At 50.7% G+C, this 121,896-nt stretch overlaps 1 protein-coding gene across 6 annotated transcripts; it reads left to right on the top strand.

Moving 5' to 3' along the window:
* Positions 1 to 852: 852 nt before the first annotated feature.
* MDGA1 (MAM domain containing glycosylphosphatidylinositol anchor 1) lies at positions 853 to 60,058 on the top strand. Of its 6 annotated transcripts, none has more exons than XM_032339806.1 (17): positions 853 to 1,839; positions 31,006 to 31,145; positions 35,417 to 35,591; positions 37,324 to 37,520; positions 38,340 to 38,472; positions 38,804 to 38,989; positions 41,757 to 42,086; positions 44,463 to 44,759; positions 45,638 to 45,922; positions 47,608 to 47,759; positions 48,646 to 48,823; positions 49,079 to 49,102; positions 50,145 to 50,297; positions 50,720 to 50,854; positions 54,291 to 54,421; positions 54,612 to 54,720; positions 55,450 to 60,058. In XM_032339806.1, the coding sequence occupies exons 1-17, from the start codon at positions 1,773 to 1,775 to the stop codon at positions 55,539 to 55,541; spliced, it is 2,784 nt and encodes a 927-aa protein (XP_032195697.1). In that variant the 5' UTR covers positions 853 to 1,772; the 3' UTR covers positions 55,542 to 60,058. The 6 variants fall into 6 exon arrangements, with proteins under 6 accessions (XP_032195697.1, XP_032195696.1, XP_032195700.1 ...); XM_032339805.1 differs by having other exon boundaries at positions 854 to 1,839; positions 38,720 to 38,989; XM_032339809.1 differs by lacking the exon at positions 853 to 1,839 and adding an exon at positions 17,405 to 17,651 and having other exon boundaries at positions 38,720 to 38,989.
* The last annotated feature ends 61,838 nt before the right edge of the window (positions 60,059 to 121,896 follow it).

Genomic DNA, 121,896 nt, shown 5'->3' with positions numbered 1-121,896 from the left:
GCCGGCTCACGCGCCTGCAGGACCCCAGAAGACGCGGGCCCGTGGCCTTTCCCTCCGACCCCCGCTTCAGTTCCGACCACCAAAAGTGCAAAACATTTACAAAGTGTGCAGTGCCCCGCAGGCTTCGGTCCCCGGGGCGAACGGCCGTGCTTGCCCCGCGAGCATACTGGAATCGGTGCACCCGGCTCAGCAGCCAATCTGGGTGTGCAAGGGCGGGCGAAGAGCGAGCGTGCGATCGCGCGGCTGCAGAGCCCGCGCCGAAACCCACGTCCCTCCGCCACTGTCCTCGGGATAGATGGATCCATTTCTGCTTTCTGACATTTTCCTGCCGGGGGGGTGGGGTGGGGGGGGCGGAGAGAGGGAGAGAAGGGGGAGGGGCACAGAGAGAGAGAGAGAGAGAGAGAGAGAGAGAGAGAGAGAAGAAAGCAGGCAGTCTGCTTCCCCCAGCCCTGTTTTGTTTTCTCTAATTGGTCCTGGGGGAGGCGAGGAAATTGGACAGAGGCTGGGCCGGGCGAGCTGGGCTGCCTTTAATTGGCTCCCTTTTTTAACTGGAGGGGAATCAAACGAGAGCGAGCGACAAAGGGTGGGAGAGCGAGAGACCGAACGCGGAGACGCGAGGAGGAGGGAGGAGGGAGGGAGGGAGGCGGGGGTAGCGCGGAATGAAAAGCTCCGAGGGGGGAAAAAGCAGCACAGCGAAGCCCAAGTTGCGGAGCGAACGGAGCGCTCCCGCGGCCCCGAGCCCAGCGGCCGCCGCGCCCGGGAGCCCGGCCCGGCCCCGCCCGCTCGGGGCCCCCGCCGGCCGAGGCCGCCGGGCGGGGGCGGGGACGACCAACTTGGGGCGCGGCGCAGCCCCGCTCTCCGGAGAGCATCGAGCCCGGGAGCGCCACGGCCGTGGCCAGACGGCGGGAGCTAAGCGCGGCGAGCGGAGGCGGCGAGCGGCGCCCGCGCCGCAGCCCCGGCCTCGCGGAGAGCGCGAGTATTTTTCAAACGACTCAAACTTTCCTCCTTTCCCCGCTTTCTGGGGTCTCTCTTGGCTGGAATTGCTCTCCTGATTCCCGCGGGGCGCCGGGGCGCGATTCCTCCTCAGGCTTCCTCGGTGGCTCGGTTAACTTCCCGGACCTGGGGACCCGTGGCTCTCGCCCCTCGGCGGAACCCAGCCAGCGCTGTTCCCCCGCTCAGGAGGCCGGGGCCGGGGCTCCTTCTCCTCCGGGAGGGCGCCCAACCTGGCCCCCCTGGGTCGGGCTTCTGAGACCCCAGCACCCGCCGCAGGACTGGAGACAGCGGATTAACCCCGAACGAAGCCCCGGCCTTCCTGTCCCCGCTCCGCGGAGGGGCGTCCCCTGGGCGGGGAAACGACAAGTTTGTCAGTCGTCGGTGGCCTGTTGGATCGAAGAGTCCCCGCCGCCGCAGAGGGGTTCCTGGCGCCCAGCACACGGAGAAGACAGCCCTGGGGACCCGGGGCGGATCGGCCGCCGGGCTCCTCGGGCCGGGGCGCTGGCTGCTGAGCCGGGCGCGCCAAGGCACCCGGGGCCGGGCCAGCGCCCCCTGCGTCCCCACGCGGGCAGCGGCCCCGCGGGAGGAGAAACCCGGGTCGCCGCCGCCGCCGCCACCGCCGCCTCCTCAGTCTCCTGGTCTCCGTTGCCGCCGCCGCCCCCTCCGTCACCTCTCGGGGGAAGGGGGGACGCAGGGGGCATCGCGGGGCCCCGGCGGATGCGCCCCCCGCCACCTCTCGGGCTGCGCCGCCTCGCGGGGATGAAGCACCGGCCGTGAAGATGGAGGTGACCTGCCTTCTACTTCTGGCGCTGATCCCCTTCCACTGCCGGGGACAAGGAGTCTACGGTAAGAGCCCGCGTCCCGCTCTAAGCGGGCTTAGCACCGCGCGGAAACTTTGCAAGAAGCGCAAAGTGCGCGCTGCCGGGGTTTGGTGGGGACCCCGGCTCGGACTCTGGAGTGGATGCCCGGGTCCCCGCCCTTCTCTGGGCGTGAGATCGAGCTAGCTGTTTCGGAGCACGGAGATGGGTCGTTGGGTATGGCGTGAAGCCGGGGATGCCAGGGGGAGGTGGCCACTTCCCCAAACCTTGCCTGGGGCAGGAGTGACTCGGAACCCTTGAGAGCACCCAGTCGGCTCGGGAGATCCCACCAGACCCCAAACCCGGGCCTGGGGCAGCGACTTGCACGGAAACCTAGTCCTACCCTGGCTCGGCCTCCGGAGTAGAAGCCAAGCGATGCACGATCCGGAGTTGTGCACGGCTGGCGGGTGAGCTGGCTGCCGGTACCGCGGCCGGGCGGCGGGCTCGCCTTCCCCGCTCTCGCTGAGGCTTCGCTTCTTTTCACTCGCTTCTTGACGGCAGGAGCGGATGCCAGCATCCCCCGGATTGGGCGCCTAAAACCCGGCATCCGTTTTTCAAATCTAGCCTGAGTCAGTTCTTCCTGTCCCCGGTTCCCAGCTACAAAACCCCAGCCCCACCTTCCTTCTCCCCGAGTGCACACACGGACACATTCAGCCACCGTCCCCGGGAAACGCAAACACGGCACGCACCGATCCGGCTACGTGTTCAAACTCTGCCCCCTGCCACGCAGCCCTGCTCCTGCGTCCCTACGCCCCCGTTGTCCGGCGTTTAGGGGACTCCGGCTGGGTGTCCCTTCTCCTGTCTCTCCAGAGAGTGTTCCCTGGGGAAAGGTCCCGAGAGCGGGCATCATCTGTTCACGATGGCCCAGAGCTCTCCCCTCTCAGGAACCCCTCCCTCTGAGTTCTAGCAGCCTTCAGTACCTTGACCTTATACACAAAAAAAGCCCGCCTCGGGGCTCAGTGGCCCTTACTTTGCCTTCTCCTGACTGCAGGGTGTCCATGTGGGTCACTTTGTAATCCTGCGTAGCTGGGGTGGGGAGAGGTCCCTGTTCCTCTTCCCCAGGGCCTGATTGTTCTTTAGATCAGGGAAGAGTTTGACCTGTTCTGTGGGCGTGGAGGCAGAGGCAGTGTCCCCCCAGCTGCCCCCCCATCATTCCCCACCCCCACCCCCACCCCGCAGATGCCAGCCTCAGATGCTGATGCTAAATGCTCCCTTCTGGGGGGTGCCTGGCTCTGCTGTGCCTCCCAGAGGCAGGGGTGTCCTGAGGGGTGTCTAGGAGGTGACGTGCTCCCTGCCCTGCACAGTTAGCTAGCTTGGGCTTAATTCCCTGGGGAGGCAGGCCCAGGCATCTGGCCAAATTCTGCTTCTTAATTAGTTTGTGTGTCTCTTACTGCCTGGCCCTTTACAGAGGCCAGAAGAGGGAAAGGGGAGGAGGGGGGAACTGGGGAATGGAAGGGGGAATTGTAGGGAGGAGGCCACTGAGCTGGCGCCAGAGGCCTCCCCAAGGCAAAGGAAGACACCTGGGACTTGGGGGGGCAGGGGTCCTCTATCTTCTTTCTCCCCAAGGGTTCCTCATAGCCTCATTGCCTCAAGAGCTGGCCTAAGGAGAGATGTCACTGAGGCCTTTGCCTCCTGCTCCCCACACCCCAGGGGCTCTGAGAGTGACAGAGACCACTATACCCTGCTTTCTATCCTCTACCCTGCTCCTCCCTCCAAGTGCCCTTGGGCGATCGGGCCAACCTATTTCCTGGCCATCCCTCTCCTCCATCCCCTCCAGCATCCAGCCTTCTCCAGGGCTGCACAGGGCCGTGTTGAGGAAGCTCCTGTGAGCCTAGCCTGGAAACCCTAGCAATGAGGGTGGGGAGGGGGAGGGATGGGAGGCATAGGGTTGGTGGTGTCTGCGGGCCCTGATTTCAGAGGCCCTGGGGTGAGGATTTAGCCTTTGGTTTATCTGCCCCCTATTTTCTGTAGTTTCTCCTCCCTCATGTGTCTGAGTCTCCCTTTTCGTTGCTGTCCACTCGGAACAAATCAAGGTGAGCTGGGTGTACTGGGGCCAACCCTGGGTCCTGGGGTGACAGCGCCTTTGGGGTGTTGGCTCCGGAGAAGCTTGGGGCCTCAGGGGAATTGCAGAGTGGAGGTCTGTCTTCGTTGAGGTCGATGGAGAGAGGTGAGGATCTAGTGTGAGAAGGAAGATGGCAAGAGGCTGCTGAGTTCTTTGTGATGCTAGAAGCTTTGGCCAGACTCAGCAGAAGGGGGAACTATTGTAGGCCCGTAGTTCTTCTGCCCCCCCAATTTCCCTCTCTGTCCAAAGCCGATGAAGCAACTCGAGGAAGAGTAGAGTGTGGGGTGAGGAGTGATCACTTGTGTCCCTCATTGTATCCTGGCATCCAACATGGCATCGGGCACGCAGAGAAGCTGGGCAAACATTTGCTGCAGGAATGAAGGGCCGTGGTTGGGGGGAGGTTGAGGAAATGATTTTTGAAATTCTTTCCCCCAAAAAAGTCAGCTAGGATGTTTTCCAGCAGGGTAGTGGGACACATTCTGAGGGTCTCTGCTTAGGAAGAGTCCCAGAGACCTAGGGTGGCAGCCTAGGGGGACTCAGGGAAAAGAGAAAAGAAGCCGATAGCCCGGGAGCACAAGAAAAGGCACAAAAAATCGCAGTGTGTCCTGGGGAGCGCCGGTGTGGCTGAAGGAGGGCCAGATTAACAGGGAAGTTGAACAGCTAAACTGAGGAGCAGGAGGAAGAACAGGAGGACGTGGAGGGCAAAGCCGGCAGGATCTAGCCTGGGCTGTGGGTCTCTGTTGAGGCTGGCAGGAGGCCAGTACCCAGAGCCCTATACTCCCCTTCCTGCTGAGGGTCCTCTTGCTGGCCCTGAGCTCTGCTGTTGGGCTGGGGAGGTGTGCTCAGTCTGGCCAGGTGGCTTCCCTTCTTCTTTGGGGCGCAGATGCTCTAGCAGCCACAAACTGGACCAGATGGTCCATTTGGAGCCGATCCCCTCGTCCCTCCCTGCCTCCCAATCTCCTGGCTCCGTGGTGGATCCTGTAATTTGTTTTCTGGCTCGTGAGGGGGTTGGGCTGGCCCCAGAGGCCTACTTCTGGGGCAGAGTCAGTCACCAGGTGATGGAGGAGGAGTCCCCAGCATGTGGATAGCATCGGAAATCACCCTCTCCTCCATCCCAGCTTCCTTTCCTCACCTAGCTGCCGGACTTCTAGCCAGGGCAGGTCGGTGGGATTCCTCTCTCTTACAGAAACACAACAAACCCCTGGATTATTTAATATTCAAGAGTAGGAATTGACATTATCCTTAAGACAGGTTGTTTGCAACTTACTGGTGGAAGTCAAAATATTTCACCAAAGGTGTCATCAGAAACTACTATCCTATGCTAATTTTTGTGGGAACATGAAGACAGATGTTGAATAATTTGACAAGAGCAACATAGCTTACAGAATTATCAAGTCAGGTTTTTTCCCCCTCTTCTGAGGGGTGCACAGAAGGAATTTCAGGAAGTGGGTCTCCCAGTGCCATCTTCTGGGTGTTGATCTGGGTGTGGGCACTTGGGATTTTTTTTTACTAGAGTTTCTGCCACGTGCCTTGAGATTGGCTGTCCGTATCTAACTCTCCCCCTGGAGAAGGCATGGCATTGAAAAATTTTGTTAGGGTTAACAGAAGGCTTAGAGTTTTCTAAATGTCCTCAAGAAGGTTCAAACCTCTGTTCTTCTTCCTTCCCAGTTATAGAAATTGCATGAGCGAGAGAGACGGTGCCTTGTGCCCGCAAAAGGGGCTGGTTTGTTTGCCTTGCTAGCACTGTCTCCCCGCCCTCCTCCCTCTCCCCCTTCCCCCAATGAAGTCGTTGCTGCCTGCTGAGCCAGCCTGAGGGCTCTGCAGGAGCTGGCTGGAGGGCCCCACTTCAGGTCAAGGTTGGCATGATGTCCCATTCCACCCTGCAGGCTGGGAATCTGTGTTTCCTGGTGTGGTGGGGGCTCTGGTGAGGGGGTGGTTAGAGAGGACGCTATTACCCAGGAAACCACTCCTGAGAGGGTATGCTGGGGCCATGCCAAGGGCCCACCTGTAATTGGCCAGGCTTGGCTGTGAGTTGCTGGGGCAGGGTGGCAAAGCCTCATTTAGAGCCTGGTATGAGCTCTGCTTTGCTAGAACAGGGAGGAACAGGCGGGGTGGGGTGAGGGGGTGCTCCGGAGGGAGAATGGAGGGAGCTAATCACAGCCGCCAAGGCCCAGCAAATGAATGATGCAGGAAATCAATATCTGGGGGCGGGAGTGGAAATCCGGGCAGTGGTAGCAGCCCTGGCTTCTCCAGCTGCCCGGGAGGCATGGGTGGGCCTGGGAGGAGTGGGACAGGCTGAAGTATGGAGGACCCCTCTTGGCCATCTCCCTGCCTTCCCCCCAAGACTACTCTAGGTCCCACCCCACCCCCCACCCCAGCCCACCCACCACCTGCCTTCCATCTCCATGGTGGGTCAGTAGATGTCCCTGCAACACAGGGGGTTTGGGAGGTAAGACCTCAGGTCTCTCGGTCCCGGCAGAGCCTTGCCCTGCCCCCTACCATCCTCTGGACATCAGAGCCCAACTCGCTCCAGGTGCAGGGGAGTTAGTGCAGCAGCCTGGGGACGCTGCCCTTTGCGGCTGGCACTGCCACTCCAGATGTGGCCAGCAGGGGGAGGGCTTGGCCACCACATTGCCTTTCTGGGGCTCCCTGGGCCTCAAGCCTCCCAGTGGGATGAGAGTCCCATTTCCTCAGCTTGGGGTCCATGGGGGGTCCCTAGGGCCTACTGAAGATCTGGACTCCCTACACTTCCACCTCCACCCAGTGTCCCATGGCACTTGGCTGTGGCCAAAGCCACACTTTCTGCACCCTCTGCCACAGGAGAGCTCTGTGGAGGGGCTCAGCTCTGTGGGACCCTGCCCAGGTGGGGCTTTGTGCTGAGCAGGGACCGTTGTCCTTGCAGAGCTGCCTCTTTGTGAACCTGGGGTGTGGCCCCTGTTCTTCGTCTTCCTCCCCTTCTTAGAAGACTCTGCTTTGCAGACACACCTCTGCCCGTGGCGGGAGCTGGGTATGAAGGGCGGGATGGCATTTCATTGCTGATACGGGAGGCGAGAGCAATGCTTAACACAGAGGAATCCTTTTTAAACAATGACATCTCTTTTCCCCAAGTCAAAGAGTAACATGTAACAATCAGAGAATATATACAATTATAAGGAAGTAAAACTCGAAGCCCCGCCATGCATCTGGTGATGGTTCTTCTAGGCAGCCTTTTGTGCAAAGACTCAGACTCGGTTTTAACAACAATCGGTCCCTTATAGGCGTGTAATGCCGTCTGCCTTCCTCACTGTTTCCATGCCGCTGCCTCCTTTGATTCCCGTAAAGTTCTGAGAGGTCAGTACAGCAGGTCCTCTTGTCCCTATTTAAGAGCAGAGGAAATGGAGGCTCCAAGACTTTAAGTGACCTGCTCAAGGTTAGCCAGCTGGTAAGAAGTGGCTCTGAGGCTCCATCCCAGGGGACCCTCTGATTTGGTGATAGGAAAAAGGGAGGTTCTGCCCTCAAGGAGAAGGGGAGGGAGATACATACAAGATGGTTCCTGATGATCTTGGCTAAGGGCAGATGAAGAACTGGGAGTTCAAAGGGGAAGGAAGTTGCTCGCAAGGCCTCGTGAAGGGGGCATTTGAACTGGCTTGGCAAACAGAAGTAAGGGCTGAGAAGGACATTGCAGGCGGAGGGCTCGTTGTGGCAAAGGCATATGGAGGATAAAGACCCTGGTGTGTGTGGGGAGTAGTGAGTCACTCCTTCGGGCTGGAGCAGAGACTGAAAAGGAATGGGCAGTTAGAGCTGGAACAGCGAAGGAATGATAATAACAACCGCTCATGTTTCCTGCCCAGGCTGAGATCACAAATGTGTATTGTCTTTAATCCTCACCACCACCTCGTGAGTGAGTCATCATCAGCCCCTTTTACCAAAAAGTAAACTGAGGACTCAGGAAGATGAAGTCGCTAGTCCAAGTGACAGAGCTGGGCTCAAACCCAGAGCTGAATCAGAGCCTGTGCTTGGGTGGAGTAGGCTGGAATCCTGGGTGTGTGGGAGAAGCTGCCAGGAAGGTCTTGAGCAGAGAAATGGGCTGACGGGCACCAGCCCTCAGGCCGTTGTGCAGCTAGCTGTGTGTGTATTAAAGAGGATATGACCAGGAGGAGGGCAACTGGCCAGGAGGTCCTGCCGTTGTCCCGGGGAAACCATAGGGAGAACTTGATCCGGGGTGGTGGCGGGGAGGAAGGGCAGGAGGGAGTGGGTACAAAGACTGTGGTATTTCAGCAATCATGTGATTGAAGGCTCTGGATGGAACATTTGAGATGTTTGGCGGGAGAAGCAAGCTCTTAGTCTCTGAGCGTTGCATTCAAACCGAGGAGAGACAAACAGTAAACAAGGAACAAGTCTATAATGCATCGTATGGTGATGGGCTAGGTGGAAAAGGGTAAAGGAGCCAAGGGGACAAGGAGTGGTCAACTGCAGTTCAAGTTGAAATACAGTGGCTGAGAGGCCTCCTGAACAGACATCTGAAGAGGCTGAGGGAGGAGGAGGCCCAGTGGGTGTCTGCAGGACGTATATTCCAGGAGGGGAAGAGCCAGGGCGAAGACTGTGGAGTGGAAGCATGCCTGGCCTGGTTAGCAGCAAGGAGGCGTCCTGGATGGCTGGAGCCCAGTGAGCGATGGGGAGACTAGAAGGACAGAGTTAGGGGGTTAGTGGGGCCAGATTGTCGGCAGTCTTGAAGGCTATGCAAGGATGTTGGCTTGTATTCTGAGAGATGAGGGGAGCCATAGGAGGGTTTTGAGCAGGAGAGGGACATGAACTGACACCTTTTAGAATCCCTCTGGCTGCCCTGGAGAGAATAGATGTAGGGGTTTGGGCGTGGGGGAAGGGATCCTCTTAGAGATTGTTGAAAAAGGCAAGAAATGAAATGATACAATCATTAACTTCCACAAGTGCTTCTGGAAGAGCGTAGGCAAGATCTGGGGCTGAAGATGGCCCTGGCACCATGGCGGTGAGGTACAGCAAAGGCCTTGGGAGTCAGGCAAGTCTGTGGCAAGGGGGTGACGTAGTTAAGAGCTGGGACTTCTGGGTAAGAAACCAGGTGGGAACCCCAGCTCTGCCCTGCACTGGCCATGAGAGCCCGAGAAGTTACCTCAGCTGTCTAAGGCATGGCTTTTCTGCTTGTCGTATAGAGACAGCCGAACCCACTGCGTGGGTTTGTGACAAGCAGGCAGTGAGACAGCCTGGGAGGCCCCAAGAGCCGCGCTCGGCTCTCAGCCAGGCCCCAGTGCATCGTTTTCTTTTAACGACAATGCCAGTGCAGTTTTGAACTTCATGGGATCCCGGTGTGGGATGTTTGGAAGAGATGCTGGTGGGGTAAATAGACCTAAGGGTTCATGCTCAGGTGAGAGGGAGGTTTGCACATCTGGTTTTCTGTGCACAGAACCATGTGGGCCGAAATCGTGAATGGACTGAAACCACCAGGGCGGAGAGAGCGGAGTGAGGGGCACTGGGCTGAGACCAGCACCCCGGGGTGTGGGAGGCCTGAGAAGAAACAGAGTGGGTAGCGTCAGGGAGGTAGGAGGAGACCCAAGAGGGGGCAGGGACCGGAAAGTGAGAGGGGATGGAGTCGGTGGGAGCCGAGGTGGAGGAGGAGAGCGAGCAAGGGCCGTCTGGGGACTGGGGGTTTGGCAGCTAGGCAGCTGCAGCCGTGAGCAGGGCTCCCTGAGATCCAGCAGGACTCCTCTGGGGACTTTATGAAAACACAGATGCTGATTCAGTGGATCCGGGGCTAGGCGGAGAGTCTGCGTGTCTAACCAGCTCCTGCATGCTGCCCATGCCACTGGTCCACGTTGCTCTTTGAATACCAAAGGCACCCAGGAGAGAGACTCTGGATTCAAATGGCTTGGGTTGGAGGGCCGAGTAGGTAACATGTTGCCTGGGTGGGACTCTGGCCCAGGAACTTCGCCTCTGAGCCTCATTTTCCCTCTCAGGAAGGCTGGTTCGGGCATGCCGGGATTACAGAGTAGCCCGACAGTAATAACCTTCTGTAAGATCTCAGGCAAACTCTGGGGACTCTGTTTCCCGAGAGCAGAGGGGGTGGCAGGCAGATGGTAGGGGAGCCCCAGGAGTGGGTGGCGTGTGGAAACGGGAGGTGCAGGCTGCACTTTTGAGAAACGTGGCAGGCTAGGGAGGGCCTGCACAGCAGTGTCTGCTCCCCAGACCCGGCCTTCTGCCTTCGGGAAGCTGTGGCTGCAGGGGCGGGTGAGCCCCATCGGTGGGCAGTGACTTGGGCAAGCAGGAGGGTGCTGCTTGGCCAGCTTTGCAAATTCCACCCCAGGCTCTTGTTGGTTCCTTTCCAGCACCAGAAAGTCAGCTGAAATAGCCGTTGATTATCTGGAGGGTTGGAAGTTGTGTAGAGAGGTGGTTCTCAACCCCAGGGGCATGTCAGAACCACCTGGAGAGCTTTTCCAACGACAGATGCCTGGCTCCACCCCCAGACCTCCTGAATCCGAGACTCTGCAGGTGGCATCAAGGCAGCTGCAGTTGTAAAGAGCTCTCCGTTTGATTCTTGGGCACAGCTGGTGTAGACCAGGCATCCGAATGTGTCAGGCCCAAACAGATGTCTTCTTCCCTTGGGCTTTCTGAGGGCATTTCTGGGTTTTTCAGGTCACCGCCCAAGCTTTCTTTTTGTCAAGCTCATCTGGACCCTGGGGTCTTTAAAAACAACAACAAAAACAACAACCACCACCCATGCTTGTTATTTTGTAAATGATGAGCAGGGAAGCTTTCTAGTTTAATAGTTCTACCTGGCAAGTCCAGGTCACGGGAGACCGGCCCCTCCCCCTGCTTAAAACCGGGGGATTTCCAGTCCTGAGTCTAGAGAGCCAGAAAGACACTGCCCCAGAAACTGTTTTCATTGATTTTCAGTAGGTAAATTCTGTTACCATTTTGAAATGTTGCCCTGTTGTTTATCCTCTTCTCTTTTTGGTTTAGAGAAAATGAAAATTTCAAAGCTGGACCACATCACGGCCATTCAGTGTAAACCAAGCAAATATTTAATATTAGAGTATCTGCTAGGTGTCTGGATGGGTGGTGGGTGCTGAGGCTGCAGAGGTGAAGGTCACCTGCCTCCAAGGAGCTCACAGGGAGACGGGAGAATGTAGTCTTTTCCAAAGCCCTCATTTTCTAGGTGCAGAAGCTTGAGTGACTTGTCCAAGGCTATACAGTTACTACATAGTGGAGTAAGGATTTGAATTCAAGCCTGCTTCGTGCCAACCCTAGTGTCAGCCTGCTTTCCCACGTGTGAGGTTCCTGAGGGCAGCATCTGGTCATTTTTTTGTTCCCTAACCTGTGTTGTGGAAGACGGGTTGGCTGATGGGAACAGCGTGAGGACCTTTGGTCCTATATCAGATAAATATCACATTCTGTTGCCAGAAACAAGACCCAACTACAGAGCCTCCAAATGAAAGTTGACCTTCTTAAGTCGAGAGGTAGGCTCTCCATGACTGCTATGGTGACTCCTTGGTCACTAGAGATCCACACTCCTTCCATCTTATTCCTCTGCTCTCCTTCTTAAGAGTGGTACTTTTCAAACTCTGCCACATGTTAGAATTATCCGGTGAGTGTTTAAAAATCCCAATGCCTATGTCATACCTCATACCAATTAAATCAGAATGTCTGGGAGTGAGAACCAGGCATCAGCATATAAATATCTTTTTAAAGAACTCCAGCCATAGAGTGTTTTTGCCTCATTGTTGCCAAAGGGCTGCTGGGGCTTAGCCATCACGACACATTCCAGGCAGGAGGAAGGGAGAAATATTTAAAAGGGTGGACCTACCTGGTGAGTCAGCTTCTGTTAAATGACTTTTCCAGGAGCCCCCTCCCAATGACTTCTGCATACATCTCATTGGTTAGTTTCAGCTGCAAGGGAGGCTGAGAAATGTAGACTTTTAGAAGGGCACATTCTCACTCAAGAAAACAGGTTTGGTTAGAAGGGGAGAATGGATATTGGGTAGGTAATGAATAGTCTTTACCACAAATCCCCACCTCAGGGCCAGTTGGCATTTCTTGAAATGAGAAAGGATTTAGATGGATGTGAACGCTGCTCTCACCCTTCCCTGCCAGCCTGGCTCAGGTGGGGTGGGCAGCTCTGGCTGCTCTGAGGTTGCCCAGAAGGATCCTCAGAGAAGACCCAGAGGCACAGGAAAGAGACAGACATTCATGAGGGGTCCTGCTTCCCATCTGCACTTGTTCCCTCCCCCTCCCCCACCATTCAGGCTTGCCCGAGTTTGTTTATTTCTGCTGCTTGATACCCCTTTCCACTAGCAGGTGGCTTCTTTGAGTCATAGCCACAGAAGAGCTCTGAGGATCTTTCTGATTTTTAGACCAGAAACTGGGGGTCCATACTGAAAGCTGGGGACTGTACTATAGAAATGACAATCTAGCTCATCTTCCTGTCAGATTCACACCCACCGGAGACCAGTCTACCACACTGCTGTTTGCTCAGTGTCTTTCTGGTCCTTGTTTCTGGGAACTTCTCATTGTCTGACCTTGTTTCAACTTGCCATAACATAATCTCTAACAGAAAGATTCAGGAGCTGAGGCCTCTGAGCTGACCTTGAACATCTGTTTGGCCCTGAGATTTTTCCCATATGTGATTCTTAAGACACCAGGAGGGTAGAGGTAGGGAGCTGGATTCCGGTGGCCTCATGTACCTATGTCTGGTTCTAGGGTTTCAGTGAAATGTGGGGAGACCTTAGGGGAAGTCACTTTAACTCCCAGTAAAATACATAGGCTCACAAGGCACGCTAGAGGTGGCAAGGCCTGACTTCCCTGTCCTTTCTGGAATAAGACCACAGGGTAGACAGAGGGAAAGCTATGAGATGGGGACATAGTAAGGTGTGAGCTCTGCTTCCATCCAGTGACCTTAAGTGATACAGAAGCGTATCTTTGAGATTCAGTGCAGGAAGAAACTGAGACCAGTGAGGGTAAGGGGCTTGTCGAGGTCACATAGCAATTAGGTGTCAAGGCTGAAGTTAAAAGCCATGCCAAGGGACTCTATAGCTAGATCTTTTTTTTTTTTTTTTAAATAAAATATTTTATTTATTTGACAGAGAGAGATCACAACCAGGCAGAGAGGCAGGCAGAGAGAGAGGAGGAAGCAGGCTCCCCGCTGAGCCAAGAGCCTGATGCCGGGCTCTATCCCAGGACCCTGAGATCATGACCTGAGCCGAAGGCAGAGACTTTAACCCACTGAGCCACCTAGGCGCCCCTCCATAGCTAGATCTTGCTTGTTCTCCAGTATCACCTTTCTAGGTTCAGGAGAAGCCAGGACATGTCCACATGGCATTTATAAGCTCTTCTATAGCCACACCTTTATATTCCCCCCCCCCCCCGCCCCCCCACACTCCTCTCTGAACCCTTTGTCTATTCCCAGGCCTTTTTGTATCTGAACTATAGGATCCGGGGCTTGGTCTGTGCTCAGGACTCTGGCTTAGCTGTTGGAAGCCCTTAATGGAAATCTCAAGGAGACCCCCCTTTGTGGGTAGAAGAGGCAGCTGGCTTGGCAGTGTGAACTGGAAGTTGCTGCCAGGCCCCACCAGGTCCAACATCTCTGTCATACTGTCTAAGGCCCACCTTAGAGTTATTAACAAGCAGAAACACGGATACTGTTACCAGAAGGTCACTCTGGGAATACCTGGCAGCACTCAGGCCTTTTGCCAGTGGCCTAGGTCAGTTGATGAGATGAGTTGGATCTTGAAGTGTTGGTACTCAGGCAAGGAAGTTTCCAAGGAAGTAACGGGTCGTGGCTGGGGGCCATGGTCAGTTATGTGATGTTTGTGGGTGTGATTGTTAAGCAATATGAGGGCTCTGGATCATGGCCATGTGCGAGATCTAATAGTGGACATCATGATGATCAGAATGGGCTTGGACTCACAGTCTTTGTTTGGGTTCTCCAGCAGCAGACCTTGGGATGAGAAGCCCAATGAGGCCATTTATTTGACAGGTGAGCCTGGAAATCTCTGGTGGGGAAATGGAGATGTAAGACAGGGAAGCAAAGGGAACCCTGAAAAGGTGCGTGGTCAAGCCAGTCAACACCATGTCCCATTGTGGACACCTGGGACACCGTAAACACCCTGGAGTTCTCCCACCATGGTGAGGGAGCTGGGACATATATACACCAGCTCCTGTTGTCAGCTGAGGGCTATTCTGGGGGTATAAATTTCCTGGTACTTACAGCCCAGTCCACATGCAGTATAAGCTCTATTGACCGGAGATAGCCTCAGGCAGAGAGAAGCAGCTTCTGGCCAGTGTGCAATCAAGTGGTTGGGGTGGGGGCAGCACAGGGGTGGCAGGCACCACCGACAGCTTGTGCTATATATCCTGCCTAAGCCATCCACCTTGCTTTTCCAGACCCAGCCTGTTTGGCTGAGCTCTTTGTTCTAAGGTCTTGTCTTCTGTATAAGCCCTGACTCCAGGCTGCAAAGTCTCCCTGTGGCCATCAGATCTGTGAACTGCTCATTTACTTCCTTGGATTCTGTGACCGGAGCCCCAGCACATCAACTTCCCCAAGACCTTCCCGATAGAACCCAGGCTCTCCCTGAGGGATGGAGGGGGCCTCGGCCTTGGGAAGGGTAGGGTTGGGGGATCACTGAGGACAGACTTGGAGTCTATGGGTCTTTCAGGCATTGCTATGAGAGGCCTGATCTTTAGCTCCCCAACTGCTGAATTCAAAGCTAAGAAAAAGGTGGGGACAACCTCCGAGACTAGCTCTCTGCAGGCAGAATGCCATGTGGTTGTAATCGGGTTGATGGCATTCTGTTCACTTCCTTCTCCAGGAACAAAACCTCCTCCTATGGGCAATGACTAGGCTAGCCTGCACCCTTGAATGTCCCTGGGCCGTATGGATCCACATCAAAGCACCTTAGTCTGTTGTGAATTTTTGTGTCGGTTCGTTACCTACCTGAGACGAATTAATCCATCAAATATTTATTGAGTGCCTCCTATGTGCCAGACACTGTTCTAGGTGCTGAAGATACAGCAGAGAGCGAGACAAAGAGATGATATAGAATTACCGACTCCTAGAGTCAGAGCCAGCAGGCATCTTAGGGCAGATCTAATCATTTGTTGGGAGAGAAACCTGAAGCCAAGAAGGGGCAAGAGAAATCTTCAGGCCACACAGCAAATAGGGAGCCCTGCTTAGAATCATGGAAGGTCAGAGATAATGAGCTAAGAGGTCAGCTGTCCCTAACTGGTCAGTTTTCAGAGGCAGAAACCAGTGGCCAGAGGCAGGGACATGCCAAGCTACTAGCATTACTCTTGTTTGCCAGTGAATGCATCCTTCTTTCCTACATCTCTCCCAAGTGAGATCTGGGCTCTGATTTACTGAGGGGAGTGTGTGCACATGTGTATGTGTGTGTGTGTTTGTGTGTGGGGTTTCATGTGGGCTAGGGCAGCCAGCCGCAGACATGAGTGGTTTTCTCGTGATCAAGCCATTCCACCTCCTTCTGGGGCGTTCAGAGGCTGCAGTGGGCTCTCCCCTCCCCTCTTGCCTCCCCTAGTTCCCCCAGACGGACATGGCCCCCTGGCACTGCCCGCTGTCACAGTGGCCTCGGGCAGTGCCAGGGGGGTTCTGTCCTGAGTGTGCCCAAAGCCTCCACACTCCTGTCTGACTCATTTCCTTACTTTCTCAGGGGCTGAAGGAGCAGGGGCTGTGAGGCTGTCCAGGGCCTGGGTGGGCTGCCTCCCTCCCAGTCTCCTCCCCCTCCTTCTGGGGGAGCTGGGGCAGGTGTCAGGAGTGGCTCTAGAGAGCCAGACTGAGAGGCAAAAGGAGGGGGGGTGGGAGTTCTGGTGATCAGTGTGTGTGTGTGTGTGTGTGTGTGTGTGTGTAGGACCATTGACAATGTGATAAGCTGCTCCCACTGGGTACCTCGATAAGAGCTGGAACACACCCCCCCATTCTCTCTATACTGTGCATGTGTACTCTGTTTGTATTTTTTTGTGTACCCATAAATATACGAGGGTGTACCCATGCTGAAGGTGTGTGAATGCATGGTTATGTATCCAAGAACCTGCCCCCCTCTGCACAGGGGGCCAAGTGTGTTACCTGTGGGGAGACTGCAGATCTGTTTGGGGGCCCTTCTCTGGGTCCACCTTTATCCCCCTGCCACTCCGGGCAGCCCTTGGTTCCCAGGTGGGGGACAGAAATGGTTATCCAGCACCCTGGGCCGTCAGCCCAGTGCTTATGTCCAGCCTGGGTTATGGCTGTGCCCCCCAACCCCCACTTCTAGGAGACCTGAAGTGGGGGCCAGGGGCAGGCTGAGGCTGGCCTGGAGCTCCTGGCTAATTTTCCCCGGCCTCCATCGATCCAGCAGCTTCTCCTGAGTCTATTAGCAGTCGGCGAGTGAAAATATCCCCCATTGCGAGCCCTGACCTGAGACAGGGAGGAATCCATAGCAATTTGTTCAAACAGAGGAAAGCGTTTCCCTCTGATTTGTATTCCAATTTATTCTAGGCAGGAAGGGGGTCAGGGTGGTGGGGGGTGAACCCTGGCTCACCAGAGCTGGGCCCAGGCCGGTCTCCCTCGGCCCCCCATGCCAGCCGGGGTGGCAGCTGGTGCTCCCCATGGTTCCTGGGGTGGGGGTTGAGGAGGGGAGGGTGGGCCCCAGCAGGGGGACGGGAAGAGAGGCCCGCCAGCCTTCCCAGCAGGCCTGGCTTGGCTGGAGAGCTCAGTTGTGGATTTGGTTTTCACAAAATACAAAGCCGCCTGCTCGGAGCCTCTCTCCCGGGCACTGGGGCCTGTGCCAGGCGTGCGCTCACCCACTGCGCCCGTGCCAGGATGGGGGCTGGGCTGGGCTGGGCCCACGGACAGTGGCCCCAGCTGGGCTGAGTGGCAGGAGGGTCTATTCTTCCCCTGAAGCCCTCCCCAGCCGGCCTTGCAGAAGCAGAGCTGCTCAGGCTCAGAGGGGAGCTGACACTTTGGAAAAGCTGCTGTGCCGGGTTGGCGAGCCCCCCATCCCAGGACCCCCAAGTGCATCTTCCTGGTACCGTGTTCAGGCTCCGTTCCTGGTCTGAGCAAATGGGGAGCTCACCGTTCTCCGATCCACCATGCTCCGAACTCTCTGAGCACTTACAATAATGACAGCTCTGACTGACCTTCATTAAGGACTTATATTTGTTGGGCACTGGGCTAGTGCTATAAAGTATCCAGTCCTTGCAGGGTCCAGGCTTCCTTGGGTGTCTCGGTTTCCCCACACTTCCAGATCTTTCTGCCACCTCCCTCACCCCCCTCTGCTCTATCTATCTCACTTCCTCCTGAGAATCACTTCTCCCTTCTACCTGAGGGTGGCCCTGGTGATGGAGGGTCTCAGGACTGACGTCTCTGCATCTTTCAGAGGGACCCCGTGAACAGGCTAGCTCCCTTTTTTCCAGGTAGCTCCCTTTGGCCCCACCTCACCCTCACCTCCAGGGTGCAGGCCTCTGAAGAGGTGACGCCATGGCAACAGGAGAGGAGGATTCTGGGAAGGGTCAGCCGATGGTCCTACAGCTACCCACCGCCCTCCCCTGTTTCCTTCTTTTTTTGCACTGGTGCCCTGCAGGAAGGGGAGTAACCAGAGACGATCTTCACACCCAGGTGTCAGTGACTAGCAGCTCTGAGGTCAGCTGTCGCACATGATTTGCCAGGCTCCATGACACCACCAAGGTCTAATTTCAGAAGCCAGCAACTAAATATATCAAAGTGGATGAATAATCATCTCTCCCAGGTGGGAGTATATGGCATGAAGGAGTAGAGGCTTCTGACACAGATCTGGGTTCAGGTTCTGCCTCAGCTACTTCCTGGCTGTGTGATCTCGGGCAGGTTAGGCTCTGTGCCTCACACACAAGCTTCCCCCAGGCACAAGATGGAGGTCTCAGCGTCTTCCTGAGGGCGCTATGGTGAAGAGGCAGTGGGAATGCATGGAAAGCCATTCTTAGCATGGGGCCTGGCACACAGGGAGTCAGTGTCCAGAGGCGGCCCAGCTAAGTGAGTGATACCTGGGCCTGAGCCTGGCTGGTGGAGCTAGTGGGTCACAGAGGCTGCCACCAAGGAAGCAGCACGTGGGGCTCTAGGTACTGGCATGTGACACATTATTAGGGGAAAGAGGGAGCAAGACCAAGACCCTGGCCCTGGAGAAAAGATGGCAGAATCCCAGACATCCTGCCATCTTCCTCCCGGGGAAATTTATAGCCAGAACATTCCCTGTGAGCCACTTTGCTGGTTGGGAGACAGGTGTGTTTTACACTCAGGCCTTTGCTGCACCCCTGCCTCTCCCAGACCTCATTTTCGTCCTTAGAGGCAGCCCCCCACCCATACCTCCTCAGCCCCCAGGAGCTTCCTAAGGGCAATGACTTTTTTGTCTCTGGCTGTGATTGAGTTCTGGTCCTATTGGCTTCCTCCCTCCCCAAGTCCTTCACCTTTCTCCCTGACCTCTGGGTTCCAAATCATTTACAATTTGTTCGGGGGATGCTCAGCTTATAATCAGGTCCTACAGTGCATGCTGCTTATGTGATTTCTAAAGTTTTAGCCAAAAAAGGAGTGAAACCCTTCAGTGATAGAGAAAAAAAAATTATGAGGATACTTAACAGGAGGGCAGGTATTGCATTTCTTGATTTATAAATGTACCCAGTGCTAAAGAAAAGATGTTTCCCGACTTGATGCTTCCTGCACTGACTCTTGGAAAGAAAAGACTGACTATCTTTTTCAGGGATTTAACATGCTTTCCCTCCCAGAAGTATTTGCCTTTTGAAAGGGACACAGAAAAAGAATGAATAAGTGACTGTTTAATATGCAGGGTGTTGATGAGTGTTATGAAGAACCCACAAAGCAGGGAAAGGGATTGAAAGTGGTGGAAGTGGGGCAGGCATGCTGTCTGAAATAGGGTGGTCCAGGAAGGTCTCCCTCAAAACACAGCTGAAGGAAGTAAGGGAGTGAGTTCTGGAAATATGGGGCAGAATAATGCGGCAGCAGGAGCTGCAAGTGCAAAGGCCCTGAGGTAGGAGTGGGCTTGGTCTGCTTGAAGAACAACAGAGAGAGCAGTGCGACCACAGTGCTGGGGACAGTAGAACAGAACATAAGATGGGGATGGGAGCAAATGACAGGGGGTGTGACAGCCTATTAAAAAAGTGTTGGCTTTGATTCTGCTTGAGATGGGAGACACGGTAGGGTTTTGAGTAGAGGAAGGACAGGGCCTGATGAAGTGTTGTAAAGGGATTTATCTGGTTTCTGCTGGAGAAAAGACTGTACTGGGCAAGGGAGGAAGCAGGGTGTTTCTCTCAGGAGGCTGCTGTAGAAATCCAGGCAGAAGATGGTGATGGCTAAAAGTGGGGTTGTATCACAGGGGTCGGATTGGGGATCAGTTTTGAAGGCAGCTGAGAGGGCTTGCTGGTGGCTTGGGTGTGGGGTGTAGGAGAAGGGGAGAAGCCAGGGAGGGCTGTTTCCAGCTGATGGCGGGGGATAGTGTGTCTTCACTAATGAAGGTGAGGGTGAGGAATGGCTCTTGGACCGTGGGGTACTGCAGGGGCGGGTGGGGTGGTGACTGCTGTCCTCCTGAGGTCACTGGATGCAGAGAGCGGCAGAGAGCGAGTCAGGCCCTTACACCTCAGCTCCCTGATTTTTTTAAACCTCGGAGCTAATCCTCCTGCTGCCTCCTGAGCTGAGTGGGGGTGAAAGCCGGTCTGGGGGAACTGTGGGGAGGTAGCTTCGAGACGTTTCATGCAGTCAGGTTGTGGTATCTCTAATTCCACCCCACAGCTGGGTGGGATGAGGCCCCAAAACCCACACATGCCTTGGGGGTGGGGCCCTTGGGGGCTCTCTAGAAACTCTGTCCTCCCCTCCCTGCTCTTCAGTCCGGGGAGGGGGGTGTCTAACGCCCCACCTGCTCTCAAGCCACAGGATTGATTTTGCTTTCAGGGTTGTTATTATTACCCACTTAAACAACCTCATAAGAAAAAAAAAGGAACCCAATGAGCATCAAACATTAACTGTTCATTCTAAATTCCCTTCTCATACCTGTCAATACATTTTTACATAGCGGTAAACAGTCGTCAGTTCTGCGCTGTTGGCCGACTTTATCTCCCGCACACGTCTCGAGGTATTGACTGAGCCCTCAACCTTGTCACTTTAATGGCTGCAGGGTACCTCCTGCGTCGACCCACTGGGGTTTGGTCACCATTTCTCTGATGCGGACAGTCTGGGAAGACGCCAGTTTCTCCGGCTTCTAAATAGCTCGGCTGTGAATATCCTTATGTGAATTCCTTTTTCCTTTTAAATTATTTCCTTGGGGCCTATTCCCCAAAGTGAGATTGCCTAATAGGTCATAGGATAGGAACAGTTTTATGGTCTCATTTCGCCCTGCCGGGTCGTGTTACAAAAAGTTGGAGCTGGCTTTGCACATAGCCCAGCCACAGTGGATTTAATCCTCTGAATTTATTTCCCTGGGTTTAATAGGTGTGTTATGGCTTGTTTCTTAAATTCTAGTTTGCCTCCTGAAACCACGTTTGGGTCTCTCGGCACCTAATAAGCACCTTATCTGAGCAGAACTTTACAGTTTTATATGGAGCTTTCTGATATGTCCTCTCAGTGAGGCACTATGAGTGTCATATCGTTGGCCTCTCTTTTATAGGGCAGAATGGAGTTTGCTCATGTTAAGTGCTGGAGTGAGGCCTCCAACCAGTTCTTACAGGTTTGGTTAGAAAGGATTCCTGCCCACCTGCCATTGTCCCATTCTGTCTGTGGGCCCAGGGTCCCCACAGAGGGACCCACAAAGAGCCCCTAAAGCCCGACCTGAGCCCCAGTTCAGTGTCCTTAGTCTTGTCATCTCTCCTCAGTGCCCACAGCCAGCTGGGGCCAGGCCCCCGCCAGTGGCCTCTGCTTCCAGGTTGGGTCTCATCTGTATGGGGCTTGGAGGAAGCCACTTGGGTTTGGGGGTCAGGTGGGGCTTTGGGGGCTCTTTGCTTCAGCAAAGCCATGATGCTTTCCATTCCCCGGCGTAGGACTAGCCCAAGCTCTACGTTCTGGGTTGGGGGCCTAGACCTAGCTGGTTTTATTCTGCTCCCTTTGAACCGTACTTCATGACTATCTCCTAGGCAGTGGGCACTTGTGCTTGGTGGATTCCGTTCATACTGTGTTTAACTCTCACAATAGGGAGCGCATTTATGCCCATTTTATAGTCAGGAAACTGAGGCTCTAGACCAGAGAGTTAAAAGACTTGCCCCAGGCCACAGAGCAATTGCTGCAACTTCCTGGATGAGAACCCCATGCCCGGGCTGTGTCTACACCAGACCCGTGCCTCCCATGGCTTTGGGTCCATAGTTACGCTTTAGTGTGGGCTGGTTTGATCATATCAGTGTCTGGGGCTGCTGCCAGGGTGCAGGGCCAAAGGAATGGGAGTGATGGGGTCCCCAGGACTGGCAGAGCTTGGTAGGGCTGCGTAGATGGGACCCAAGCAGGAAAACTACATGAGCAACCCCATATCTGTGGGCCTCATACGCCTCATATCCCTTAGCCAGGCAGGCTCAGGTCCTGCCTTCTAGAAGCCCTTCTCTGCCATGATGATGATAGCCTCTCTCTCCCACCGTCATCCTGTATGTTCCCTTGGGGAGACCTTTCCTTCCTGCGATTATTCTTCTGTTCTGGTCTCTCAAGATTACAGCTTGTGGTGTTCCCCCTCAAAGTAGACCTCTGCATCCAGTGTTACATTTTCTTCTTGCAGGCTCTTTGAACTGGTTTCCACAGGGTCCCGGGCTATATTATCAAATGGAAAAGGGACTCAAATTTACGAAGTACCTACTGAGATACCAGTCCTTGTGTTATGTACCTGATGTGAGCGATCTCATTTAATTCTCATAACCCAGAAGTTATTTCCACTACTGCCCGAGATGTCTTTTTTCTCCATTTGCCGATTGAGGAAACTGAGGCTTCACAAGGCTGAATGACTAGCCCAACAGTAGGGAAATGAGCAGTAGAGTCCTATCCCCTGCACCTCGTCCCACACCATCTGGGCTGCCCGTCAGGCTTACACATACAGCTTCGGGTCAAGCAGTGCCAGATTTAGGGCGTGTGCCTCTCCTTGGTCTTCCGTGAGTGTCCCGCCTGCACTGGTTAGAGCTGCCCTCACCATTGAGAGTTTTGATCCTGATCTTCTGTGACTGAGGGAGAAAGCCCCTTATAACTTCTCCCAGGGCACCTCAGAGTCCCCAAGTTGGGGACTTTCTTGGTGGTTTGTCCCAACATCCAGAGTTCCATTAGTGGGGTGCCCATTAGACTTCTACTAATCCATAGACAAGGAAGAGTCTGCGTATCACCGGGCACTCTCAAACACTGTGTGCCTTCTGATGAAGTCAGATGTGGGTGCGAGGGTGTTGGGCATTCCCTGGGCCTGGGCAATGGACTGGCCACCACTGCTGGCAGAGAAATCTTGTCAAGAGGGTCAGGCTCTGCCCAAAATGTTGGGCTCTGCAAACTGTACTAGGCTCTGCAAACAGTACTAGGCTCTGAAAACAGTATCTGCTCCTGCAAATAGGAGCAGGCTCTGCAGACAGTAGCAGGCCCTGCCTGTTTTTATGTTTAGTCGTGGTGATAGGGTGGCAGCCCAAGCACTCAACCCTTCTGCTGTGGCTGCTCTCATATTCAGGGATAGCACCTTGTATTTGGAGGTCAGAAATATCCGTGCTGGAGTTGGGGAGATTTCTGTGGCCAAAGAGGAGGTTGGCTGAATACAGGTTTGGTTGTGATGAGCAAGAAAAGGACTCCGGTGTAGAGCGCAAACACTAATGGGATCTGCAGCAAAGTGAGGACAGCAGTTCTTCACTGAGGGTGGCTCTGCGTTACTTTGTCTTGCGTCCCAGTGCTGAGGGCAGAATAGGTCACACAATAGGTGCTTAGGAAATCCTGCAGAACAAATCAAAGATTCAGTGGCAAATAAACAGGCAATTGTGTGTGTCCTTTGAAAGGCTGGAAGGCCAGGAGCGATAGGAGGATGGAGAGGGAGGATAGACCACAGTGTGCACTGAGGTCTAATGACCTGAGAGAATGTCCACAGGTGTGTAGGGTAGAGTGTGATGAGGCTTCCCTTCAAGATGACTGGCATTCTTTTTTTTAAGATATATTTATTTAAGAGAGAATGAGAGAGAGTGAGAGCACAAGGGGTGGGGGAGAGAGACAGAGAATCCCAAACAGATTCCCCACTGAGCAGAGCCCAGTGCAGGGCTCCATCCTGCGACCCTGAGATCATGACCTGAGCCAAAACCAAGAGCTGGATGCTTCAACTGACTAAGCCAGGCCAGGTGTCCCTCAAGACGACCAGCATTAAGGTGGGGTCAGAGGAGATGGCGTGGTTTAAGGGAGACTGTTTCAGATTGGTTTTTCCCAGTATTGAATTGGAGCTTCCCCTGGGTTTGGAGAAGTCCTATGGTCCATCCTGGGTGATGAACAGAGGACAGGTGTTAGCCAGCGCCACAGACAGCCAGGGCCAAGGGGGAGGCAGAGCAAAGCCCTGCTGTGGAGAGCACAGAAGGGTTAATTTTCCCAAGAGGTCCATGTTTAACGGCCTGTGGTTTGTTGGAGAGGTATGCCCTAACATCATCCCCGGAAGAAAGGTACCCAGGCGGAGCTGGCCAGGGGCCTGCCCCACGAGCTTCCTCCCAGACCCTAGCCGCCATTCTCTGAGCAGCTAATTAAAAGGGAAAAGCCTGTTAATATTTCAGCACTGTTAACTCTGCTAAATTATTAAGTGTCCATTTGCATTACGTGCATAAAAGGATCGATAAACATGTGCGAACCAGGAGCTGGGAGGAGCACAGAAAGATGGCTTCTAAGGATGCTGCCTGGGACTGACCCAACTAGTGACTTGGAGAGCACGTCCTGCATCCTGAGCCCCCAGCACTGTGCCAGGCCCTCGGGAGCTGGAAACGCACAGGGCTTAGCATAAAAGTCAGAGAGTCAGACTAAATCAGCAGGGCGTCCTTGGACAACGTACTTAACCTCAACGTACTCATCCCTCAAGATGACCAGCATTAAGGTGGGGTCAGAGGAGATGGCGTGGTTTAAGGGAGACTGTTTCAGATTGGTTTTTCCCAGTATTGAATTGGAGCTTCCCCTGGGTTTGGAGAAGTCCTATGGTCCATCCTGGGTGGTGAACAGAGGACAGGTGTTAGCCAGCGCCACAGACAGCCAGGGCCAAGGGGGAGGCAGAGCAGAAAGATGGCTTCTAAGGCTCTTGCCGAGCCTCAGTTTCCTGATCTGACAAATGGGAGCAAAAGGCTTGTTATGAGCAATGCATGAGATAATAGACATGAAACACTTGACACAAGGCTGCACATTACTCTTTGCGCAGAGTAACTTGCTATTCGTGTGTATATATCGTGATGTTATTGTTAAGTTAGGGGGGTGGGTTGGGGGACACTGGAGCCTTAACTCCAGCTCCCAGCCGATCCCTCCCTGCCTCCTTTCTGCGGCTCAGCAGGCCTTTATAGGCATTGTCCTTATCCCAGCTTTTCCAGGACTGCACACTTCCCTGGACTCTCCCCAGCACCAAGCTCAGCCCCTCATGCTCATAAGGGTGTGCGGACTGGTGGAGCCAGGACCGGAACGCAGATCCTGATTCCGTACTGCCTGGCTCAGAACACTCATGGATGCTCGTGGGAGGCTGTGAGGATGGTGGCCCTCGCCCTGCCATCTGCTAATGGGGCAGAATGAACCGATGCCAGGTGGGAAAGTCTGCAGCTCCCTTCTCTTCTCCTTCCCCACCCCCGCCTCCTCTGAAAGTTTCCGGGGCCTGTAGCCACACACCTTTCCAGAAAGAGTAGGGAGCAGGAAGCAGGACCACAGCCCCCATCTGACGATGATTAACCTTTTAGAATGCTGCGTGGGGAAGAGACCTGAAGGAAAGCTGCTGGAGCTTTAAATGAAGGGTTTCCATTCATTTCATTGCCTGCCTTCTTTGGCTCTACATCTTACTGGAAGCTCCTTGCGTGGTTAACAGCACCTCCCACACCTTGACTAGTGCCGGGGAAGAGATTCTCTCATGAGGGATGGGGGTCTCTGAGGAAATTGCCCCCCAGGTTCCAGTGAGAATTCTCTTCCGAAGCCTAGTGGGCAAGTTGAACTTGTCTTACCATGAATCCTTGAGAGTGTGAGCCTTCCTCACTGGGCTGCTGGGTGCTCGCGGTCCTGACCCCCACCTATAATTTGGGGTGTATGCTTTCTGGAGGAAAAAGGAGTGAGCCAATAGGCCAGAAGCCTTCTACTAGGGACCCACTATTTCCGCCTCAGCTGTTCTCCTTATTATGCTGCCCTGTGCGTGACATCTCTCATGCCGTTTGGTCGTGCTCAGCCACAGGGCTGGGGGGGGAGGGCCATCGTACTTGACTTGACTTGACAGACATTCGTTTTATATTGAGCTTGGGATCAGTATTTCTCCACTTGTTTTCCACAGCACTTCTCTCTCTCAAGATGCTAGGAGATCCTCTGTGAAGAAGGATCAAATACATTTGGAAAGCACTGGCTTAAACTAAGTTACATGGGTATGTTTACTAAGGGACTTTTCAGAGCCTTTGAAAATCTACACTCGGGTGCAGAGACACTCTGGGAAGGAGAGAGAAGGTGCAGCATTAGCATCCTGGTTTGGCAGAGGACTATCAATGAACACTTTATGGCACACAGGTTGGGAGATCCCATTTTCCTTTTCCGTGGGGCTTCGTTGAGAGAGCTCAGGAGAGTGAACTCGGAAAAGTCTCATAGACCAGAGGCAGGGAAACATACGCGGTTCTAAACTCCTGTCCTATCTTCTATCCATCAATGTGGTGTCAAACAGAGATGATCAAATCCAGCCTCCAAAATTCCCAAGGACCTTACAATACAAACTCTGACAGCCTTGGAGTTGGCATGGCAGCAGGCTCCCCAGTGACACAGGAGGGGTAGGGGAATCTGTGGAGGACTGGGACAGTGAACAGAGTTCTAAGCTAGCAGGTGAAAGGCCTGGGTTCAAGTCCCCGCTCTGCTCATATTCCGTGTCCGTGAGTGATGAGGAGAGGGCATTTCCTTTTCTGGACCTCTGCTATCTTCTCTGCCAAAAGAGGCTAAATAAAACTTACTATTTCTGCCTCTCAGAACGAGGCAGAGGAGCTTGGAAATATATACAGCAGACGCCAGGAAGGTATCACTCATCACTATCTGTAACATTAAGGCTGGTCCTTTCATGGAAAGGGCTTGCAGCGCCCCACCACCCCTGCCCCAGGGAGGTGGGTTCTTGAGAGGAGTGTGGGATCATTTCTAGAATAATGATGCTAGCTACTATGTTTAGATGGCTTACTGTTTCTGAAAAGATGGCTTCTGTTACTGAAAAGCCCTGTTTTCGGCCCTTGATGTGAGTTTACTTACGTATCCCTCATAACAAGCCCATTTTACAAGTGAGAAAATGAAGGCTTAAGTAACTTGCTAAAGTCACGAAGTAACTTGCTGAGAGCTGAGTGTTCTGGGAAGCTGAGAGGAGTGCTCCGAAGGGGCCTCATCCCTCTGCCCTGTTCCCAGCTCCTCCGAGGCCTTGCACCACCCTCAACATGAATTTTAACATTTCAGTGAAACATCCTACTGGCTTCATGACTGCTTTGAGCGTCTCTACTCTGGGATTTTGAGGGTTTGCCCTCCTGCCTCCAGAGGGCGCTCTCCTGCCCCAAACTCTTGCTCCTACTTCATCATCTCAGGATCCGTCATTTATTGAGAGAGCACATATTGTTTGGCCAGATGTTTTACAGACGTTGTCTTAAACCCTCATGCCAGCCCCAGGAGAAGGTATTATTGTTCCCATTTTATGAAGGGAGAGGCTTAGGCTCAGAGAGGTTAAGTAACTTACCTAACGTCACCCAGTGGGTGGGTAGCAGAGGCAGGCATTAGTCCCAGATTGTCTTCTTTTCCCATTTCTCTAAAGGATATCTCTCCTCTGCTCGCTGTTCCTGGACGCATCCCCTGTTTGAAAGTAGTCCTAGCACTTACAGAACTCTGAAGCCATCCTGTTCATTTCTGTTCCCTTGTTTGCTATCCATCTCCCCAACACTGCTCCGTCATTGTTTGCTTTTCCTGATAGTCTCTCCCGCACCCAAGCAGCAGCTGCCGGCTTGAAGCATTTGTTGTTTGACAGACTGAATGAAGGGATTATGATGTCATGGTGCCTCTTGACACCGGTCCTGGCCTGGTTGCCTTTGGAATAGAAGCTGCTGCCATTAGCATTGCCTTCCTAGGGCATGTGGAGCAGGAGGCTGAGGTTAAGTGGGGCAGAGCCTTTGGGGGCCTGGGACTTGGTGGGGACTCTGTTGGTTCGGGGTCCAAAACACAATTCTAGCCATTCCAGGGGTAAGCAGAGTGGGGGAGACTGGTTCACGTTAACAAAGCTCAGTGGGAGGCCACCAGCAAATTGAAATACCAAGGCCATGGGGTCCTGTGCACCCCTTGCTCCAGAGGGAAAATCTACACCTCGAACAAGTCAACCATGGGAAGCAGCTCATCAAATAGGAATCAGAGTAAAGGGAGTGGGTAGTTGTAATGGTTTGTGTCAACCAAGGAAACTAGATAACCTCAAATGGCAATTTTTAAAAATTGAAGTGTACTTAGGAACAGCCAAATCTTAAGCAAATAACCTGATGCATTTTTACATATACGTCCGCTCATATAACCACCACTCAAATTCAGATGTAGACCTCTCCACCAGATCCGATGGGATCCCACCTTCTCCCCAGAAACTTCTGGTGTGCCCTTCCTAGCAAATAACCCTCATCCCCACCTAAGGGCAACCACTGTTACTTTAAAATCAGTTTTTCCAATTTTGGATTTCAGACACATGAAGTCATTTACTATTTACTCCTTTGTGTCTGAGTTCTTCCACCCAGATTGTCCAGGTGAGATCAACAGTGCTGTTGTGTCTATCAGGCGTTATTTTATTTTGTTTTATTTTTTTTAATTTTATTTTTGTGTAATATTCCAGTGTATGATTGTACCAGAATGTATTTACCCATGCTAGTCTTTTTTTTTTTTTTTAAAGATTTTATTTACTTATTTGACAGAGAGAGATCACAAGTAGGCAGAGAGGCAGGCAGAGAGAGAGTGGGGGGAAGCAGGCTCCCTGCTGAGCAGAGAGCCCGATGCGGGGCTTGATCCCAGGACCCTGGTATCATGACCCGAGCCGAAGGCAGAGGCTTTAGCCCACTGAACCACCCAGGCATCCCTACCCATGCTAGTCTTGATGGACCTATGGGTGGTTTCTCATTTTTAGCTCTAATGAATACAGCTGCTATGGATATTCTTGGACCTATTGTTTGGTTGTTGTAAACACTCATTCGCACTGGGCACTACACAGGAGTGGAGTTGCTATTTCATGGGACACCCTTGTCTAGCTCGAGGAGGTACTGCCAAAATCTCTTCCACAGTGGTTCTATCATTTTAGAGGTTGATCCTCTTAAGAGTTAATGTTAGGTCATCTTAGTGATGTTACCATCCATGATGCCCCTTCTCTAGTGAGGAAACGTGGCCGGTGGCCAGAGGCCTTGTGTCTGCGGGCCAGACTTTGTGCTGGCCAGACCCTGAGAAAGTCCAGCTCTCCAGCTCCTTTTCAGTATTCCTTATCAGTCACTGAACCTTCTGTTGTTACAACACTGCTTGGCTACGGGCAAGCCACAGTGTCCAAGATTACAGCTTATCTTCCACTGGAACCTGTTAAATCAATGTCTTCCTTGTGGAGAGGCACCCCAGGCCTCTTGTAGACATCCACGCAACCTTCTGGTCTTATCAGCAACTGGCATGCTCACTGTGCATGGGGGGGTTGTTTCCTGATGAGATTTCCTTTGGACCTTGGCCACAGATGGCCCTCTCTTCCACGGAATGGTGATGTTCATGCATTTTTGTCACAAAGGGTGACAGTTTCAGACCCATTCCCTGGATTCCAGGGTGCATCTTATCTATGGACTATGCACCGATTACAAAATTTATAGAAAGTATAAGTTGAGAAGGATCTCAGAGGTCATCTAATCTGCTCCTCTGCCATAGGAGAGGAAACTGAGGACCATGAGGTCTGACTGGCCCAAGGTTGCAGAGCTTGTCTCCTGACAGTTGTCCTCGGTTCCTTCCTCTATGACAGCCAGGCAGGAAGAACGGTGGTGTGGATGCTCAGACTCTTGACTGCTGGCAGCTGCTACTATTTGCAGAACCTGCTACTGTTTGTAGAGACTCTAATGGTTCAGCATGGCCTGTGTTACTCCCAGTTGCTACCCCACAAGCTTTCTGACCTACAGCTGGGCTGCTCTGTATACCCACCTCTGTAATAGTTCACGACTGTCCCATCCGTGTTGGTTGGAGAGACTCTGGTAAGGCGCTGCTTGGGGTAACTACAGGACACATCAGGGTTTACTAAGGACGTCTCATCCAGTCTGTTACTGTCACACCCACCCTCATGAGTTGTCAGGGCCGGCAGCATTCTCTCTGTTTTAGAGATGAGAAAATAAAGGTCCAGAGATCACTCATGGTTTACTCCAAGTAATATATATAATATAGGACTCTGCCCTGTCACCCAGCACAAAGCTTCCCTGAGACCTGGTGAGAAAGTTGCTTCCTCCTAGAGCCTTTTGGGATTCTTCCTCTAACAGAGCCCTCTCTCTCTTTCTCTCCTCTGACCTACGAGGGCCTTCTGTACCTCTTTTATGATGCTTAGCAACATCACCATGGGATATTCTTGTAAATTCACCCATTCAGTGTTCATTGATTGCCCACTGTATTCAAGGCCTTGTGCTGGGAATAATAAGGTAGAACTCATGGTTTGGTAGACGGAAAGGCTAGAACCCTGGATCTGGCAGACAGGCAGATCGAGGCTCTTTTGTCACACTGGGAGAGTGATGGGTACAGGAGGAGGGTGGGCACCGGTCAGTCAGGGGAGGCTTCCTGGAGGAAGTTACACATTTTATGTACAGGCTTTACCTCACCCTTGAGCCCCTCTTTAGGGCAAGGACTCTGTTTTCACCCCATTGTGCCCCTGGTGCCCACCTCCACTTTCTTCATCCCACAGCTGTGAGCAGACAGGTATGAACTCGGAGGCCTTGCCCTCCTCTTCAGAGCCCAAACATTGCTGGGCTGGGGGCTGGACACTTAGGGAGGGGCTGCGTACTTCTCCCAGTCAGTGATCTTCCCTTTGGGTGTTGTAACCACATCCTGCTGTGGTCCCCTGGCCCTGGTCCCTGTGAGAAAGGCCAGGGAGGAGCCACTCTTTTGAGAGCTTCCAGGCCCCCAGAGAGAGCTTCCGTCCCTTGAGAAGGTTGACCCAGGCTCAGGGAACAATGAGGGAAGAGTAACAGGCCTTTGGATAAGGGGAATGGGCAGTCTGTGGGACTGGGAGATATCTTGATCAAGCTCTCTAAAAGTAAAGCCTAGGATAGTTGAAGGGGTGCAGGTCAGGCACATGATTTACTGAGAAAGTGCTCTCAGCAGACATTGGAATGGGGAGCAGCCAGGCAAGAATGTGGTTCAGTTGCTTTAGCCTCAACCTGTTCTCAGGGGACTGTGGAGTGTAAGTGGCTATCAGTCCTTGGACTCTGTGTGTGTGTATTTGGGAAAGGGGTGATCTCCTGGGCATTTCTGGTGAAGGACAATTCCCAGGGGAAGGTAAGCTCTGTGCACCTAGCAGCTAATACTTCCAGAAGCTGGGGCGTGGATGCCCCCACCAGGTGTGGGGCGGGGGGGGGGGGCAGCTCTAGCATCTTCTATGACAGGGGCTGCTAAGACATCGATGCTCATCGAGTGACAACCAATTTTATACAGATACTGAGCCCCTCATACTCATCAGCTCACTGACAGCCCAGATCTCTTGCAAAGAGAGAGGGCTGAGGAGGAACTGACCTCTTGCTGAGTCCTTGACCTTTCTGGTTCTGGCCTGTGGCCCTGGGAGTGTCCTTTCTAGAGCTCAACAAGTCAGGCCTCTGAGGAATGGCCTGGGGAAGTCTGGAATGTGCCTCCCGCTAACATACTCAGAGGCGGGAACCTTAGACCACCCCCTCTGGCCTTGGCGCCTCTTGCCTAAACCTGTCCCCTCTCCCCACTTCCAGCTCCTGCCCAGGCTCAAATTGTCCATGCAGGCCAGGCGTGTGTGGTGAAGGAGGACAACATCAGTGAGCGTGTCTACACCATCCGGGAGGGGGACACCCTCATGCTGCAGTGCCTCGTCACCGGGCACCCTCGGCCCCAGGTAAGCGCCCCCCTGGCCTCGCCTCCTCAGTCTCCAGTCCACCCTGGGATCAGAGCCACGGAAGAGGCGGTGGGAGCTGGGGACAAGAGGCAGACAAAGTTGGCAAGCCAACACAAGACAAAAGACTGGGTCTGGGAAAGAGCTAGAAAATGAACCCTGTAGGGAAGGGCTGGAGGCCATGAGCTTATTCACCTGAAAACATTGACGACTGAGGGGAAAAATTAAATGGCAGTTGTTCAATTCCACTTCATTCCCTTTGTATCTGTGGGGCAGACACTTCCTCAGAGGCATATTCCGCCTCCATGTGAGGGCAGCCCTCACGCACTGACACTGTGTTATGTGCTTCCCCAACGTCTTCTCTTTGGCGCCTCACGACCAGGCTGTGGGGGAGACATGAGGGCTTCTGTTACACAGCTGAGGAAATCAAAGCCTGAGGAGGCTGAGTGAACTCCCAAGATCACACAGCTCCTGGAAGGGTGGAAGCAGAACCCTGAATCCAGTACCCGTGTTCTCTGTAGCTTATTAGCACACTTCCCCACAGTGTGTCTGTCTTTGGGTTGGGGGTTCTGGATGTTACCAACCACATAGGATGCATTCTTCCTCTTTGGGAAGCTTCAGGTAGGCAAGCCCCACACTCTTGAGGTTAAAAGACTGAAAGCAATAGAAAGCAGTGGAAGAGGAGTATCTGGTAATGCCAGGTATATTTTGTCACAGACCAAGTATGTGGTTTAGTCAGAACAGTTGGCCAGTTATCACTAAAGCTGATGGGAAGAGGCAGGAGGTGGGCTGGAGGGATAGTTGGAATTTGTGGGTGAACGGCTGTGGTATTTAAGAGCAGCAGAAGATTCTTCACTGGGTCCTGGAGAAGACAATGAAATGCAGAAGCATTTTTTTGAGTAATTTGGGGGCACAGGGATGGCTTTGATAGGTTTGGCCTGGAGACAAATAAAAGGACAAGGAAACTGCGAAGGACTCAACCTGAGACCATCAACACCTCTTGCTTCTTCTCTAAGTTTTGTTTTCAAGTGATAGCGATGCTGACATTCTTCAGTTGCTGTTTGCGTCAGGTGCGATGTCAGTATGGTCCCCCGGAACACGAGGGAGGCCACTGGGCCATCTCTCCCTAAAGCTGCACTGGCCACCTGCGTGTGTCCCCTTGTGCATTGCCTTTATGAGTGGTTTGTGGCTGGGGCTCAGTGTGTGCCCACACATTCTTTTTTCTATTTCCATCCACGATGTCATTCATGTCATATTGGATACAATATGGCTGTGTGCCATCTCATTCCCCACATGTAGCCAGCCTCTGAGGCTTCTGTTTTTATGTCTCTTGCATGGACCTTCTGTTTCTATTCCTCATTACCTCTAAAGCTCAGACCTGCAATCCTAGCCCTTGGACCATTGCAGTAGGCTAACTGCCCCCCACCCCCACCATGTTCCCACATCTCCCCCTCCAATTCACTTCTGTACCCTGCTCCCAGAATTGTCATCCTCAGACCTGCTGTAATATGATGGAATATTACTCCCCTGCTCAGAGACCTTCCATGGTTTACCTATTACCTACCAGACCCAGTTCAGGCTGCTAGGGATGGAATTGAAGAAACCCACAGACACACAGTTTGGCCCCACTGCCATCCTTCTCATACTCATACTATGCTCCAGTCACACTTGCCCAAAGAAACCCTGTTTGTTCCTGCATTAGCCACTGCTGTTCACCTCTCCTGAAATGCTGTCTACCTCCTTGTTTGCTCAGTTCATTAAACACGTATTTACTGAGCACCTGCTATGTGCCCAGTGCTGTGATAGGCCCTGAAGATGCAGTTACAGTTCCCGTTGTCATGGAGCATCCAATATAGCAGGGGAACAGGGAAGGAGCATCTCATAGCCCACTCTGAGGTCAGGCTGGAGGAAGGAGTGGATACGGAATTCCCCACTCCAAACAAATAACAAGAGAGTAGGAATCTCAAAGGCCAAAATGAAGAAAGAATCTGTAGCAATGGCAGTGAGCAGAATGTGAAGAACATATCCTTGGAGGGGCTTGAACTATGTAGCCACCTCAGGGATAGTAGCATGAATAGATGCACAGGGAGTATGAGTTGAGGCCACAGGTTCATCTGTGGCTGGAAGCTACACATGGACTCTCTACCTAAAGCAGGAAGCTTGACAAGGGCACCCCCTGTGAATGGGGCCCAGAAGTTCTCTGTCCCACAGCCCAGAGTGACAGCAGAGAGCAGAGTCTGCTTCTGGACGTGTGTACAAAATGTCGTTTGTATAGGAGCACACCCCTTGGGCTGTCTGTGTCCACCGTCTAAGTGATGAGGACACCAAAGCTAAGAAACTAATGTAAAAACTAGCTGGAACCTGTGAACCCATGGGTCTTGGGCATAGGCAACCATAAAGCAACACCCAACACAGGTCTGTGAGGGCCCACATGGAACTTATGTGGAAGAAAACTCCCATGGAATACAAGCCCGTGGAGTAAAATTTTAAAACAATATTTAGAAATACAGCGCCAGGAGGGCCAGTCCAGAGACTTGAAGAATTGAACAATTCACATCTGAGGAAACAGACAAATCAGAGCCATCTGAAAGGATCTTGAAAATAAACATGTTTGAAGGGTTTAAAGATAGAATGAAAGATTATACAACCTGATTAGTTAGATATGAGGGCGAAAACCAAGTAGAAATCCTAGAAATAAAAACAATATGGTCTTTTGAAAAATTTGGGCTCAATACCATAGAGATAGCTAAAGAGAAAATTAGTGAATTGGATGAATATATCTGAGGAAATCAACTACAGTGCAGTCTGGAGAAGATCAAGAGATGGAAAATATGAAAAGGAAGTTGGGAGATATGGAGGCTAGAATGACAAGGTACAACATAAACTTAGGACAGACTAGAGAAAACTGTGAGAAGGCAACATCTAAAGAGATAAAGGCTGAGAATTTTGTAGAATTGAAGAAAAGTACAAACCCTGCAGTGGCCATATCCTGCATGAGAAAGTTGCCCTTCACCTACTTCTCCCCGACCTTGTTTTATGGCCTATGGCCTGCCCTCTTCACTGAGATCAGGGGCTTTGCCCTGTCTCAGTAATAAGCAATCCTCCCCAAATTTAAATTGGAAGCTTCCTTACACTACTCTCCAATTCTTAAGATTTAATGACCTGGAATTGATCATTTTTTCTTAAACCCCTGCTACTCTGAGTAGTTGCTCCAGTGTCTTGTGTGATTCTTGCTAGTTCGCCACAATCTACAGCAATGTTAATAATAAGGGAAATTCATTGAGTGATGAATATATACCGGGGGCTACACTTAGGTGCGTTACGCTTGTTTCTAAACCTCTGCAAAGTGTAAATTATGCTGTGTAATAGTTATAGTTATCTACTGCTGTGTAACAAATGCTCTCAAACTCAGGGGCTCAGAACAACAAATGCTTGTTGCCTCACCATTCCTATTGGACCAGAATCCAGAAGCGGCTTAGCTGGCTGGTTCTGGCTCGTGGTCTCTGAGGAAGTTGCAGCCATTTGAGAACTGACTGGGATGAGAGGACCCGCTTGTAGTCTACTTCTTGTGGCTGTTGACCTGATGTTTCCCTTCTTCCCCGGTGGACCCCTCCTCCCTCCAGTGGGCTGCTCATGGCAAGCCAGATGGCTTTCCTCAAGACAAATCACAGTCCTTCATAACCTGATCTTGGCAGTGACATACCATCAGGCCAACTGTGTTATATGAGTCATACAGCCCATCCCTCGTACAAAGTGGGAGAGCACCCCAGAAAAAAGAACTAGAGACCGGGATCACTGGCCACCATCTTGAAGGCTGGCTACCCCATAGGCCTCTCCTGCAGATGAAAAATCTGAAGTTGAGAGAGGAGTAACCTACCCAGGGCCACCAAAAATTTTAGAAAATTCTTAGTCTTATGGACACTAAGGCACATTTAGTCCTTTCAGGAACCCTAGGTGGGGGTAATATTTTCCATTTTCCCAATGAGGAAAGGAGGGCAGGAAAGGGGGGGCGTAATTTTGGCCGATCCAACTTGCCTCTTAACCACTGCGCTATACTTCCTTCTTTAAAGCTCCCTCCCTCTGACCCTAGATTCCCCAGATTCCTTCCCAAGGCATTCTACCCCATCCTGTATTCCCCTGGGGGGATTGGTTTTGGGGAGTGGAAGTGCTCCATGGGTACTCAGGAAAAACAATGGGGTAGGAGGGAGACGCCCCATCCTCCCTGCTCATCCCCTCACTGCCGTGGCTACTCTGCCCTTCCCCCGTGGACCCAGGTGCGCTGGACCAAGACGGCTGGCAGCGCCTCAGATAAGTTCCAGGAGACATCGGTGTTCAACGAGACGCTGCGCATCGAGCGCATTGCGCGCACGCAGGGCGGCCGCTACTACTGCAAGGCTGAGAATGGCGTGGGTGTGCCTGCCATCAAATCTATACGCGTGGACGTGCAGTGTGAGTTGGGGCTGGTGGTGCCCCCAGGATGCTCAGGCTGGGCTGGAGGAGGTGGGTAGAAAGGAGGCTGGCGAAGCGACCCCTCGTGGAAGAGCACAATAGAGACTCCCGGCCTAAAGGGGCATTACCTGCTGTTCCTATGGTGTGTCTCACCCTATACCCTTAACACGCGTCCCCCCATAATCCATACAAACCCTGCAGCAGCCCTCTCAAGTGTTCAGGGAGGGTGGGATAGGTTGGATTAGACGATTTTCACAGGTTATGAGGTTATGCCGTGGGCGGGGGGGGGGGGGGCGGGGGCGCAGGGAGTTGTGACTTGTTCACCCGCAAAGGTTCTCTTGACTGCTCTGGTGCCCTTCCCATAGTACCTCATGTCTCTGCTTTGGCCCCAGGGGCAGCTCTGAAACCTCCCTGCCCCCACCACTTACAGGACCAAGCACCCCTTAGTCCTGACTGCTGGTTGAAAGGGAAGCCCCTAGTCCCTACCTGCCTGCCATAGAGATACCCCTTAACCCCAAGAGGCTATTTCACTGCTTGCCACCCGCCTCTGTGCTAGCCCAGGCTGACTCTAGTTACCCAGAAGCCCCAGGGGCAAGCCAAGGGACCTGTCTTGTGCCATCTTAATGTCTACAATGAACCTACCCATTAGATATGCCCTGTGCCCCTCCCCTCCAAAGTGAGATCCCCAAGTGGTGAGCAATGGAATCTTGGACCCTTCTGTCCTCCATCAGTCACCCAAAGTCCTGCCAAATCCTGGGGGTAAGGGTCATTTCTTGATTTATTGGTGCTGGAAGGGACTGGCAGGAATGGCTTAGATGTCATCCATGCCCTACCTCCACCCCTGGCCTTTGTTATGACTTCTGTCCAAGTGGGCTGTGTGAGGACAGAATGATGGGACACTTGTCATAGGATGTTAGGCTGTGTAATGTGGGTACCTTTGGTTCACAATGCTGGCTGTCCATTAGAATGTCTGGGGGTCTTTATAAGAAACTACTGATGCCTTGGTTCCACTTCCAGAGATTCTGATGTAATTGGGTATGGGGCCCAGACATTGGGATCTTTTCTTAAACTTTTTTTTTTTTTAATTGAGGATTAACCTACATCCAATAGAGTACACTAACCTTAAATGTACAGTTCAATGAGTTTTTATGTCTATGCATGTGTAAACACCATCCAGTTCAAGAGCATTTCCAGGACCACAGAAAATTCCCTCATGTTCCCTCCCAGTCAATAATCTCCTTAGAGGCAATCATTCTTCTGACTTCTGACACCATCAGTTAGCTATGCCAGGCAGTGGTATTGAAAAGAAAAGTATCCATGTGATTCTGTCATGCAAACAAAGGTGAGAACCACCAACCTAGTCCAATTTACCAGTGAGGAAACAAGCCCAGAGAGAGAAGGGACTTAGGCAAGTCACACTGCAAATTAGCAGCTAACCCAGGATCTGAACCAGTGTCCTGATTTCCAGTCTGCAGCTGCTTTCTCCATCCCATGATGGGAAGGTGAAGAAAGACACCCCCGTGCAGGGTCGGGGGCAGGGACAGCTGGGAAGCTGTTAAGTCTATTCCCCTGCCTCTAATGGGTTGGTCTATCTTGTGGGCTGGGAGACCATCTGGCTCTCTGGAAGCTTCCCTTGAGAGTAGCTTAGCTTTCCTCGGGGGCTGCCAGAAAACCCAGTCCCCTACCTTTGGGTCAGCCAGCCCTGACTCCCCCCGGCGTGGTATCCTTGCAGACCTGGATGAGCCCGTGCTGACGGTGCACCAGACAGTGAGCGATGTTCGAGGCAACTTCTACCAGGAGAAGACGGTGTTCCTGCGCTGTACTGTCAACTCCAACCCGCCTGCCCGCTTCATCTGGAAGCGGGGCTCTGACACCCTGTCTCACAGCCAGGACAATGGGGTCGACATCTATGAGCCCCTCTACACCCAGGTCAGGATTGACAGTAGCCGCCTGGTCTCCTCATGGCTTGCCCCACACTCTTCCTTCTGCACCCTACAGGGGAGGGGGATGTGAAAACTGAGGTCTCATGATCCTGAGTTCCAGGGACGGCCCTGACTCCAGTTATTCTGTTCTGATGTCAGAGGCATACATTCTGATTGGGCTTCAGACATCCTGAGCCAAATGAAATCAGGGCAGAAAGGTCAGGGAGGACAGGAGAATCCCCCAGGCAACATGTCCTCCAGGGTCATGGCTAGTTAGGAAAGGCACCCCCCCCCCCACCTGCAACCAGGAGTAGGCACGTGATGCCTCAGTCTTCTGGCTGGCAGAGTATTGGGAACTCGGGCAGGTGCAGTGGTAGCTGGGGCCAGAGAGATGACTGCACTTCCCACCAGACCCCTGCAGTCCCGGGAGGTGGTGAGGACGCTGTCCTACCAGGGGAGGCTTTCCGAGGTAGCTATCCCAGGTGGCAAGGCTCAATGTGTGGACATGGCCTGGGGGCCAGCCCCATGTTTGCATAGGTTGTAAGACAGAGCAGGAGTCCTTCCTTACCCCCCATTTCCCAGAGGGGGAGAACTGAAGCCTTGGTCCTGGCCAGTGTGTCCCAGGACAGCATCAGATGCAGAGAAGCTCAAGGTACGGAGTGGGCAGCATCCACCCCAGGCTGCGGCTCCCTAAGGATAAACTGTGGAGGTTGGAAAGATGGGAATTAAAGGAGGAATTTGCTTCTGCCTATGGTGCTGGGTGAATGTGTGTGGGATCCCTGGGACCCAAGCAGGCCCCTCACCCCAGTGCACTGCTGCTACCTAGGGGGAGACCAAGGTCCTGAAGCTGAAGAACCTGCGGCCCCAGGACTACGCCAGCTACACCTGCCAGGTGTCTGTACGCAACGTGTGTGGCATCCCGGACAAGGCCATCACCTTCCGGCTCACCAACACCACGGGTACAGGACTTCCCTGCCCGACCCCCTCACCCACCCGGGCTGACTTCCCAGCTAGGAGACAGTGCCCCGCCCCACACAGGACTCTACGCACCGCACCATGAGCATCTCCCTTCCTCCCCTCTGCCTGCTCCCTGCCTTCTCCCCAGTCTTCCTTCAGGCCTTCCCCAAGCCCATGGGTTCTCCTCCCCCCCAGCTCCCTCAGCGCTGCCTCACAGTCCCCTAAGACCCCACCTCCTTGTCCTCATAGCACCACCAGCCCTGAAGCTGTCTGTGAATGAAACTCTGGTGGTAAACCCGGGGGAGAATGTGACCGTACAGTGTCTGCTGACAGGCGGTGATCCCTTACCCCAGCTGCAGTGGTCCCATGGGCCGGGCCCACTGCCCCTGGGCGCTCTGGCCCAGAGTGGCACCCTCAGCATCCCTTCAGTGCAGGCCCGGGACTCTGGCTACTACAACTGCACAGCCACCAACAACGTGGGCAACCCTGCCAAGAAGACGGTCAACCTGCTGGTGCGATGTACGTGGGTCTGAAGGGGCGGGAGGGACTCGGGAGGCAGATGGGGGTGGGGGGGCTGCCCTCCAGAAACCACTGGGGAACTGGGAAAGGGGCTTGTCTGCTTCCTTTTGGTAGATAAGATTTGCTGAGGGGCCGTGTTCCAGGCACTTTGATTTCCCTGCAATTCTGAGGTCTGTCTGCTGGCAGCAGGACTACAATTTGTATAAAGTTTTATTTGTGATGTACATTTCCAAATGTCATCTCAACAATGGAAGAAGTGGGAAGGGCTGGCATTGATTACTCACTTTTTTTTTTAAATCTATTTGACACTCAGAGATCACAAGTAGGCAGAGAGGCAGGCAGAGAGAGAGGAGGAAGCAGGCTCCCCGCTGAGCAGAGAGCGTGATGTGGGGATCGATCCCAGGACCCTGGGATTGTGACCTGGGATTATGAGCCGAAGGCAGAGGCTTTAACCCCCTGAGCCACTCAGGCGCCCCAGATTACTCACTTTTTAAAAAAAAAAAGACTTTTTATTTATTCATGAGAGAGAGAGAGAGAGGCAGAGGAAGAAGAAGCAGTCTCCCCATGCAGCAGGGAGCCCAGTGCAGGACTTGAACCCAGGACCCTGGATCGTGACCTGAGCCAAAGGCAGATGCTTAACTGACTGAGCCACCCAGGCATCCTGATTGCCTACATTTTTCTTAGATTGGAAAATGGAGGCTGCCAAAAGCTAAATGTGGACATTCCAATCTTTAAGAGATATTTCCTGACTCTTCCCGAAGCATACAATGGTTTCTACATTTTTCACAGAATTAAAATGAAAATAACATAATTTGCACATACCCCAAATGCAAATCTTTATTTGCAAAGCGTGTCAGTGAGTCTGAAGGTAATTACTAAATGTAAAAATGATACAAAACTTGGGGCACAATTAAAGAAGTATAAACACCCTCCTTATTAAACCTCAGCCTCATTCGCTTCTCAGTGTGATCTTGATTTTGCTACTGGGCTTGAAGGAGAAAGCTTTTTTTAAAGTTTTATTTATTTAAGTAATCTTTGCACCCAACATGGGGCTTGAACTCACGACCCTGAGACCAAGAGTCACATACTATACTGACTGAGCCAGCCAGGCGCCCCTAAAGAGAAAACTTGAAATTTTTCGGACTTAGAAGTAACTTTAGGTTGTTGTTTGTTTGTTGCTTATTTATTTGAAGATTTTAAAGATCCAGGCTTGTTTGCAGCTCTTTAACCCTTGAAAAATAAAGTATAGCTTCTGTCAAATCCAGTGGAGAGTCTTCTGCTGAAATGGTCTCTCTTTTTTGTTCTGCCCCCTCCAACTATTCTCTTTTCTGACTCTTCTCACAAGAAGAAGCTAGCTCTGGGTGGCTTTTTACTTAATCAGAGCAAGAAAGACCGTAGCCAGATTGTTGCTGATAGCTACTTTTTTCTTTGATCTTTTTTTCCTGTCAGATATTCTTTACCACCTAATTCCATTTGGCCTTTAAAACCTGGAGATTGAAGTTTATATCACATACTTATGGTCCCCTCTTAGGGTGACACATAGCCTTTTTTGCCCAGCCCAGTCCTGGTTCTTGGCTGTTGTACCAGGGACCAGTCGAATTAGCACCCACTACTGAGAATTCTGTCTAGGGCCGCCTGGGGAGGCTCAGTCAATTCAGTGTCCAACTCTTTTTTTTTTTTTTTAAAGATTTTTATTTATTTATTTGACAGACAGAGATCACAAGTAGGCAAAGAGGCAGGCAGAGAGGAAGGGAAGCAGGCTCCCCGCTGAGCAGAGAGCCCAACGTGGGGCTCGATCCCAGGACCCTGGGATCATGACCTGGGCCGAAGGCAGAGGCTTTAACCTACTGAGCCACCCAGGTGCCCCCAGTGTCCAACTCTTGATCTCAGCTCAGGTCTTGATCTCAGGGTCAGGTGTTCAAGCCCTTCTTTGGACTCCACGTTGGATGTGGAGCCTACTTAAAAAGAAGGAGAAGAATTCTAACTCTTGGCTATGTCCGACAGCATTCAGATTTTTCAGTATATGTGCTGCCGAAGCGAGCACAAGCATTCAGATTTTTCAAAGAGGCTAGACCCTTTTCCCCTAAACTCTGTGTTTTATATAATTTCATGTAAAGTGATTGTATTAGGCTTTTATTATAAAAATTGCACACACTTGTTGCTGCAGAAGCAAACAGTACAAAAGGATAAAAATGTGCAAATTAAAATTTCCCCTCAGCCCCACTCTCTAGATAGAAATGCTATTACATTCTGGTACCTCTTTCCAAAATTTGTACTTTGCATATTCACGGTTTAAAACAAGAATAAAAATAAAGCAGTGCAGGTTTTAAGAGTGCCGGCCGAGTCTGAATTCAAGGTTGGCTATTTCTTTGGGCAAGTGACTTAAACCGTCTGGGTCTCAGTTCTCTCCTTTGTAAAATGGGGACAGCTAAGTGCCTCACTGCAAGACTGTGGGATGGGTGAGATGAGTAAAACCACGTCAAGGGTTTGGAACAGTGTCTCTCATGTTCAGTCAAGAGCACCTATGACAGTTAATAAACCTACTTTTCTACAGCCAGCTGTTTTGAATTTTTAAAAACGCATCTGAGCAAGCAGGATCATTTCCAAGCAAAGCAGTGATTTCTCTTGGGGGTGGTGGTGGTTGTGTGGGGTTGGAGCCTCCAAACTTGGCAGTTCAAGGAGAGAAGCCAGGTCTGAATGGGGGTGGGACATAGACCCTTGGCTCTGGGCCAGCCCCAGCCACCTCTCCCTCCCCTTCTGCCCATAGCCATGAAGAACGCTACATTCCAGATCACCCCAGATGTGATCAAAGAGAGTGAGAACATACAGCTGGGACAGGACCTGAAGCTGTCATGCCACGTGGATGCGGTACCCCAGGAGAAGGTGACCTACCAGTGGTTCAAGAACGGCAAGCCGGCACGCATGTCCAAGAGGCTGCTGGTGACCCGAAATGACCCTGAGTTGCCTGCGGTCACGAGCAGCCTAGAGCTCATTGACCTGCACTTCAGCGACTATGGCACCTACCTGTGCGTGGCTTCCTTCCCAGGGGCACCCGTGCCTGACCTCAGCGTCGAGGTCAACATCTCCTCTGAGACAGGTGGGCAGCTGAGACGGCATGGGTGTGTGTGTTGGGCAGGGGAGGGAGCTAGAGAGGCCCACAGAGGGAAGGTGGGCACAGTAGTTTGGAGAAAGGAGATCAGAGTGAGGGGAACATGATTGTGTTGATTCTGTGTTCTGCACACATTTATGAAGCACCTGTTGTATGCCAGGCATTGTCCTAGGCTCTGGGTAGAATGGTGGGCAAAATGAGTTCTGCTGGCATTGAACGAAGCAGGAAGGCAAACATTTTTCTGATAGTCTCACAAATAAATATATCACTGCAAACTGTGATACACAAGTCAGGAAAGTTTCCTAAGATAGAATGTTTGATCTGAGATCTGAGGGAGGGGTAGGACTTTGCTAGGCAAAAGAGAACAAGGGAGGGTGAAAGAAAAAGAAAAAGGGAGGCCACAGAAGCAGCATGTGCAAAGGCCCTGAGGGAGGTAAGTGTGGGGACCAAAGTACAGCTGGGAGAATGGCATGAGATGGAAGAGAGTGGATGGGTCAGCAGGTACCACATAATGCAGGGATTTGGGTCTTTATTCAAAAAATAATAAATAACAACAATGAAATAATGACTAACATTTATTGAGTGTTTACTCTGTTCTGATGATTTCATATTTATCTCATTCACTTTCATGGTTTACCTTATGGGGGTAGTTCATCATCAGTTTTTAGAGATGAAGAAACAGGCTCAGGGAGTTTAAGAAGCTCACCTAAGTTAACAGACAATAAGTAGTGTAGCTGGGATTCGAACCCAGACAGTTTGACTTTAGAGCCACCCCTGAAGGGTTTACAGAATGACAGGAGTTTGGAGCAGATGATTTTGGAGAGAGTCTCTAGAATCTCATCTCCAGTCCCTAGCCCTTTACACCAAGATGCTGGCTGGCTTTGGCTAAGCCTCTTTAACTCTCTGGGCCTCAGTTTCCCCTCTGTGAGATAGTGAACCTGATGGCCTCGGAGGCCCCTTCCATCCTGACTCTTGCACAGGGAAAAGACCTCACATCCAGGGAGCGTGTCCCTTACAAGTGGATCCCATAGCTGGGATACAGGATGGGAGAGAGAAGATGAGGCTGGGGAGTGGCAGAGGCTGGAGCACAAGGGTCTTGTTTACAGAGCCAAGGTTCTGGAACTTTAAGCTGAGGGCAGTGCAGCCTCAAAGGAAGGAGACAGCCCTTTGGCCTGTGGGGGCACAGAAGGGTTGGGAGCTGGGACGTTTTAGAAAAAGGGAAATCCATGGGTGCAGGGCCATTTACTCCATTTAGCTCATTAGCCTGATGCCTGGGGCATGGAAGCTATTTAAGAGCCTATGGAAATAATTTAGACCTGGAAAAACAAATTAATTGGCTCCAAAATACAAAGAGAAAACTGTACAATTAAAGCCAATACATGTATAAATGTTTACAAGAGTATGAATGATCCTAACCAGAAAGCCGGACCTCAGCTTGCCTTGTAGAGTTATTTACAATTTATATTTGGTGTAGGACATTTTAATTTGTTTGATGGGATGTAGGATGGGACCCATGGAAGTCTTTAAAAGACCCTCCAGTTGGGCATTGTGTTGGGTTGGATTGGGTTTGGCTGTGTGTAGCAGAAAATCCCAAAATTCTACTAGCGGCTTAAATGAGCTAGATATGTATTTCGTTTCCTCATAAAAGTGAGTGCTCCAGGCTGGAATAATGGCTCAGCTGCTCCGAGTCCTCAGGGCCCCGGGCTCCATCTTGTCTCCATATTCCATTATCCCTAGTGTGGGCCCCCTTGTCCACAATGGCAGGTCCAGCTGCAGCCATCAATCTGCATTCCAGCCCATAGGCAGGAGGAGAAGAGGGGCACAGTCTTTCCGTTGGAGGACCCTCATTTTCTGTCACATCCCATTGGCCAGAATTTAGTCATGTGGCCACAGCTAGACCTAACCCAGGCTGGGAGACTTAATGGTTCTTCTGGCTGAGCGCCCTGCCAAACTCCAGATATTCTCTGACTTTGGAAGAAAGGGTAAGCATGTTGGGGGACAGACTAGGCATCTGTGATAACACACCAGAAGACAAATGGAAGCTCTAACTAGATTGGGGCCAGTGGGCAGGAGAGAGGGGGTTGAAGGAAGAGGTCAGTGGGTAGAGCTGTTTAAAAGGTGGAAAACCCCCTTTTGTTGGGCTAAAGGGAAAGAAGGAATAGGCTTCAGAATCTCTTTCTGAGTTGGGAGACCCTGAGGTGGAGAGAACTGGGGGCGGTGTGTTGTGTTTTGGAGATACCGAGGGATCTTTGGGACATCTGGGATGGGGAAGAGAGGCTAAGACCTAGGGGGAGGAAAGCAGAAGCCCAAAAGCAGAGGCTAGCGGGAGCTCTAACTCTGCTCCTGCCGGCCTCCCCACCGCAGTGCCTCCCACCATCAGCGTGCCCAAGGGAAGGGCCGTGGTCACAGTGCGGGAGGGCTCGCCCGCTGAGCTGCAGTGCGAGGTTCGAGGCAAGCCGCGGCCGCCGGTGCTCTGGTCCCGCGTGGACAAGGAGGCTGCGCTGCTGCCCTCGGGGCTGCCACTGGAGGAGACCCCGGACGGGAAGCTGCGGCTGGAGCACGTGAGCCGCGACATGAGTGGGACCTACCGCTGCCAGACGGCTCGGTATAATGGTTTCAACGTGCGCCCCCGCGAAGCCCAGGTGCAGCTGAACGTGCAGTGTGAGTCTCATCGCCCCACATGGACTACCTTCTGAGCTGTCCCTCCCGGTTCACGGGCTGACCTGCCCCTTCTTCACCCCTTTATACCCTCCAGTCCAACCAATCCCCTCCACGTACTGCTGATATGCCTAAAACCCTGCCACCCCCTACCCCGTGTTCTAATATGGGAGGTCTGTGGCCCTTGTCAACGTTTCCACTTTCCCGCCCCCATCTTCATTCCTAGGGACCCAGTGAGCAAAGAAATAACTGATTTTGACAGGTAGAAATGGGAGTTTGAAAGACCTTCAAGGGAGCTGATAGTGTAAGGATGATAGTGTAAGGTAAGGATGAGAGTTAACAAACCTCGTTCAGCTCTTGCCAAGCACTGTTCTAAGAGCATTTTAAGAGCATTCTAAGAGCATGAACTCATTTAACCCTTCACAGCCCTATAAGTAGACTCTACTATTCCCTTATTTTTACAAATAGAGAAACCGAGTCACAGGATAAGTAACTTGCCTAAGGCCCTACCGGCTAGTTTGAAGCTGGGCTGGGATTTGAACCTAAGGCACCTATCTAGCTCTGGGGATCTTGCTCTAAACCCCGACGTTATGCAGCTTTTCACTACGTGGGGGAGGGTCGGGGAGAGGAGTGTGAGCGAAGGATTCGAGGCAAGACTAGAGGCCCAGTCTGGGAAGCATGGCTGGAGGAACTGGCCGGGAGGGGGTGGGTATGGGCAGGTCAGGGAGGTAGGAGCACGGCTACTGTCTATGTTACGAATGTGTATAGCTCTGAGATCCCTCCAGGCTGGGGGGTGCGGGAGCAGGGTCGAGTGCGTTGCCTCCGATCGGGCCGCTCCTCAAGCCCCATCCGGCCCCGCTGACCGCCGCCCCCGCCCCCAGTCCCGCCGGAGGTGGAGCCCAGCTCCCAGGATGTGCGCCAAGCGCTGGGCCGGCCCGTGCTGCTGCGCTGCTCGCTACTGCGGGGCAGCCCCCAGCGTATCGCCTCGGCAGTGTGGCGCTTCAAAGGGCAGCTGCTGCCTCCGCCGCCTGCTGTCCCCGTCGCCGCCGAGGCCCCCGACCACTCTGAACTGCGCCTCGACGCCGTCACCCGCGACAGCAGCGGCAGCTACGAATGCAGCATCTCGAACGACGTGGGCTCTGCTACCTGCCTCTTTCAGGTCTCGGGTGAGCGTCCCGTGGGTCCCGCCCCACCCAATCGCGTCCACCTGGGGCTAGGCTCCGCCCCAACTCCAGCCCCGCCCACACCCTGCCTGGGCCCCGCCCCTTTCCAGCCCGCCTTCGCTAGGTTTAGGCCTCTGCCTTTCCAAGACCCGCCCACGCCAGGTCTAAACCCCGCCCATGCCGCCTGCACCAAACTGTGACGTCTTTTAGGTCCCCTCTAGACTGGCTGTAGCAATTCACTCACAGCCCCTCCAGGTGTAGGATCTTTTCTTCTCAAGGGCCGCTTTTATGTGCCCTAAACCCCGCCTGTTTTAGCTTAGCCTCCTTCCCCTTGGCCTCGGACGGCCCTGCCTCTTTCAAGCCCCTACTTCCCCGGGATTAGGCTTCGCTCTTCTAGACCCGCGAGCGCCAGGTATGGGCCCTTCCCTTTAAAGACTCATCCACGCCGCGCCTGGGCCCCAGCTGCGAGGCATAGGCTCCCTTCGAGCCTCGTCCAATCCCAGCTTTCCGTTTCCTTCTTTCTTGGGGGCAAGTGCGGTCCAGGCCCGCCCACACGAGGCTTAAACCTGCTCACTCAAGCCCCGGGCATCGCCCCACCCCAGACCTCACATTTCAAGCCCCTCCTACTTAGTCCTTGGCCGCAGAGGCTGCGGACGGAGGACCCCATCTTTTCCTAACTGCAGGCCCCATGTGAGGGGCCTGAGCTGTAGCTAAGAGGAGAGAAGACGACTCAACAGCTTCTCTGGAACGTCGTGGGTGGTTCTGGGCCAGCCAGCACACATTTCCTGAGCTGTCACCCCCGAGGTTCGGGCCCCCTGGTGCCCAGAAATCCCTGTCAGCCCATATCTCAAGTCATTCCTGGGTGGGCTGTTTGGGGCTGCAGGCAGGCATAGGTGAGTCAGAAAGGGTCGGAGGTCATGGTGAGGGCTGAGGGGAACGCATAGAGGCCAAAGGAGTTTCTGACCCCCTTTCTCTTCGTTGAGGGAGAGCTGGTTCCTTTTCAGAGCTGGTGGCAGCGCCCCTGGAGGAGAACCCCAGGTGTGCCTGTCCCCTTCTGCATCCCCAGCTCTCCCAGCAGCCCCCAACTAACCGGGTGCCCCTTTAGGTCTTGTTTGCATCTCTTCAGTCAAAAACAGGGGGCCAGGACCACAGGTCACTCCCCAGCCGCACCCCCCCCCCAGCCCTGCCAGCCAGAGGCCCCTATGACATTTCCCACCTCCTTCCCCTCTCCCCTGTTCTCCCACACTTCCCCTGTCTCCCCATCTTTTTTCTCTCTGTGTCCTTCTCCTCTCTTCCTTCCACCTCAATATCCTTGACCCTTCTTTGCGTCTTTTCCCCCATCCTCTTTCCCTCCCTAATGTCCCTCCTCTGTGTCTTCCCAAATTTCTCTTTTCTCTCGTTTTTTCCTTGGCCTTTCCCTCTCTGTTCTCACCAATACCGCATCTTGGAATTCCCAATCCCCCTTTTCTCCACTTCACACTTTCCCTCCTACTCCACCCTCACTCCCCCAATATCCTCCTCTCCCACCATCTCCTCTCTTCACTATGTTCCCTTTCTCTTTGTCTCCATATACCCTTGTCCCTGTTTCTTGCCATCTTTCTCTGTCTCCCTCTCCCGCACCTCCTCTTTCTGTGTCTCTCCCCATCCCCCACCCTTCACGGCCCCACGCCCCCTCCCCACCCTCTCAGCCAAAGCCTACAGCCCGGAGTTTTACTTCGACACCCCCAACCCCACCCGCAGCCACAAGCTGTCCAAGAACTACTCCTATGTGCTGCAGTGGACCCAGAGGGAGCCCGATGCTGTGGACCCCCTGCTCAACTACAGACTCAGTGTCCGCCAGGTGGGCCAAGGGGGACAGGGCTGGGGCGGGGGTGGAGGCATGAGGAGGGGCAGGCTGACCCTGGGAATGTCCATCAAACCATGAGAAGTGGTTGGAGGCAGGGCTTGGACACATCTGACCCCTTTGCAGACTACACTTTAGAGCCAGAGAGAAAGTTTTCTGGACACAGCAGCAGAAGCTGGAAGGTTTTAGGGACCCTCTCTGGCCCCATGCTCCGGGCCCTGCCCTGAAAACTGGGCTGGGTCTGCTGGGTTTGTACAGAAGAAAGGGGGCAGAGCTAGCTCTGCTCACAAGACACAGAATCTACTCTTGAGTTAGGAGCTTAGGGTGGGGAGGGAGGCAGTTTTCTCCACAGGGTCTCTAGAATGCAAGGCCAGACTATGCTGTTCTTGTGTCAAGTTTAATTCCATGTGGTTCTTCCGCCCAAGGGGCAGTAGGTGTGGAGGGTGAAAGTGTGGCTCTGGGGTGGACCGCCTAGGCTAGAATTCTGCTCTGTGTGAGCTAGGGCAAACCACATCTGTTTGGCCTCAGTTTCTTTATCTGTAAAATGGGAGTCATTATAACGTTCCGCCTCAGAAGACTAGAATTTTGAGGATTAAGTGGGTTACTAATGGCAAATCACCTTGAACAGTGCCCAGCACACGTTTATTGTTCAATACGAGTTGCTATCCTGTGTTATTCAGATGGGCTGAGGAGGGAGGCGCGGTAGGAGCGATTGCCCTCTCTCACAGATGGGGAAACTGAGGGTCTGGTTTCCTCGTTTTTATTCTTTCTGCTCCCTGCCCCTGCCCCCCCACCACACCCTCCAAGTCACACCAGGGCCTGGGCCGGTGCTGTGGTGGAGGGTGTGGCCATCTGGGCATCTGGAAACACCCTGTATCTGCAGCTGAATCAGCACAACGCCATGGTGAAGGCCATCCCAGTGCGGCGCGTGGAAAAGGGGCAGCTGCTGGAGTACATCCTGACTGACCTCCGTGTGCCCCACAGCTATGAGGTCCGCCTCACGCCCTATACCACCTTCGGGGCTGGGGACATGGCCTCCCGCATCATTCACTACACAGAGCGTAGGTGGTAGTGGTGGTGGTGGGGTGGGAAGGGTGGGCTCCTCTTTTCCCCAGGGGATCCCCTTCCAGCCTCCCCGCATGGTTCCAGAGCTTGGAGCTCCCCGCTGTGCAGTGTCCTACTTTGTCACTGCAGGGTAGGCCTCTCTGGCCTCCAGTCCTGGTTTCAGGAGCCCTGTCCCCTGGTCCCAAGCCTGGGCGCCCTCTATACAGTCCCATACCTCAGTTCTGACTTGGTTTTCCTGCTTGCTTTCCCAGCCATCAACTCTCCCAACCTGTCAGGTGAGAAACCTCCCTCCCACTTCCCTTCCCTTTGGGGACACAAAGACTCCCTTGGTGGGTGGAGAGGACCCTGGCAGATACCCAGAGAGAAAATGGGGGTGGAGGCGCTCAGCAGCTGGAAGGAGAAGCCAAAGGGAACAGGGCTGGGCTTGGAGACAAGTGCATCCAAGATTCATTCTGGGGCTTAAAAGTGGGGGGCAGAGGTGGGGGACATCTGTAACTCAAGGCCTCTCCTCCTCAATCAGCATCCTGATCCTATCCCTAGAATCACTGTCCCAAGAAGGAAAACAGAGAGACCAGACTAATCCATATCCCCCGTTCTCTGCAGCAGGGGTCCTCAATCTGAGATCCACGAAGCCCCCCACCCCACCCACAGGATCTGTGTATAGAATTCAGGGCATCCATGAACCTGGAACATGGAAGGGCATACAGTTACTTCTTTATCTTCTCTTAAATTCTGGCAGAAGTTTAACATCTTTAGTGACGACTGCAGACAACAAGCCAGGGTAGTGTAATCACTACCTGTGACCCTGTCATCAGGACAAAGCCGAGGTTTGCACGGCACCTTAAAGTTGTTGCGGCCCTTTCTGAATATCATTTACATCCATTGGGACTTTGAAACCTCCGCAGTTATTAGAGCTAACGCTAGATCTTGTTATTTAATTAGATAAAAAAGAAGCCCACTGATTATCATATCACAAACGTGTTTTTTAAAATATTTTGACAGCTGTATCTCAATATAAGTGATTTCCTTTGTGACCCTCTGTATTTCATTGTGTGCATCTAAAATTATTATTCTGAGGTGGAGTCCTTAGACATCACTAGATAGCAGAGGTCTGTGGTATACAAAGGTTAGGAAGTCCTGTTCTGGGGAACAAATTTGTCAGGGGCCCGTTGCCTGGTTTCTCAAGCCCTGAGATCCTAGGCCCATGGCTTGGATGCACGACCCCTGCCTCAGGGTGGTCAGGGAGGGCGAAGCTGGGCCAGGTGGCCTGAGGAGCCTGACCTTCTTTGTCTCCTCCCCACCCTTGGCCCAATGCAGACAACACCTGCCACTTTGAAGATGAGAAGATCTGTGGCTACACCCAGGACCTGACAGACAACTTTGACTGGACACGGCAGAATGCCCTCACCCAGAATCCCAAGCGCTCCCCCAACACTGGTCCCCCCACTGACATCAGTGGCACCCCTGAGGGTGAGGACATGGACTGCTGCAGGACAGTTTTTGGGGGTGTGTGTATGTGTGTAGCACCAGGGAATTCCAGTCCGAAGGCGGGGACACAATCCTGTCCTCAGGGAGCCCCAGTCTGAGGGAGGAGACACAGCCCTGCCCTCAGGGAGCCCCAGTCTGAAGGGAGCCACAGCCCTGCTCTTGGAGAGCTCTAATTTGACGGGGAGACACAACTCTGTCTTCATGGGGACCCAGAAGAAGAGAAACTGCAATAGGGTTCAGAACTCCTGGCCTAGATTCCTATGCTGTCCGGTGAGGCAGGGAGGACGCGGTGGATGGGTGAGGCACCTGGGGTCAGAGTAAGCTCAGGCAGTGAAAGGATCAGATGGTTAGCGGCTGGGTGGGGTGAGGAGGAGGCTGTTGGTGCATCCCCCCCTCCCCAACAGGCTACTACATGTTCATCGAGACATCAAGGCCCCGGGAGCTGGGGGACCGAGCCCGTTTGGTGAGTCCCTTGTACAATGCCAGTGCTAAGTTCTACTGCGTCTCCTTTTTCTACCACATGTACGGGAAGCACATCGGTGAGTCGGGGGACCAGGTCATCTGCCCAAGGGCTGTTGGGGTGGGGAGGAGAGATGGAATCCACGGGAGGCTGGCACGGGCCCATATGAGGCCTGGGCTTCCTCAGCTTGGCTAAATCACAAATCCTTGGAGGGGGTGTAGGCAGAATCCGGGCAAGGGAGGAAGCCAGAGCCCACTCATTCGAGGTTTTCCTGAGTCTGCAAACAAAATGGTTCCAGCAGGACAAGATGGAAGCCTTGGAGGAGATGGCGAAAACAGCTAAGAGGGTGCTGGTATTGAGCGCCTGTCAGGTGCCTGGTGATATCCTGGGGGCTCTGCATCTGTAGTCCCATTACCTCTCACAAACACCAGGTGAGGGAGGTGTTACTATGTAAATCAGAGAGGTTCAGCATTTTCCCCGGGATCACACAGCAACCTGAGTTGTCCGACTCCCCCGAGCCCTAAGCTCAAGGTTGGGGGGGGTGCCACTCTGTAACCGGTGAGGGGCAGTCCCTTTTCCTAAGGCTGGGTGGGCATCTGCCTTCTGGGAAGTCACCTCAATCAATGAGGTCATCATTCAGCCGTCACTTCTTGAGACAGGCATCAGGTGATGCAACAAACAGAGAGAGGAGTGTCCCATGCTCCTGGCACCTATGATCAAGTGGGAGAGAGATGTCTAATTAAACCAGATACGACTGAGTGACCACTGTGACACATGCCCACAGCAGGACAGGGGCCAAACAGCTGGTAACAGAGACCAACGCTGGAGGCTTGGTTACGGACAACTCTGCTGAGGAAGTGACAAACTTTTAAAATTTTCATGTATTTGTTTGTTTACTTCTTTACGGGACAGGCCATGTATTCTGTATGGGTCAAAATGTCCAAAGGGCTCATAATGAGAGTCCCCTTCTCATCCCAGTCCTCCTGCTACCTAGAGCCCTTCCCCAAAGGCCATCAATGCGGATTTGGGGACAGGATTCCAGGAACTTTTTATGTATATAGAAGCCAGCGGAAGATTTGAATTCAACCAAGGAAGACCCCGTAAACATCAGATCTGGACAGGAGGGCTTTCTAGTAGGGATGCTGTGGAGGGGGCCCCCCTGTCCCATGTCACGTGACTCCTCTGCTCTGCCCCTTTCATCACCATCTCCTCTAGGCCTCCCAGGTCTGATCCGGCCCCTGCCTCCTTCTCTGACCTCATCTTCTACCACCTTTCCCTTGGCTCCCACTCAGCTGGAGAGAACACTGGTCTCCTTGCTTTCCTTGAAATACTTGAGGCGGATTCCTGCCAAAGAGGACTTTGCTCATGATGTTCCTTGGCCTGGAACATTCTTCACTTCCCCTCATTCAAGGGACTTCTCTGAAGTCCCTTGACATCCCCACCTCAATACCTCTTTATTCCTTTCCCTGCATTATTGGCTTTATAATGCTTATCACCAGTAGAAGGTAAGCTCCAGGAGGGCGGGGTCCTTGCCTTATTCACTGACATATCTCTTACGTCTAGAACAGTGCCTGGCACATAACAGTGCCTGGCTCAGCTAGTTGAACAAATGAATGATAGGGAGGTCTAAGGTTCTAACCATGAGGTTCTCTGAAAGTCCTCTTTCAGTTGGGAGGACCATGGTAAAGAGTTCTTTATTCAGCATTTAATTATTGAGAACCTGTAGCAATTTGCTGCAGACCTTCCCTCAAAGAGCCCAATGGGAGGAGAAGATGTGGATGGCTCTGTCACACCACAGAGCAGACAGTGATCTGGGCCTGGATCACTGAAGTAGAAGGATTCAGGGTTCCTAGGGAAGCACAGAGGACTCCCAACTCAAGCCTAGGAAGACTTCTTGGGGGAAAAATGGCATTTCAGAGAGGCCTCAAGTCACAGGAAGGATTTGGCCAGGGCAATGTAGTAGGGGAGGGAGTCTCCAGCATTGCGAAGAGGCTGAGCAAAAGCCCAGAGGTGGGAGAGCTGGAGTCTGTCTGTCCAGACTCCAGCATGGAGTTTCCTCTGGCTTTGCAGATGGCAAGGGAGGCAGGGAAGACAGTAGTGAGCAGGCCCACCCTTAAGGGAGGCTGCATGTCTTGGGCCCTGGCTGAGGCTGTGAAAGGTGGTCAGGAATCCCCTGAGCAGGGGAGACCCTAGAGCTGATGGGCTCATCAGGAAAGGGGGTTGAAATTCAATTTTTGTTCAAGCAGTGAAAAGAGAGGTTCCCCATTAGTGGCCTTGGGGCAGGGTGGTGGAGGAGGCAGAAAAGATACGGCAATTGAGGGGGATAGGAAGGGGGAAGAGCTCCAGGAGGGGGAAGAGAGAAGAGTCTCTCGGTGAGGATCCTGAAAGGTATTGGGGCTTGGGTCTGTTGAAGTCTATGTGGCACCTCCTGGCCCACTCTGGCTGGCTGCAGTCCTCTGATGGGCCCATCTGCTGGTGAGGGTCCCCACCCAGGCCTCCTCTGCCTCTGGGGAAGTCTGTGTTTCTTGCTGTCCCATTCCCTCCTCCTCCCTCCCCTCCTAGCCCACCTGGCAGCTGGACAGCACCAGCTGTCCCCAGACCTGGTGTCTTTCTGGCCAACTCCTTTCATCTCAGGCAGGTAACATTTGGTGGCTCTTCCCCAGCGGGGGTCTGTCTATCTGGTGTCACAGATGGTGTGGCTTTGTCTCCGGGCAGTGCCATGGAAATGCCAGCCACCGGGCGCTAAGATTGATTCCCCTTCCCTCTGAGCCAGATCCTTCCCATCACTGGGGACTGGAGGTAGGCTGGAGGAGCTGGGAAGGGGCATGACATTGCCTGGGTGCTCTTCGCCAAGTCACGATGCCCGCCCCCTTTTCCAAGGTCCCCAGCACCTCCAGAATTCCAGGCCCATGTGGCTGTGGGCACAGGAGCTCAGCACTCACAGGCACATGCCCTCAATGTTTCACTTCCTCTGTGTTTACTGTGCCTGTGTAGCACAGATACAAACATCTCTCTTTAAAGCAACTCCCTCTCATTTTCTTGGCTTTGTCCAAAGTGTGAATATTAGAGAAATCGTGAGTTTGAAGGACTTGCTTTATTCATTTCTCAAAACATATCTCTAAGTATCAAAATTTTTAAAGTCCATTCCTGTGCCTCTAGGAAAAATCATCCCATGCCTGGGGTGTGCCTTGTGTGCTTTGGGAATCCTGCTCTGCGCTCAGTCATGGGCCCCACTGCGTGGGACAACTCCACTCCAGAGGAAGGAGGATTGTGTGTGTGTGTGTGTGTTTGGGGTGGGGGGATTAGCTGAATAGAAAGGAAAGGAAGGAATAAAGGAAAATTTGCAAGGCGTCCTGATGAATTGAAGCCCGCTGCAGTCCTCTCTGTCCTGTTCCTGTGTTGTGAGCCGTGGCATAATGGGATGTGAACCGTTCTGGGCTGGTGTTGCAGGCAGTGGCGGGGGAGGGGGCCTCGTCCAGATCCTCACTGCTCCCCTCTCTTCATCCCCACCATAGGCTCCCTCAACCTCTTGGTGCGGTCCCGGAACAAAGGGGCCCTGGACACACACGCCTGGTCTCTCAGTGGCAATAAGGGCAACGTGTGGCAGCAGGCGCACGTGCCCATCAACCCCAGTGGGCCCTTCCAGGTGAGGCTCTCCCAGCCCTCAGGCCGGTGGTCTGGCCAGGGAACACTGAGGAAGACTCGGGTTTCCTCCCAGGAGCTGGGGAGAAACTTGAGGGGTATGGGGGCCTCCAGTGGACTGAGGGGAAGGGGTTAGGGGTTCTCTCTGGCAGAACCCCTTAATCCCTGTTCTTTGCTCTCTGACCCCACCCCAGATTATTTTTGAGGGGGTTCGAGGCTCTGGCTACCTGGGGGATATCGCCATAGATGATGTCACACTGAAGAAGGGAGAGTGTCCCCGGAAGCAGATGGATCCCAATAAAGGTGCAAGATGGGGAGGGAGGGAGGAGCCAAATCTGGGAGGGCGGGCTCTATGGGTAGGCACCTGTCGGTGTCAGGGCTGAATGGCGATTCAGAGCGACTGGGTGATGGGACTGGGTGTCCGTGACTGCATGAACAGATGCTGGTGTGTTTGGGTGGGACATTTGGCTCAGGTTATGGGGCATTTGTAGGGCAATGAGAAGACTAAACTGTGCCCTCCTGTGAACTTACCGAGTTATCACAGTACCTAGATGCCTCCTGTGCCTGCCTTGGGGTATGTCTGTGTATGTGTGTGGGTGGGGGAGGGTCTAGATGTAAATGTGTGCCCCACCCCCCAGTGCCAGGTGTTTGCTGTCATAACAGCTGGAATTTATTGAGTGATTACCACACACCAGGCAGGGTGCAAAACCCCATATATGTGTAATCTCAGGTCATGAGGACAAGAGCCCCTGGGGTGGCACTGATGGTAGATTCATTTTATAGAGGAGGAAACAGGCCCACGGAGGTCAGGTGAATTGCTCCATGACTTAGTGAGCTGCGGAGCAAGATCCTGGAAGGCTTAAGTTATCCCCCACACCACCCAACCTCACATCTGCGCTTACGAGCGTGTCTATGTGCAGTGAGGGCAGTGTCCCCCTTTAGGTGTCCCAGAGAGAGGGTGCAGCTTGCTAGTCCCTGGCCTACCGAGCTGACCGGAGCCCTGGCCTGTGTCCCTTCTTTCTCTTGTCACAGTGGTGGTGATGCCGGGCAGTGGAGCCCCCCGCCAGCCCCACCCACAGCTCTGGGGGCCCATGGTCATCTTCCTCTTGGCATTGCAGAGATGATGAGAGCTGCGTGGCCCCCCCACCCCGCCCCCGGCACACCAAAGTGTCCGCATCGTACCAAAGACTGACCCCCGCCAGCCGGGGTGCCCAGGGGCAGGGCCAGCCTGCCAGGGAGGGGGCCTGCACTGGTTTCGAGGATGAGCAGAAAACAAGGACAGAGGCCCAGCGCTGAGGCCCTGGAGACAGTCGTTCGACACACGCATACACTCACTCACACACACACACAGAGATATATTAAAGCACAAGTTTCTATCTGACCTGCCAGCACCTTCTTTTCTGCGGAGACAAGGGACTCGCCAGAATGGCGTCCGCCACCCCAGGGACCTCGGCGCCACGTGGGCCTTGTCCTGGCTGCCCCTGTGGTGTGTTTCTGACCTTCCCTCGTTCCTCAGACCATTGGCTTTACCAGAACGGAGCCAGAAGGGGAACCGACTCAGGAGCCCACCCTTGGCTGGACTCTGGGACTCCCCGGGATGGAGGCGGCCAGGGTCACAGGAGGCCAGGGGGTACCTGGTGAGCTCCAGCGGGCAGTGCGAGGGAGGCCAGACACCTGCTGCATGCCCTCTGTTTTCAGGGCAAGGGCTGGAAGGTGGAGACCCCAGGTCACCTTGATCCCTTGACCTGTTCTTGGATGTCATATCCTCCCCGCACTGCACCCCCTTTGAAGTGACCCAGCACAGGGTCTTGGGCCTGGGCAGTCTGAAGACTGATACCTTCCTTCTGCCCCATCTAACCCCACCCCACCCATAAGGAGCTGGATTCCTGAGAGCACAATCCCCACCTTGGTCAGCAGGCCTAACCTTAGCACCCACCTGCCTCTCAAAGGAGTGGGGGTGGGGTGGTGGTGGTGGCCAGCCATTCCCCGGGGTGAGGCTTGACTTTGAGAGGAGTAGAGAAGAAGGCCTGTTTTTGCGAATTCGTGCTCTCATGGCATTTGGGAGTAGAGTGGAGACTTCATTTCTTCTATACTTGGCATGAAGGGGTGTGCTGGATAGGAGGATGTGTGTAAAGGGGGTACCCTCCTCCTCCACTGCAAAGCACTAGCCCTTCCCTGCCCAGGGGCAGTGAAGGAGGGGTTTGCAGAACTGGGGCAGGGAGCGGGGCAGTGGCTGGCCTCCGTGCTGCCTGGAGCTAAGCTCATGCCTGGAACTGTGAAAAGGCTCTCTGTCCACAGGTTCTGGGTTGGGAGCCTAGATGGGCACGGTGGAATCTAGCCCTCTCCTTCTCAATGTCACCCCTGAGATCCTGCCCTGCCATCCGTGGGAGAGAGGAGGCCCAGCCCCTTCCAGGATGAGTCTCCAGGCACGTGTCCATGGGGCTGTGTGCGTGCATGTGTGTGTGTGCGTGCGTGCGTGCGCAGGAGTGTGCCTGCCTGTCTGTGTAGCACTGTAGGTACATCTCTGGGCAGGAGTGGGTGCCAATGTGAGTCTGCACATGCAATTACACATATTTGTTTGTGAGGCTGGGCCTAACCCCTGGCTCAGTGAGTGCCTGTGGATGTCAGCATGCATGTTCCCCTTCACGAGTGACACGGATGTCTGCGAGTGCTGTAGCACTCTGTAGCCTACTCTGTAGCCTACTGCAGAGTAGTACTAGCCTACTCTGTAGCCAAAGCTGCCTGCCACTGCCCCACCTTTCATCCCCTAAGGACGACAAAGAGCTTACAGACGACCCTACTGAAATGCAAGCACCTTTGGTGGCCCATGTTATAGGGCTTCGCCTGGAGCATTCGGAGGGGACAGCTGCCAAGCAAAGGAAGCCAGGCAGTGCCAAGAGGCAGGCAGGGAACCAGTGCAAAGGCTGCCCATCTCACTGCCCTGCCAGGGCTGTGCTATCATCATCACCAACAGCTGGGGGGGTGGCTGGGCCAGGCCTGGAGCGGGGCCTTCTGATCCCGGACCAATCTGGCTGTCTTGCTGGCCCATCTGAGGCCTCTCTCCAAAATGAGTGGCTCCAGGTTCCCAGAACACACTTGCATCCCGTCTGCTGAGTATTGTTCCTTAATTGTCCCATCTGTGCAGGGTCTGTTGCCCCAACTAGACTGTGAGCTCCTCCTCTGAGCCTTCCAACCTTCTCGCCCAGCCCATCCCAACCTCATGCCCAGCACAAGTGGGCCTGTTAGGGAAATCAGAGCGGGCTTTGCCCAGCAGAATGGATTCTATAAATCAGTGATTTCCAGCCCCAGCTGTAGAATCAAACCTCCAGAGTGTTTTTTAGAAAGCACCGATGCTTGGTCCTACCCCCAGAGGTTTTAATTTAATTGGACTGGTATGCAGCGTGGTATCAGAAATGTTTAAAAGCTCCTTGGAAGAAGCCAGGAATGTGAACCATTGGCCCATCACCTGCCAGGGGCTTCCTCTGTGCCCTTGCTGGGGTGGGTATGGAGATCCAGAGAGGAATGGCACCGGGCACCTCCTCCTTGGGGCACCAAGGTCCTTGGTCCTCGTGTGTGGACCGGCGAGGTTGGTGCCTGTTTGTGTTTGTGTGTGTGTGTGCGCAGGTCTGAAGGGACTGTGGGTGTCCGTGTGTACTAACACTACCAGTGTGTGATGGGAACTCTTAGGATGTGCCGGTCTGTGTGTGGGAGGATGGGGTCTGCAAGGAAGGAGAGTCTTCATGTGTCCCAGTGTTGGTGTGCCTGTGTCTGCCTGTGAGTCAGCACCTCTGTGTCAGTGTCGGCTGTGCTGTGGGTGGTGGCATCTGTGTGCTGGTAGGTGGCCTGTGAAGACCCCCAGCCCAGGGGAGACCAGGCTGGCTGGATCCAGCGCATCTCCCCCGAGGCAGTTTCGCCCTCAGGTCAGGGTGGCTGAAGCATTTTGTGGCCTTAAAACAGGGAGTCCGGGGTCAGCTCTCAAGGCGTTAGGGTTTATTCACCCCTGTTGCCCCCTGTTTGATGTCTGGGGAGACCCCTGGGGCCAGGTGCCGTACAGGCAGAAGTGGGGGAGTCTCAGCTGGGTTTTGCTGCTCCTGGGACCACAGACAGGTGCCCCGGGTGCCCAGCTAAGCCTTCAGACCACGCCCCCACCTCCAGGGATGCTCCCCCTACCTAGCCTTCTCTGGGATACTCCATACTTTCCTTCCCATTCATTCTCCTTTCTCCCTGTGCTTGGCCGAAGCCCAGGGCTCAGGCTCTCACTGCCTGAGACCAAACTGCTCCTTGTGTAAATGAGAAAGGTGCAGGGGCGGGGGTTGGCCCAAGGTCACACACAGCCCCTTGGGGTGGAGCCAGCTTTGCAAGCCAGGTGCTCCCACCCTGGGGTGGTTACACTGTGGGCCAATGCCTCCAGCCTGGCACCAGGGGAGTTTGGCCCAGCTGCCCTGTCTCTAGGCACTGGTACAGATGTTACAGATGTTGCTGGGAGGGCTCTAGGAGCCCTTTCTGGCTTCTCAGCCCAGGCCACTGCTCCTCCCACCCCAGATCGGACCTGAGTGCCATGTGGACTCTGCCTCCCTGTTCCTCCACTGGCTTTAGCTACTGCCTAGGCTCCCAGGTAGAAGGGACTGTTTCCCCTCCCCAGCCCTCTGTCTTCACATGAGCCTGGACTCCGCTGTCCTGGTGTCCTCATCCTGTGGGCTCCCCCGTACGGACCAAGAGGGCTGGGGTGAGAGGGTACAAAGTCTTGTGTTTTCCTCTTCCTGAACTCAGGGGGCTTGATGGCATTTCCAAGATCTGTTCCAAGAATGAATCTTCTCCAGGGAGTCCCTGTAGGGCCACAGATTGAGGTTCTGGGCTCTGGGGAGCCCTCTATACTTCCAAAGGCAAGATAGCATGACCCTCTCTGTTAATCAGTGCTGTGTGAGAGTGTGTGTCTGTTAGGGTGAGGGGTGTGTGTGTGTGTGTGTGTGTGTGTGTTATGTATATGTGTGAGGGTGTGTACTGGGGCAGAAGGACCACTCCTTCCTAGGGAGCCCTTAACTATGAGAGCTGGAAGGGACCTTAGAGACCATCTAATCCAGTGCCCCCACGGTACAGGTGAGAAAGCTGAGATCAGAGACATGTCACTTGCCCACCATCACCCCTCCCTCCTGTCACCTGCATCCATTTCCCAGAGGACCCACTAGAAGTGCCCTCGCTCCCGGCACCTCCCCACCACCTCCTAGCTGCCCCCATAATCACCTTCGCAGCTCAACTCTGCTGGTCCCTTTGCCCCAGCGGTCTCCAAGCATCGTTCCTGCCCCAGGTGGGAGCTCACCAAGGCTCACCCAGGAGAAGGGGCAGGGGAAGGAGGGGACTGCTTCAGCCCTGAGGCCTCCCAGACTTGAGAGAAAAGCCAACACCTCCATGCCCAGGCCCACCCCACCACCAAGGTAAAAGCACAACAGGAGACCCTCATTTATGGGTGAAAGGTATTGGGGTTGTTTTAGTCACACGACCCCGTACTCACCCCTTTGCCTTGCTCTCTGTCTCCACCCCAGCCTCTGTCCCCCTTTGTCCCTCTTTCACCCCCCAACCCCCAAATGTAACCTCTAGTTGCGGACGCGGTTGTTTCAATCAATAAAGCTGCAGTGTTCTAGTGCTCGGGGTTCGGCTGTGTGTGTGGGTGGCAGATGGGCCAGGAGGGGGCACCAGTGAACGGCTGGGGGGCTCTTTTCAGACCTCTGGGGAGAGCCCTTCTCCTTGGCATCTACCATCATGGGTCCTGCTCTGCCCCCTGGACAGTGAGGACCTACGTTCTGGTCTCCAGCCCAATGAACCCAGTGTCTTCATTCATTTATTTCTTCAAGAAATACTAGTCAAATCTCGCCTTCATGGAGGCTCCTGCCTTAGTGGGGAAGATGGACACAAAGCTCATAATTACACCAGGAAACACATCATTATGAATACAATTAGGACTGTAAGAGCAGGTTCTTATTTGGGTTAGAGATTCAGGGATAACTTCTTCAAGGAAGAGGCATTTGGGATGAAAGACCACAGTGTGAAACAGGAATCCATCAAAATTCTAGAGAACATAGGCAGTAACCTCTTTGACACCGGCCACAGAAACTTCTTTCAAGACATGTCTCCAAAGGCAAAAGAAACAATAGCAAAAATGAACTTTTGGGACTTCATCAAGATCAAAAGCTTCTGCACAGTAAAGGAAACAGTCAACAAAACTAAGAGACAACCTACGGAATGGGAAAAGATATTTGCAAATGACATTATGGATAAAGGGCTGGCATCCAAGATCTATAAAGAACTTTTCAAAATCAGCACCCAAAAAACAAATATTGCAAATAATCAAGTCAAAAAATGGACAGAAGACATGAATAGACACTTCTCCAAAGAAGACATACAAATGGCTAACAGACACATGAAAAAATGTTCAACATCACTAGCCATCAGGGAAATACAAATCAAAACCACAGTGAGATACCAGCGTACATCAGTTAGAATGGCAAAAATTAACAAGGCAGGAAGCAACAGTGTTGGTGAGGATGTGGAGAAAGGGGAACCCTCTTACACTGTTGGTGGGAATGCAAGCTGGTACAGCCACTCTGGAAGACAATATGGAGGTTCTCAAGAAGTTAAAAATAGAGCTACCCTATGACCCAGCAATTGTACTACTAGGTATTTACCTCAACGATACAGATGTAGTGAAAAGAAGAGGCACGTGCACCCCAGAGTTCATAGCAGCAATGTCCACAATAGCCAAACTGTAGAAGGAGCTGAGATGTCCTTCAGCAGACGAGTGGATAAAGAAGATGTGGTCCATATATACAATGGAGTATTACACAACTATCAGAAAGGATGAATATCCATCATTTGCATCGACATGGATGGAACTGGAGGGAATTATGCTGAGTGAAATAAGTCAAGCAGAGAAAAACAATTATTATATGGTTTCACTCAGATGTGAAACATAAAGAATAGCACAGAGGATAAAAGGGGAAGGAAGGGAGAACTGAAGGGGAGAAAGAGTAGAAATCAGAGATGGAGAAAAACCATGAAAGACTCTAGAATCCAGGAAACAAACTGAAGGTTTCAGAGGGGAGGGACATGGGGGGATAGGGCAGGTGGGTGATGGGTATTAAGGAGGGCATGTGTTGTGATGAGCGCTGGGTCTTATATGCAACTAATGAATCACTGAACACTACATCAAAAAATAATGATATATTATATGGTGGTTAACTTAACATAGCAAAAAAAAGAAGAAGAAGCATTTAGGAAAGACCTAAAGAATGACTGGGGTTAGCCTACCAGGGCAGAGGGAGTCTTCCAAGACAGAATAGAACATAAAAAGGCCCAGAGAGATGAAGAACCACAGAAGGCTCAAGGAAGGGGGAGAAAGATGAAGAAGGAGGAATCAGGCTGGTCAACCACTGTACCAACTTGGCTTTCCATTCTCAACCCCCTAGTCCCCCATGCCTCCTCCACTCCCCCGACTCCCTTCACAGGGTCTGGGTTCCTTCCTGGCCCCATAAACTGCACTATGCACTCCAACTTGAGCTGCCTCCATCATCAATGAGCTGCCTCGTGCCCCCAAATCTTTTTGTACCATTTTCCTTTTTCCCAGACCCTCCCAGAGTCCTAGAATTTTAGAGCTGTGAGGTCCTTAAACATCACCTATTTCATCCATCTACTACTATATTCCTTAGGAGAAATGGCTTGCCAAGGTCATGGAGGCAGGCAGTAATGGGGAAAGTTCACTCCCCTGTGCACATTTGTTCCATGACCCCAGACCAAGGGCATGGGTTTCATAATATGAACTAGGATGAGATCAAACAAATGACAAGAAGAGTCTCACATTACTTGGTTACAATGACTCAGATTAAGTTCAGCAGAAAATTTTATTTTCATGGTCCCAATGGATAAACTGAGGCTCTAAAAGGTGACAAGACTAGGGGTTCCCACCTCAGCTTAATCAGTTCACGTTGGGTAACTTTTTGCTACCATAAAAGCAAAAAGTTTTGCTCTTCCAAGAGCTTAGGATCACCACTTCTCTAGGTTGGCTCATTGTGTACAAGGAAGAGAGATCCACTCAAGCTCACTCATTCAAGTACAGGAGCATCATCGCAAGATATCGTAGTGAGGGGACAGCCACTCTCAGAAACCCCAACACGAGAGGTGTAACAGGGATGGGATTCTCCAGCCAGATGGCATTTTGGATTTAAGGTAGCTCTAGGAGATTATGCCTCACCTGTAACAATGGCTGCAAATCTTTTGTTATCCTGCCTATAGAGAAGAAGTCTAATTCCTTTCTCCCTGTATCTAGATTAACCTTAGTGACTTATTTGGCCAGTAGAAGATGACATTCTGACATGAAAATGCCTTGAAGCTTCAGCTAAGGTCCCTTGGGATATTCTCTCTGGGAACCCTGAATGGTTGTGTAGGATGTCCAACTCCCCTGAGACGGAGGCCGTGGAAGGGTTCCAGTGGACTGCCCCAGCTGAGCTCAGACTTCCAACCCCTTCCCCAGAGCTCTAAATATGGGAGTAGAGCTGCCTTGGGCCATCCAGATCAGCCAACCACTGACTGAATTCCTTTGCCAAATGCCACATGGAACAGAAGAATCACCCAGTCAAGCTTTGCCCAAATTCCTTACTCTCAAAATCAAGGGATATAATAAAATAATTATTATTTAAAGCCCCTGAGGTTGGGGATAATTTGCTACAACAACATTAGGTAAGCCCCTGGAGTGATTCAGCCACTTTCCCTTTTTCACGTCTCTCTTCGCCCACACAGTTCCTCTCCTGATTTATGGTGTCTGCTCCTTTCCTGGCTCTAACTCTCCCCCATGACCATCTAATGGTGGCTCCCATTCACTCCCATTCACTGACTCAGCCTCTCTAGAGAAAGGGCCCTTTGGACTGGCCCACCATTTTGTGCCCAATCATATACACATCGTTGGACAACCTGTTGACAGGCCACCATTGGGTCAGGGATCACTCTGATCCAGCTGGGGAGGAGGAAGGAGTCAGGCCTAGAAAACATGGCTGCCTGTGGCCTGCTGCTTCTTGAAAGTGAGTGGGCCCACTTTGGAGGGGCAGTGGTTGGCAGGCACCTTGAATGTACCTCCTTCGTTCCCCCCTCTTTCATCCCTCCTCTAATGACCATCTGTTCCCAGGGGGCACAGCTGTGCAGTGTTTACACCATGAAAGGAACCCCCATCCAAGGGCAAGTCCCAGTGTAAACTATAGAGGTAGGTTGGCTAACTTACAGGAACAGTGTCTCATATTAAACTTACGATCATGCAGACATTTTTATTTTCACGTTTATAGATAAGGAAGCTGAGGCCCAGAAAGGTGCTGTAATTACTCAAGTTCATAAAATTAGGAAGGAGAAGAACCTGGAGATGAATCAAGACTCTGCCCATTTACGTCAACCAGATCTCCTCCTCTCCTTCCTCCCCTTTGGGGCCATTCTGCTTTTCTCACCAGCTCATCCCCAGGGGCTGGGAGAAGCGGGGCCCTTTCCATGCAACCCTCCACTTCAGATGGAAATTGTTCCTGGTCCTGATTTTCTATTTCTAGCTGCCTGACCTTTTTGCATATGTCCTTTGTGGAAAGCTACTATAACACCTTTTTAGAAAGAGGTTGGTTGGGTATAAATAAATCCAAGAAAAAAGTCGAAACTCTTCTCCTTGAAGTCACCCCAACCCCAAGTGGAAGCCTCTCCATATTACTTCCCAATCCCGCTGCTCCTAAATTCATCTCTCCCGAGCATGAGGCCCTGTCAGCACCCAGCGCATCTCCCTGCTCTGAGGTCAGCTTGGCAGGCCCCCCAAATGCAAATCCTACCACTGAATCCATCACCCTGTCTCTTTAGCCGTTTTGGTCTTTAAAAATGTTTTGAGCCTTCCATTTCCCTCAGGCCCCATGAGACCAGCCAAAGCTCAGCCGAGTGGACTCAGCACTTTGCAAGGCCTCATTCCATCTCCGTGCACTGCCCTAAGAAGCATCCTGCTCTCAGGAGGGCCCCCCCCCCAACCACCCACCAATCAACTCTCTTCTGCGAGGCAGTGAGAAGTAGAGTGAAACATGAGTCAGAGAGGCCGAGAGTGCCAAATGTCCACGCAGTGGGTGTCTCTGCTGCCATTTAGAGAGGTCCGTAATATATTGCTGAGACAGAAGAGCAGATAAGAAAAAAGGATGCCTGGCACCATTTCACTTCTTTATACAAAAATATCTGCATGTATAAGTGCGCACATTTAAGACCAGAAGAATGGTCAGTGGATTATCTGTGGTTACCTGAGTGATGAAATTGCGTATGTTCTTGACTCACATTTTTAGACTTTTCTATATTGTCTGATTGTTTTTGCATGGACATGTATGATTTTTAATAACCAGGAAAAAAATATTTTCTTGAGAAAAGAAAAGCCAGAAGCCATCAAGGACTATGGATTAGAAATAAAGGTCATTTTCTGTTCCTGGCCTTATTTGTACAACCATATATCACAGAGATGGGGAAAGGGCTTTGAACTTAGGCCTTGAAATCTTTGCCTGCTGATTTATTCAAATAAAAATACTCGGACAATTGGGAGGAGAAGAACAATTGGTTTGTGTTGACCAAGGGTGAAGAGGTGGAGCTGGAAAGCCAAACTGTGAAGAAAAAAGAGCCCGGGGAGAATAACACTATCCGGCCACAAATACTAACGTTGGAAATATGGCTGACCCCTGACCCTGATGCACATGTGAGCGACACCTGTCCCCTGCGTGGGGGCTTGACTATGTGTGTGTCTGTGCATGTTCTCTTTGGGACACCTGTGTCACTGGCAACCCTGTGCAGTGCGGCTGTCGCCCTCCCGCTCACAATTTTAAGGGGGCCTCCCTCCAGCTAAGGTGAGTGTGTGGACAATCAGCACCCCCCCCCCCCCAGTGGGAAGCTGGTGGGCTGTCTTCTGCAGCCAGGGGAGGACCTGGAGGGAGGAAGAAGATCTCTCCTCTTTTCAGGCTCCTCTGTGCCTGCCACTCCCCACCCCTCATCTCCCAACAGGCAGACAACCCCCTTGGAAACTCAGACTCTTTTTTTTAAAAATTAACATATAATATATTATTAGCCCCAGGGGCACAGGTCTGTGAATCGTCAGGCTTACACACTTCACAGCACTCACCATAGTACATACCCTCCCCTCAAAATCCATAACCCAACCACCCTCTCCTTCCCCACCCCCCAGCAACCCTCAGTTTGTTTCGTGAGATTAAGAGTCTCTGATGGTTTGTCTCCCTCCTGATCCCGTCTTGGGAAACTCAGACTCTTGACTAGATGTACCCAGGCCTCTGCTGATCTCTGATCCCTGCCTCAAAGAAGGGGTCCTGCTTCTACTAGTGAGGGGCAGAGAGAAGGGCTGAAGAGAAGTGGAAAGACACAGATGGAGTCCTCTAGAAAGAGCCTTCTAAGGAGAGGCAGGGACGCCTGGACCCAAAATCTGGCTTGTGGCCTCGAATAAGCAGCCCCATCTGGGTCTCAGTTTCCCTGTAGGTTGGGGGAGGAGTGGGACGTTGAACTCCTGAAGGTTCTTCCAGCTCTGGGATTCAATGAAATGAGGGGGTGGAGTGTTCCTAAGCAATGCAGAGAAAGGGGGCCCCCACAAAAGAAATGAACACCTCCGTGTCATAGCCCTGTTTCTGTGTGTGTGGGACTGAGCATCTGTCTGTCTCTGTCCTCCTCCCCAGCACTGTTCCCCCCACCCCACCCTGCCCCCTCACTCAGGCCTAGGGAAAGCTGGTCAGTCTGCGTCCCCTCCACACCCAGGTCCCTGAACTGGGCCCCCCAACCCGGCAAGAGGCGGGCAGGTGGCGGAAAGGAGCCCAGCCCAGAGTTCGGAGAGTCCTGGGCCTGGCAGGTGTAGACTGGGAGCCGGGAGGGGCTCTGCGGCGCGGCGGAGGGCGGGCGGCGGCGAAGGGCGGGCGGCGGCGGAGGGAGCGCCGGGATCCAGGGTCTTCGCCAGCATCGCGGGTCGGGAGGTAGCCGGGACTGCTGCGGCAGAGAGGGGTCTTGGCAGAGTTGGATGGATGTTTCCCCGGAAGCTGAGCCAAAGACCAAGGAGGAGAGACCCACAATCTGCAGGGCGGATGGCCCGGATGGTGGGGAGAGGGGAGCGGTGGTGGCAGTTACTAGGATGGGCTGGAGAGTCCTGTTCCCTGTGGCTCCCAGAGGCATCAGAAAAGTCCTGTTCAATCGGGCCCAGGTGGGGGGTGGGGGCGCAGCCCAGTAAATCCAGAAGATTCCAAGAAGGTCATGGCCAGCCTCAGACATCCTCTCCTGGAGTGAAGGGTAGAGGCAGTGGGCAGTGGCATCTCAGAGACCCCGGGGTAAGGGATCCCCAGAGATGGGGACGAGATGAGGTGCAGTGAAAATGGAAAATCCCCATGTCCTCTCTCTCTACAATGGGAATTTGAAGCCCTTTTCTTTGTACAAAATTGGAAGAGCAGAGTGGTTTCTGCAGGCTAGTCCCCTGGGGACTTGGGCAGGAGGAGTCTGCCGCATTCTAGTGACTTCTGGCCTGTTGAACAGTGATGACAGGGTGGAGGCTGGGGGCCCAGGACTCTCCTCTCAGTTCAGATCCCCAACTTCTGGTGAGCAGGTTTGGCTCTGAGGACTTGCCTCCTCCGCAGGCTTTTACTGGCCCCTGCCCCAGGGGCCTGCTTGGCCCTGGGCCACCCTTTAGAGATCTCCATGTACATCTGTCGTCTTGCCTCTCTCTTACTGACCTCTTACCATGGGAACAGCCTCCAGGCCCAGCCGAAGTGTCTGTTACTTCCAGCCCTGGGCAGTGCCCGGCCCCATCTGGCTAGCGAGAACTGAGTTAGCGTGGAGATGCTGCCAAGGGTTTCAAGATCCAACGCGACCTCTGACCACCCTCTCTAGTGGGCAGCCAGAGTCATCCCTACAATAGCCCCCAGTGTGCTTGAAGGGGAGCAATTACCTGGAACTCGGAACCATGCAGGCAGGTCATTCCCCATTGGCCAGGCAACGCCCTGCATCCTGTGTGATTGTAGGGGGGAAGGTGGTGGCAGAATGGGGGAAGGGTGGGGGGCTCTGTTCTGCACCCCCAACATTCCAGAATGGACTAGACAACTGCAGGCTGAAGGGTTGAGTCACTCCACGGAGGCCTGGCTCTATCCTGAGAAATAGCGTAAAGTCGCAAAGGAAGGGCGGACACTGGGATTCAGAGTCTGGGTTCTGGTCCAGACTGCCATGGACTCTCTTTTGTTCCCACGTGTGGGCTTGGATTTTCTCATCTGCAAAACAGAAGGAGTTTGGATTGAATTATTTCCTTTGAGCCCTTAGGCTCCAACTTTCAGTATTCTGTGTTTTACACGCTGTTTTGGTAGAGTATGGGTCATAAAGCACCACCACGAATGGCCAAAATCGCTTTTTGGTTGTATCTCTGGTTTAGGCAAGGATGGAGTCCTGTAATGCATATTTCAACTGTGGGCTTCTGCCCACAAGTGGGATACAGCTCCCTTGCCCGTCCCCACAGGCCCTGTCTAGGTTCTTAGGCTTGACTGAACCTTGTGCCCTTTTCCAAAAATCACATCCTCTGTAGGCCAGGGTGGGTTTCTTTTTCTCTGCTATTGCCCTGTCAGTCACCCCTGCCCAGCTTCCGGGTACCCTTTCCATCTTGGACCCATCCTCTCATACCATCCACCCTGACCCCAGCAACTCTGATCTCCTTGCCTCTAAACCCCAGGAGAATAGCCATCCCTTTCCCTTCATTGTCTGCCTCTCCTTTCTTGGATCATCACCCTGGGAGTTCTCCTAACTACCAGGGCTGGAGAGGATACAGTTGTATTTTTTACCACATAGTGTTTGATCCTTCATTGACTCGTTTACCCACTTAGTCACTGTGGTAGACACTGCTGGTTACTAATGTCACAGGCACTCCCTTCTTTTTTGCCCCTCTCCCACTATAGAGCTTGGAAAACTGAAGCACTCATTTCTTTTTTTTTTTTTTTAAGATTTTATTTATTTATTTGACAGACAGAGATCACAAGTAGGCAGAGAGACAGCAGAGAGAGAGGAAGGGAAGCCGGCTCCCCGCTGAGCAGAGAGCCCAATGCAGGGCTCCATCCCAGGACCCTGGGATAATGACCTGAGCCGAAGGCAGAGGCTTTAACCCACTCAGCCACTGAAGCACTCATTTCTTAGCCTCTCTTGCAGCTAGAGTTCATCCCTGTGAGTCAGTTTTGACCAATAAGATGTACAAAGAAGTCTGAGGGGGGCTTTGGGGAAAATTTTTCCTCCCCATTGAAAGAAAGAAACTGAGAAGGATAATCCTACTCACCACTCTGTCCTTTGCCCTGCTTCCTGCCCATGGGCATGACTACATGAAGTTGTGATGCCTGGAATGGTGGTAGTCATCTTGTGACCACGAGGCACCAAGCCCAAAGATAAAACTAGCATGCTGAAGATGGTGAAGCAAAAATGGCGGAACGAGCCTGCGGTCCTTGATGAGTGTTGAGTTGTTGAATCAAGCCTGAAACCACACTCTGCACACTTCTCATAGAGTTAATAAATTTCATAGAAACAGTTCAAGCTTTGTTGGTGAGGTATTATGAGGTATTTTTACTGTCACCATAACAACAACAATTTTGATATTCACTCAACTAATCATTCACTTTCTCATGAATTTACTCATGCATGTATATATTCAACTTCTTGCTGTATTGATAAAATACAGGTTCAGATGTTCTAACCGAAATCCTGCATAACAATTGCTGAATTTAATAGGTTCTCCCAGAACAGTCTGACTATAAGTAAGTGGTCAAGGGCAGCGCCAAGATGTCAGGGACCCAGGATCCTCCTAGCTTGTTGTTTCACCATCCCTGGGCTGTTCTCTTGTCCACACATTATAACATGTCCCCACCACATCGCATTTCAGCAGGAGGGAAGGGGGAAAGGCAAGAGAGGGCCCCATTCTCTTTTTTAAAGGTATGATCTGGAAGTTACATGCCTCACACTTCTTTTCACATCTTATTGGCCAGAACTTAGTTATATGGCCATTCCCAGCTGCAGATGAGTCTAGAAAAGGCACGCTTCATTCTAAGTGGCAATGTGCCTAGCTATAAGTCATATATATATATAATATTTTATATTATATTTATATATTATATATACATATGCTATATGTATATATTACACTATATGTATATAAGTATTATATATAAGAAAGCAAGAGCAGATGCAGAGTGAAATTGGCAGCCTCATTGAGTTTGTTACTCACTTGTTCATTCATCAAACGTGTATAAATATATACTATGTGGAAAGGACTGTGTCAGGGGCCAAAGCCAAGGCCCCACATTTCAGGCTGCTCATGGTCTGGTAGGAGAATCACGTAAATCTAGATATTCAAATCCAACAAACCTTTGGGAGCACCTGCTCTGCCCAGACATTCAACCCAACTGAAAAGCAAAGAGCACCAGTAACGTTCTATTTGGTGAGCCAACTCAAGGCCCACCTGCCACCTCTTCACCCAGTTTCTTCTGAGAGCAGACCTATAGGAAGAAGGGAGAACAGTGACAGTGGCAAAGTGAGGACTTGTCCCTCAAACAAATCTTTGCTTAGAAGAATCCTTCTTCGGTTCTAAAGAGAATCCCGCCTGCTGAAATGTACACTCTTTTTGTTCTCGGGTATGATGGGCATCAGTACTGGCATCTCTCTCCTTGGGGCCCCTACAGATGCCTCTGAAGAAAGGAGGTCAGTCTCCCACCCTCAGGTTAGTGAAGTGGCTTATTTCCTTTGGGGAGCAGAGACTCTGCATGAATGGTTCTCACCCCGTATCTGGCACACAGCAAGTATGCCACAGGAGTTTGATAAACGGATGAAGAATCAAGGAGTCAAGGAATCAGCTCTTCTGGGTGTCTGCCTCTGGACGCTCACCCTGGGAACCCATCTTTATGCTGGCGGGAAGCGCGGGCCACGCAGATGGACCACACATAGGTGTTCTGGATGGCGGTCCCCATGAGGGCTCAGCTGAGAGCCAACATCAGCTCCTGGACGCATGAGTGAGTGTGCTTCTGGTCATTTCAGCCCTCATCCTTCAAGCCACCCCAGCTAGTGCTGGGCGGTGTAGAGATGACCTGTCCTCACCAAATCCTGCCCAAGGTGAAGATTCCTGAGCAAAAGGAAGGTTATCACTGTTTCGGGCCACTAAGTTCTGGGGTGGTTTGTTATGTAGTGAATGATCACTTTAACCATATGGTAGATTGTAAATGGCCACACATTCTTTGCAACTCTGCTTACCAAGAGGTGGAGTCTTCTTCCCCAGCCCTCAAATCTAGGCTGGCTTTGACCAGCAGAATAGAGCGGAAGTGACTGCGGAGCCTACGCCTAAAGGGCATTGCAACTTCCATCAGCATGTTCTTGCTGCCCCGAGACTGCCACGTGGAGGAATAGGCTCTCCTCCTAGACACTGGAGTCCCGTGCTCCAGCCAACGGCCAGCACTGACATCCAGACTTGTGTGTGAATTCATCTTACCCCATCCTGACCACAGCCCCCTGAGGGATCCTAGGCAAGAAACCAGCCCCAAACCACTGGTCCCAGGATTGGGGTTGAATAAAATGGCTCTTGTTTTATCAGTAGATCGCTTTTTATTTCTGAATCGACACAGGAAACAGAGAGGTATTTTGGATGCCCAGCACTATGCCAGGTGTGGGGATGGATGCCGGGGACAGGATTCTTGGCTCTAGGAGCTGATGGCCTTGTTGAATTGCAGGGGAAATGAAGTCTCACACGGGAGTAGATGGCGAGCTGACAACCCAAATGCATTCTCCCTTCGTCGTGGGGATGGGTTGTTCAGCAGCATTTGTCTGCCCCAGTGCCCTTAGTGGTCTTGTCTCCTACATGAAGGTGTGCCACGGGACCAAGCTTTCTCCAACGGGAGGCAGGGAAAAGTGATGGAGGCCACTCCGGGTCAGAGCCTAGAGGATAGTGGGGCTGTCTTTCTCCCTAGAGGAATAAAAGGAGCCAGTCTCTGCCTTACCTTTTGGTGATGAGAGCGACTCTCCACCCCGGAATTCATTGAGAAAGTTATACTCTTCTGATTTGTACTTTGGATTCTCTGTTATAGGAGTTCAGTTTCACCCTATTCTCTATAGCTAGCCTCTCTTGCGAGGCAGCCCCAGTCTCACCTCCAGACTGGAAGCTTGCGGCTTTGGGCTGGGTTGGGGGGAGATGGGTGATGGTTTCTTCCTCGTAGTTTGTGAGATCCCTGAGAGCAAGGACTCCTGCCCATTCTTTCTGTTCACAGCTGTGTCTCCAGTCCAGGGGTGGAAACCGAGCCTGACAGATAATAGATGCTCATTAAGTATTTGTTGCTTAGATGAATGAACCGGGGAAGGAGCTGTACTGTCTTGTAGTTCTGGAGGCTTCTAAAGGGCTTCTATCACGAGCCTCAGACTGGGACTCCCTGTAGGCAAGGCTCCCTGTTCCTTGCACTTTCTCAGGCTCAGAGCAGCTGTCTGGGCATCTGAGACCAGTGGAGGGCAAGGCTGCTGGGTGTCCCTCCCTTGCCTCCCAGCCCCCGTGACGTGTCAGTGACTACGGCAGGAGCTGCAGATGGCATTCAGTGATGCCAGAGGGTGGCTAAGCACCCTTGGAATGAAGCTTAGCCTCATTACAGCTTGTTTGAAAGAAGAGCCAATTAGGAAAGCAATTTTCCTTGAGCAGTCTGAAGGATGGAGTAAAATGATACCCAATCAGACAGGAAGCCAGCAACCCCCGCACCTCGGCTGACTCCCCAGAGGGCCCCCTGCCCAGCCCTCTGTCCTCCTCTGAGTACCCCCCTAGCCACCTGGGTGTAGCCAGTGGGTAGAAAGGGGTAGCTGAGTCCCACTTGAGGCCTCAGGTCTCCAGAGGGCATCCTGACCACCCCTCTCCTCCACGTAGCGCTCCGCTAACTTAACACATCCTGGCTATAAACACTCCCAGCTTCTAAGGGCCTCATGCTCCTGGCACTGGGAAGTTCTTGATCACTAATTGCCCTCTTTGGGGCTGCAGTTTCTTTTCATTATATTCTTTGTGGGGAAAGAAAACAGGAAGCACTCTTAGGAGAGGCTCGAAAGCCCCTGATGTCCCCTTCTCCATCCCGGAAGTCTGGTGCCTTCTGTCCTCTGCAGGTGGAGGAAAGATGGCGTCCTAGATTTTTTGCATTGGGCAGGACTTGAAGGTGAGCACAGGGCAGAAACCCCGCTTAAATGATTGAGCTAAGACAAAAAAAATAAATAAATAAGTGAGGGGACTTGGAATATCTCTCATAATCAAAGGACAGGCAGACAAGAGCCTTGGGGACAACTGGAACCCAGCACTCAAACACACTGCCACAAACTCTCATTTCCCTCTGCTCTCAAGTCCTCTACCTATTGACCAGAGTCCCTCTGAGCCTCGTCCACGTGGCAGGCACCTTGGATCTGCCTCGTGTCCCATAGCATTTCTGCCAGGAGGAGCTGAACCTCTCCCAGCCCCAGTTTGCAGAATCCCAGGGGAGAATTCCGGGCCAACTTTGAGCACGGGCTCACTCCTCATCTGATCATCCATGGCCGAGGAGGCAGGGGGCATGATAAACACCTACTAGGATCACATGGCTGGACAAGTGTGGGCCGTTCCCCAGAAGGGGGTTACCAATCCCAGGTGCTGGGCTGCGGAAACCCTGTGCGCAGGACTGGCAGGAGAACTTGGTGAATTATTTTTCAGGTTAAAATGTCCTTTTTTTTTTTCACAAGAAGTTTTAAAATTTTTAATTGACATCTAGTTAACAGATAAGGTTACATTAGTTTCGGATCTGTAACACAGGGATTCCACAAGCCTCTGAGTTACGCTGTACTCACAAGTGTGGCTTCCATCTGTAGCCATACAACCTTGGTGCAAGCCCCTTGACTCTGTTCCCCAGGCTGTGCCTTTCATCCCTGTGACCTTCATTCCATAAATGGAAGCTTTTTTCTCCCACTCATCATCCCCACCCCCTGCTCTGGGTACCACCTGTTTGTACGTGTATGTATGGGTCTCTTTCTGCTTTTTTTGTTTGTTTGTTTGCTTGCTTGCTTGCTTGGTTTCGTAGATTCCACATATGAATGAAATCATATGGAATTTGTCTTTCTCTGTCTGACTTAGTGTAATATCCTCTAGGTCTACCCATGTTGTCACAAATGGCAAAAAAAAAAAAAAAAAAATCTCATCCTTTTTTACAGCTGAGTAATATTCCTGTGTGTGTGTGTGTGTGTGTGTGTGTGTGTGTACCACATCTTCTTTATTAATTCACCTACTGATGGACATTTGGGCTCCTTCCATATCTTGACTATTGTCAATAATGCTGCGATAAACATAGTGATGCATGTATCTTTTTGAATTAGTGCTTTCATTGTCGTCTCTGCATAAATGCCCAGTAGTGGAATCACTGGATCATATAGTAGCTCTATTTTTAATTTTTTGAGGGACCTCTCTTTTCCTCTATTTCTATATTCCACAGCAGCTGCACCAATTTACATTCCCATCAATCAGGCACAAATGTTCCTTTTTCTCCCCATCCTCGCCAACACTTGTTGTTTCTCGTCTTTTTGGGACTGGCCATTCTAACAGTGAGGTAGTGTCTCATTGACACATTGTCTCATTGGTTTTGATTTGCATGTCCCTGAAAATGAGTGCTGTTGAGCCTCTTTTCATGTGTGACATTGTGAATTTTTTTTAAAGATTTTATTTATTTGACAGACAGAGATCACAAGTAGGCAGAGAGGCAGGCAGAGAGAGAGAGACAGAGGGAGGAGGGAGCAGGCTCCCTGCTGAGCAGAGAGCCTGATTCGGGGCTTGATCCCAGTACTCTGGGATCATGACCTGAGCTGAAGGCAGAGGCTTTAATCCACTGAGCCACCCAGGCACCCTGACACTGTGAATTTTAAACAGACATGCTGAAGAGAGGGAAAAATCATTTCTAGAAGGTGGGTCTCAAACCTTTATTGAGCACAGCAACCCCCAGCCTGGGCTAAGGGGAGGGACAAAGCCGTGGGAGCTGGGGTCTCTGCCCTCCCTGCACCTGGTGCCCAGGAAGCACTGGGCTTAGACTTGGAAGCGAGGCTTCTATCTAGCCGAGCCACCCTTGAGGGCCAGCACCCAGCACAATGCCTGGCACACAGTAAGTAAGTGCTCAATCATTCAGCCAAAGTGTTGACAGCCCTGTCAGGCTGTCTGCATGTTCGGCCAGCCTGCATGTTCAATGGAGTCTGTGGGAGAGAGCCTGCTGGATAGATCAGAGGTCGCCTGCTGTGTACTGGTGCCTTTGCCATTCCTGCAGAATGTGAGTCCTGAGAGCTGACTCCAGCTTCCTGCTCCACCCCCATAGTGGCCTGCACATAGTAGGGGCTCACTACAGATCTGCTGGATCTACAAGGTAAGCCTCGCAATCATCATTTTGCAAATGGGGAAACTGAGGTTCAGAGAATCAGAGGGACTTGTCCAAGGTTATACAGCTAGACAGTGAGGGAATCGAGTTCAGCTGATTTCCTAAAGCTGTTTTCTCAATTGGCAACCCCAGCTGCCTCCACACAGGCAGGGCTGGTAGCCAGGCAGAAAGGAGGGGAGGAGGGACAGGCTTCTGCCTCCCTCATCAGACTCCCCGAAGAGAGGTTTCTTTGGCTTCCCCTCTACCCTTACTCCCTCCTGCTCTGGACTGGTGTTCTCAGGACTGCGGCCAGAAGAGCCAGGGGAACTGCAGAGGCCTCAATGGCTTGGAGACCCGTGGGGTCCCAGCCACTTCCTGGGGAGTCTGAAGGAGGCGGCCTCAGCAGCAGGGGCGGCCTGCTAATTAGGGCACGGTGTTCATGATTCACTATTCTGAGATGTCATTTTCTAGACTTGGGGTTGGGGGTGGGAGTGGAGAAGGCACACACAGAGTTGTTTTTAATTACATTTGGTTTGCTAATTTCTGATAGAAAATAAATATTTACCGGGAGCCATATTTCTTCATTTCACGCCGGCTGACTCCTGAGTTTATCGGGAGCCCAAACAGGCACCTCCCGCTCACCTCCCGGGGCCCCCCTGGTCCCCACCCCCGCACTGGAGTCACATACCGAGCAGGAAGGGAGGGCGGTTGAAAAAGGGGGAGAAATGGGAGGGAAGATAGAGGCGGAGGGGGGCCAGGCCTGGTTTCTGTGGGCGGCAGGTCCACTCTCAGGTGTGGACAGAGGGGCAGGGGGCGTGAGGAGGAGGGGGAGGAGAAGCTCCTCCCTCCCGATGCTCTCACAGCGCCTAGCACCACGGCTGGGGCTGGGGCGGGAGCCAGAAGCCTGGCCGCTGGGGTGACCCCAGCTCTGCGCCTGCCAGCCCAGAGCACGCTCTCCCCTTCCTGGCCTGTTTCTACTTGTCAAGATGATCTTTAAGGACGCTTTCACATCCTAATGTATGTTGAGCCTCTCCGAGGACTGGCTTTGGAGGCCTTTTGGAGTGATGGGGATGGCAAGAAGCTTTGCAAGGCCATCCTGTCCACTCCTGGGCCTCCAAATGGGCCCCTGCCAGGGAACTCGAGGAGGGAGCAGAGAGGAGGAAGGGGGCAAAAGAGGAAGCAGGGTGAATTCCCCTGGTGGGGATGTAGGTAGCCTCCAGAAAGCAAGGGCAATCTGCCCTTCCCTCTGCTGAGGGTTGAGATCTTGGGGTTTTCAGGGGACACCTATAGAAGATTCCCTTTTCCCTGTTATGGAGGGAGGAGAGGAAATGAGAGACCCCTTAGTGGAGGGCTGGGGGCCTGGGCAGAGTGGCTAGCTAGAGCAGGGCTGGCTTTCTCAGCCTTAGTGCTATTGACATTTGGGGCCAAACAATTCTGGGCTGTGGAGGGTGGTCCTGTGCCTTGCATCCCCAGCATCTCTAACCCAATAGCACCCCACCCTGCTAGTTGTGATAACCAAAGATGTCTCCAGACATGGGAGTTTGTGTGTCAAATTGCCCCTCATTGAGAAGCATTGTCTTGGAAAACCTTGAGCGGGGGAGGAGCTGGAGGAAGAGGAGGAGGAGCTTGTGGGGACTCTGGACTAAGAGGTGATGGGGCCCCCTGAAGGATGGGGAAAAGATAAGGGGATTTGGAGACTGGAGAATGGAGGGGCCCCTGCCCCCAGCCTGGTTTCTAAATCCATGTTAAGCCAAGATTTTTTTTTTCCAATTACATTTCAATTTAGCTCAATTACTTTTCCATTATTGTTCAAGCGACTCGGTTTTAATTGAAGCTGCTGGTTCTTATCTCTCTCATTCCCCCACGTAGAAGAGGGGAGGGGGAGGAGGGTTGGGTCAGAGGAAGCCCAAGTGGGTGGAATTCTAGGGGCAGTGGGCGTCTTGAGCAGAAAGATCAAGGCCTTGAGGGATGCGGGGCTCCCCAGAATGGCCAAACAAATCTGCAGGTGGCAGGGTGGGAGTGGGGAGAGCTACAAAGAAGGAAGACTGTGATCATAATACTCACGGAGTACTAGACATCATTGTAGCTAAGGCCAATAAAGTATATGCTAGTCTCATACCTATTTTACCTATGGGAAAACCAAGACAGAAAAGTTAAAAAAAAAAAAACAAAAAACCCAAAACTTGTCCTGAGTCGTCCACCTGATAAGTAGCAGGACGGGGAGGAAATCCAGCCCTCTGGCTCTTGAAATGAGGTGCTTAACCCCAGGCTGTATTCTCCCTCCTTCACAACTTTATCCTCTTGCCTCCTATCTATACCCTCAGCCCCATCTCCCTGACAATCTCTCTCTCCAAAGCTTGGAGGCTCAGTTCCCTCTAGGGTGTTTAACATTCCATCTGTCTCTAATTCCTCCCCAGCCTTCAAGGGCTAGCCTTCACTTCCTCTTCTAGGAATTCTTCCCTGATTGCTCCTGCCCAAATGTACTTCTACAGCCCTGAAGTTGCCCATCATGATGAGGGTGGGGTGTTCAGAAAAGGCAATAAGCTAGAGTTGGACAGATCTGAATTAAGTCACCTATGAGCTGTGTAATTTGGGCAAGTCACTTAAGCTCAGTGAGCCTCCGTTTCCGTGTCTGTAAAATGGGTATTAAGAACACCCATCTCGGGGCGCCTGGATGGCTCAGTGGGTTGAAGCCTCTGCCTTTGGCTCAGGTCATGATCCCAGGCTCCTGGGGTGGAGCCCTGCATCCGGCTCTCTGCTCAGCAGGGAGCCTGCTTCCTCCTCTCTCTCTGCTTGCCTCTCTGCCTACTTGTGATCTCTGTCTGTCAAATAAATAAATAAAATCTTTAAAAAAAAAAAAAAGAAGAACACCCATCTCTGGGCACCTGGGTGGTTCAGTTGGTTAAGCGACTGCCTTCAGCTCAGGTCACAATCCTAGAGTCCCAGGATCAAGTCCCGCATGGGGCTTTCCGGAGAAGCAGGGAGTCTGCTTCTCTCTCTTAGCTTCTCCCCTCTTATTTTCTCTCTCTCTCTCTCATTATCTCTCTCACATAAGAAAATAAAATCTTTAAAAAAAGAACACCCATCTCCTGGGAGTAGGTGTTCCGGGGATTAAAGTAAAAGTGATGAAGCAAGGGGTAAGAGGTTTAAGCAAGATAAGGGGTTTTCTCGGTAAATCATAATGTCGGCACAGGTATAGCAAGGATCAATCACCCCACTTCACAAAACAAACAAATGAGCCCCAGAGAGTGTTCAAATCCCGCATGGCAGTGGAACAGAAACTGGGAGTGGGATCCCCCCCTTCACCCTGAAAGTCATCAACCTGTGACAGAGGAGATGGAGGCATATAAACAGCTGTGAACTTTCTGAGCCCATGGGGCTGAGAGGCTTGAGGTCTTCTCTGACCTTCCTTGTCCTGCCTGGGAACCCAGTGAACTCACAGATGGGCTGCCCCTGTGACTCTGAGGATGGGTGAGTGATAGAGGTGAGAGTAGGCAAACCTTGTGGTTTTTCTCAGTTAAGAGAATGCCACTAGAAGGAATAGAATATGAGAGTCAAAGTTGCTCTACATGTTTTCCAGCAAAAAGTCTGAAGTGGGTGCTTCCTGGATTGGTAGGTGACTGGGCTCTTCACAGATTCCTCTTTCTGCCACCTTCAGCATGGTCACAGCCTCATGGTCGGTCACAAGATGGCTGCCAGGGTACTACATCACAGCGTCCCAAGACAGCATCCAGAGCTGCGTGGAAGGAAAGGGAAGAAGGGAATCCCCTCACACCCTCTTTCCTTTCGCTGGGGAGGAAAGTCTTTCTAGAAACTGCCCAGCAGATTTTCCCTATGTCTCATTGGCAAGAATTGAGTCATACCGTCATCCCCGCAGCATTGAGAAAGCCAATTCCTAACACTGTTATCCCAAGGGCATACCCTTTCAGGCACCATCTTGATGTAGGGAGAGTCCCCTGGAAGATCTTGACGTTGACTTCGGTATCCATCATCTCAAGTGTCCCCTGAACTGAAACCCAAGTGCACAGTGTCTGCAAATAACCTCAGGATAAGCAGTTTTGGTACTTACCTCTCTGGTTATAAGCTTTCCTCTCAAAATTAGCTTCGTATTTCCTGCTACCTTTTCATCTTTTTTGCACTTTTTAAAAAAAAGATTTTATTTATTTATTTGAGAGAAAGAGAGGGAGCTTGAGAAAGGACGAGTGGGGGAGGGGCAGAGGGAGCCGGAGAAGCAGGCAGGAGCAGGGAGCCCCTATGATGCAGGGCTGGATCCCAGGACCCCAGGAATCATGATCTGAGCCAAAGGCAGGCGATCAACCAACCTAGCCACCCAAGCACCCTTTTTTTTTAAGCTTTTAAGTTAATTCTTTAAAATATATTTGCCCAGCATTTTTGGTTGTTTTTAGAAGGAAGGTTAATCTGAAGGACCTGTGCACCATTACCTGGAACAAGAACCTGCAATGTCTGACAAAGAGGGGTGTGGTGTGGCCTGAACCAGTGAATCCTGGTTGAGCACACTGGTGAGCCCCAACAAAACCGGGGTTCTCTGAGAGAAGGAGGAAGGGAAGTGGCTACCGGAGCCGCAGTAGTGGTAATTATCCCTGAGACCAGTGGGACAGGCACAAGGGACTACGGAAGGCTGGTCTATGAAATGTGCCCTTTTGCCCATACTGGGAGATGTATCAGCATTTTCCTCCAAGCCCATTATTTTTTTTATTTTCAACAACAAACTCACAGAAGTATTCTACTAATGTCCTGTCACTTCCAAACACTTTAGTGAGTATTTCTTATACGCAAGGGCATTCTCCTGCATTCCAAAATCAGGAAGTTAATACTGATACATTTCTACCATCCGATCCTCAGACCCCATTCAAGTTTTCACGACTGTCCCTGTAATGTCTTCTACAACAAAAAAGATGCCGTTCAGAATCATGTGTTGCATTTAGTTGTGATGTCTCTGCCATGGGAAGCTTCCTTCACTCTAGAACTGTTTGTTTGTTTGTTTGTTTTTTGCTTTTTCCTTGACTTCTATAACTTCAACACGTTAAAAATGCAGACCAGTGATTTTATACAATGTCCCTCAATTTCAATTTTTCTGTTTCCTCATGATCAGATTTAAGGTATGCATCTTTGGCAAGAAAGAATATTGGGGCGCCTGGGTAGCTCAGTCCATTAAGCATCTGACTCTTGGTCTCAGCTTAGGTCATGATCTTAGGGTCGTGGGATCAAGCCCTATGTTGGGCTCTATGCTCAGCACAATCTCCTTGGGGTTCTCTCTTTCCCTCTCCTTCTGCCCCTTCCCCTGCTTGCATTCTCTCTTTCTGTCTCTAAAATAAATAAATAAAATATTTTAAAAATGTATCATATAAAGAAAGAATATCAAAGAAGTGATGCTGTGTTCTTATTGCAACCTATCAGGTTTTAATATGTACCATTTCTGATGATGTTCACTTCCAACATTTTTGAACTTATGTATATAAAGTCATGACCTTTGACTCTGTAGGGTCCCACAAATGCTGTCCAGTCCTGCACACATAAAACAAACTGAGGCCAAGGTAACCCTGTGCTAACTTGCATGTTTCAGGCAATTCCGTGGTTTATTCATTCAGAGCAGAGAGCAATCAAGGAGGAGATCAAGAATTGGCTTCCTGGAATGGGGAGGATTTGGCAGAGACTAAAGGGAAGCATCAAGGTAGGATGGAGACTATATGAAAGGTATCAGAGCTGAAAAGAGTAGAGCATGTGTGACAGAGGCAATGTTCTGTATTCCACAAAGCTGTGTCCTTTCTCTTGGGTCACAGAAAGACTACATTTCCCAGACTCCCTTACATATCAGCTGGGTCCTGTGACTGATCTCTGACCAACTGAATATGGATGAAAGTAAGGAACGCTGCTTCTGGGCTTCCCATAAATCCTTCTGCATGATCCTCTACCCTCTTTCCTCCCCTTGCATGATCATTTTGAAGATTGCAATTTGAAGATGGTGGAGAAACTGTGTCCCTGTATGACTGTATGGGGCAGAACTCTACCCTACTCCACCACCAATCACCTCAGATTGTGACAGGAGTGGACAATTAACCTTGGCTGTGATAAGCCACTGGGATGTTAGGGTTATTAGAGTAGCTGCCATACCTTGACTAAGACAGTGTGTGATGGAGACATCAATAAAGCCAGTTTGGATAGTACAGAGTCATGTGGAGACTTGTGAGATAAGATAAATTCAGCTTATAATGGGGCCTTGAAGATCAGGCTAAAGAATCTGGAATTAAATAGAGAGCCACTTAAGGATTATGAATTGGGAAAAGACATGAAAGAGGTAATGTTTAAAAGGGAGGCAGTTTGGGGGCACCTGGGTTACTTACTTTGTTAAGCAGCTGACTCTTGAATTCAGCTTGGGTCAAGATCTTGGAGTCCTGGACTGGAGCCCCAGGTCTGGCTCCATGCTCAGTGGGGACCTTTCTCCCTGACCTTCCCCCTGTTCTCTCTCTCTCTCAAGTAAATAAATAAATCAACCTTTAAAGGTAGGGGGAGGTGGTTTCTAGGATAGCTTAGGTTGTAGTGAAAGAAACAGGGAGGCCATTTAGAGATTGTTGTCCTTATGCAAGTAAGGAATGGTATTAAATAGGGTCAAGTTCAGATTGACAAAAAAACCCCAAAACTAGTGACTTGGTTGTGGTGAATATTTATTTCTCTCACATAACTGAAGTCTGAGTATATCATTCTAGGACTTCTTGGACATTCTAGGCCCCCCCTTTTTTTTTTAAAGATTATTTATTTATTTATTTATTTGTCAGAGAGAGAGCGAGTGAGAGCGAGCACAGGCAGACAGAGTGGAAGGCAGAGTCAGAGGGAGAAGCAGGCTCCCTGCGGAGCAAGGAGCCCGATGTGGGACTCGATCCCAGGACGCTGGGATCATGACCTGAGCTGAAGGCAGCCACTTAACCAACTGAGCCACCCAGGCGTCCCACTAGGCCCCTTTCATATTGTCGTTCTACCATCTTTAGTAGGTGGCTTCTGTGTCATGATCTCAGATGGCTGCTTGAATGACAGCAGTGAGTCACATCTACCTACTACTCAATAGGAAACAGGAAAGGACAGGGAAGTGAGTGCCCCCTACCTCTAAGGGCACTCCATAGAAGTTGCTTGTACCCATCTACTTACATATTCATCACATGTAGCTATAAAGGAGATTGAAAAATTTGGTCTTTAATGGTCCCAGGTGCCCAGCTGAAATTGGGAACATGAGAAGAATGAACTTGGAAGGGGGATAATTAACAGACTCTGGTATGATGGTGGCGTCAAATCTTGGGTTCCCCATTTTACTCAGTATGTGATTTAGTCAAATTTCTTAACCTCAGTTTTTTTTTAAAAGAGTAATGATACTACCTCCCCCATAGGGATACTAAATGAGATATTGAATGCTAAATGTCTGGCACATAGAGGATGCTCAATGAATAGTAAATTGATTTAGCCCCTGTGAGACAAGAAAGGAGTGGGGGAAGAGGGACCAAGGGGAAAGAATTGGATATCAATTTCATTCATTCATTAATTCACAGTTGCATCCACTCATCATCCCTTTATTGACATGCCAGACACAGTGCTGGACTCTGGAGATAAGCAGGGAACAAGGCTCTAGCCCCTTTGAGGAAGTTTTGCAGCTATGGAGACAGTCAAGTAAACAGGTGACTAAATCATGACAGGGCGGAAAGCCCTGCCCCATGGGCTCAGCCAGGTTCACAGCTCTCAGCTTCCTCCTCCCCAGAGAGTGTTGGGAGGTCTCCACGGTGCTGACTTGGATCCACCACTCGTGCCATGAGGCCCCTGCTAGCCATCATCCAGGAAGATGGAGAATCAGTAGCAAGGGAGAGTTCTCCCTTTCTGTCTCAAGGGGAAGGAAACTTTCCCTCTGAATACACAAGAGGGTGAGTAAGGGACTGAGTGGGGAAGGGGAAAGGCATGGGTGTTTGTATCAACATGTGTTTGTGCAGCTTGTGCCTTGGGTGGTTGTTGGGTGAGTTTACAGGCAACATGGTCCTTGGACGTAGACTGACAAGATGGCTGCCATTGTGATAGGTTCCCTAATGGTGCAATTTCAAACACCAACAAAAGTTGTTTTTTCTTCCTTTATAAAAATCTGGGTTCTGGTTCTGAGGAAATGGAGTATACCCTAGCTTGTCTCCCCTATGGCATGAAATGATCAATTCTGAATTCAGGAATCAGGTACCAGAGGATTCTGAAAAATAAATGGTGGCAAGTGGATTAAGAAAGAATTAGAATTTTTATCTCTCTGGTATTGCCTGGACTTAAAGGCCGCCTAAAACTCTGAAGTGCACATTGAGTGTGGGCAGAAAGATCTTCATGAGAAGCTTTCTATTTCTGGACCAAGGAGTGAAAAAGGGGACCCCTATGGGTTATTGAGAGTAAGAGAAATCCCCTGGCTTTAAAAAATTTTTTTCATCCTTTTTTCTGGTCCTGGCTCCCAGGCAATCCTCCAGTAGCAGTGATGATGGCAGCACAGCAATGGAAGGTTTAGTCAGCAGGAGAGGGGCCTAAATCTCTTGGGGGGGGGGGGCTCTTACCTCTCACCAGCGTAGCTGTGATCCCAAGAGCACAAGATGAATCCCCATTATTATTTTCTTTCTCTTTGTCCTCCTATATTTTGGTCCAAGACAAAGAGACAGCAGTGGAAAGAATATAGCAGAGTGAGGAAACTAAAACATCAATTTCTGTCTGGAGGTCTGGGAAGGGAGGCTGCAGATCTGGAAATTGTCAGGTGGATCATGGAGAAGAGGGAGGTCAAGAGAGTAATCCCATAAAGTTGTGTGTGAATTCCAGGCTTTACCTCCGAGTTATGTATGCCTGGATCAGATCCTAAACAGCTTATCCAGGCTTTAAGAACTGAGTTACAGCACAGATCACCACCAGGTCCCAGACTGACCATTGGGTGGCACACACGTGGGACTGCCCATCAAAGTATTACAAACACTTTGAAAACTAAACTGATATTGGGGCCACAGCCCCCAGAAGGCAGATCAGAACTTGCAATCTAAACCTGACTTGATTGGTTACCTATTAACAAAAAGACCCAAATACACTTCTTAAGATTAAACAAAACCCCAAATAGCTGGGATAAAAGCCAAAATATCTTGGCACATGAAGAATGAAGAAACTCTTAACTCACAAGAGAAAAAGAAAAGCAATATACGCTAACCCCAAGATAACATGGACACTGAATTATCAGACAGAGACTTTGAAACAGCTATTATAACTATGCCTCAAGAAGTTAGGATGAACACTCTCGAAATGAATGGAACATTAGAGAGTCTCAGCAAATACATAGAAGATATAAAGAAGAAGCAAATAGAAATTTTAGAATTGACAAATACAATGGTTGAGTTAGAAATCCTCTGGATGGGATGCCTGGGTGGCTAAGTCATTTAAGTGTCTGCCTTCAGCTTAGGTCCTGATCTCAGGGTCCTGGGATAGAGCCCCACAATGGGTTTCCTGCTCAGTGGGAAGCCTGCTTCTTTTTCTCCTGGAGCTCCCTCTGCTTGTGCTCTCTCTCTCAGATAAGTAAATAAAATCTTAAAAAAACAAAAAAAGAAAGAAATTCATTGGATAGACTCAATAATAGAGTGAAGATAATTGAGGAAAAGTAACTGAACTTGGGTGGTGAATAGTTATTCAGTTTAAACAACAGACAGAAAAATATTTATTTATTTATATATTTACTTTATATATATATATATATATATATATTTAGATTTTATTTATTTATTTGACAGACAGAGATCACAAGTAGGTAGAGAGGCAGGCAGAGAGAGAGGGTGAAGCAGTTCTCTGCAGAAGAGAGAGCCCGATGCGGGGCTCAATCCCAGGACCCTGGGATCATGACCTGAGCTGAAGGCAGAGGCTTTAACCCACTGAGCCACCCAGGTGCCCCCAGAAAAATATTTAAAAAGATTTCTGAGAAAAACTGAACAAAAAATCATGTCTATAGGACAATACCAAAAGTTGAACATTAGTGTTAGCAAATTTTTTTTCAAAGGAATTTTTCAAAGGAATTCAAAGGATGTTTTCTTTTCTTCTTTTTTTTTTTTTAAAGATTTTGTTTATTTATTTGACAGACAGAGATTTCAGCTAGGCAGAGAGAGAGGAAGGGAAGCAGGCCCCCCACTGAGCAGAGAGCCTGATGCAGGGCTCAATCCCAGGACCCTGGGATCATGACCTGAGCTGAAGGCAGAGGCTTTAACCCACTGAGGCACCCAGGCACCCCTCAAAGGATGTTTTCTGACCATAGTCAATTAAACTAAAAGATAACTGGAAAGCCTCCAAACACTTGGAAATTGAACAACACACTTTTAAATAATTCATAACAAAGAGGAAATATCAAAGAGAAAATGTTTAGAACAGAATGAAAATGAAAACGAAATATAGCAAAATGTATGGTATGCAGTTAAAGCAGTGCTTAGAGGAAAATTTATAATATTAATTGCTTATGTTAAAAAAGAGGAAAGTTCTCAAATTAACAATCTAAGCTTCTTGCTTAAGAAACTAGAAAAGCGGTGCAAAAGAAACTCAAAGTAGGGAGAAGAAGTAAATAATAAAGAGCAGAGCAGAAATCAGTGAAATTGAAACCAGGAAAACAATATAGAAAAATCAATTGAATTAAAATCTGGTCCTTTGCAAAGATCCATAAAATCAATTTAGATTGACAAAGAACAAAAGAGAAAAGGAAAATCAGTATCAGGAATGAAAGAGGTAATGTCACTATCAACATCCATACATTAAAATAATAAGAATAGGGTTCCTGGGTGGCTCAGTCCTTAAGCAACTGCCTTTGGCTCAGGTCATGATCCCAGGGTCCTGGGATGCAGTCCTGAATCAGGCTCCCTGCTCAGTGGAGAGACTGCTTCTCCCTCTCCTACTCCCCCTGCGTGTGTTCCTACTCTCGCTGTCTCTCTGTCAAAGAAGTAAATAAAATCTTTTAAAAATGAAATAAAATAATAAGATTACTGCAAATATCTCTATGTCCATAGGTTTAACAACTTAGGTTCAAAGGTCAGCAAATTATGGCCCATGGACCAAATCTGGCCCACCACCTGTTTTTGTCACTGAAGTTTTTTGGAACATGGCTATACTGGTTTGAATATTCTCCCTGCCAAATTCATGTCCATCTAGAACCTCAGAATGTGACCTTATTTGGAAATAGGGTTTTTGCAGGGATTATTAGTTAAGATTAGGTCATATTGGATGAGGATGCACCCTAAATAAAAAATGATTGATGTCAGGGCCCCTGGGTGGCTCAGTGGGTTAATCCTCTGCCTTCGGCTCAGGTCATGATCTCAGGGTCCTGGGATTGAGCCCCACATCGGGCTCCCTGCTCGGCAGGGGGCCTGCTTCCTCCTCTCTGCCTCCTCTCTGCCTGTGTCTCTGCCTACTTGTGATCTCTGTCTGTCAAATAAATAAATAAAATCTTTAAAAAAAAAATGACTGATGTCTTCATAAGGAAAGGAGAGGAAGATTAGGACACAGAGATACAGAGAGAGGAGGCCCTGTGGTGACTGGGTAAAGACAGGGGTGGGGGGTGCTTTATGTTGCCACAAGCCAAAAAATGCTCAGGGCCAGAAGAATCCTGAAGGGATTCTGCCCTGGAGCCTTCAGAGGGAGCACAGCCCAGCTCACATTTTGCTTTTGCCCTTCTAGCCTCCCAAACTGTGAAAGAATACATTTTTGTTGTTTTAAATCATCCAATCTCTGCTATTTTGTGACGGCAGCCCTAGGAAACTTATGCAACAGACACATCCACTCATTTATGTATTGTCTAGAGCTGCTTTTACACTACACTGACAAAGCACAGTAGTTGTAACAAAGACTCGGTGGCCCCCAAAGCCTACAATGTTTCTATCTTTCCCCAATGTTTCCCTATCTTTCCCAAACAAAATAAGTTTGATGACCCTTGACATAGATAAAATAGACCAAGCCCTTAAAAGTCACAAACTACCAAAATGCACCCAATAAAAATAAGAAGAATTATTCTATATCTATTAAACAATTTGAATCTGTAATTTAAAAACTTGCAAAAAACAAAATCTGGAAGTTAATGAGTTTTCCTGGGTATTCTGTCCCCCCCTGCCGCCCCCCACACGGAGCCATATATATATATCATACGTATATTACATGCCATATATGCTATTAAACTTTTGTGGGTTTTTTCCTGTTAAAAAGAAAAAAGAGGGGTGCCTGGGTGGCTTAGTTTGTTGAGTGACAGACTTTTGATTTTAGCAGAGGTCATGATCTCAGGGCCCTGGAATAGAGCCCGCATTGAACAGCCAGCCCCCCCTTCCGCTTCTGGACTCTGGGCTCAGTGGGGAGTCTGTCTGAGGATTTTCTCTCTTTCCCTTTCCCTTCCCACGGCCCCCCCCGCCCCCACGCGCCTGCTTTCCCTCCCCCAAATAAATACATAAATCTTTATAAATCATTAAATGAATGAAAGAAAGAAAGAAAGAAAAGGAAAAAAAAAGAAAGAAATCTTCTGGCCTGGATGGTTTCACTAGTGAATCCTAACAAACACTGAGAGAAGGAAACAACCCCAGTTCTACACAATCGCTCCCAGAAGACAGAGGAGAAGTCTTGCCAACTCATTTTACAAGGCTAGCATTACCCTAATGTCCAAACCCGATGAAGACAGAATGAAAGAAAACTACAGACCACTATCTCTCATGAACATAGAAACACAAGTCTTGAAGAAGATACTAGAAAATTGAATACAACACTGGATATGAAAAAAATAACACACCGTGACCAAGTGGAGTTGATCCCAAGAATGCCAGACTGGCTCAATATTCAAAAATCAATCAATGTAATCCATCATATTAGCCGACCAAAGAAGAAAATCCACATGATTATATCAAACTGAGATAATCGATGTATGCTGTTTTAAGCTGCTGAGTTTTGTGATAATTTGAGACTCAGCAATAGATCATGAATCTTAGCAAGTTCTCTATTCCTCCTGTATTTCTTCTCCCACTCATCTCACACCCCCCAGGTAACGACTAGGTAATCACTAATCTGAGTGTATGCTTTATTTTTCTTAGGCGTTTCTTTATACTACTACTCTTTTTTCTTTATACTTCTACTTATATGCTTATCCCCCCAAACCATACCTGGTATATTTTACAGTGTAAAATAGAAGATTTACATGAATGTCTTAAAATTTTATAAGTGATACCACATTGTACTCAGCTACTTACTCTTCTAGACTATTGTACTGCCACTCACCCATGTTATATGTGTAGGTCTTGTTCATTCATCCTTATAGTCCTGTATTGTACTGTAGGATTATGCCACAATTTATTTATCCATTCTTGTATTCGTATATTCGTGACACCTATTTGCTTCTTTCTTTCTTTTCTTTTTATTTTATTTTATTTTATTTGACAGACAGAGATTACAAGTAGGCAGAGAGGCAGGCAGAGAGAGAGGGGAGGAAGCAGGCTCCCTGCTGAGCAAAGAGCCCGATGCGGGGCTCGATCCCAGGACCCTGGGATCATGACCTGAGCAGAAGGCAGAGGTTTTAACCCACTGAGCCACCCAGGTGCCCCTCTTTTCGTTTTTTTAAAATTTTTTATTTTTATTTTTATTTTTTGCTTTTCTAGTGTCGCTGGAAACCTTATACATGTTTCTGTGTGTAAATGTATGGGAGTTTCTCTAGGGAGAGGAAAAGCTTGATCTAATCCTGGTTCTGTCTTCATTTTTCTGCAGTCCGTAATGAAGTGGTTGCTCCCGATCCTAGCTGAGTGGGGCGTGTGTGTTGGGGAGGGATGTGGAGGGGTTGATGAGGACGGGGGAGGAAGAATCATAATGTAACAATGAACGACAGTGACCATGAGTCACTGAGCCTTGTCTGTGTACCTGAACTAAACACTTGTACTTGCCATAGAATGTCTCCTTTGGAAGGGGCTTTTGATGCTTTTGTCAAACTTCCTGGGGATTTTTGTCTCTTTCAAAACTCCTGCCTTGCCCCATAGCTCCTTTCCTACTCATTTTCCCAGTCCAGATCCTGCCACTTTGTCAAGAGCTCCAGAGATGGTGTTAGGGAGCAGGAGGGGAGAAAAGGGAGAAGCCTCCCTCCCCAGTCTTTACCGGGGAAGCAAATGGATGGCTTGAAGCCCATAACAGGGAACCACAACATGGGCCCTGCTGTGCCCCCAACTTTGCACAGCCCAGGACAGGCATCACCCTCCCCTCCAGCTGCCCACACTAAGGAAGACAGGCTGGGGCAGCTTGTGGATGGAGTTGCTTGGCATGCCGGCAAGCACGTGCTGGTAAGGATTGTGCCATCCGATGGCAGGGGGTCCACTGGAGCTGGGGAATACTTCCCAGCCTCTAGAACTTTTCCCTCTCCTAGGAGAGGGAAGTCTGTCTGCATAAAGGACACCATATCTGGGGCACCCTGGCTGAGGCAGGGAGGGGATGAAATGACCTAGAGGTGGCCTTGTAGCCCCCACAGGCCTATCCCATCCGAGGCCTAGCGGGCCTGCTGCAGGTGCACGCACATCTCCATAGGTGAATTATTGGGCTGCCCCCTGTTGTCAAGGACAACGCCCCATTACTCACTCTTGGCTCAGCTGCCCTGTCACACAGCCTAAATGTTTAGATCAGACAAACTCAAAAAGCCCAGGTCCCCAGGGCTGAGGGAAAGTGCCAACCAAGAGAATTTTCTCCTCCAAGCACAAAAAGGATCAGCCCAACTCCTGGGGACTGGACTGAAGAGAGAATGCTGAGGAGCCCTCAGTCCGAGGGAGGAGGCATAGTGCCTGCCCACAGGAAGCCATCAGTCTGAGGGAGGAGGCACAAGCCCTGCTCCCAAGAAGTCACTGGTTTCAGGCAGGTGAGGCAGAGTTGCTACTCTCGGAGAGTCTAAAGGAGGAGGCACAACTATCACTGTTAGTCTAAGGGGAGTTCCCAGTCCAGTTGCCTGTCAGTTTTGCACAGGGAAGGACCAAAGACGCCAGGATCCAAAATATCTCCGATTCTAGACAGAGTCCATGAAGATTATTCTAGCAAGTGAGAAGCCATTGTTTTCTGCTTGTGCTGGCACCAGACTGAAGTGGCAGGAGAACTGGAGGCAGGCAGCCAGCAAGAAGGACTTCCCACCCATGGGAAAGGAAGGCACGAGGACAGACTGGCTTTGTCCCTGGGCCTTGGGATTGTTGTGGGGTTAAAGGCGATACCATGGGTGAAAACAGCTGGTAGATGGTAAATCATCCCATAAGCACAGTGTACCATTACCACCATTTAACTGTTCCCATGGTGGTAGAAGCCTGGATCCTGGGTGACATGAGAGCCTAGCACCCTCTGGGCTTGCAGAGTCCAAGGTAGGAACATGGACCTTAATATGTAGATACCTCTTAATAACCAAGGCCCATCTTCAGCAAGCTAGTTGGACCTACTGGGCCCCATACCCACAAGATTCCTGCAGTCTTGCCAGGTAGACTGTAGGGCCTGTGGAAGCCATGACAATCTGCCTATTCCACACCCCACCCCCCATGCCCCAGGAGCTAAGAGCCCAGAACAGTGAGCATTGCTAGTTACTGTTTCTCTTTCTAAAAAAGAACCACAACTCTATTAAAATAACAGCGTGATTTAGTTAATTATTCTCCATAGTAAGTGGGTAACTGTAGGTATACAATTCATCCAGCTCCCTGCTGCCTGACTTGAGTGTCCTAACATCCCACTTTGCTCTTGTCACTGCATTCCCCTCCCCCAAGGCCTTTCCCGTCCTCCACAGATTACATAAGATAAAGCCCCAAATCCTAGCTCTGAGATTTTGGGACCTCCACCATTGGACTCTCCCCACATCCCTGCCTCACTGACAGGACTCTACACTTTGGGCAAACTAGTCTGTCCATTCCCTGTCCTTGTCTCTGCCTCCTTCAACTGAGCCTCTTTAAGACTGGTCAAACCCAGCTTCCATCAAGAAGACTTCTTTGATGGCTGTAGTCCAGAGCTTCTTGAAGTGGACTTGTACTATTGGCATCAGAATCACACGAAATGTACAGGAGATGGGTGTAGGGGGCGGCGGTGGTTAAAATGCTGATTCATAGGCCCCCCATCCCAGATCTATTGGACCAGGCTCCCTGATGGGAGATGGTGTCTAAAACTTTGCTCATTTAACAATCCCTACCCCTGCCCTATCGTGCTCCACTGTCCTAGTCCCTGGTAACCAGCTGTGCTGTTCTGAAAACCTGTAGCCCTTGGACATGGATCTCTTGTCTAGAAACATCACAGGCAGGAACAAGATAGACTAGAGACTCCGAAGGGCCGTCTGTCTATCAAACACCCAAATCATAATAAACCACAATCAATGCCATGGAACTTGAGAGATGTAAGGGGAATCTTCCAGACTTCTCTGAGGGAACATGCTGACAGCAGCTCTATGGCAGGATTACAGCAGGGAAGGCAGAGAGACTCACCTGACCCTCTTGCTTTAAGCAGGGATTCAGATGGCCAGCATCCTCTGGCTTCCAGCAAAAACTATTTCAGATTGTCTCTGGAGGAAAACATTCCAACTCAGTCCCAAGATTCCCAAAGATTAGGGGTAAGCAAAAGAGGAAAATAAAAAACTCCTCGTGGTCACCGTTTGCCAAACACTTATAAAAATGAGCCACCATGAGTGAGAGCCAGAAGAAACCATAAACAATAGACGTGAATTCCCAAGGAATTCAGATACTAGGATAATTAGACACTGGTTACAAAATAATTATGCATAAAATATTTTCCAGTGTAAAATAGAATGGCTAGGGGCACCTGGCTGCTCAGTCAGAAGAGCAGGCATGCTTGATTGCAGGGTCATGAGTTCGAGCCCCACACTGGGTGTAGGAATTACAAAAAAAAAATTTTAAATGAACTTTTTTCAAAAGTTTATTTTTAGAAAAGTAGAAATTGCTCTACAAACATCTGAGCAATGACAAAACAGATTTCTTAAAGGACTGAATAGGCCTCATATTGAAGCAAACTCAGTGGTTGGGTCAAATAGGGGATGAGACGTAGCTGAAGGAAGAATTAGTGAAGTGGGGACTAGAGCTGAAGTCTTCGCTTCAATGGCAGCACAGCAAGTCAAAGAAACAGCAGATGGGAGAGGATTTGCAAGGTGTAGAAGACTAATTGGGGTCTCAGAAGAAGAGAAGAAAGGGAGAAAAGGAAATGTTTGAAACTATAAGGGCTTGAAATTTTCCTTTTTTGATTAAAAATGTGGATTCACAGAGACAAGAGCACACGGAAAAGCAGGATAAATAAAATAAAAAAAAGGCTTCATCCAGACCACCTGGCCAGGCTGCCTGAATTTTGTGGGTTTGGGGCTCAGCAGGTCCTCAACTAGCTTCCTGAAGATGGGCCTTGGCTATTAAGAGAAACTCGCTGGGCAGCACATCAAACAGAAAAAATTCTAAAAGCAGCCAGAGGAAAAAGACAGATCTGCTCTCAGGTCCCCTTCTAATGTCAGTTCCCTGCAGATGAGCGTGTTGATCTCTCCAGCCAGATCGAAGTCCCCTAAGGCCCCCGCCTCTGTCATCTGTGCACCCACAGGTACATCACTAACCTCCGAGGCTCCGGAAAAGGCCGAGGGGTGTGTTGCATAGGGAGGGGAAGAGTCCTGGCCTTGGAGTCGGGTGGACCGGGCTAAACCCCGGCTCTGTACTCCCTCCCTGTGGTCCCTTTGCTATGCCTGGGGCTGATGCTCAAACATAAGTCACTGGCGTGTGCGCTCCTCTTGAACTTCAAAAGAATGAAGAGCCAGATAACAAAATCCAGGTGAGGATTCTGATTTTTAAAAAGATTTACTTAAGTTCTGACCCTGTACTCAGTTATTCCTCGCACATTCTCTCAGGGAGCCCTTGGGATATCCCTGTAAAGTGGTCTTCATCTGGGGTGCGGACCGTGGGGACCAAGACAGGAGAAAACCACCCTCCCCCACTCAGCTCATGGGGTAATTTGTCCCACCCGCAGCCCCACCCTCCTTCTCTCTCGCACACCAGCACCCCTTCTGATGTACTTAATATGTGACCTTGAATATGAATGTCTTCTCGTTAACTATGTAGTGTTGGCTTGCCTGAGAATGTGTTTCTAATTTCCATAAATGATATTGTGCTATAGACCTTAATTCTGTTTTTTTTTTCCTCACACTCAACACTACACTTTTTTTTTTCTTTCACAGAGAGAGAAAGAGAGAGAGAATGCACAAGCGGGGGGCGGGGAGCAGCAGGCTGAGGGAGAAGCAGGCTCCCCGCTGAGGAGGGAACCCAATAAGGTGCTCAATCCCAGGATCCTGGGATCATGACCTGAATGGAAGGCAGACTCTTAACAGATAGAGGCACTCTCAGAGGAGGTAACTGAGGCTCAGAGAGCCTAGATGACCTTGCACAAGGTCACCCAGACAGCAAGGAGCTGGCTTTGGTCAGAACCTGCATGGCAGTTCTCTCTTCCTTCACAGACTTAGAGAGAGGTGCTTGTTCTCTTCTCAATGGGCCCCCTCACCTACCTGCTCCCTGCAGAGGAAGGTTCCCCTGCTGAGCCACTGCTGGCCCCCCAAATACCTCAAAAAACCTCCACTGGCCTCCAAAATGGCTCCTGGATTCTGAAAGGCCCCATCCCCCCTTCTTCTAAACCTCTCCAGTGAATTTCTTTTACAGTATTTAATTGAGCATATCTAATTAGGTAATAGAATTTCATTTATTTAAATAGGTAATACAATTGCCATATTTCAATATTCAGAAGACAAAAAAGGGGACACGGGGGTTTCTCACTCTCTGCTGACCCCACTGCCTAGTTTCCCAACCTGGAAATCCTTCGCATTACCAGTATTTACGACTCTCACCAGAGATATTTTATCCTTACACACGACAGTATGTTTCCAGGGGGTTCCCCCACCATTTTTACGTGAATGCTAGCATACTCTTTATACCATTTGAAGCCTTACTCTTGAAACTTCAGACTGTCTTGGGGACTGTTCCATACCAGTCCTCTATTATACCAGATTCTGCTTTCTTCGTGGCTGCATAGTATTCCATTGTGTGGCTGCACCATTATTTATCCAACTAGGGTCCTCTTCATGGACATGGTCCAATCTTCTGCTAAGTAAACGGCTGCCGTGAACATCACCATGCACCTGTTGTTCTCCTGTGGGTGAGTGGAGTGGCTATTATGATGCACGGCTCAGACTCCTTTAGGATTGGACACTCATTCTCCTAGCGGCCAGAGTGTTGGCTGCTAACAGCTCACAAACCTCTTCAGGCACAGCCGTCTGCTGACCCTTACCCAGGGCTACATCCCTCTCCCGGAGGCATAAACATCCACCACCTGGTCCTCCGAGGCTCCTATGCCTCAGTTTGGGACTTCTCTGCTCCTAGAGCTCCCGTGGGATGAGCACGGCCGTTCAACTCCTTCCTCTGCTCCTCGTGCCTCCCTCACTGCCCTGCAGGTATGGAGCTCAAGAACGTTCTTTCCCCAGCTGCCCTCCTGCGTGCAAATCCCTGCCTCAGAGACTGTTTCCAGGAAACCCAATCAAAGACAGAGAGTCTGTTTGTAGGATAAATTCTTCGTTCGGGAAGAGAAGGACCAAGGCACTTGTAATGTGAGGAGATTTTCCTGTGTTTTCAAAAGACGGAACAAAATATGTACACAGCTGGCGTGCAATCACTGTCCCTTCCACCTGACCCAGATTAGAAGGGACTTTTGTGCAGATGGTCACATAGGATTTTCCAGCATCCCTCTGCAGCAGGCAGGACAATCTGATGCTTTGCAGCTAAGGAGGCTGAGTGGGAAGGGGGCGGCTTGCCCAAGATGGCACGGCTGTCACGGAGAAGGCAGCGTTATCCCGGTTTATGCCCTACCAGGACGCTGACATGTTGGCTCCACCCAGGGCCTGGAAGACAAATGTGGATAACAAAGGTGCAGCTGGGGGCATGGGGAAAGGCAGAGCTAGCAAGACCTCCCAGGTAGGGCTCTGCCCTTCTCTGATGGCCCAGATGGCCCCGCATGACCCTGCCCTCCCTCTTCTCGCCTGACCTTCCCCCGCCCTTCAAGCTCTCAGGCCTACTGTAAGCTGTCAGATGCCAGAGAGAAACTAATTCAGACCAACATGAGAGCCCCGTGCAGCCTCTCCCCAAACTACTCGGGTGTCTGCCTGCGTTTTAGACTCTACAAAAATAACTTCATGCACTTAAATCACCTTTACAACCATTTAAACAGCCCCGGCTTACATCTGGACCCTGACAGCTGGATTTTGATCTGTGTCTTCAGCCCGAATGGCCTTTCCATCTCCTCTACTCTCCCACCTTTGTGCGTCCTCCTCATCCCCCAACCCCCAGGCACTGCCTCCCTGAGGAAGCCTGTCCCTACCTTCCCCCTCCCAAGGACTCCCATAACAACCACGGATGCTCAGTGCTATGGGCTGAATGGTGTGCCCCCTCCAAATTCCTGTGTTGAAGTCCTAATCCCAGAACCTCCAAATCTGACCTTATTTGGAAATAAGGTCATGGCAGATAGAGTTAGTTAGGAGCATGAGGTCACACTGGACAGGGTGGGCCCCAAATCTGACGTACCTAGTGTCCTTATTAGAGATGCCATGAGGGACACTCGGGTGGCTCAGTCAGTTAAGCCTCTGCCTTTGACTCAAGTTATGATCTCAGGGTCCTGTGATCGAGTCCCACATTGGGCTCCTTGTTCAGCAGGGAGTCTGCTTCTCCCTCTTCTTCTGCCTGCCGCTCCCCCTGCTCATGCTCTCTCTCTCTTTCTAACAAATAAATAAATAAAATCTCTAATAAATAATAAATAACTATGCCGTGAGAAGAGAGACATGTACAGAGGGAGAACAATGTGAAAACACCATCTACAGGGGCACCTGGCTGGCTCAGTCAGTAGAATATGTGACTCTTGATCTCGGGGTTGTGAGTTCAAGCCCCAGGCTGGTGTAGAGATTACTTAAAAAAAAAAAAAAAAAAAAAAACTTTGAAAAAGAAGGAAAGAAAGAAAAGAAAATTCCAGCTACAAAAAAAGCCGAAGATTGCCAGTAAAGAAAGCCCCAGCAGCTAGAGCGAGGCCTGGAACAGATGTTGCTCACAGGCCTCAGGAGGAACTCACCCTGCGGGTACTTTGATCTCTGACTGCCTCCCCTCAGCCCCCCAGAACTGTGGGACAGTGCGATTCTATTGTTTAAGCTGGTGGTTGGTGGTACGTAGTCACTGCAGCCCTAGGACACTAATACACTCCCTGGGCCTTGTAAGGATGAGCTAAGGGATTCCTGGGATGCTAGGGGGCGGGTTTTATCACCCTCATTCAAATGGCAGAGGGAGGAGATAGACTTGTGCTTGGAACTGCTCCTTTCGGTGTCTAATAGTAGTCAGTATCCGTGGGAGTATTGAAGGAAGACCCACAGTATTACTTCAGGCTTCAGACTTGGTGCTGATGGCTCCCAAGCATCACAAGGGAGGAGGGAACCTTCTAGCAGCCTCAGGTGCTTGTCCAGGCTCCTGGCCAGTGAGAGGCAGGCCAGGGATCTGATGTAGGGCCTGCTATCTCCTGCAGACAGACACCACATCCCGGCTGCCTGCCAGTGAGCACATCTGCCTCCCGGACCAGCTGTGTGTGCCCGGGGTCCAGCCTGGTCACCTGGGCCTCAGGGGCCCCAGGGCTCAGCAGGGTGCTGAGCACACAGTGAATGCTCCAAAACCTGTGGTGGGAAGAGTGAACGCACGTGTGGCTCTGATGCAGCAGCGTTCATGGGCCTCAGAACAACATTTCATACACAGCTCAGGTATCGACAGAATTTTCATCTCAGCCTGCTAAATGCCTGCCTCATTTTCCACTCGATTGACAGACTCCATTTTACTTAACTGACCCCTATTGTGTTGCAATCGGATGGGCTCTCATCTCCTCCTAAACTAGGGGGCGGCACCAGGGATGCCCAAGCTTTCCGGTGCTGGTGCCTTCGAAGGAGCCAGCCTCGGAAGAACATTCCCATACTGCTGGCAGCAGCTGCCAGGCTGGAGAGAAGCTTGGGGACGGGCCTGGGCCTTCTTGAGGTTCAGCAGGCATCACGCTGTCCCCCGTTACCCTCGAGACCTGTCTCTTTGCTGACCCCGTCAAGGCAACGAAGGGCACAGCTCCCAGGCAGCCTGCTCTTGTCCTTCCCGTGTCTGACAACTTCCTACTCTTCTCTGAAACAGAAACCTGGCGTTCTTTCAGTCACGGTTGCTGAGCACCTACCTGGTGCCCAGAGCTGATCCAGGTGCTGGGGATTCATCGAGCCGTCAGTGAGAGACGACAGCCCAGCTCACAGAACTCACATCCCAGAGCAGAGAGGTGGGCAGGAAGCAGAGAAGGGATACGCTGGGTACTAAGTGCTATGGGAACTGGGGGAGAGGGGCTGAATGTCCCCATGCGGTGGCCCAGAAAGGCCTCTCTGACGAGAGGAGCGGACACCTGAACAAAGAGAAGGAGCGAACCACACGGACATGTGCAGGAAGAACTTTCCAGGCCAAGAGAACAGCAAACACCAAGGTCCCGAAGCAGTAGATGCTGATACATTTTGGAAACAACAAGGAGACTGGTGAGATGAAAAGGCACAGATGAGGGGCCTGAACCGGCTTGTCTTAAAAGATCTGTCTGGCTGCTTTGTAGAGAGCAGACTGTGGGGGGACAGGAGCAGAAGCAGATGCGATAAAGCAGGCGAGAGACAATGGGGCCCTGGACCGGAGTGGTGGCAGAGGAGCGCATGTACATACAGGCACACACGTGCACACACACACACACACACACACACACACTCTTAATCCTTTTGGATCTGTCCTGAAGCTGGGACTGACAGCAATACCACCCCTAAAAGGCATTTCAGAGATCATTGCCCAGCCCCATTTTGATGACTATAAAACGAGCCCAGAGAGGACAGGTGGCTGGTCTCGGTCATACACACGACAGGGAACTCAGACCCAGAATCCAGTCTCGGCAGCCCTGCTCCCATGCTCCTGCCCCAGCATCTCTCTGGGTCTCTCTCTCTCTCTCTCTTTCACTGCGTGTTCCCCACCCCCACTCCCATTTTGTCTCTCTCTGTTCCCAGCCTCTGTCTCTCTATCTCTGCGGACGCCTTTGCGTTTATTTCCCCTCCTGTCAGGAGCAATTTGGAACATTAATTAGTGATGAATTAGCAACGTAAATCCCAGCAGTTGCTGGCGCCTGGTGCCCACGGGCTCTTGGAAGGGACCTTGCAAATCTGATCTTAATACCTCTCGCCTCCTCTCCTAGGGCAATTACTTCTCACATCATTTGTCTGCGGAGGCTGTGGCCACCCCCACCCTTGCAGCGCGGCTGAGGACAACAAGTTCATCTTTGTCAATTAATTATTGAACGGTTTATTTCGCACTGGGAGGTGATAAGAGAAGGGAAAGCCGCATGTTGTGAAATCATCACCGTAATTATACAAACGCTGCCGCAGCACGCGACATCACAAGCGACATCACAAGTCGCAGGTGCCAGGGGGGGCAGGGAAAGAACGAAGGGCAGAGGCCCCTAGTGGCCAGGAGACCTGGCTGTGAGGCCCCTGAGATACTCCACATGTGACCAACAGACATACCCATGTTCAGCTTTTCGAGTCCAGTTCCAAGTGGGAAGCGGGGCACAGGGAATTAACCATGGGGGCAGGCCCTTGTGGCTTCCTCTGGGGGTGATCAGAATGTGGGAGACCCGAGACTGTCTATATGGTCCTTCTCATCTGAAGTTAGGAGCCCCAGAGCATGCACAAAATATGGTTGCATAGGACAGGGTCTTTGATACTCTAGCAAAAAGTCCTTACAGTAGTCAGAAAAGCCCAGAACATCTGTTCCACCCACCCTGCCCCATTACATTTCATTTCATCTCTGATTGCTCTCCCCTTTGCTGATTCTATTCCAGCCATACTGGTCTCCCTGCAAATGCCTGGCACAGCTGCCCCAGGGCCTTTGTGGGTGCTGCTCCTTCTGCTTGGCGTGCTCTTTCCCCAGAAATCTGCATCCCTCTCACCTTCTGCAGGTCATTACCAACTATCACCTTTCAGTAAGACCCTTGTAAGACCCTCCCTGAGCACCTAATTTTATTTCATTTTTTAAAAAAGATTTTATTTATCTATTTGACAGAGAGAGAGAGAGACAGAGAGATCACAAGTAGGTAGAGCAGCAGGCAGAGAGAGAGGGGGAAGCAGGCTCCCTCCTGAGCAGAGACCCCAGTGCAATCCAGGGCTCAATCCCAGGACCCTGAGATCATGACCTGAGCCTAAGGCAGAGGCTTAACCCACTGAGCCACCCAGGTGCCCAGCACCTTATTTTAAATAGCAGCCTGCCCCCCAAAACTGCTGTGACACAAACCTTCTCTCTCTTCCTGCTCCATTTTTTCCCAGAGCATTTCATCATGCTTGGCGTGATGCTTACTTATTTATTCGTTTATTCTCTCTCTCTCTCTAACCCTCCCTCCCTCCCCAAAGTATGGGTTCCACAAGGACTAGGGTTTTTTTGTCTGTTTCCTCCCCTCTCCCCTCTCCCATGTCCTGTCTGTGTCTTCTGCACTTATAACAGTGCCTAGCACAAAGTAAGTGCAGACTTAATCATTGTTAAATGAATGAATGACTATTTTTGTGGGATGGGGCCTGAATGTAGAAAGGACAGGGGAGAGTTCTTTTTTGTGGAACAGGCCAGCAAGGGCTGTGGCAGCACCAGGAATTCGGGAAGATTCCTGGCAGCGATGGGGGACCCTGCCCAGGAGGAAAACTGTCAGAAAAGGCATTTTAAAAGTGAGTGTTCCAGTTGATTTCATGTCTGTACATGCCTCGAGGCTGGTGTGTTTGATGCTGCCCCTCGGTTGATCACACTCAGACTGGTCCCCATCCCCCAACTCTCCCCAGGGAGGGGACAGGAACAGGAGAAGCTGTGGACACTTTGATTAAGTCCCCAGCAAGAGTCTCCACGCATGTGTCTTGTTCTCTCCCCAAGGCTGTAATGGGGGGGGGGGCAGGGTGTTGGGGGCTGGGCAGGGACAGCTCCACTGTGAGGAGGAGGAGGTGAGGCTGCAAGGGAGGGGTGCTGGGAGCAGGGTGGGACCAGGGCAGGGCTCTGCCCCAGCAGGAGGTGAAGGAAGGAGTGGAGAGGTAATGGGGAGGCAGTGTGAGGAGGCAGCGCAGCAGGTGGGGACAGGCCTCTCTCAGGGCCAGAAGATGCAGAAACTGAGCACAGGAAGGAGTGGACTGGGGGGTGGGGGGAGATGAAGGGCACTGATGGTTGCCCCCAGGGCCCTGTGGGGACACCAACTCTTTTTCCCGGACCCCCTCGCGCTGAAGCCCCTCTCTTCTCCACCAAGCTATGTTGCCTTCCCCCTAGAAACGAAGATGGTGATTTTTTTAGAGCCAGTTTTCCCCCAAATCTCAGGAGATACCAGAGCTGCTGTTTCCATGGAAACCTTCCCCGCCAACCTGGGGAAGGAGGAGCTGGGCAGCCCTCCCGCCCCCAGCCCCCATCACCCCCTCACCGCCCCTGCTCCAGCCTGCAGGGGGGTCCCAAGGTGAAAATAATCCCGCTCCCCCAGATTTTCTCAGTTGGGGGGGGCTCCACTTCTTCAATGAGGGAAGGCAGCTGTTTTGGTCTCTGGGCTCAGGCTGAGATATGGGGTCCCTAAGACCCAGGCAAAAAAGAGATGAAGTTACTTGTGGGGGGGGATGCATGGTGGCTGGAAGGGGGGATGCGTGGAGGCTAAGACAAGCTCTATTTTCTGTCATCATCTCCAGAAATGACTAGCCAAGGGACAGTTCCCCAGGGAAGGGCTCAAGGGCAGGACCTCTCCTTCCCTGGTAATCCTGAAAGGTGCCATATTTTTCTGGCTCTGAACATCTCTAGGGAGTTTCCTTCCCCAGATCCCAGTCCTACCCGATCTCATCAAGGATCACACTGCAAACTGGAAACAAAAAAAAACAAAATAAAAAAACACAATAACAACAACTAAAAAAACCCCAAAACTCTGTTCAACTCATATAAGGGAGGACTGTATTGGGAGGACACATCATAGCTCCTTGAACTGATGAGAAGGCTAGAGAGGAAGGCTCAGGAAACTGCCAGAAACAAGAAAGGCAGGTGAAGGTGGGCAGCCAAAGTCCTGTCCAGAGACAGGCCAGCTAGGGCAGGGGACACTGCTGCCTCTGGACACTGGCCAGCTGTGGACAATTTTAACGGTCCCCACTTCTCCATATCGCTCTTTCCAGGTCAGGATCCTGGGCAAACAGATAGTATGAGAGAGTGTTTTGGTAATGGAACTGCTCAGTATCCTGATTGTGGTGGTCATGAATCTCTCTATGTGTGTTAAAATTTAAAAAACCGTACACTAAAAAAAAAAAAAAAAAAAAAGGTCAATCTTACTGTTTGTTAATGGAAAAAAGAAGTTCCTAGGTTAAAAAAAAATCAATACGCTATATGTTAATTAATTGAATTTAAATTTTAAAAAATCCTTTAGCAAAGGTGGCCTGTGTGTCCACAGGCCAGCTGCTGGGGCCAGTGAGGGGTGTCTGTCTGCAGTCCTGTGGCTTCCAGAATGGACTGGAGCTCTGCCTCCCAGCCAGAGTCATATGCTAGGACATTCCAGGAAGATGTTGGGAGTGTGGGTGCTGTGCGGTCAGCAGATAGACAGATGTCTGCTGTCCCAGTGGAGCGTTTGGGTGATTGGGAGCTTCTGAGGGAATGCGACCACGAAGAAGGTACCTGTTTCAGTGGGAGCAGCAGGTCTGATAGAGGGGAGACAACAGGTTTCTGACCCAATGGACACAAGAGAGCCTAGTCACCTGTTTGAACCAGCACGCACACCCCACGTGCAGATACCAGAGCAAGTACACACACTCAGGCTTCTACATTCATTTGTAAGCCCCCCAAATAACTAGTTTGGTCAGCGGGAGACTTTGGTTCTCACTTACTGCATGGCCTTGGAGAAATCCCTCTCCCCTCTAGGCTAAGTTACCACCTCTGCAGAACGGGATTTCTCCACGTTCTGGCATGCTGAACAAAAGGCCCCAGAATTCATGGAATTGCATGTAGGAAGCCTGTGTTTCTGGGGTGGCCCCCTTCTGCTACTGTCCTGGATGACAGGGGGGTGGAGAGAATGACACCTGTCACGGGAAACCCCTGAGGTCCCACCTGAGACAAACACCCTTCTGCCAAAGGAGGAGGCCTAGTGAACAGGGAAGACCTGCTCCCCCTTCACCCCAACCCTCCCACCTCCTCCATCCAATAGGAATGCAACCCATGGTCCCTGCCAGTCTTAGGAGCCCAGGCTCAGGTGCTTTTCCAGGAGATTGAGGGCGGTGAGTGGGGAGGGGAGGATTGGGAGGGACTTGGCAGTGCCTTCCCCAGGCTCCAGCTCAAGGGAGTCTGTGTCCCCTGAGATCCAGCCTTCAGGAGTAGTGGAGGGTAATGGAGGGTCTTCATTAAGGAGCTTGGGACAGCCTAGCTGGGCTTCACACACTCCAACTCTCAGTATCTCAGGGGATCAGGAAGGGTAGGCCCCCTGCCCCCGCCGAAGACTCCCCCAGCAGAGCTTCCCTGACCCACATTAACCCCCACCAATTCTACCTGGTTTCCAGTTCTACCCAGTTCCCTACCTGCTGAAGGCTTATGGACTCTTGCCTCACTGGAAAAAGGCAATTCTGGATCGCCTAAGCCCAAGCATGGAGCAGTGGGAAGGAAGGGCAGTGGTTCTCACGCCTAGACATCATGAGTGTGCATCCAAGCTCCTCGCCCCTTCTTGAGCACCCCTCCAAGCCCTTGAGTGGTTTGAGGGACTGGTTCCCCAGCTGGCATCACTTGGGAGTAGAAGCCCCCTGCTCCTGGCCTCAGCTCAAGGTGGAAGTGTCTAGGGAGGTTCAAGCAAGGGGAAGAGCCACGAGTGGCTCCCTGCACAGTCTGAGGCCAGACCAGATGGCCCAGAATCCTCTCTATGGAGCCGGCTGGGGTGGGGGATGGAGTGGGAGAGGTGAGGGATGTGGGAGACACTTAGCCCACCTGCTGCCTTCTTGCCTACCTTCACATGGTCCTGCTCTCTCCCCACTCCCCTGCCCCTACTTGGAGCCCTGGCTTCCTGAGCCAGGATCCTAGCAGAGGAAGGTAGGGAGGCAGGGGCAGTAGGGACTCTCCAAGGGGGCCTGTCTTAAATTGCAGGATGTGAAGGGGTGTGCCATGGTGCAGCATAGGACTTCCCCTGAGCACATGCTCCAAAAAAACAGAGCTTTTTCCACAATTTTAAAGGTCACGTGTTGATTTGTCATGTTGTTAAGACTGCAGGAGAGAACCATGTGACAATAAGACCAGGAGACACGGGCGCCTGAGTGGCTCAGTGGGTTAAGCCGCTGCCTTCCGCTCAGGTCATGATCTCAGGGTCCTGGGATCGAGTCCTGCATCGGGCTCTCTGCTCAGCAGGGAGCCTGCTTCCTTCTCTCTCTCTCTGCCTGCCTCTCAGTGTACTTGTAATTTCTCTCTGTCAAATAAATAAATAAAATCTTAAAAAAAAAAAAAAAAGACCAGGAGACTCAAAGTGGATTGTCAAAGGGGACCACCTTTTTCTGTCCTGCTCCAAGGCACCCCCCCCACCCACTACCCCCCCCCCAACCACAGGGCATGAGCCCCTGGCTCCGCCAGCTCAGGGAGGGGGGTGAGGGTCCTCTGACCTGGTGTGGAGATGGGGAATCTGATACTGTGGACACCAGGGGGATGGCGAATGGACAAAGATGAAAACCCCACTGGGAGCCAACATTGACTGAAGCCTTTGTGCCGTCTCTAGCAATTGAGATAAAAGGCACTTCCCAGTTCCTCAGATGCTCCTGGCTTGTGGGAAGGCTCACAGAGAAGTAATTAGAATCCAGTAAATGCAGTCAGGGAAGGTAAGGGGTGTGTGTGGGGGGGGTGGGGAACCAGGAGGGACATCTCTTCCCACTGAGGAAGCTCAGGGGCAGAGCCAGAAGCTTGGGGGAGATGCAGGAGGGACACAGGCAGGGAGAGTGAGGGGCACCTGGGAGGTGGAGGGGGGCGGGTCTCATAATTAGAGTTGTTCTGGATGAAGCCACTGTGTTGACACAGCAGCTTGCCCAGCATGTCTACCTACTTTGTGTTAGGGGATTCTTGACGCAAAGTTAGGATGATGGAAATGCTTTATTTCTGCAGCCTGGTGGCTACTAGCCACATGTAGCTCCTGAGCACTGGAAACGTGGCCTGTGGGACTGAGGTGCTGGGTCTTCATTTCCATTGAATTTTTAATTAAGGTAAATGGAAACTTAACTGGGCACCTGGGCCTCGTGGCTACTGGGTTGGGCAGTGCAGTGCGGAGACCCAGGGGTCCTCGGGGCACAGTGTTGCAGAAGGGGAGATGGACATTAAACAAACCCCTCTGTGGTCTTGGGTCAGGCTGTGGGAAAAGCTATGGAGGAAAATGGAGATGTAGAGTGGTGGAGTGGGCTGTTGTTCTGGAAAGGGGGGGCGGTTAGGGAAGGCCCTTCCAAGGCCCAATCTGAGGAAGGATGTGCTAGGCAGAGGGAATAGCAGCTGCAAAGGCCCCAAGATGGTAGTGGGCTGGGGCCAGAGGGGCTGTGGTCCGGGGTGGGGTTAGGGGCGGGAGTGGGAGCAGGAAATGAGAGGCCTGAGCTGACCCAGGGCACAAAGAAGAGTGTGGGTTTTATGCCGTGAGGTGCAGTGCTTGCCTTTGCCATAGCTGACTGGACCAGGAATTGAATCTGATGCCTGGACCCACTCCGGTAAACCAGATGTCCACTACTTCTCTGCCTGAGCATACCACTGCTTTTGTCATGGGTAAAGGAAACAGACATGCTGGGTGTGTGTCTCAGCTCCCTAGGTCCCTCTCCTACTCTCCACTCCTGCTCTGACTCCGAGACTCTGCCCTCCCCTATTTCTAGCACTTCTTTTGAAAAGGTGTTATTTATTTATTTGAGAGAGAGATCGAGCCAAGGTGGAGGGGGCTCAGAGGGAGAAGCAAACTTTACGCTGAGCAGGGAGCCCAGTGAGGGGCTCCATCTCAGGACTCCTGGGTCATGACCCCAGCTGAAGGCTGTTGCTTAACTGACTGAGCCACCCAGGCGCCCCTGCCCGCCCCTATTTCATCTCCCTTTCTCCCTACTTTTGCTTGCCTCTTGGCTGATGTCTAATGGGTCTCTCTGTGGTTGTGTTCCTCCGCCTGACTTGTCCACCCCTTCCCAGGCTAGCTCAGCAGAGACAACGAGGGCCTGGCCCGGGGTCGGAGGGAGGGCAGTACACCAGACTGGGGTGTGATGGGGGCACAGCCCGAGTGTAGGGAAAGGCCAGTCTAGCACATAGGGGACTGTGGTGGGGAAGGCTGTGGGTGGGAAGTCCTGTTTGAGAGACAGAGCCAGGATTTGCCCAGGATCCTTGAAACAGGGTAGGCAAAGCAGGGCTTGTCCGGAGTTAACTGGAATGGGACAAACCTTCCCAGCTCTTTCCTAGCTCTTTCTCAGCCTCCACCCCAAGGAGCCATAGGAGTCTGGGCTTGGGTGGGGGGAGTGTAGGAGTTTCTAGGTGGGGTGATTAGTTTTCTTGCTGCCACTTAACAAATTACTACAACCTAGTAGCATAAGACCCCATGTTTATGCTCTTATGGCTCTGGAGACCAAGAGTCCAAGATGAGTCTTAAGGGACTAACATCAGGGTACTCAAAGAGCTGCTTCCTTCTGGAGACTCCAGGGGAGAATCTGCTCTTGCTTCCTGTAGCTTCTGGAGGCTGCAAGCCTTCCTTGACTTGTGGTCATATCACTCCCACCTTGGCTTCCATCATCACCTCTCTCACTCTCTCCTCTTCTATAATATAATTGTGATTACTCTTGGCCCGCCTTGGGGAATCCAGGATAATCTTCCCACTTCAAGGTTCTTAATTTAATCACACCTGCCAAGTCCCTTTTGCCAAATAAGGTGACACTGCCAGGTTCCAGGGGTTGGGATGTGGATACTTTTGGGCGCCATCATTCCACCTGTCCTAGGCGCCCCACTGAAAGTGCTGAAAGCACTTGAATGTGAGGCCCGAGAGCCAAGGAGCCGGTCTTCACCATCTGTTGTTCCTGCCCTCCAGAGTTGGTGCAGAAACACAGGGTCCCCTGTGCTCCTGGCTCTGCCTCTGCCTTGTGATTTCCCGGGCAAGTCACTTAACCTCTCTGTGCTTTAGTGTCTTTATCTGTAAATTGGGGATAATAACAGTACTGGCCTCCAGGGTTTTTGGTGAGGATTCAATGCATTAATCCATATAAGGTGCAGAGAACATTGGAGCATTGGTAAGTGCTATGACCAGAATGTACAGTGCCTAGCACACGGTGACCATGTCAGCTGTAGGCATGACTATGACAGTTCTTGCCCTTGCCCCGCCCTGAGATAGGCACACCCTATTTTCTTCTTCTCTTCTCAAGGAATTTACGATCTAATTGGGAATACAAAGGCTCATAGAAGCACAGAGCTTTTGTTTCTGGAAGGACAGCTTCTAAAAATGATTTCACAAATGTTTGTACTGTTATAGTTTCTTCATTATGCATCTGTGATAGTCATTAATACAATTTGCCAAGTTTTTCTAGCTCTCCGCCTTTTGGGCTTAATGCTGAATTGGCTCTTGCCGACTTCATTGTGGGTAAGTGGGCGAGCAGGTGGGTGGCCTTATGGGTCTGGTCCTGGCCAATGGATGGTGAGCAGACAAGTACCTGAGCATTTAATTACTGGTGCAAGACCTGCCAGAGCTCTTCCCTTCCCTCTGGTGCAGCCTGGCTTCACCCTGATTTCCCCAGGGACTACTATGTGTCGGGAGGGGGGTCTCTCCACGGACACATGATGCCCGTGAAGAGCGAGTCGGAGTTAAACTGATTGTTTCGGCCCTTGTGATTTAGGAGTTACTGATCACCTTCTCCTGACTGAGTCAACAATGAAACTGGTTTACAGAAAGAAAGCCCAATCAGCACCAGTCACGCTATGATTGGTGGGTCCCCACTCAGTCATGTTCTCTGCACCAGTGCGTAGTTTGTGTAGTTATAATCCATGAAGAACATCTATTAAAAAAAAATTTTATTGAGGTCTAATTGGCATATAACATTATATTAGTTTCAGGTGTGCCCCGTAATGACTCAATGTCTGCATCTATATTGCAAAATGATCACCGTAGTAAGTCTAGTTAACATCCATCACCATACGTAATTAGAACAATTTTTCTTCCTTGTGATGAAAACTTTTAAGATGTACTCTGTTAGCAACTTTTAAATATGCAATACAGTGTTATTAACTATAGTCACCGTGCTGCACATTTCATCTCCCAGGACGTATTTATTTTAGAACCAGAAGTTTGTACCTTTTGACCCCCTTCACCCATTTCTCCTATTCCCCTACCCCTGCCTCTGGAAGCCACCAGTCTGTTCTCCACATGTATAAATTCAGAAGTTTTGTGGGTTTTTTTTGGGGGGGGTTGTATTTTTGGTTTTTTAGATTTCACATATAAATAAGATCATATGGTATTTGTTATTCTCTGTCTGATGTTTCATGTAGCATAATGCATTTGAAGTCCATCTATGTTGTTGCAAATGGTAAGATTTCCTTCTTTTTTTATGGCTGAACACTATTCCATTGGATACATATACAGCATTCCCTTTATCCACCCATCCGTCTATCCATCCATCCATCCATCCATCTATCCATCAATGGATACTTAGGTCATTTCCATGTCTTGGCTATTGTCAATAATACTGTAATGAACATGGGAGAGCAGATATCTTTTTGAATTAGTGTTTTTGCTTTGTTTGGATAAACACTGAGAAGTAGAAGTGCTAGATCATATATAGGAGGTCCTGTTTTTAATTTTTTGAGGAACCTCCATATTGTTTCCTCTAGCAGCTACACAAATTTACATTCCCACCAACAGTGCACAGGGTTCTTTTTTCTCCCCATCTTTGCCAACACTTATTTCTTGTCTTTTTGGTAATAGCCATTCTAACAGGTATGAGGTGGTATCTCACTGTGGTTTTGATTTGCATTTCCATGATAGTGATATTGAGCACCTTTTCATGTATCTGTTGGCATCTGTATGTCTTCTTCTTCTTTTTTAAAAAAGATTTTATTTATTTATTCATGAGATATATAGAGAGAAAGAGGCAGAGGCAGGGGGAGAGGGAGAAGATGGCTCCTCACGGAGCGGGGAGCCCAACGTAGGGCTTGATCCCAGGACCCCAGGATCATGACCTGAGCCGAAGGCAGATATTTAACTCACAGAGCTATCCAGATGTTTCTTGCCATCTGTATGTTTTCTTTGGGAAAATGTCAGATCTTCTGCCCACTTTTTAAAAAAAGATTTTATTTATTTATTTGACAGCCAGAGATTACAAGTAGGCAGAGAGGCAGGCAGAGAGAGAGAGAGAGAGAGAGAGAGGAAGAAGCAGGCTCCCTGCTGAGCAGAGAGCCCGATGCGGGGCTTGATCCCAGGATCCCAAGACTCTGGGACCATGACCTGAGCCGAAGATAGGGGCTTTAACCCACTGAGCCACCCAGGCACCCCTCTGCCCATTTTTTAATTAGATTGTTTTGTTTGTTTTGCTATTAAGTCATATGAGTTATTTATAGATTTTGGATATTAACGCCTTACCAGTTATATGATTTGTAAATATTTTCTCCCATTCAGTAGGTTACCTTTTTGTTTTGTTGCTAGTTTGCTGTGCAGTAGCTTTTTAGTTTGATATACCATTTTTAAATTTTTAATATCATCCCATTTTGAAATTTTCTGCTGTTGGTGTCAAATCCATAAAATCGTCACCAAGACCAGAGTCCACTCTTATGTTCTACTTTTGCACTTAATATTTTCTTCCTATGTGTATGCATCAGTGAGAATTGAGTTTGGCTGACAGTGACAGAAAACCCAAATTAACCATGACTTATATGCCCAAGGTTACTTCAATCCCTCAAGTGAAAATTCCAGGAGTAGGCAGTCTGGGGCTGATATGGTGACCCCATGATAATGAGGAACCCAGGCTTCTTTCACATTACTCTGCTATTCTCAACAGATGGTTTCCCCCAAATAGCTTAAGATGGCTGTTGAAACCCTATGCCATTTGTGCTCCTACCAGTGGGATATGGAAGAAGTGTGTGTGGGGGGGTAACTCTGTAATGATATGTCACCTATTACTGTTCATTTTTTTTTTTAAATTTATTTAGGAGTGCCTGGGTGACTCAGTTGGTTGTCTGCCTTCATCTCAGGTCATGATCGCAGGGAGGGATCCCCTGAGCAGGGAGCCTGTTTCTTCCTCTCCCGCTTCCCCTGCTAGTGCTCTCTCTCTGTGTCTCTCAAATCTTTAAAAAATAAAGATTTATTTGTTTATTTGAGAGACAGAGAGAGAGAGAGCACACGAGCAAGGGGAGGGGCAGAGGGAGAGAGAGAGAGAGAGAATCTCAAGCAGACTCCACGCTGAGTACAGAGCCTGAAGTGGGGCTCAATCCCAGGACCCTGAGACCCTGAGCTGAAACCAAGCATCAGACATGAAACTGACTGAGCCACCCAGGGGCCCCGACTGTTCTGTTTCTATCCCATTGGTCAGAACTTGTTCACAATGCCACATCTAGAAGCAAGAGACGTTGGGGAATGGAATACTCATTCTGGGCAGCCATGAACCTTGTTCATTTTTTTTCTAAAGCAGAAAGAGATGGTTCCAGGAAGGCTGCCCCAGTATAGGACAGTCCTTTCACATATAAGTTCCGTGGTATAATGATCAGTATTGACTTTTTCTAATTTTTTTTCACATTCCAGGTAATCACATTAGTGCAAATCACTTTTCTCCATTTGTGTTATTTCCCTGAGATTTCTTTCCAAATGTGTGATAACCTACCAGGCTGACAGGTGTGGCTCGTTCTTTTGGGCAGTAGCTGCTGTTACATTTTGCTGGACTGGGCTCCCAAACACTAGCCCAAGCCACAGATCCAGGCAGAATTTACGACCCAATATTCCTGTTTCTTCCCAGCCCAACCAACATCAGCTTATGCCATTTTAATTTGTTCGTACTGATTTAAGAGGTGTGTTGGTTTAAGGATGTTTTCATTTTCGTGTCATTCATTACCAGCCAGCTGAGATTTGGGTCTGGGCTGGTTGTAGTCTATATTTTCCTCAAATAGCAACCGTTATTTTCCAACTGCAAGGGAAATTGGGACTGGGGGTACAGAAGGAGAGGGAGAGAGAGAATCTTAAGCAGGCTCCACATCCAGCGCAGAGCCCGATGTGGGGCTTGATCTCACGACCCTGACCTTGTGACCTGAGCCGAAATCAAGAGTCAGATGCTTTAACCAACTGAGCCAGGTGCCTTGAAAGGGAAATTTTTATAGTCCATTTTAGAGCGAGAAAACAGGCCCTGAAGCTGAGGTCACACCAGTTTTGACAGAGCCAGGACTGGACCCATATTCCGACTCCCAGCTCAGTGCTCCTTAAACAGGACCTGTGTAAGTAATTAAGCAGGAGTTCAGTCAAGGCTGAGGTACAGCAGGGAAACCACTGGATGGCGGATTGAGGGGCCTCCTTAGATGAGGTTTAATGTGAGTAAGCACGATGGTTTTGTGCGTACTGACTCCTCTCGCTGGGCCTCAGTTTCCCCACAAGCAGAGTAGGTCAGAACAGACCCCTCTAACGCTCCTCCCAACACTGACTAGAAAGGGCAATAATCCATGCTGGGACAGTTTAGGAGGGTGGGTTGGGGTGGGGAAGGGGAAGCACTGACGCTTTGGGGTGTGGGAAGGTGGGGGAGACCTTGGGGGGAGGGGCGGACTGAAGCAAGTCTGGTATGCCCCGTGGTGCACACTGTGTTCTCACAGCATTTTCTTGAATCTGGGGCTGAGGGTAAACAGGCGCAAGTCTACTTTGGAGACATAGGTGAGGATTGGGTATAGGGGACCCAGCCCCACCACACTTTCCCTTACCCCAAGACATGGGATGGGGGCTGGATGTAGAGTCTGGGGCCTGGGGGAGGAGAGGCAGATGGGCTTGAGTTACTGGGGCTCTGGGGCAAACTGTAGGCCAGGACTCTGGCCTGCCGTCCAGCTCCAGCCCTTGATCTTTTCACTGGAGGAAGTGTTTCAAGATGCTCCAGGTCGCTGAGGCTGGTGGCCCTGGAAACGTGGCACCGGGGAGTTACAGAGTGCCCACGAGACCCCGGGCTCCCTGGCCAACTTCTGCCCCCTCTGGTCCAGTTTACAAGACCCTCTACCTGACTGATTCCACTTGAACCCATTACTCTGTAGGGGGGGGAGCCCTGTCTTCCTTCCAGCTGCAGAGCTGAGGTCAGGGGTTAAGTGACCCCACTTAGCATGAAGGGGAGAAGCTCCACTCTCCAGCCCGGCTACCCTGCTCTTGGGCCCTGAGGGTGCCCCTCATTCTAGGGTTGAGACTGTGCGAACAGCAAACTTCATGCTTGTCTTCTGAGGGATGGGAGGGGCGGGCGGCTCCAGGTGAGCAGGGGGCCAGGACGGAGAGCCAAGGACAGAAGGACCACGACGAGGACAGACCGACGAGAGCACTGACAGAGAAATGCCAGTCTAAGGAAGAAAAGCGTGTGTGCGCGTGTGCATGTGCCTGTGTGAGTGTGAAAGTGTGATGAGTATGTGTGAGTATGTGGGTTGACGGGAGCGGCCCCTGAGGGTCAAGGAGGTGGAGGCCGAGGCCTAGATGGTTGAATGAAGCAGGGCTCGTGCCTTGGGCTTTAGGTGAGGGGCCGGGATGGGTGCCTTTTAAGGGGTGGGTGAAAGGAGAAGAAGGGGCCTCAGAAAAGCTAATTCCAAACCGAAGGGTCTCAGACACCAACTGGGATTTTAGATGGGCAGTTCTGGCCAGATTCCCAGAGGCTAGGTCAGGAGCCCCGCCAGAGAGGGGCCCATGCCAGTTAGAAACTGAGGGTGGGAGTGACAAGGGGCCCAGAGAGTCTCATTCCCTTCCCTTGACTCCTCTTCCTGCCTCCCCAGATGCCCTTTGGGAGCCTCCCTGGACCTCTGACACCCAGTGCTGGGCTCAGTTGCTGATGCCTTTCCCGGCTCCATCCGCACTTGCTCCCGGAAGGCTCCTGCTATAAACCCACCTGTCGGTCAACAACTAGGAGATTTACTGACACCGTTCAGACCTGCTTTCTGAGCTCCAGACTCGTATTCGTGTTTGCCTAGTGGGCCTCTCCACTAGGGTGTCTGATGGGAATTTCCAACTCAACATAACCAGACCTGAGCCCTGGCCTTTCCTCGTCTTGAACCCAGAGTCTCTCCCTACTCAGTAAATGGCAGCAGAATCCTTCCTTTTGCTCACAGAAAGAACTGGAATCATCCTCGACTCCACTCTGTCTCTTCTACCCCGTCAGTCCATCAGTGAATCTTATAGGCTCTACTTCCACACCCATCCAGACCCCTCCCCTGCCACCCTCTCCCTGACCCAGCCCCTACTACCTCTGCCCTGGGACACTCCAGAAGCCTCCTCACTGCTCTCCCTCCTTCTGCCCTTGACCTCCTAGGGTCTACTCTTAACACAGCAGCTAGAAATATTCTTTAAAAACAAATTAGCTCACAGGCGCCTGGGTGGCTCAGTTGGTTAAGCGTCCAACACTTGATTTCAGCTCAGGTTGTGCTCTTGAGATCAAGCCCTGTTGCAGGCTCCTCGCTCAGCAGAGAGTCTGCTTCTGCTCCCTTCCCCCACCCTCTCTCTCTCTCAAATAAAAAAAAATAATAATAACAAATCTTAAAAAAAAAAACCCAACAAATTAGCTCACCTTCCTCCTCTGCTCAGAAGGACTATTCATTTCACTCTGAGTAACAGCGTAAGCCCTTGCAATGGTCTAGGAGCTCTTTGTCTTCTGGCCTCTCCTTACCTCTCTGACATTATAGCCTACCATCTTTCCTTCATTCAGTCCACTCCAGCTGCGCTGGTCTCCCTGATGTTTCCTCAAACACATGGGCATTCTCCTACCACAGGGCCTTTGTACCAGCTGTTCCCCCTGCCTGGAAAATTCCCTCAGATATCTGCAGAGCTCACTCCCCCACTTCCTTCAGGTATTTGCCCCAATGTCACCCTCTATGGCCCTATTTAAAATTGTTAACTCCATCCTAATCCAAAACTTTTTATGCCTTATACCCTGCTTTATTTTTTTATAGCACTCATACTCTTTAATGCACGATATAATTATTTCTTTTGTTCCTATCAGTTTTTCTCCATGAAAATGTGAGCTCCGCAAGGGCAGGGATGTTTGTCTATTCTGTTCACTGATGTCTGCCCAGCAGCCGGGATGACAACCAGTACACAGGAGGCACACAGGACATATTTCTTGAACAAATGAATGCATCTAATCCAGCCCCTCATTTCACAGATGAGGAAATAAAGGCCCAGAATGAGGGACAGTAGCCCTGAATCATTTAAAAAAAAAAAAAAAAATCAGTGCCAGGAGGCAGGATGAGACCAAACATCTCCAGACTTGCCTTCCAGTGCTCTGCCTCATCTCCCACCCCAGACTGGGTGAAGCTAAGTGTGGCAGACACCACGGGGGTCCCTCTGTGATCTCCTCAGACCCCTTTAACTGGTCTGTATGTTCATTTCCAAGTTCTGTATGCTTTGCGGCTAATGTCTGGCACCTTGACCTTTTCCAGCAGTTTCCCTTGGGCTGTCAGAACACCTCACCTGTAAGGAGAGCAGGAAGTGTCTGAGAGTCCGCATACCTTCCCCTGAACACACACACACACACACACACACACACACACACACAGGCAGCCTGATGTCAGGGACTGGTGGGAGAGGAAAAAGGCCAGCAACCTTCCTTGAAGCAGGACCATGCCTGAGGTGCGATTTACCCCACCAGAATACCCTGCAGGATCACTCTGAGGTTAGAAACTTGCCTGAAATCTGCCCGTATTTGGCTTCTTTCTTTTCCACCCTGCTTCACCCCGTCTTGCCGGACTTTCAAGTGAGCAGCCCTGTAATATCTCACCTGTGCATGAGTCCTCCTGGCAGGGTCAGCTTCTGGAAGAACCCAATTTAAGGAAAGGGCTTCTGTGTTAATCTGGGGTAGACTTGTGTACCAGGGAGGTATAGGGGATAGACCACAAGCTTTAGAGGGTCCCAGTTGCAAATCTGAGAGCAGCCCCTGAACTACAAGAAGACCTCGGGGAAAAATCCTGAGCTCTTGGAGCCCAATTCCCTCACTGGAGAAATGGCATCAATTCTATCTCCCTACGCAGCTGCTGGGAGGATAAATGAGATAAAATAGGAGAAGCACTTGGTGTGGTGGCTGGCACAGAGTGGTTGTACCAGAAACATTAGTCCCTTCTCTGTCTCCCATCAGTGTGTGTTGTGACCCAGCTGGCCTGTCTGGAGACACTTTGGGACCCAAGAGTCTCCCCCACAGCTAAGCAGATACTGCATAGCTCCGAGTGTGCTGAATCAGAAACGAAATACTTCTCCAAGGGGTACGGGGGACATAAAGAAGAGGTATCCTAAGGCCACTGAGACATCTGCCAAAGAGTAATAAGGTGAGGCCCAGAGTGAATAAGACTATCTGGAATGAAGGGTGGAAGTAAAACACACACACATGCACGTGCACACACACACACACTCCCCATGGGTTCCCACTCTACTTAGAGTTAAGTGTACCACCAGACAAGGAAACATTGACAATCAACTCCAGGTTGTAAAAACCGGTCCTCAGCTGGACGGGCAGCCTGCCTTGGGGTGGCAATGGCACCAACAGTGGACAATGGTGAGACTCAGGAGCTCTAGAAGCTAAGGTCAAGGACGGCTGTGTGACTACGGGACCCTAGAAGGTCCCTCCACTGCTGCCCACCTCTTTTCACGTGCTGGACTACCCCCAGGCTGACCCCCGGCCGCGCTCATCCCACTCCTGTTCGTCATTGTATCTGCAGCCCTGTCCCGACAACCTCACTCGTGTCTCATATCTGCATCCGGGCTTTCTTAGAACCCTGGTTGCTCTCCAGAAGCAAGGGTCAAGTTCGTCTTTCTTTCTTTTTAAGATGTTATTTATTTATTTATTTATTTATTTATTTGAGAGACTGAGAGAGAGAGAGAAGATGTGAGACAACAAGTGGGGTGAGAGGCAGAGGGAGAAATGGGCTTTCTGCTGAACAGGTAGCCCGCTGCGGCGCTCGATCCCAGGACCCCAAGATCATGACCTGAGCTGAAGGCAGACGCTTAACTGACTGAGCCATTCAAGGGACCCATCTTTATTTCATTTAGAGTCTAAGTATAATGGGTTGCATTTTATTTTTAAAATGTTTTTCTTTTTATTATTTCATAATTATTCGTAATGTTAGCTTTGATTGGTTTTCTTTTTTTAAATAAAGGTTCTATTTATTTATTTGAGAGAGACAGCATGCACAAGAGTGGGGGAGCAGCAGAGGGAGAGGGAGAAGTAGATTCTCCACTGAGCAAGGAGCCTGACACGGGACTTGATCTGAGGACCCTGGGATTATGACCTGAGGCAAAGGCAGGCACTTAACTGACTGAGAAATCTAGGCACCCCAATGGATTGTATTTTCTTTTAAGATTTTATTTTTATTTATTTATTTGCCAGAGAGAGAGATCACAAGTAGGCAGAGAGGCAGGCAGAGAGAGAGGGGAAGGGAAGCAGGCTCCCTGCTGAGCAGAGAGTCCGACGTGGGGCTCGATCCCAGGACCCTGAGATCATGACTTGGGCCAAAGGCAGAGGATTAACCCACTGAGCCACCCAGGTGCCCCTGGATTGTATTTTAGAGCTAAATTGTTATCATTCATCAAATCCCAGCCTCCCCTATATTTTGTAAATATGACAACAGAAGCACAGAGAAGAAAAGTGGCTTTCTCAGGGTCCCACAGTGAGTTAGTGACAGAGCCAGAATGGAGTCCTTAACGCCATTCTATTTTATTTTGCCACCACAGGGATATCTGCTAAAAGCTGCGCAGATGAGAGCAAGGACAGAGACACACGGTCCTGCCTGTGGCAAGGCCTCTGACACAGCCCTTCATGGCATCTGTTCTACTGAGATGGGAGGGAGTGGCTACATGGAGCTGTCCTCCTCTTGCTCACAGTTTCTGTCAGCAGCTGGAGGAGATCTGAAGGAAGAGTGGAGACCCTTATAAAGTGCCTACCATGTGTTGGGCACTGCACACATGCCAAGATGTGAAAACTGAGTGTTCAACAGAGTCACTGATGTACAATAAAAATGAAATTCCGAAGGCAGATCTTATATACAGAATTTGCCAAGGAAATGTTCCAGAACCAGTTTCATAAAGTGAATCACCCTCAGCCAAGTCAAGGACATGTAAAGAAGACACAAAGTAGAAGAGAGGATTCAATGAAGAGGTCATCTTGGAAAGAGTTCTTGCTATGTTGTAGACCCTATCTCATATCCCTAGGATGGCCACAATCAGAAAGGTGTAGTAACAAGTGTTGACAAGGATGTGAAGAAACTGGAACCCTCATATGTTACTAGAGTGAATGCAAAATGGGGCAATCTCTTTGGAAAACAGTTTGGAAGCTCCTCAAAAAGTTAATGTTATCATTTGACCTAGTGATTCCACTCCTAGTGATTCCACTCCCAAGAGAAATGGAAACATACATCCACACAAAAACCTGGACATGAATGTTCACAGCATCATTATTCAAAATAGCCAAAAAGTAGAAACAAGCCAAATGCCCATCACTAATGAATAGATTTTAAAATGTAGAATATACCCACAATGGGATATTATTCCGCCATCAAAAGGAATGAAATACTGACCCATGATACAACATGGATGAACCTTGAAAACATTAGGCTAAGTGAAAGAAGCCAGCCACAGAAGTCACCATATGGTATAATTCCATTTATATGAAAGGTCCAGAGAAGACAAATCCATAAAGACAAGAAATAGAGTAATAATAGCCCAGGGCTGGGAGAATGGAGTGGCGGGAGGGGGGAGGGGAGTAACTGCTAATGGGTATAGAGTTTCTTTTTGGGATGACGAAAATGTTCCCAAATTGATCATGGTGATGGTTCCATAACTCTTTGAATATATTAAAAACTATTGAGTTGTATACTTTAAAAGGGTGAACTTTATGATGTGTGAATTATATCTCAATAAAGCTGTTATTTAAAAAAAAAAAAAAAGCTGCTGCAAAACCATCACTCACCTAAGAGAGTAGAAAAATCATGGGCCTGCCCATGTTTTCATTTGTGTCAGGGAAAGATATATAACCACCCCCGGATAAATTTGAAAGAGAATGTAGAACGCAGTTTTAAAAAATTGAAGTGTTTGTTCATCATTACCACAGAGATATATGCTATTTTGCTTACAGTTGTTGTCCAAACTGTCCATGACTGAGAGCTGCCAGGATCCAGTTTTGGAAAGGTCTTGACAGGCTAAAATATAAAAATATGTTGAAGATTGGGGGGGGGGGGCGTAATCTGGTATTTAACATCTGCATAAACTCAGAAGAGGGTGGAGGTGTTCAAGTCAACAGAAATTTGTGTGAAAAAGACCCAGTTTTAACTGACCGTAAGTCCAAAATTTGCTAACCATTTGATGTGATAGCTGTAAAAGCTTGCTCCATCTTAGATGACGTTAAAAGGAATAAAACCATAGGGTCAAAGGAAGTGATAGTCCCAATGTGGTAAGAACCCAACTCAACTGTTCTGTCCCGGCCATCATGGAAGAAGTATGCTGGCAAATATTAACCAGTCTGGAAGAAATTGACCAGAAATGGAAAAGCCTGGCAATCACGTGAGAGGAGAACGATAAAACCAGCCGACAATATTTAGCTGGAACATATAAGAGAGAGGTGGGAGCCATATAACATCACATGGAAAGTAGAGTAAACTTGCACTATGCCTTTCTTTAGTGGTGACACAAGAATCATACATGTAAGTTATAGAAAGGTAGGTTGGGGTTTAACTTGGGAACTAAGATAGTTATTGAAATAGACTGCCTCAGAAAGAAATTATACTAGTTATAGCTTACTGAAAAATAAGTGAAATTATTTTTATTTTGAATAGGTAGTACATTCACATACTCAAAAGGCAAAACAATAGGATGCCTGGGTGGCTCAGTTGGTTAAGCGTCTGCCTTCAGCTCAGGTCATGATCTCAGGGTCCTGGGATGGAGCCCAGATTCAGGCTCCCTGCTCAGCAGGAAATCTGCTTCTCCCTCTCCCTTTACCCCAACTGCCCCCCTCCGCAGCCTGTGTTCTCTCTCTCAAATAAATAAAGTCTTCAAAAAAAAAAAAAAAAGCAAAACAATATATAAAAGTTTACAATGAAAAGAGTTGTTCCTATCCCAAATTATCCTCCAGGTCTCCTATACACAGAAGAATGACTTTTTATCCTTCCAAAGCTTCCATAGGCAAATAAAACACATATTTCTCTCTCTCTCTTTCTTTCCCTCTCTCTCTCTCTCTCTCTCTCTCACACACACACACACACACAAACACACACACACACACCTTTTCCACAATAGGTAACGTACAATACACACAGCTATGTCTTTACTTCAGTCTGGAGAATTTCTATTTACTTGTTAAAATTTTTTTTTTTAAAGATTTTCTTTATTTATTTGACAGAGAGAGATCACAAGTAGGCGGAGAGGCAGGCAGAGAGAGAGGAGGAAGCAGGCTCCCCAGCGAGCAGACATCCCGATGTGGGCTCGGTCCTAGGACCCTAGGATCATGACCTGAGCCGAAGGCAGAGGATTTAACCCACTGAGCCACCCAGGCGCCCCTAAAATCTTCTTTTCTGTTGTGCTAAATCTGATGGTAAACCCATATACTGAGTTTTAATTTCAGTTATTTTATTTTTCAGCTCTATAATTTCTGCTTAATTTTTTAATAGATCCTATGATCCAGTGAAATGTTCCACTTTTAAGTGTTTTTCATACTTTCTTCTGGTTTCTTAAATATGTTAATCATAGATTTTCTATTTTTTAATTTAAATTCAATTAATTAACACATGGTGTATTATTAGTTTCATAGGTAATCATAGCTATTCTAAAGTCCTTAATATCTGGATCTCTTGTGGGTTTGTTTCTATTGTCAATTTTTTAAAAAATTTCCTTGGAGATGCTCTGGTCCTGTTTCCCAGCATGCCTAGTAATTTTTTTACTGAATGCCAGATATTGTGATTTTAAAACTTTACAGAATATATTAAAGATCTTTCCAGTGACATAGTGAAATATATATTAATGTATTGAAAATGTCCTCTATTTTTTTCTATATAGACATTTTATAAACAGTATCTCCAAACCATAGAGCTTTCCTACTGCCTGGAGAGAGTCCTGCAACTAAAGTCCAGCAAGGATGGGATCCATGTCCAAGTCTGTCTAACTGCAAATGGGTGTTTCCCCCCACCCCACAACAGCTGTGAACAGCCATCATAGGAGGGGCCTCAAGTGGATCCTGAAGGGCCCTTTGTTGTATAGATAGTTCCAGCAAGCCTGTAGTGGTTGTGTTACCCATTCAAGTTAGCTCGAGAATAAACAGCCATATCAGTTAAGAATTCTTGTTGCTACAAGAACTGTGTGTTAGTCAAAATCTCAACCAGAAGCAGCACACTTAAGATAATAAAAAAGGGATTGATTACAAAGGTATGGGTGGGATGTAGGGAGACCGCAAGGTGGAATGTGAAGAAACCTAGGGTCGGCAGCAACGGAGCTGTCACCGCCGCAAAGCTGAAAGGGCTGGAGCAGGGAGAGGTGACTGGAACCCACAGAACAGAGAGTCATGGAGAACAGGCCACCTTGAGAGGAGCAGTGTCTTCAGCCAGCCCAAGGAGACCTTACAGGTAGAGAGCCGGGGGAATAAGTAACCCCAGTGTCTCTCTCCTCCCTCTTTCTGATCTTCTGCCAGGGCTCCCTGTTAGCCAAACACAATCAGAAGCTTCCTGAGGCAAAGAGGAGATGGAGAAGTGATCTAAAGTGGATCTAGACAGGCGAGAAAGTATCTGTCATCGCGCGCGCGCGTGCAAACACACACACACACACACATCCCAGAGGCATAAGGAATAAAGACATTTAACTGGGTCGCACGGAGGTCTCTTTGTAGGCACTTCCAAAGTCGTTCAGCAGCTCAGTGATAGGATTCCGTGATGTCACTTAGGGCTTAAGCGCTCTCCATCTTTTCACCTCAGTACCCTCAGGATGGTTGACTTTCTATCCTAAATTGTTGTCTCATGTCTCCACCTTTACACCCTTACTTGACTGCATTCAAGACAGGAAGAAGGGGCACCCTTTCCTACCCATGTCTTTTGATCAGGGAGAACAGTCATTCACGAAAGCCACCCTGCCCCCAGCTGTCGTCCCGCTGCATCTCATTGGCCAGAACTAGGTCACATGCCCACCCTCAAACCAATCGCTAGCAAAGGTGGACGGGAGTCTCTTGGTTGGCATAGAAGCCACAGTTCACTCTTAGGGCCAGAGATTGGGTTCACTTCTTTGAACATGTTGCCCCCCACAACGAAATCAGCGTTCTTCAGTCTGAGGAAGATAGAGGGATGTTGTCAAGTAGGTAATCAGCCATATGAGCTACAGGCTTCTCTTACTTTCCCCCAAGAAGTTCCAGGCACCTCACAGAAACCCAGGGGATGCACCACAGCTGAACTCAGGGAAGTAGAACAGGTTGAGGTTCTGAACACCACAGCTCGTCCCAACCAGTCTCTGTACTGCAGTGCAGGGTCTCCTATCTTCAGCCAAGCACCGCTTCTCTCTGCTCTGCGCTCCTCCCTGTGACAGATTTCTCTGCCTGCTTGTGGCTTCCTTGCTCCAAAATTGGAGCTTCTCTGACCCCTCTCAGCCTGTTGCAGGGCAAAGCCTTATGTTAGCCAAGGTTAGGGAGTGGGATGGTAGGTACAGACAGCCCGAGTGCAGCAGGGACTGGTGGTGGCGGTAGTGTCCTTTATGAGGGTCCATGCAGAGGTCAAGTGAGGGCAAATGAAGCTGGGGCAAAGTAACAGAACAGAATTTACCTAGATATACATAAATGCCTAAGGACACCACGATGTGTTCATGCTCTTGAAAGAAGGTGATTCAGTGCAAACGTGTGCTTGTGTATTTGTGGTGCCCCCATGGGCCAACAACTGGGAACAAGTGTTCCTCTGTCTTCCATTCTCCAGCCTTTTGGGACAGGCCCAGAAATCATGCCTAGCATGAAGGGCTTCTAGAGGAATGTAGTAGATGTTCGGTGCCTGCCCAGATCCCCTTTATCAGGCTTCCGCATCCAGCCCAGCTGCTAAAGTTTCACAGTGACCCCCTTTTCCAGAGAACTCTTCTCAGCCAACAGAGCTACCTCCCCAGATGTCTGAGCTACCTGAGAGGTTCCTTGCGTACCCACCCTGGGCTCCTCACAGCCAATGCCGGTCCAACAGGGCGATAATAAGAGGGGGCCAGCAATGGGGTATTGTTCCCGCTCTGGGGCCTCCGTGGGGTCAGGCTTCCCCCTTGCCTAGATTTCCGGCCCCCAGCCTCACCTGCCCCTCCTCTCCCCCTCCACTGTAAGTCACCTGGCGAGAATTCACATCTCAGGATTTGCTTGCAGGGAGATGTTAGGCAAGCTGACATCTAAGGCTTGTCCACTCTGAGACTCACGGGTCTGGGCTTCTCCATCTCACCGGGCTCCCCAGGGGCAAGAACAGTGAGCAGCAATCCTCTCCTCCATCTCTCTCCTCCAGTCGCTGCACAGAATTCTTTAAAAATTTTTCTTTTATTTGAATATAGTTCGTACACAATGTTATATTAATTTCAGGTACTCGATACAGTGATTCTACTTCTTTCTATGTTACTCTGTGTTCTCCAAAACTGTAGCCACCGTTTGTCATCATACAACCTGATGCCTGTATGCCATTGACTATATTCCCTATGCTGTGTCTTTTATTCCATGATTTATTCATCCCATAACTGGAAGCCTGTATCTCCCAGTCCCCTAGCCCCATTTTGCCCATCTCCCCTTCCCCTCTGGCAACCACTAGTTTCTTCTCTGTATTTATAGGTCTGATTCTGCTTT

This window comes from Mustela erminea, chromosome 4 (genome assembly GCF_009829155.1).
Source record: "Mustela erminea isolate mMusErm1 chromosome 4, mMusErm1.Pri, whole genome shotgun sequence".
Lineage (NCBI taxonomy): Eukaryota > Metazoa > Chordata > Mammalia > Carnivora > Mustelidae > Mustela > Mustela erminea.
This window is presented reverse-complemented; position numbering and strand designations above follow the sequence as displayed.

Excerpts from the sequence above, each read along its gene's own strand:
- MDGA1 (XM_032339805.1), top strand. The coding sequence starts at position 1,773 with ATGGAGGTGACCTGCCTTCTACTTCTGGCGCTGATCCCCTTCCACTGC. Across the intron at positions 48,824-49,078 it reads CATCATTCACTACACAGAGC|CCATCAACTCTCCCAACCTG; the intron begins GTAGGTGGTAGT and ends TTGCTTTCCCAG. Across the intron at positions 54,422-54,611 it reads ACCCCAGTGGGCCCTTCCAG|ATTATTTTTGAGGGGGTTCG; the intron begins GTGAGGCTCTCC and ends ACCCCACCCCAG.